A 144,179-nucleotide genomic window follows, 5' to 3' on the forward strand; every position below is an offset into this window, starting at 1 on the left:
CCCACACTGCAGGATAATGCCTACACACACACTGCAAAATAATGCCCCCCCCCACACTGCAGGATAGTGCCCTTCCACACTACAGGATAATACCCCTGCCACACTGCAGGATAATGCCCCCCCGTCACACTGCAGGATAACGCCCCGTCACACTGCAGGATAATGCCCCCGCCACACTGCAGGATAATGCCCCGCCACACTGCAGGATAATGCCCCTGCCACACTGCAGGATAATTCCCCCGTCACACTGCAGGATAATGCCCCCGTCACACTGCAGGATAATGCCCCCACCACACTGCAGCATAATGCCCCCGCCACACTGCAGGATAATGCCCCCGCCACACTGCAGGATAATGCCTCCCACACTGCAGCATAATGCCCCCCACACTGCAGGATAATGCCCACACACACACACACTGCAAGATAATGCCCCCGCCACACTGCAGGATAGTGCCCCTGCTACACTGCAGGATAATGCCCCCCACCACACTGCAGTATAATGCCCCACCACACTGCAGGATAATGCCCCCGCCACACTGCAGGATAATGCCCCCGTCACACTGCAGGAAACCGCCCCCACCACACTTCAGTATAATGCCCCCGCCACACTGCAGGATAATGCCCTCTGTCAGCAGGATAATGCCCCCACCACACTGCAGGATAATGCTCCCCACACTGCAGGATAATGCCCCCGCCATTCTGCGGGATATTGCCCCTTCCACACTGCAGGATAATGCCCCCGCCACACTGCAGGATAATGCCCCCGCCACACTGCAGGATAATGCCTCCCACACTGCAGGATAATGCCCCCCACACTGCAGGATAATGCCTACACACACACTGCAAGATAATGCCCACACCACACTGCAGGATAGTGCCCTTCCACACTACAGGATAATACCCCTGCCACACTGCAGGATAATGCCCCCCCGTCACACTGCAGGATAATGCCCCGTCACACTGCAGGATAATGCCCCCGCCACACTGCAGGATAATGCCCCGCCACACTGCAGGATAATGCCCCTGCCACACTGCAGGATAATTCCCCCGTCACACTGCAGGATAATGCCCCCGTCACACTGCAGGATAATGCCCCCACCACACTGCAGCATAATGCCCCCGCCACACTACAGGATAATGCCCCCGCCACACTGCAGGATAATGCCTCCCACACTGCAGCATAATGCCCCCCACACTGCAGGATAATGCCCACACACACACACACTGCAAGATAATGCCCCCGCCACACTGCAGGATAGTGCCCCTGCTACACTGCAGGATAATGCCCCCGCCACACTGCAGGATAATGCCCCACCCACACTGCAGGAGAATTCCTTCACCACACTGCAGGATAATACCCCGCCAAACTGCAGGATAATGCCCCACCACACTGCAGAATAATGCCCCCGCCACACTGCAGGATAATGCCCCCGCCACACTGCAGGGAAATTCCCCCGCCACGCTATAGGATAATGCCCCTGCCACACTGCAGGATAATGCCGCCGCCACACTGCAGGATAATGCCCCTGCCACACTGCAGGATAATGCCCCCCGCCACACTGCAGGATAATGCCCCCGCCACACTGCAGGATAATGCCCCCGCCACACTGCAGGAAACCGCCCCCACCACACTTCAGAATAATGCCCCCGCCACACTGCAGGATAATGCCCTCTGTCAGCAGGATAATGCCCCCACCACACTGCAGGATAATGCTCCCCACACTGCAGGATAATGCCCCCACCACACTGCAGGCTAATGCCCCCGTCACACTGCAGGATAATCCCAGTCACACTGCAGGATAATGCCCCCGCCACACTGCAGGATAATGCCCCGCCACACTGCAGGATAATGCCCCCGCCACACTGCAGGATAACGCCCCCGCCACACTGCAGGATAATGACCCGCCACACTGCAGGATAACGCCCCCGCCACACTTCATAATAATCCCCTTGCTGCACTGCAGGATAATTCGCTCTGTCAGCAGGATAATGCCCCCGCCACACTGCAGGATAATGCTCCTGCTACACTGCAGGATAACGCCCCCGCCACACTGCCCCCGCCACACTGCAGGATAATGCCCCCGCCATATTGCAGGATAATGCCCCCGCCACAATGCAGGATAACGCCTCCGCTACACTGCAGGATGATGCCCCCTCTACAATGTAGGATAATGCCCCCACCACACTGCAGGATAATGCCCCTGCCACACTGCAGGATAATGCCCCCGCCACACTTCAGGATAATGCCCTCTGTCAGCAGGATAATGCCCCCCCCACACTGCAGGATAATGCCCCTGCTACACTGCAGGATAATCCCCCCCCACACTGCAGGATAACGCCTCCGCTACACTGCAGGATGATGCCCCCTCTACAATGTAGGATAATGCCCCCGCCACACTGCAGGATAATGCCCCTGCCACACTTCAGAATAATGCCCCCACCACACTTCAGAATAATGTCCCCTGCTACACTGCAAGATAATGCCCCCGCCACACTGCAGGAGAATTCCCCCGCCACACTGCAGGATAATGCCCCCGCCACACTGCAGGATAATCCCCCCGCCACACTGCAGTATAATGCCCCACCACACTGCAGGATAATGCCCCACCACACTGCAGGATAATGCCCCCACCACACTGCATGATAATGCCCCACCACACTGCAGGATAATGCCCCAACCACACTGCAGGATAATGCCCCCCGTCACACTGCAGGATAATCCCCCGTCACACTGCAGGATAATGCCCCCGCCACACTGCAGGATAATGCCCCGCCACACTGCAGGATAATGCCCCGCCACACTGCAGGATAATGCCCCCGCCACACTGCAGGATAATGCCCCCGCCACATTGCAGGATAACGCCCCCGCCACACTGCAGGATAATGACCCGCCACACTGCAGGATAACGCCCCCGCCACACTTCAGAATAATCCCCTTGCTGCACTGCAGGATAATTCGCTCTGTCAGCAGGATAATGCCCCCGCCACACTGCAGGATGATAGCCCCCACCACACTGCAGGATAACGCCCCCGCCACACTGCAGGATAACGCCTCCGCTACACTGCAGGATGATGCCCCCTCTACAATGTAGGATAATGCCCCCGCCACACTTCAGGATAATGCCCCCGCCACACTTCAGGATAATGCCCCCACCACACTTCAGGATAATGCCCCCGCCACACTTTAGGATAATGCCCCCGCCACACTTCAGAATAATGCCTCCGCCACACTTCAGAATAATGCCCCCTCCCACACTGCAGGATAATACCCCGCCACACTGCAGGAGAATTCCCCCGCCACATCAGGATGATAGCCCCCACCACACTGCAGGATGATAGCCCCCGCCACACTGCAGGAGAATTCCCCTGCCACACTGCAGGATAATGCCCCCGCCATACTGCAGGATAATTCCCCCACCACACTGCAGGATAATGCCCCCGCCACACTGCAGGATAATGCCCCTTGCCACACTGCAGGATAATGCTCCCACGACAATGCAGGATAACGCCCATGCCACACTTCAGAATAATGCCCCCGACACACTGCAGGATAATGCCCTCTGTCAGCAGGATAATGCCCCCGCGACACTGCAGGATAATGCCCCCGCCACACTGCAGGATAATGCCCTCTGTCAGCAGGATAATGCCCCCGCCACACTGCAGGATAATGCCCCCCACACTGCAGGATAATGCCCCCGCCACACTGCAGGATAATGCCCCGCCACACTGCAAGATAATGCCCCCGCCACACTGCAGGATAATGCCCCCGCCACACTGCAGGATAATGCCCCCTCCACACTGCAGGATAATGCCCCCGCCACACTGCAGGATAATGCCCCGCCACACTGCAGGATAATGCCCCGCCACACTGCAGGATAACGCCCCCGCCACACTGCAGGATAATGCCCCCGTCACACTGCAGGATAATGCCCCGCCACACTGCAGGATAATGTCCCCGCCACACTGCAGGATAATGCCCCGCCACACTGCAGGATAACGCCCCCGCCACACTGCAGGATAATGCCCCCGCCACACTGCAGGATAACACCCCCCCACACTGCAGGATAATGCCCCTGCTACACTGCTGGAAAATGCCCCTGCTACACTGCAGGATAATGCCCCCCCCTACACTGCAGGATAATTCCCCACCACACTGCAGGATAATGCCCCCGCCACACTGCAGGATAATGCCCCCCACACTGCAGGATAATGCCCCCGCCACACTGCAGGATAATGCCCTCTGTCAGCAGGATAATGCCCCCACCACACTGCAGGATAATGCCTCCCACACTGCAGGATAATGCCCCCCACACTGCAGGATAATGCCTACACACACACTGCAAGATAATGCCCACACCACACTGCAGGATAGTGCCCTTCCACACTACAGGATAATACCCCTGCCACACTGCAGGATAATGCCCCCCCGTCACACTGCAGGATAATGCCCCGTCACACTGCAGGATAATGCCCCCGCCACACTGCAGGATAATGCCCCGCCACACTGCAGGATAATGCCCCTGCCACACTGCAGGATAATTCCCCCGTCACACTGCAGGATAATGCCCCCGTCACATTGCAGGATAATGCCCCCACCACACTGCAGCATAATGCCCCCGCCACACTGCAGGATAATGCCCCCGCCACACTGAAGGATAATGCCTCCCACACTGCAGCATAATGCCCCCCACACTGCAGGATAATGCCCACACACACACACTGCAAGATAATGCCCCCGCCACACTGCAGGATAGTGCCCCTGCTACACTGCAGGATAATGCCCCCGCCACACTGCAGGATAATGCCCCACCCACACTGCAGGAGAATTCCTTCACCACACTGCAGGATAATACCCCGCCAAACTGCAGGATAATGCCCCACCACACTGCAGAATAATGCCCCCGCCACACTGCAGGATAATGCCCCCGCCACACTGCAGGAAAATTCCCCCGCCACGCTATAGGATAATGCCCCTGCCACACTGCAGGATAATGCCGCCGCCACACTGCAGGATAGTGCCCCTGCCACACTGCAGGATAATGCCCCCCCGCCACACTGCAGGATAATGCCCCCGCCACACTGCAGGATAATGCCCCCGCCACACTGCAGGAAACCGCCCCCACCACACTTCAGAATAATGCCCCCGCCACACTGCAGGATAATGCCCTCTGTCAGCAGGATAATGCCCCCACCACACTGCAGGATAATGCTCCCCACACTGAAGGATAATGCCCCCGCCACACTGCGGGATATTGCCCCTTCCACACTGCAGGTTAATGCCCCCGCCACACTGCAGGATAATGCCCCCGCCACCCTGCAGGATAATGCCTCCCACACTGCAGGATAATGCCCCCCACACTGCAGGATAATGCCTACACACACACTGCAAGATAATGCCCCCCCCACACTGCAGGATAGTGCCCTTCCACACTACAGGATAATACCCCTGCCACACTGCAGGATAATGCCCCCCCGTCACACTGCAGGATAACGCCCCGTCACACTGCAGGATAATGCCCCCGCCACACTGCAGGATAATGCCCCGCCACACTGCAGGATAATGCCCCTGCCACACTGCAGGATAATTCCCCCGTCACACTGCAGGATAATGCCCCCGTCACACTGCAGGATAATGCCCCCACCACACTGCAGCATAATGCCCCCGCCACACTGCAGGATAATGCCCCCGCCACACTGCAGGATAATGCCTCCCACACTGCAGCATAATGCCCCCCACACTGCAGGATAATGCCCACACACACACACTGCAAGATAATGCCCCCGCCACACTGCAGGATAGTGCCCCTGCTACACTGCAGGATAATGCCCCCCCACCACACTGCAGTATAATGCCCCACCACACTGCAGGATAATGCCCCACCACACTGCAGGATAATGCCCCCACCACACTGCATTATAATGCCCCACCACACTGCAGGATAATGCCCCCACCACACTGCAGGCTAATGCCCCCCGTCACACTGCAGGATAATCCCCGTCACACTGCAGGATAATGCCCCCGCCACACTGCAGGATAATGCCCCGCCACACTGCAGGATAATGCCCCCCCCCACACTGCAGGATAACGCCCCCGCCACACTGCAGGATAATGACCCGCCACACTGCAGGATAACGCCCCCGCCACACTTCATAATAATCCCCTTGCTGCACTGCAGGATAATTCGCTCTGTCAGCAGGATAATGCCCCCGCCACACTGCAGGATAATGCTCCTGCTACACTGCAGGATAACGCCCCCGCCACACTGCCCCCGCCACACTGCAGGATAATGCCCCCGCCATATTGCAGGATAATGCCCCCGCCACAATGCAGGATAACGCCTCCGCTACACTGCAGGATGATGCCCCCTCTACAATGTAGGATAATGCCCCCACCACACTGCAGGATAATGCCCCTGCCACACTGCAGGATAATGCCCCCGCCACACTTCAGGATAATGCCCTCTGTCAGCAGGATAATGCCCCCCCCACACTGCAGGATAACGCCTCCGCTACACTGCAGGATGATGCCCCCTCTACAATGTAGGATAATGCCCCCGCCACACTGCAGGATAATGCCCCTGCCACACTTCAGAATAATGCCCCCACCACACTTCAGAATAATGTCCCCTGCTACAATGCCAGATAATGCCCCCGGACACACTGCAGGAGAATTCCCCCGCCACACTGCAGGATAATGCCCCCGCCACACTGCAGGATAATTCCCCCGCCACACTGCAGTATAATGCCCCACCACACTGCAGGATAATGCCCCACCACACTGCAGGATAATGCCCCCACCACACTGCATGATAATGCCCCACCACACTGCAGGATAATGCCCCGCCACACTGCAGGATAATGCCCCGCCACACTGCAGGATAATGCCCCCGCCACACTGCAGGATAATGCCCCCGCCACACTGCAGGATAACGCCCCCGCCACACTGCAGGATAATGACCCGCCACACTGCAGGATAACGCCCCCGCCACACTTCAGAATAATCCCCTTGCTGCACTGCAGGATAATTCGCTCTGTCAGCAGGATAATGCCCCCGCCACACTGCAGGATGATAGCCCCCACCACACTGCAGGATAACGCCCCCGCCACACTGCAGGATAACGCCTCCGCTACACTGCAGGATGATGCCCCCTCTACAATGTAGGATAATGCCCCCGCCACACTTCAGGATAATGCCCCCGCCACACTTCAGGATAATGCCCCCACCACACTTCAGAATAATGCCCCCTCCCACACTGCAGGATAATACCCCGCCACACTGCAGGAGAATTCCCCCGCCACACTGCAGGATGATAGCCCCCACCACACTGCAGGATGATAGCCCCCGCCACACTGCAGGAGAATTCCCCTGCCACACTGCAGGATAATTCCCCCGCCATACTGCAGGATAATTCCCCCGCCACACTGCAGGATAATGCCCCCGCCACACTGCAGGATAATGCCCCTTGCCACACTGCAGGATAATGCTCCCACGACAATGCAGGATAACGCCCATGCCACACTTCAGAATAATGCCCCCGACACACTGCAGGATAATGCCCTCTGTCAGCAGGATAATGCCCCCGCGACACTGCAGGATAATGCCCCCGCCACACTGCAGGATAATGCCCTCTGTCAGCAGGATAATGCCCCCGCCACACTGCAGGATAATGCCCCCCACACTGCAGGATAATGCCCCCGCCACACTGCAGGATAATGCCCCGCCACACTGCAAGATAATGCCCCCGCCACACTGCAGGATAATGCCCCCGCCACACTGCAGGATAATGCCCCCTCCACACTGCAGGATAATGCCCCCGCCACACTGCAGGATAATGCCCCGCCACACTGCAGGATAATGCCCCGCCACACTGCAGGATAACGCCCCCGCCACACTGCAGGATAATGCCCCCGTCACACTGCAGGATAATGCCCCGCCACACTGCAGGATAATGTCCCCGCCACACTGCAGGATAATGCCCCGCCACACTGCAGGATAACGCCCCCCGCCACACTGCAGGATAATGCCCCTGCCACACTGCAGGATAACACCCCCCCACACTGCAGGATAATGCCCCTGCTACACTGCTGGAAAATGCCCCTGCTACACTGCAGGATAATGCCCCCCCCCTACACTGCAGGATAATTCCCCACCACACTGCAGGATAATGCCCCCGCCACACTGCAGGATAATGCCCCCCACACTGCAGGATAATGCCCCCGCCACACTGCAGGATAATGCCCCGCCACACTGCAAGATAATGCCCGCGCCACACTGCAGGATAATGCACCCGTCACACTGCAGGATAATGCCTCCTCCACACTGCAGGATAATGCCCCCGCCACACTGCAGGATAATGCCCCGCCACACTGCAGGATAATGCCCCGCCACACTGCAGAATAACGCCCCTGCCACACTGCAGGATAATGCCCCCGCCACACTGCAGGATAACGCCCCCCCACACTGCAGGATAATGCCCCCGTCACACTGCAGGATAATGCCCCTGCTACACTGCTGGAAAATGCCCCTGCTACACTGCAGGATAATGCCCCCCCCACACTGCAGGATAATGCCCCACCACACTGCAGGATAATGCCCCCACCACACTGCAGGACAATGCCCCACCACACTGCAGGATAATGCCCCCCCCCATACACTGCAGGATAATGCCCCGCCACAGTGCAGGATAATGCCCCCGCGACACTGCAGGATAATGCTCCCGCCACACTGCAGGATAACGCCCCCGCCACACTGCAGGATAATGCCCCTGCCACACTGCAGGATAACGCCTCCGCTACACTGCAGGATGATGCCCCCTCTACAATGCAGGATAATGCCCCCACCACACTGCAGGATAATGCCCCCGTCACACTGCAGGATAATGCCCCCGCCACACTGCAGGATAATGCTCCCGTCACACTGCAGGATAATGCCCCTGCTACACTGCAGGATAATGCCCCCCCCCCAAAACTGCAGGATAATGCCCCACCACACTGCCGGATAATGCCCCACCACACTGCCGGATAATGCCCCCACCACACTGCAGGATAATGCCCCCACCACACTGCATGATAATGCCCAACCACACTGCAGGGTAATGCCCCCCACACTGCAGGATAATGCCCCCGTCACACTGCAGGATAATGCCCCGCCACACTGCAGGATAATGCCCCCGCCACACTGCAGGATAATGCCCCCGCCACACTGCAGGATAATGCCTCCTCCACACTGCAGGATAATGCCCCCGCTACACTGCAGAATAATCCCCTTGCTACACTGCAGGATAATGCGCTCTGTCAGCAGGATAATGCCCCCGCCACACTGCAGGATAATGCCCCTGCTACACTGCAGGATAATGCCCCCGCCACACTGCAGGATAATGCCCCCACCACACTGCAGGTTAATGCCCCCGCCACACTGCAGGATAACGCCTCCACTACACTGCAGGATGATACCCCCTCTACAATGTAGGATAATGCCCCCACCACACTGCAGGATAATGCCCCCACGACACTGCAGGATAACACCCCCGCCACACTGCAGGATAACGCCCCCGCCACACTGCAGGATAACGCCCCCGCCACACTGCAGGATAGCGCCCCCGCCACACTGCAGACATTGTCCAGGAATGATGAGGAACATGACAAAGATTTTAAGATGTCGTCTCCAAATTCCCCAGATCTCAATCCGATCATCTGTGGGATGTGCTGGAGAAACGTGCGATCCCTGGAGGCCGCACCTCACAACTTACAGGATCGGCTGTTTTTGTATTTCGATCTATGATGTTAACAACACAAATAAGTGACATAAGAAATCCCTTAATACAACCTCCCCACCCCCCCTCCCTGGACAAATAATGTGTCGTATGTCTTTCTTCTCAAAAAGGCGGCTCATATGTCCAACCATTCCACTGACAGGAGGAACTATAGAATAAGTATAAACTATTTGTACTTTGGGTTTTCATTCTGTGGCCATTGATTGATTAGGAATTTTTTAGCTGCAGTTCGGATCAGATCTATTAGATGTAAACGGTCTGAGGGGCGTTACATAAATCTGTGGGGAAAATGGCATTTTCTCTGGATTGTTTTGTGCCCATCTCCACAGAGTTTTTGGGTGGCTGGACATACCCATAAACAATGCCAAAGTCCGACATCTACTAGGTCAGTGCTTGCCATACAGTGGGTCGCGACTCACTGGGTGGTCCTGTAAAGAGCCAATCACTGATGTCCTGGTTCCAACTGTATCTGCGTCCTCAGGATGCAGATACAGTAGAATTCAATGCTGGCGCAAGGAGCTGACGGCTCCTTGGTCCATCATTCACCATGCAGTGAGCAGTGAGCGGCATAGGCAGGCACGATGCAGTGAGCGGCATAGACAGGCACGATGCAGTGAGCGGCATAGACAGGCACGATGCAGTGAGTGGCATAGACAGGCACGATGCAGTGAGCGGCACAGACAGGCACGATGCAGTGAGCGGCATAGACAGGCACGATGCAGTGAGCGGCACAGACAGGCACGATGCAGTGAGCGGCATAGACAGGCACGATGCAGTGAGCGGCATAGACAGGCACGATGCAGTGAGCGGCAGAGACAGGCACGATGCAGTGAGCGGCACAGGCAAGCACGATGTCGTGAGTGGCACAGACAGGCACGATGCCGTGAGTGACACAGACAGGCACGATGCAGTGAGCGACAGAGACAGGCACGATGCAGTGAGCGGCACAGACCAGCACGATGCCGTGAGCGGCACAGACAGGCACGATGCCGTTAGCGGCACAGACAGGCACGATGCCGTTAGCGGCACAGACAGGCACGATGCAGCGAGCGGCACAGACAGGCACGATGCATGGAGCGGCACAGACAGGCACGATGCAGCAAGCGGCACAGACAGGCACGATGCAGCGAGCGGCACAGACAGGCACGATGCAGTGAGCGGCACAGACAGGCACGATGCAGTGAGCGGCACAGACAGGCACGATGCATGGAGTGGCACAGACAGGCACGATGCATGGAGCGGCACAGACAGGCACGATGCAGCGAGCGGCACAGACAGGCACGATGCAGCGAGCGGCACAGACAGGCACGATGCATGGAGCGGCACAGACAGGCACGATGCATGGAGCGGCACAGACAGGCACGATGCATGGAGCGGCACAGACAGGCACGATGCAGCGAGCGGCACAGACAGGCACGATGCAGCGAGCGGCACAGACAGGCACGATGCAGTGAGCGGCACAGACAGGCACGATGCATGGAGCGGCACAGACAGGCACGATGCATGGAGCGGCACAGACAGGCACGATGCAGCGAGCGGCACAGACAGGCACGATGCAGTGAACGGCACAGACAGGCACGATGCAGTGAGCGGCACAGACAAGCACGATGCCGTGAGCAGCACAGACAGGCACGATGCCGTTAGCGGCACAGACAGGCACGATGCCGTTAGCGGCACAGACAGGCACGATGCCGTTAGCGGCACAGACAGGCACGATGCCGTTAGCGGCACAGACAGGCACGATGCAGTGAGCGGCACAGACAGGCACGATGCATGGAGCGGCACAGACAGGCACGATGCAGCCAGCGGCACAGACAGGCACGATGCAGTGAGCGGCACAGACAGGCACGATGCATGGAGCGGCACAGACAGGCACGATGCAGCGAGCGGCACAGACAGGCACGATGCCGTGAGCGGCACAGACAGGCACGATGCCGTGAGCGGCACAGACAGGCACGATGCCGTGAGCGGCACAGACAGGCACGATGCCGTGAGCGGCACAGACAGGCACGATGCCGTGAGCGGCACAGACAGGCACGATGCCGTGAGCGGCACAGACAGGCACGATGCCGTGAGCGGCACAGACAGGCACGATGCCGTGAGCGGCACAGACAGGCACGATGCCGTGAGCGGCACAGACAGGCACGATGCTGTGAGCGGCACAGACAGGCACGATGCAGTGAGCGGCACAGACAAGCACGATGCCGTGAGCGGCACAGACAGGCACGATGCCGTTAGCGGCACAGACAGGCACGATGCCGTTAGCGGCACAGACAGGCACGATGCCGTTAGCGGCACAGACAGGCACGATGCCGTTAGCGGCACAGACAGGCACGATGCCGTTAGCGGCACAGACAGGCACGATGCCGTGAGCGGCACAGACAGGCACGATGCCGTGAGCGGCACAGACAGGCACGATGCCGTGAGCGGCACAGACAGGCACGATGCCGTGAGCGGCACAGACAGGCACGATGCCGTGAGCGGCACAGACAGGCACGATGCTGTGAGCGGCACAGACAGGCACGATGCTGTGAGCGGCACAGACAGGCACGGTGCATGGAGCGGCACACACAGGCACGATGCAGCGAGCGGCACAGACAGGCACGATGCAGCGAGCGGCACAGACAGGCACGATGCATGGAGCGGCACAGACAGGCACGATGCATGGAGCGGCACAGACAGGCACGATGCATGGAGCGGCACAGACAGGCACGATGCAGCGAGCGGCACAGACAGGCACGATGCAGCGAGCGGCACAGACAGGCACGATGCAGCGAGCGGCACAGACAGGCACGATGCAGCGAGCGGCACAGACAGGCACGATGCAGTGAGCGGCACAGACAAGCACGATGCCGTTAGCGGCACAGACAGGCACGATGCCGTTAGCGGCACAGACAGGCACGATGCCGTTAGCGGCACAGACAGGCACGATGCCGTTAGCGGCACAGACAGGCACGATGCCGTTAGCGGCACAGACAGGCACGATGCCGTTAGCGGCACAGACAGGCACGATGCCGTTAGCGGCACAGACAGGCACGATGCCGTTAGCGGCACAGACAGGCACGATGCCGTTAGCGGCACAGACAGGCACGATGCCGTTAGCGGCACAGACAGGCACGATGCCGTTAGCGGCACAGACAGGCACGATGCAGTGAGCGGCACAGACAGGCACGATGCATGGAGCGGCACAGACGGGCACGATGCATGGAGCGGCACAGACGGGCACGATGCAGCGAGCGGCACAGACGGGCACGATGCAGCGAGCGGCACAGACAGGCACGATGCAGCGAGCGGCACAGACAGGCACGATGCAGCGAGCGGCACAGACAGGCACGATGCAGTGAGCGGCACAGACAGGCACGATGCATGGAGCGGCACAGACAGGCACGATGCATGGAGCGGCACAGACAGGCACGATGCAGCCAGCGGCACAGACAGGCACGATGCCGTTAGCGGCACAGACAGGCACGATGCATGGAGCGGCACAGACATGCACGATGCAGCCAGCGGCACAGACAGGCACGATGCCGTTAGCGGCACAGACAGGCACGATGCAGTGAGCGGCACAGACGGGCACGATGCATGGAGCGGCACAGACGGGCACGATGCATGGAGCGGCACAGACGGGCACGATGCAGCGAGCGGCACAGACGGGCACGATGCAGCGAGCGGCACAGACAGGCACGATGCAGCGAGCGGCACAGACAGGCACGATGCAGCGAGCGGCACAGACAGGCACGATGCAGTGAGCGGCACAGACAGGCACGATGCATGGAGCGGCACAGACAGGCACGATGCATGGAGCGGCACAGACAGGCACGATGCAGCCAGCGGCACAGACAGGCACGATGCAGTGAGCGGCACAGACAGGCACGATGCAGTGAGCGGCACAGACAGGCACGATGCAGTGAGCGGCACAGACAGGCACGATGCATGGAGCGGCACAGACAGGCACGATGCAGCGAGCGGCACAGACAGGCACGATGCCGTGAGCGGCACAGACAGGCACGATGCCGTGAGCGGCACAGAAGGCACGATGCTGTGAGCGGCACAGAAGGCACGATGCAGTGAGCGGCACAGACAGGCACGGTGCATGGAGCGGCACACACAGGCACGATGCAGCGAGCGGCACAGACAGGCACGATGCAGCGAGCGGCACAGACAGGCACGATGCAGCGAGCGGCACAGACAGGCACGATGCAGTGAGCGGCACAGACAGGCACGATGCATGGAGCGGCACAGACAGGCACGATGCATGGAGCGGCACAGACAGGCACGATGCAGCGAGCGGCACAGACAGGCACGATGCAGCGAGCGGCACAGACAGGCACGATGCAGTGAGCGGCACAGACAGGCACGATGCATGGAGCGGCACAGACAGGCATGATGCAGTGAACGGCACAGACAGGCACGATGCATGGAGCGGCACAGACAGGCACGATGCAGCGAGCGGCACAGACAGGCACGATGCAGTGAGCGGCACAGACAGGAGCGATGCAGCGAGCGGCACAGACAGGCACGATGCAGGGAACTGCACAGACAGGCACGATGCAGCGAGCGGCACAGACAGGAGCGATGCAGCGAGCGGCACGATGCAGTGAGCGGCACAGACAGGCACGATGCAGTGACATCATCACCCCCATCTGCACCGAGTCATTCATAGCTCAGACCAAAGGAGAAGAAGAACCCCCTCCACTCGTCGTGCGAACAGGGATAGGTAAGTTATTATTTTTCTATTAGGCACTGTAGGGACATTATACTGGGTATAGTGAAAGGGGTTATGATGGGCCAATATACCGAATGGGGGCATTATACTGTGTGGGGGCAGCTATGGAGGCATTATGCGGTGTGGGGGCATCTATGGGGGCATTATAATATATGGGGGCATTATAATATGTGGGGGGCCCACTCAGATGTGATTTACTCCCCTAGCTATGCCACTGATGGACGGGTCGGGTCACATCAGCGGCCATAGTCGGGCCTCAGCAACGCACAGCAACAAGATACCTTGAGCCCACCCCTCCCCCGCCCGCACAAGTATCGTTGTTTATGATGTTGCAAGGACTTATTTTTTTATTGGAGCCAAGTACCGGCATCTAACTACAAATAATGTGGACATCCGTCAGACAAAATGGGGCTAAGTACGATAGTGGGGGCCCCAAACAAAAGTCTCGGCCAAAACTGGGTCCCGGCCTCAGAAAGTTTGGGAGCCACGTGTCCTACATGACTGGTTGGCATTTATTGGATCAGCCTCATGTGTTTCCTTACTCCTAAATTTTATATTAAATCCTCTTTATATCCTGAAGAAAATTTTGCAACACATTTCCCTCAAGAATTCGGACTTCACCTTTCCATGTGTATTGGACTAAAACTCCAATCATCTACTGAGACGATGGATCACATCTCACCTCCGCTCCACATCACATGAACATTTAGTGTCTCCTGCCGATGATCCTAGAAGAAGTTGTGGAGCTGCGGCCTGGACGAGGAGGGATCGGACACATCTGGACGGGGATGGATTGGACACATCTGGACTGGGAGAGATCGGACACATCTGGACGAGGAGGGATCGGACACATCTGGACTGGGAGAGATCGGACACATCTGGACGGGGATGGATCGGACACATCTGGACGAGGAGGGATCAGACACATCTGGACGAGGAGGGATCGGACACATCTGGACGAGGAGGGATCGGACACATCTGGACGAGGAGGGATCGGACACATCTGGACGAGGAGGGATCGGACACATCTGGATGAGGAGGGATCGGACACATCTGGACGAGGAGGGATCGGACACATCTGGACGAGGAGGGATCGGACACATCTGGACGAGGAGGGATCGGACACATCTGGCCTGGGAGAGATCGGACACATCTGGACAGGGAAGGATCGGACACATCTGGACGAGGAGGGATCGGACACATCTGGACTGGGAGGGATCGGACACATCCGGACGGGGAGGGATCGGACACATCCGGACAAGGAGGGATCGGACACATCCGGACGAGGAGGGATCGGACACATCCGGACGAGGAGGGATCGGACACATCCGGACGAGGAGGGATCGGACACATCCGGACGAGGAGGGATCGAACACATCCGGACGAGGAGGGATCGGACACATCCGGACGAGGAGGGATCGGACACATCCGGACGAGGAGGGATCGGACACATCCGGACGAGGAGGGATCGGACACATCTGGACGAGGAGGGATCGGACACATCTGGACGAGGAGGGATCGGACACATCTGGACGAGGAGGGATCGGACACATCTGGACGAGGAGGGATCGGACACATCTGGACGAGGAGGGATCGGACACATCTGGACTGGGAGAGATCGGACACATCCGGACGAGGAGGGATCGGACACATCCGGACGAGGAGCGATCGGACACATCCGGACGAGGAGGGATCGGACACATCTGGACGAGGAGGGATCGGACACATCTGGACTGGGAATATTTCTGAAGTTGTTTTACATGGAGATCATCGCTCCTTCCATCGTAAGTAATGAGGGGAATCCTAAGACGGAACCTGCACTCGCTGTTATGTATTTCCCCAGATTCACCTTCTATTACCTGGGAATGTGTCGGAGACCTTGTGACGTCCGTCCTGTAATTATTGGGGGGGACTCCAGCGGGACCAGCACCTCCTCTATGTCCCCACGTGTCTGTAAATATAAACCGTCTGTTATAGAGAAGCGCTCGGTTTTTAGTTCTCGCAGAAGTCGTATTTCTTCCTGGATGTATCGGCGCTCGCTCCGCTTCGTTATTAACCCCTTAATGACCAAACATTCGTTTTTCATCTTCACATTCCAAGAGCCGTACGTTTTTTATTTTTCTGTCGCTGTCGCCACATGTGAGCTTGATATTTGCGGGACGAGCTGCGTTGTCATTGCTTCTGTTTTGGTGCACATGGGAATTCTTGATTAACTTTTATTCTATTTTTTGGGGGGGGGGGTGGAAAAAAAGCTATTTTGTCATTTTCTTTGTATGGTGTCCACCCTGCGGTTTAATTAATGAGTTACCTTAGTGGCTCAGGTTGCTACGATCGCAGCGATTCCATACATGTGTATTTTTTATCATTTTTTTACACTTTTAGTAAATAAAACCACTTTTTATAGAAACGAATGTTTTTATTTTACTTTTACATTCACTTTTTTTTTTCAGAAACTTTATTGAACAGTTTTCGTTTCTTTTCCCTTTTTTCGGATGGCTGATATAATACTTTGGAATACTTAGTACAGTGTAAAACTGACAGGCAATCTATCGGGCCGGCCTCTGACACCGCCTAATAGGCATACAGCAGGGCAGGCCGTGGTTATTGCAATTGAAACCTGTCGGTGGCCGGCAATGGCACTCATGGGCCACTGTTGGGTGACAAAGAGAGCCCCCTCCCTCTGTCAAAACATTTAACACAATAACCAGGTGGGTCTTCACCTTTCCAAATCTAACCCCCCACTACATGGCCTACCTAAAACCCCCTTCATACTCCTCCCACTTTAGTGTCCTCCAATCCCTATCATATGCCTCTACCCGCTCTTCTGCTTCTCCACGCCTTCCCCAGACAATTATTCCCCCACCACACTGCAGGATAATGCCCCTGCCACACTGCAGGATAATGCCCCCGCCACACTTCAGGATAATGCCCTCTGTCAGCAGGATAATGCCCCCCCCACACTGCAGGATAATGCCCCTGCTACACTGCAGGATAATCCCCCCCCACACTGCAGGATAACGCCTCCGCTACACTGCAGGATGATGCCCCCTCTACAATGTAGGATAATGCCCCCGCCACACTGCAGGATAATGCCCCTGCCACACTTCAGAATAATGCCCCCACCACACTTCAGAATAATGTCCCCTGCTACAATGCCAGATAATGCCCCCGGACACACTGCAGGAGAATTCCCCCGCCACACTGCAGGATAATGCCCCCGCCACACTGCAGGATAATTCCCCCGCCACACTGCAGTATAATGCCCCACCACACTGCAGGATAATGCCCCACCACACTGCAGGATAATGCCCCCACCACACTGCATGATAATGCCCCACCACACTGCAGGATAATGCCCCGCCACACTGCAGGATAATGCCCCGCCACACTGCAGGATAATGCCCCCGCCACACTGCAGGATAATGCCCCCGCCACACTGCAGGATAACGCCCCCGCCACACTGCAGGATAATGACCCACCACACTGCAGGATAACGCCCCCGCCACACTTCAGAATAATCCCCTTGCTGCACTGCAGGATAATTCGCTCTGTCAGCAGGATAATGCCCCCGCCACACTGCAGGATGATAGCCCCCACCACACTGCAGGATAACGCCCCCGCCACACTGCAGGATAACGCCTCCGCTACACTGCAGGATGATGCCCCCTCTACAATGTAGGATAATGCCCCCGCCACACTTCAGGATAATGCCCCCGCCACACTTCAGGATAATGCCCCCACCACACTTCAGGATAATGCCCCCGCCACACTTTAGGATAATGCCCCCGCCACACTTCAGAATAATGCCTCCGCCACACTTCAGAATAATGCCCCCTCCCACACTGCAGGATAATACCCCGCCACACTGCAGGAGAATTCCCCCGCCACACTGCAGGATGATAGCCCCCACCACACTGCAGGATGATAGCCCCCGCCACACTGCAGGAGAATTCCCCTGCCACACTGCAGGATAATTCCCCCGCCATACTGCAGGATAATTCCCCCGCCACACTGCAGGATAATGCCCCCGCCACACTGCAGGATAATGCCCCTTGCCACACTGCAGGATAATGCTCCCACGACAATGCAGGATAACGCCCATGCCACACTTCAGAATAATGCCCCCGACACACTGCAGGATAATGCCCTCTGTCAGCAGGATAATGCCCCCGCGACACTGCAGGATAATGCCCCCGCCACACTGCAGGATAATGCCCTCTGTCAGCAGGATAATGCCCCCGCCACACTGCAGGATAATGCCCCCCACACTGCAGGATAATGCCCCCGCCACACTGCAGGATAATGCCCCGCCACACTGCAAGATAATGCCCCCGCCACACTGCAGGATAATGCCCCCGCCACACTGCAGGATAATGCCCCCTCCACACTGCAGGATAATGCCCCCGCCACACTGCAGGATAATGCCCCGCCACACTGCAGGATAATGCCCCGCCACACTGCAGGATAACGCCCCCGCCACACTGCAGGATAATGCCTCCTCCACACTGCAGGATAATGCCCCCGCCACACTGCAGGATAATGCCCCCGTCATACTGCAGGATAATGCCCCCGTCACACTGCAGGATAATGCCCCTGCTACACTGCTGGAAAATGCCCCTGCTACACTGCAGGATAATGCCCCCCCCACACTGCAGGATAATGCCCCACCACACTGCCGGATAATGCCCCCACCACACTGCAGGATAATGCCCCCGCCACACTGCAGGATAATGCCCCCGTCACACTGCAGGATAATGCCCCTGCTACACTGCTGGAAAATGCCCCTGCTAAACTGCAGGATAATGCCCCCTCCCCACACTGCAGGATAATGCCCCCATCACACTGCAGGATAATGCCCCCGCCACACTGCAGGTTAATGCCCCCGTCACACTGCAGGATAATGCCCCGCCACACTGCAGGATAATGCCCCCGCCACACTGCAGGATAATGCCCCCGCCACACTGCAGGATAATGCCCCCGCCACACTGCAGGATAATGCCTCCTCCACACTGCAGGATAATGCCCCCGCCACACTGCAGGATAATGCCTCCTCCACACTGCAGGATAATGCCCCCGCCACACTGCAGAATAATCCCCTTGCTACACTGCAGGATAATACGCTCTGTCAGCAGGATAATGCCCCCGCCACACTGCAGGATAATGCCCCTGCTACACTGCAGGATAATGCCCCCGCCACACTGCAGGTTAATGCCCCCGCCACACTGCAGGATAACGCCTCCGCTACACTGCAGGATGATGCCCCCTCTACAATGTAGGATAATGCCCCCACCACACTGCAGGATAATGCCCTCTGTCAGCAGGATAATGCCCCCCCCCCCACACTGCAGGATAAAGCCCCTGCTACACTGCAGGATTTTGCCCCCGCAACACTGCAGGAGAATTCCCCCGCCACACTGCAGGATAATGCCCCCGCCACACTGCAGAATAATGCCCCCGCCACACTGCAGTATAATGCCCCCGCCACACTGCAGGATAATGCTCCCACGACACTGCAGGATAATGCCCCCGCCACACTGCAGGATAATGCCCCGCCACACTGCAGGATAATACCCCCGCCACACTGCAGGATAATGCCCCCGCCACCTGCAGGATAATGCCTCTGCCACACTGCAGGATAACGCCCCCGCCACACTGCAGGATAATGCCCCCGCCACACTGCAGGATAATGTCCCCGCTACACTGCAGGATAATGCCCCCGCCACACTGCAGGATAATGCCCCCGCCACACTGCAGGATAATGCCCCCGCCACACTGCAGGATAATGCCCCCGCCACACTGCAGGATAATGCCCCTGCCACGCTGCAGGATAACGCCCCCGCCGCACTGCAGTATAACGCCCCCGCCGCACTACAGGATAACGCCCCCGCCACACTGCAGGATAACGCCCCCACCACACTGCAGGATAACACCCCCGCCACACTGCAGGATAACGCCCCCGCCACACTGCAGGATAACGCCCCCGCCACACTGCAGGATAGCGCCCCCGCCACACTGCAGACATTGTCCAGGAATGATGAGGAACATGACAAAGATTTTAAGATGTCGTCTCCAAATTCCCCAGATCTCAATCCGATCATCTGTGGGATGTGCTGGAGAAACGTGCGATCCCTGGAGGCCGCACCTCACAACTTACAGGATCGGCTGTTTTTGTATTTCGATCTATGATGTTAACAACACAAATAAGTGACATAAGAAATCCCTTAATACAACCTCCCCACCCCCCCTCCCTGGACAAATAATGTGTCGTATGTCTTTCTTCTCAAAAAGGCGGCTCATATGTCCAACCATTCCACTGACAGGAGGAACTATAGAATAAGTATAAACTATTTGTACTTTGGGTTTTCATTCTGTGGCCATTGATTGATTAGGAATTTTTTAGCTGCAGTTCGGATCAGATCTATTAGATGTAAACGGTCTGAGGGGCGTTACATAAATCTGTGGGGAAAATGGCATTTTCTCTGGATTGTTTTGTGCCCATCTCCACAGAGTTTTTGGGTGGCTGGACATACCCATAAACAATGCCAAAGTCCGACATCTACTAGGTCAGTGCTTGCCATACAGTGGGTCGCGACTCACTGGGTGGTCCTGTAAAGAGCCAATCACTGATGTCCTGGTTCCAACTGTATCTGCGTCCTCAGGATGCAGATACAGTAGAATTCAATGCTGGCGCAAGGAGCTGACGGCTCCTTGGTCCATCATTCACCATGCAGTGAGCAGTGAGCGGCATAGGCAGGCACGATGCAGTGAGCGGCATAGACAGGCACGATGCAGTGAGCGGCATAGACAGGCACGATGCAGTGAGTGGCATAGACAGGCACGATGCAGTGAGCGGCACAGACAGGCACGATGCAGTGAGCGGCACAGACAGGCACGATGCAGTGAGCGGCACAGACAGGCACGATGCAGTGAGCGGCACAGACAGGCACGATGCAGTGAGCGGCATAGACAGGCACGATGCAGTGAGCGGCATAGACAGGCACGATGCAGTGAGCGGCAGAGACAGGCACGATGCAGTGAGCGGCACAGGCAAGCACGATGTCGTGAGTGGCACAGACAGGCACGATGCCGTGAGTGACACAGACAGGCACGATGCAGTGAGCGGCAGAGACAGGCACGATGCAGTGAGCGGCACAGACCAGCACGATGCCGTGAGCGGCACAGACAGGCACGATGCCGTTAGCGGCACAGACAGGCACGATGCCGTTAGCGGCACAGACAGGCACGATGCAGCGAGCGGCACAGACAGGCACGATGCATGGAGCGGCACAGACAGGCACGATGCAGCAAGTGGCACAGACAGGCACGATGCAGCGAGCGGCACAGACAGGCACGATGCAGTGAGCGGCACAGACAGGCACGATGCAGTGAGCGGCACAGACAGGCACGATGCATGGAGTGGCACAGACAGGCACGATGCATGGAGCGGCACAGACAGGCACGATGCAGCGAGCGGCACAGACAGGCACGATGCAGCGAGCGGCACAGACAGGCACGATGCATGGAGCGGCACAGACAGGCACGATGCATGGAGCGGCACAGACAGGCACGATGCATGGAGCGGCACAGACAGGCACGATGCAGCGAGCGGCACAGACAGGCACGATGCAGCGAGCGGCACAGACAGGCACGATGCAGTGAGCGGCACAGACAGGCACGATGCATGGAGCGGCACAGACAGGCACGATGCATGGAGCGGCACAGACAGGCACGATGCAGCGAGCGGCACAGACAGGCACGATGCAGTGAACGGCACAGACAGGCACGATGCAGTGAGCGGCACAGACAAGCACGATGCCGTGAGCAGCACAGACAGGCACGATGCCGTTAGCGGCACAGACAGGCACGATGCCGTTAGCGGCACAGACAGGCACGATGCCGTTAGCGGCACAGACAGGCACGATGCCGTTAGCGGCACAGACAGGCACGATGCCGTTAGCGGCACAGACAGGCACGATGCAGTGAGCGGCACAGACAGGCACGATGCATGGAGCGGCACAGACAGGCACGATGCAGCCAGCGGCACAGACAGGCACGATGCAGTGAGCGGCACAGACAGGCACGATGCATGGAGCGGCACAGACAGGCACGATGCAGCGAGCGGCACAGACAGGCACGATGCCGTGAGCGGCACAGACAGGCACGATGCCGTGAGCGGCACAGACAGGCACGATGCCGTGAGCGGCACAGACAGGCACGATGCCGTGAGCGGCACAGACAGGCACGATGCCGTGAGCGGCACAGACAGGCACGATGCCGTGAGCGGCACAGACAGGCACGATGCCGTGAGCGGCACAGACAGGCACGATGCCGTGAGCGGCACAGACAGGCACGATGCCGTGAGCGGCACAGACAGGCACGATGCCGTGAGCGGCACAGACAGGCACGATGCAGTGAGCGGCACAGACAAGCACGATGCCGTGAGCGGCACAGACAGGCACGATGCCGTTAGCGGCACAGACAGGCACGATGCCGTTAGCGGCACAGACAGGCACGATGCCGTTAGCGGCACAGACAGGCACGATGCCGTGAGCGGCACAGACAGGCACGATGCCGTGAGCGGCACAGACAGGCACGATGCCGTGAGCGGCACAGACAGGCACGATGCCGTGAGCGGCACAGACAGGCACGATGCCGTGAGCGGCACAGACAGGCACGATGCCGTGAGCGGCACAGACAGGCACGATGCCGTGAGCGGCACAGACAGGCACGGTGCATGGAGCGGCACACACAGGCACGATGCAGCGAGCGGCACAGACAGGCACGATGCAGCGAGCGGCACAGACAGGCACGATGCATGGAGCGGCACAGACAGGCACGATGCATGGAGCGGCACAGACAGGCACGATGCATGGAGCGGCACAGACAGGCACGATGCATGGAGCGGCACAGACAGGCACGATGCAGCGAGCGGCACAGACAGGCACGATGCAGCGAGCGGCACAGACAGGCACGATGCAGCGAGCGGCACAGACAGGCACGATGCAACGAGCGGCACAGACAGGCACGATGCAGCGAGCGGCACAGACAAGCACGATGCCGTTAGCGGCACAGACAGGCACGATGCCGTTAGCGGCACAGACAGGCACGATGCCGTTAGCGGCACAGACAGGCACGATGCCGTTAGCGGCACAGACAGGCACGATGCCGTTAGCGGCACAGACAGGCACGATGCCGTTAGCGGCACAGACAGGCACGATGCCGTTAGCGGCACAGACAGGCACGATGCCGTTAGCGGCACAGACAGGCACGATGCCGTTAGCGGCACAGACAGGCACGATGCCGTTAGCGGCACAGACAGGCACGATGCCGTTAGCGGCACAGACAGGCACGATGCAGTGAGCGGCACAGACAGGCACGATGCATGGAGCGGCACAGACGGGCACGATGCAGCGAGCGGCACAGACGGGCACGATGCAGCGAGCGGCACAGACGGGCACGATGCAGCGAGCGGCACAGACAGGCACGATGCAGCGAGCGGCACAGACAGGCACGATGCAGCGAGCGGCACAGACAGGCACGATGCAGCGAGCGGCACAGACAGGCACGATGCATGGAGCGGCACAGACAGGCACGATGCAGCCAGCGGCACAGACAGGCACGATGCAGCCAGCGGCACAGACAGGCACGATGCAGTGAGCGGCACAGACAGGCACGATGCAGTGAGCGGCACAGACAGGCACGATGCAGTGAGCGGCACAGACAGGCACGATGCATGGAGCGGCACAGACAGGCACGATGCAGCGAGCGGCACAGACAGGCACGATGCCGTGAGCGGCACAGACAGGCACGATGCTGTGAGCGGCACAGAAGGCACGATGCAGTGAGCGGCACAGACAGGCACGGTGCATGGAGCGGCACACACAGGCACGATGCAGCGAGCGGCACAGACAGGCACGATGCAGCGAGCGGCACAGACAGGCACGATGCAGCGAGCGGCACAGACAGGCACGATGCAGCGAGCGGCACAGACAGGCACGATGCATGGAGCGGCACAGACAGGCACGATGCAGCGAGCGGCACAGACAGGCACGATGCAGCGAGCGGCACAGACAGGCACGATGCAGTGAGCGGCACAGACAGGCACGATGCATGGAGCGGCACAGACAGGCATGATGCAGTGAACGGCACAGACAGGCACGATGCATGGAGCGGCACAGACAGGCACGATGCAGCGAGCGGCACAGACAGGCACGATGCAGTGAGCGGCACAGACAGGAGCGATGCAGCGAGCGGCACAGACAGGCACGATGCAGGGAGCTGCACAGACAGGCACGATGCAGCGAGCGGCACAGACAGGAGCGATGCAGCGAGCGGCACGATGCAGTGAGCGGCACAGACAGGCACGATGCAGTGACATCATCACCCCCATCTGCACCGAGTCATTCATAGCTCAGACCAAAGGAGAAGAAGAACCCCCTCCACTCGTCGTGCGAACAGGGATAGGTAAGTTATTATTTTTCTATTAGGCACTGTAGGGACATTATACTGGGTATAGTGAAAGGGGTTATGATGGGCCAATATACCGAATGGGGGCATTATACTGTGTGGGGGCAGCTATGGAGGCATTATGCGGTGTGGGGGCATCTATGGGGGCATTATAATATATGGGGGCATTATAATATGTGGGGGGCCCACTCAGATGTGATTTACTCCCCTAGCTATGCCACTGATGGACGGGTCGGGTCACATCAGCGGCCATAGTCGGGCCTCAGCAACGCACAGCAACAAGATACCTTGAGCCCACCCCTCCCCCGCCCGCACAAGTATCGTTGTTTATGATGTTGCAAGGACTTATTTTTTTATTGGAGCCAAGTACCGGCATCTAACTACAAATAATGTGGACATCCGTCAGACAAAATGGGGCTAAGTACGATAGTGGGGGCCCCAAACAAAAGTCTCGGCCAAAACTGGGTCCCGGCCTCAGAAAGTTTGGGAGCCACGTGTCCTACATGACTGGTTGGCATTTATTGGATCGGCCTCATGTGTTTCCTTACTCCTAAATTTTATATTAAATCCTCTTTATATCCTGAAGAAAATTTTGCAACACATTTCCCTCAAGAATTCGGACTTCACCTTTCCATGTGTATTGGACTAAAACTCCAATCATCTACTGAGACGATGGATCACATCTCACCTCCGCTCCACATCACATGAACATTTAGTGTCTCCTGCCGATGATCCTAGAAGAAGTTGTGGAGCTGCGGCCTGGACGAGGAGGGATCGGACACATCTGGACGGGGATGGATTGGACACATCTGGACTGGGAGAGATCGGACACATCTGGACGAGGAGGGATCGGACACATCTGGACTGGGAGAGATCGGACACATCTGGACGGGGATGGACCGGACACATCTGGACGAGGAGGGATCAGACACATCTGGACGAGGAGGGATCGGACACATCTGGACGAGGAGGGATCGGACACATCTGGACGAGGAGGGATCGGACACATCTGGACGAGGAGGGATCGGACACATCTGGACGAGGAGGGATCGGACACATCTGGACGAGGAGGGATCGGACACATCTGGACGAGGAGGGATCGGACACATCTGGACGAGGAGGGATCGGACACATCTGGACTGGGAGAGATCGGACACATCTGGACAGGGAAGGATCGGACACATCTGGACGAGGAGGGATCGGACACATCTGGACTGGGAGGGATCGGACACATCCGGACGGGGAGGGATCGGACACATCCGGACAAGGAGGGATCGGACACATCCGGACGAGGAGGGATCGGACACATCCGGACGAGGAGGGATCGGACACATCCGGACGAGGAGGGATCGGACACATCCGGACGAGGAGGGATCGAACACATCCGGACGAGGAGGGATCGGACACATCCGGACGAGGAGGGATCGGACACATCCGGACGAGGAGGGATCGGACACATCCGGACGAGGAGCGATCGGACACATCCGGACGAGGAGGGATCGGACACATCTGGACGAGGAGGGATCGGACACATCTGGACTGGGAATATTTCTGAAGTTGTTTTACATGGAGATCATCGCTCCTTCCATCGTAAGTAATGAGGGGAATCCTAAGACGGAACCAGCACTCGCTGTTATGTATTTCCCCAGATTCACCTTCTATTACCTGGGAATGTGTCGGAGACCTTGTGACGTCCGTCCTGTAATTATTGGGGGGGACTCCAGCGGGACCAGCACCTCCTCTATGTCCCCACGTGTCTGTAAATATAAACCGTCTGTTATAGAGAAGCGCTCGGTTTTTAGTTCTCGCAGAAGTCGTATTTCTTCATGGATGTATCGGCGCTCGCTCCGCTTCGTTATTAACCCCTTAATGACCAAACATTCGTTTTTCATCTTCACATTCCAAGAGCCGTACGTTTTTTATTTTTCTGTCGCTGTCGCCACATGTGAGCTTGATATTTGCGGGACGAGCTGCGTTGTCATTGCTTCTGTTTTGGTGCACATGGGAATTCTTGATTAACTTTTATTCTATTTTTTGGGGGGGGGGGTGGAAAAAAAGCTATTTTGTCATTTTCTTTGTATGGTGTCCACCCTGCGGTTTAATTAATGAGTTACCTTAGTGGCTCAGGTTGCTACGATCGCAGTGATTCCATACATGTGTATTTTTTATCATTTTTTTACACTTTTAGTAAATAAAACCACTTTTTATAGAAACGAATGTTTTTATTTTACTTTTACATTCACTTTTTTTTTTCAGAAACTTTATTGAACAGTTTTCGTTTCTTTTACCTTTTTTCGGATGGCTGATATAATACTTTGGAATACTTAGTACAGTGTAAAACTGACAGGCAATCTATCGGGCCGGCCTCTGACACCGCCTAATAGGCATACAGCAGGGCAGGCCGTGGTTATTGCAATTGAAACCTGTCGGTGGCCGGCAATGGCACTCATGGGCCACTGTTGGGTGACAAAGAGAGCCCCCTCCCTCTGTCAAAACATTTAACACAATAACCAGGTGGGTCTTCACCTTTCCAAATCTAACCCCCCACTACATGGCCTACCTAAAACCCCCTTCATACTCCTCCCACTTTAGTGTCCTCCAATCCCTATCATATGCCTCTACCCGCTCTTCTGCTTCTCCACGCCTTCCCCAGACAATTATTCCTCTTTCCACCCCCATGACTGTCCGGCACCGATGGCCACATTTATCCTCCATCTCCCCCAGACCCTACGAGCTGAGCTAGAGACGCCGGGCGCCATGATGACTCCTTGGATTGGGTTACCAATCCCTTGCCTCTAAGTTGCAGCCATTGGGTGAAGGTTCTGGTGAAGGCCCCGCCGGCCGTCTATTCGCACGCACATGGCAGATTCTTTCCTGTACAATATCTTATAGTTGCGCTGGTTAGGACCGGATATTCCCTGCGTGCGCGGGTCTCATGTGATAAAGTCTCTTGTAGAGCTGCTTTATGAGGGATGAAGCTTCCCGGCCCCTTCAGAAGACTTTGTGCCTGTAGGGCGGAGGTGGGGCGACGCTATAAGTTTCCTGAGTTATCCGACCTGTTATACCGCACTCCATACAGGGAACGGCCCGTACTGGACATTTACAGGCAGCTATTAAATATCCCTCCACATTCTAGTCACCTATTAACTTCTTCATGTCCTCTGCCACCTGTTCAGAGCACGCCGGCTCATGGACCTGGAGTAATGTGACAATGGACGGGGGACCCTCATATTCCCTCAGGAAGGGACCCTCATATTCCCTCAGGAAGGGACCCTCATATGCCCTCAGGAAGGGACCCTCATAATCCCTCAGGATGGGACCCTCATAATCCCTCAGGATGGGACCCCCATATTCCCTCAGGATGGGGACCCTCATAATCCCTCAGGATGGGACCCCCATATTCCCTGAGGATGGGACCCTCATATTCCCTCAGGATGGGGCCCTCATATTTCCTCAGGATGGGGCCCTCATAATCCCTCAGGATGGGACCCTCATAATCCCTCAGGATGGAGCCCTCATAATCCCTCAGGATGGGGCCCTCATAATCCCTCAGGATGGGGACCCTCATAATCCCTCAGGATGGGGCCCTCATAATCCCTCAGGATGGGACCCTCATAATCCCTCAGGATGGGGACCCTCATAATCCCTCAGGATGGGGCCCTCATAATCCCTCAGGATGGGACCCTCATATTCCCTCAGGATGGGACCCTCGTACTCCCTCATGCCAGGTGCCCACCTCATTCACGCCTGACTTCAATCATCATTTTGTGGTCACAAATCATAACAGCTCAACCCACACAAAGCGGAGCTGGAAGGCTGCGTTCCCCTACGAGTAATCCTATGGACTATTATTATTACTTCTGGTTGGAAGAATATTTACATTCACTGACATCTAGCAGAGATCTTAAAAAAAAATGGAAAAACAAAGTATATTAGAAAGTCACAGAACATTTCATTACACTGAGATATCGGAGGAGGCGCAATAAGAAGTCGCATGGTGGAACCGCCGTTCTCTGGAGCAGCACTGACACCTCGTGGTCAATCTGGAAACTGTGCGTCCTTCCGAAACACCCAGTCACACGAGCTCTGGTAGAGAAAGGCGCCCATTCAGCTCCTTCCAACCTCTAGTGTTCCCCAAAATATGTGGGCACCCCAGGACAGATGGGGGACGCAGGAGTAGTTGTTGCCTCCTTTCTCTTGATTCTCCTGTTCTTACAATGACTAGAGAACAATGTCCGCCATGAACATACAGGAGAGGGGTCCCAGAAGAAGTCCCCAGCAGGGGGGTCCGATTCTTCATCACCGCCTGTAGCCCCCTCAGAGCCTGTGGAGACGTGGAGCTCACAAGTCCTATAATGAAGGGACAATGTGAACAGGGCCTCAACCCTCAATGTAGAAACCACAGGGACCACCTCAAGGACCAAATACCTGTCACTAAACCTGCAGTAATCCACACTTCATCCTGCACAGGTCCCTGGCATGGCTGTTGTCCTCTGTTATCAGGCATTGCAAATATCTGTAATCATGTCTGAGAATATTATAATAAAATGTGACATGTTTCTTCATATAGTATAGACAGCAAAAGCGTGCGCCTCATCCTTCATACCTCATCCATCATACCTCATCCTTCACGCCTCATCCTTCATACCTCATACCTCATCCTTCATGTCTCATCCATCATACCTCATCCTTCACGCCTCATCCTTCATGTCTCATACCTCATCCTTCATGTCTCATACCTCATCCCTCATCCTTGATGCCTCATCCTTCATGTCTCATACCTCATTCATCATACCTCATCCTTCATGCCTCATCCATCATACCTCATCCATCATGTCTCAAACCTCATCCTTCATGTCTCATACCTCATCCATCATACCTCATCCTTGATGTCTCATACCTCATCCTTCATACTTCATCCTAGATGCCTCATCCTTCATGTCTCATGCCTCATCCTTTATACCTCATCCTTCATACTTCATGCCTCATCCTTCATGTCTCATCCTTTATACCTCATCCTTCATGCCTCATCCTTCATACCTCATCCTTGATGCCTCATCCTTCATACCTCATCCTTCATACCTCATCCTTCATGTCTCATGCCTCATCCTTCATACCTCATCCTTTATGTCTCATACCTCATCCTTCATACCTCATCCTTCATACTTCATCCTTGATGCCTCATCCTTCATGTCTCATGCCTCATCCTTTATACCTCATCCTTCATGCCTCATCCTTCATGTCCCATGTCGCATCCTTTATACCTCATCCTTCATGCCTCATCCTTCATACCTCATGCCTCATCCTTCATACCTCATCCTTTATGTCTCATACCTCATCCTTCATGTCTCATGCCTCATCCTTCATACCTCATCCTTTGTCTCAAACCTCATCCTTCATACCTCATCCTTCATACTTCCTCCTTGATGCCTCATCCTTCATGTCTCATACCTCATCCTTCATACCTCATCCTTCATACTTCATCCTTGATGCCTCATCCTTCATGTCTCATGCCGCATCCTTTATACCTCATCCTTCATACTTCATGCCTCATCCTTCATGTCTCATGCCTCATCCTTTATACCTCATCCTTCATGTCTCATCCTTCATGTCTCATGTCTCATCCTTCATGCCTCATCCTTCATACTTCATGCCTCATCCTTCATGTCTCATGCCTCATCCTTTATACCTCATCCTTCATGCCTCATCCTTCATGTCTCATGTCTCATCCTTCATGCCTCATCCTTCGTGTCTCATACTTCATCCTTCATACCGCATATCTCATGCCTCATCCTTTATACCTCATCCTTCATGCCTCATACCGCATCCTTCATGCCTCATCCTTCATACCTCATCCTTCACGCCTCATCCTTCATACCTCATACGTCATGTCTCATACCTCATCCTTCATGCCTCATTTTTCATGTCTCATACCTCATCCTTCATACCTCATCCTTCATGCCTCATCCTTCATGTCTCATACCTCATCCATCATACCTCATCCTTCATGCCTCATCCATCATACCTCATACATCATACCTCATCCATCATGTCTCATACCTCATCCTTCATGTCTCATACCTCATCCTTCATACCTCATCCTTCATACTTCATCCTTGATGCCTCATCCTTCATGTCTCATGCCTCATCCTTTATACCTCATCCTTCATAGTTCATGCCTCATCCTTCATGTCTCATCCTTTATACCTCATCCTTCATGCCTCATCCTTCATGCCTCATCCTTCATGTCTCATGCCTCATCCTTCAAACCTCATCCTTAATGTCTCATGCCTCATCCTTCATACCTCATCCTTCATACTTCATCCTTGATGCCTCATCCTTCATGTTTCATGCCTCATCCTTTATACCTCATCCTTCATGTCTCATGTCTCATCCTTTATACCTCATCCTTCATGTCTCATTCCTCATCCTTCATACCTCATCCTTCATACTTGATGCCTCATCCTTCATGTCTCATACCTCATCCTTCATACCTCATCCTTCATACTTCATGCCTCATCCTTCATGTCTCATGTCTCATCCTTTATACCTCATCCTTCATGTCTCATTCCTCATCCTTCATACCTCATCCTTCATACTTGATGCCTCATCCTTCATGTCTCATACCTCATCCTTCATACCTCATCCTTCATACTTCATCCTTGATGCCTCATCCTTCATGTCTCATGCCTCATCCTTTATACCTCATCCTTCATACTTCATGCCTCATCCTTCATGTCTCATGCCTCATCCTTCATGCCTCATCCTTCATGTCTCATGCCTCATCCTTCATGCCTCATCCTTCATGCCTCATGTCTCATCCTTCATGCCTCATCCTTCATGCCTCATCCTTCATGCCTCATCCTTCGTGTCTCATACTTCATCCTTCATACCGCATGTCTCATGCCTCATCCTTTATACCTCATCCTTCATGTCTCATACCGCATCCTTCATGCCTCATACTTCATACCTCATCCTTCATACCTCATCCTTCACGCCTCATCCTTCATACCTCATACGTCATGTCTCATACCTCATCCTTCATGCCTCATCCTTCATGCCTCATCCTTCATACCTCATCCTTCATGCCTCATCCATCATACCTCATCCTTCATGTCTCATACCTCATCCATCATACCTCATCCATCATGTCTCATACCTCATCCTTCATGTCTCATACCTCATCCATCATACCTCATCCTTCATGTCTCATACCTCATCCTTCATACCTCATCCTTCATACTTCATCCTTGATGCCTCATCCTTCATGTCTCATGCCTCATCCTTTATACCTCATCCTTCATACTTCATGCCTCATCCTTCATGTCTCATGTCTCATCCTTCATGCCTCATCCTTCATGCCTCATCCTTCATACCTCATCCTTGATGCCTCATCCTTCATGTCTCATGCCTCATCCTTCATACCTCATCCTTAATGTCTCATGCCTCATCCTTCATACCTCATCCTTTATGTCTCATACCTCATCCTTCATACCTCATCCTTCATACTTCATCCTTGATGCCTCATCCTTCATGTCTCATGCCTCATCCTTCATACCTCATCCTTCATACTTCATCCTTGATGCCTCATCCTTCATGTCTCATACCTCATTCTTCATACCTCATCCTTCATCCTTGATGCCTCATCCTTCATGTCTCATGCCTCATCCTTTATACCTCATCCTTCATACTTCATGCCTCATCCTTCATGTCTCATGCTTCATACTTGATGCCTCATCCTTCATGTCTCATACCTCATCCTTCATACTTCATACTTCATGCCTCATCCTTCATGTCTCATGCCTCATCCTTTATACCTCATCCTTCATGTCTCATGTCTCATCCTTCATGCCTCATCCTTCGTGTCTCATACTTCATCCTTCATACCGCATGTCTCATGCCTCATCCTTTATACCTCATCCTTCGTGCCTCATATCTCATCCTTCATGCCTCATCCTTTATACCTCATCCTTCATGCCTCATCCTTCATGCCTCATACCTCATCCTTCATACCTCATCCTTCATGCCTCATCCTTCATGCCTCATGTCTCATCCTTCATGTCTCATCCTTCATGTTTCATACCTCATCCTTCATACCTTCATGTCTCAACCTTCATACCTCATGCCTCATACCTCATCCTTCATGTCTCATCCTTCATGCCTCATACCTCATCCTTCAGGTCTCATCCTTCATGCCTCATCCTTCATGCCTCATCCCTCATCCTTCATGCCTCATCCTTCATGCCTCAGCCTTCATGCCTTACACGTTCCAGTGAGTTGTTCATAGTGGATTTTATTGTAATGGTGCAGCCTCACAATCCACAGGATAAAGGCAACAACTGACCCTACAGCACATTACACAGAGTACATTTATATAATCTCTAGCTATAGATGTGTACTATATATTGGGGTGGCGTTATATATATATATATATATATGAGATGACATGTTGGGTCACGCCACAATCCACCAGGAAAATTATAGGGCCTAATGCCCTGTGCCAACAATTATAATCTTGAAAACAGTCTCACAAAGGACTCCGCTACGTAGAGCTGACGATGAGCCACATCTCATAATAAGCCCGTTCCTACCACAGCTGTCACTAACCGTTATCTCCGCCCCCGAGGATCGCAATGGCTCTAGATCATCCTCACATCCAAAGTGAAACACACTGGACTAGACGGACATGCGATCCCTCCATGGAACAGGTCAGAGAGGTCACAAGCGCTGCCATTCAGAAGGAATGCTTATTGTTCCCACTGGGGGCAGATGAGTATTCCCTGACTCTGTTAATCCTAGAGAGGCGGCACATCTTCAATCACTGAATGCCATCACTATGAGTCAACTGCTCCTCAGGGGCGGTCTCAGCAGACGGAGGCGTGGTCATAGTATGAAGACAGATTCAGAGTGGGGCTCTGCAAGAATCGACTCAGTTTGTCAGCCAGCTTGTCTAACTGGTTGGTGTCTGCGTATTTAAGAAGATTTGCACGTCTGACAAAGTAATGACGTAGGAACCGCTGACGGGAGCATTTCAAAAGTCTGCGCACAAGACGTAGGAAGCAGGAGCCGAAATAAAGCCAAGCCTTTGAGGAAGGGTTCCGCTCACACTGCCAGAGGAGGATCATCTGTGAGGAAGAGGACAGTAAATAGTCATCGGGGTTAAATATGGACAAAAGATTCACCACCTCTTTAGGATAATAAAGAGAGAGGAGACGGGTGACATACAAAATGGGGCTGTGGCCTACAGAGGCTCCTCCACCTGCAGGGGGTCATAGAGAAGCACTGTGCCCCTGCTGATGACCCCAAACTCAGACATCTCACCTGCAGATGTTGGGAGGTGATAACAGGGCGAGATCCCGGGCACCACACATCTTCCTTCAGCTGCCGAATCACCCGCAGACACTTCATCCGGCATCCTCCATCCTCGTCTATCCCCTCCAGCAGGAGGCGCTCTGCACGTAGGAACGACAGCTGCCAGTGGTAATTTGTTCGAGCAATAAGGTCAAAACCAAAAGACTAAAGAAAGTAAAGAAATAATTGCTGAGCGACACAAAAACCCTGAAAAAAGGTGTGACACCAAACAACCAATGAGCTGAAGTGTGCAAAGGATAAGACATTATATATATATATATATATATATATATGTGACATCTTCAAATGCTACTCTACCCAAAATATAAACTCCACTCATACTGCATTATACCATCCTTATTCTATCCATAACTACTGACTACCAGCCTGTATACCATGTGTGAGAGGTTGTCACAGCCCCGCCCCCTGTTACTGACATCACTGATATATAATATAATTACATGTGATCAGACATGAGATCCACACATCTTATATACAGTCACAGCTATTCATCTATTACTACTGACAACCAGCCTGTATATCATGTGTGAGAGGTTGTCACAGCCCCGCCCCCTGTTACTGACATCACTGATATATAATATAATTACATTGTGATCAGACATGAGATCCACACATCTTATATACAGTCACAGCTATTCCTCTATCACTACTGACAACCAGCCTGTATATCATGTGTGAGAGGTTGTCACAGCCCCGCCCCCTGTTACTGACATCACTGATATATAATATAATTACACTGTGATCAGACATGAGATCCACACATCTTATATACAGTCACAGCTATTCATCTATCACTACTGACAACCAGCCTGTATATCATGTGTGAGAGGTTGTCACAGCTCCGCCCCCTGTTACTGACATCACTGATATATAATATAATTACATTGTGATCAGACATGAGATCCACACATCTTATATACAGTAACAGCTATTCATCTATTACTACTGACAACCAGCCTGTATATCATGTGTGAGAGGTTGTCAAAGCCCCGCCCCCTGTTACTGACATCACTGATATATAATATAATTACATTGTGATCAGACATGAGATCCACACATCTTATATACATTAACAGCTATTCATCTATTACTACTGACAACCAGCCTGTATATCATGTGTGAGAGGTTGTCACAGCCCCGCCCCCTGGTGCTGACATCACTGATATATAATATAATTACATTGTGATCAGACATGAGACCACACATCTTATATACAGTAACAGCTATTCATCTATTACTACTGACAACCAGCCTGTATACCATGTGTGAGAGGTTGTCACAGCCCCGCCCCCTGTTACTGACATCACTGATATATAATATAATTACATTGTGATCAGACATGAGATCCACACATCTTATATACAGTAACAGCTATTCATCTATTACTACTGACAACCTGCCTGTATATCATGTGTGAGAGGTTGTCACAGCTCCGCCCCCTGTCACTGACATCACTGATATATAATATAATTACATTGTGATCAGACATGAGATCCACACATCTTATATACAGTAACAGCTATTCATCTATTACTACTGACAACCAGCCTGTATATCATGTGTGAGAGGTTGTCACAGCCCCGCCCCCTGTTACTGACATCACTGATATATAATATAATTACATTGTGATCAGACATGAGATCCACACATCTTATATACAGTCACAGCTATTCATCTATTACTACTGACAACCAGCCTGTATATCATGTGTGAGAGGTTGTCACAGCCCCGCCCCCTGTTACTGACATCACTGATATATAATATAATTACATGTGATCAGACATGAGATCCACACATCTTATATACAGTAACAGCTATTCATCTATTACTACTGACAACCAGCCTGTATATCATGTGTGAGAGGTTGTCACAGCCCCGCCCCCTGTTACTGACATCACTGATATATAATATAATTACACTGTGATCAGACATGAGATCCACACATCTTATATACAGTAACAGCTATTCATCTATTACTACTGACAACCAGCCTGTATATCATGTGTGAGAGGTTGTCACAGCCCCGCCTCCTGTTACTGACATCCCTGATATATAATATAATGACATTGTGATCAGACATGAGATCCACACATCTTATATACAGTAACAGCTATTCATCTATTACTACTGACAACCAGCCTGTATCTCATGTGTGAGAGGTTGTCACAGCCCCGCCCCTTTTTACTGACATCACTGATATATAATATAATTACATTGTGATCAGACATGCGATCCACACATCTTATATACAGTAACAGCTATTCATCTATTACTACTGACAACCAGCCTGTATATCATGTGTGAGAGGTTGTCACAGCCCCGCCCCCTGTTACTGACATCACTGATATATAATATAATTACACTGTGATCAGACATGAGATCCACACATCTTATATACAGTCACAGCTATTCATCTATTACTACTGACAACCAGCCTGTATATCATGTGTGAGAGGTTGTCACAGCTCCGCCCCCTGTTACTGACATCACTGATATATAATATAATTACACTGTGATCAGACATGAGATCCACACATCTTATATACAGTAACAGCTATTCATCTATTACTACTGACAACCAGCCTGTATATCATGTGTGAGAGGTTGTCACAGCCCCGCCCCCTGTTACTGACATCACTGATATATAATATGATTAAATTGTACAGAATGAAGAATGTGACATTTTCAGTCCCTCATGAATTACAGACCTTCACACAACACGCACTGTCTTTGGAGGGCCATCGCTTAAAGAACCGTGGCCACCGAGCCTTCCGAGATGTTGAGAATGAACATCAACATAACGCGCGTGATTCCGAACGACACTGAGATCAGTGCGGATCATTCTACGGACAGTGAAGACTTCTGCGGTATCTGACAGCTTTTGGCCACCCAGCTTTCCTGGAGTCCTGAATATCACTGTTCATGAGGGCTGACTGATAACAGGGACGTATAGACTGGTAACATATTGAGGGTCAGTTTCTGTCCCCACTAAACGGGTCACAGCCATATGCAGTAAATGGTATGAAGATGGGACAGTGCTGAATTGTAGAGATGTAATGATGTGCAGCGTTTATCGCGGCTCCAGTGTCACAGCATACCCCATTACATGACCTCATACCCCATTACATGACCTCATACCCCATTACATGACCTCATACCCCATTACATGACCTCATATCCATTACATGACCTCATATCCATTACATGACCTTATACCCCATTACATGACCTCATATCCATTACATGACCTCATACCCCATTACATGACCTGATACCCCATTACATGACCTCATACCCATTACATGACCTCATACCCCATTACATGACCTCATACCCCATTGCATGACCTCATACCCCATTACATGACCTCATAACCCATTACATGACCTCATAACCCATTACATGACCTCATAACCCATTACATGACCTCATACCCCATTGCATGACCTCATACCCCATTAGATGACCTCATGACCCATTACATGACCTCATACCTCATATGACCTCATACCCCATTACATGACCTCATACCTCATTGCATGACCTCCTACCTCATTACATGACCTCATACCCCATTACATAACCTCATACCTCATTATATGACCTCATACCCCATTACATGACCTCATACCTCATTACATGACCTCATTACATGACCTCATACCCCATTACATGACCTCATGCCTCATTACATGACCTCATACCCCATTACATGACCTCATACCCCATTACATGACCTCATACCCCATTACATGACCTCATACCCCATTAGATGACCTCATAACCCATTACATGACCTCATAACCCATTACATGACCTTATACCTCATATGACCTCATACCCCATTACATGACCTCATACCCCATTACATGACCTCATACCCCATTACATGACCTCATACCTCATATGACCTCATACCCCATTACATGACCTCATACCTCATTGCATGACCTCCTACCTCATTACGTGACCTCCTACCTCATTACATGACCTCCTACCTCATTACATGACCTCATACCTCATTACATGACCTCATACCCCATTACATGACCTCATACCCCATTACATGACCTCATACCTCATATGACCTCATACCACATCACATGACCTCATACCTCATTACATGACCTCATACCCCATTAAATGACCTCATACCTCATTATATGACCTCATATCTCCTTACATGACCTGATACCTCATTACATTACCTCATATCTCATTACATGACCTCATACCTCATTACATGACCTCATACCCCATTACATGACCTCATTACATGACCTTATACCTCATTACATGACCTCATACCCCATTACATGACCTCATACCTCAGTATATGACCTCATACCCCTTTACATGACCTCATACCCCATTACATGACATCATACCTCATTATATCAACTCATACCTCATTACATGACCTCACACCTCATTATATGACCTCATACCTTATTACATGACCTCATACCTCATTATATGGCCTCATACCTCATTAAATGACATCATGCCTCATTATATGACCTCATACCTTATTACATGACCTCATACCTCATTATATGACCTCGTATCTCATTATATGACCTCATACCTCATTATGTGTCCTCATTATATGACCTCATACCTCATTATATGACCTTATAATTTGACCTCATACCTCATTACATGACCTCATTCCATGACCTCATACCTCATTATATGACCTCATACCTCATTACATGACCTCATTCCATGACCTCATACCTCATTATTTGTCCTCATACCTCAGTTTTAGGGTTGCACTTACACATGTGGATTGTTTGTGAAGGCTTCGCGCTGCATGAACTGATTGATTTCATATAATAATTTATTCCATTACTTACTGTGGTTCTTCTTTATTCTGCATCGCAGTGTGATAAACGACGTTCTCCATCCAGAATATTTCTGCTGCTGCGGCACTGGAGCCGCGATAAACGCTGCGCTTCAATATATCTCCACAGATCAGCGCTGTCCCATCTTCCTAACATCTCTACAGATCAGCGCTGTTCCATCTTCCTAACATCTCTACAGATCAGCGCTGTCCCATCTTCCTAACATCTCTACAGATCAGCACTGTCCCATCTTCCTAATATCTCTACAGATCAGCACTGTCCCATCTTCCTAATATCTCTACAGATCAGCGCTGTCCCATATTCCTAACATCTCTACAGATCAGCACTGTCCCATCTTCCTAATATCTCTACAGATCAGTGCTGTCCCATCTTCCTAACATCTCTACAGATCAGCGCTGTCCCATCTTCCCAACATCTCTACAGATCAGCGCTGCCCCATCTTCCTAATATCTCTATAGATCAGCACTGTCCCATCTTCCCAACATCTCTACAGATCAGCGCTGCCCCATCTTCCTAATATCTCTATAGATCAGCACTGTCCCATCTTCCTAACATCTCCACAGATCAGCGCTGTCCCATCTTCCCAACATCTCCACAGATCAGCGCTGTCCCATCTTCCCAACATCTCTACAGATCAGCGCTGTCCCATCTTCCTAACATCTCTACAGATCAGCACTGTCCCATCTTCCCAACATCTCTACAGATCAGCGCTGTCCCATCTTCCTAACATCTCTACAGATCAGCGCTGTCCCATCTTCCTAACATCTCTACAGATCAGCGCTGCCCCATCTTCCTAACATCTCTATAGATCAGCGCTGCCCCATCTTCCTAACATCTCTACAGATCAGCACGGTCCCATCTTCCTAACATCTCTACAGATCAGCGCTGTCCCATCTTCCTAACATCTCTACAGATCAGCACTGTCCCATCTTCCTAACATCTCTACAGATCAGCGCTGCCCCATCTTCCTAACATCTCTACAGATCAGCGCTGCCCCATCTTCCTAACATCTCTACAGATCAGCACGGTCCCATCTTCCTAATATCTCTACAGATCAGCGCTGTCCCATCTTCCTAACATCTCTACAGATCAGCACTGTCCCATCTTCCTAATATCTCCACAGATCAGCACTGTCCCATCTTCCTAATATCTCCACAGATCAGCACTGTCCCATCTTCCTAACATCTCCACAGATCAGCACTGTCCCATCTTCCTAATATCTCTACAGATCAGCGCTGTCCCATCTTCCTAATATCTCTACAGATCAGCACTGTCCCATCTTACTAACATCTCTACAGATCAGCACTGTCCATTTTCCTAACATCTCTACAGATCAGCGCTGTCCCATCTTCCTAACATCTCTACAGATCAGCGCTGTCCCATCTTCCTAACATCTCTACAGATCAGCGCTGTCCCATCTTCCTAATATCTCTACAGATCAGCGCTGTCCCATCTTCCTAATATCTCTACAGATCAGCGCTGTCCCATCTTCCTAATATCGCTACAGATCAGCGCTGTCCCAACTTCCTAATATCTCTACAGATCAGCACTGTCCCATCTTCCTAATATCGCTACAGATCAGCGCTGTCCCATCTTCCTAATATCTCTACAGATCAGCGCTGTCCCATCTAACTAATATCGCTACAGATCAGCACGGTCCCATCTTCCTAACATCTCTACAGATCAGCACGGTCCCATCTTCCTAACATCTCTACAGATCAGCGCTGTCCCATCTTCCTAATATCTCCACAGATCAGCGTTGTCCCATCTTCCTAATATCGCTACAGATCAGCTCTGTCCCATCTTACTAACATCTCTACAGATCAGCGCTGTCCCATCTTCCGAATATCGCTACATATCAGCGCTGTCCCATCTTCCTAATATCTCCACAGATCTGCACTGTTCCATCTTCCTAACATCTCTACAGATCAGCGCTGTCCCATCTTCCTAATATCTCCACAGATCTGCACTGTTCCATCTTCCGAATATCTCTACAGATCAGCGCTGTCCCATCTTCCTAATATCTCCACAGATCAGCGCTGTCCCATCTTCCTAATATCTCTACAGATCAGCGCTGTCCCATCTTCCTAATATCTCTACAGATCAGTGCTGTCCCATCTTCCTAATATCTCTACAGATCAGCGCTGTCCCATCTTCCTAATATCACTACAGATCAGCACGGTCCCATCTTCCTAACATCTCTACAGATCAGCACGGTCCCATCTTCCTAACATCTCTACAGATCAGCACTGTCCCATCTTACTAACATCTCTACAGATCAGCGCTGTCCCATCTTCCTAATATCGCTACAGATCAGCGCTGTCCCATCTTCCTAATATCTCTACAGATCAGCACTGTCCCATCTTCCTAATATCTCTACAGATCAGCACTGTCCTATCTTCCTAATATCTCTACAGATCAGCGCTGTCCCATCTTCCTAATATCTCTACAGATCAGCGCTGTCCCATCTTCCTAATATCGCTACAGATCAGCACGGTCCCATCTTCCTAACATCTCTACAGATCAGCACTGTCCCATCTTCCTAATATCTCTACAGATCAGCGCTGTCCCATCTTCCTAATATCGCTACAGATCAGCGCTGTCCCATCTTCCTAATATCTCCACAGATCAGCGCTGTCCCATCTTCCTAATATCGCTACAGATCAGCGCTGTCCCATCTTCCTAATATCGCTACAGATCAGCGCTGTCCCATCTTCCTAATATCGCTACAGATCAGCGCTGTCCCATCTTCCTAATATCTCTACAGATCAGCGCTGTCCCATCTTCCTAATATCGCTACAGATCAGCGCTGTCCCATCTTCCTAATATCGCTACAGATCAGCGCTGTCCCATCTTCCTAACATCTCTACAGATCAGCGCTGTCCCATCTTCCTAATATCGCTACAGATCAGCGCTGTCCCATCTTCCTAATATCTCTACAGATCAGCGCTGTCCCATCTTCCTAATATCGCTACAGATCAGCGCTGTCCCATCTTCCTAATATCTCTACAGATCTGCACTGTCCCATCTTCCTAATATCTCTACAGATCAGCACTGTCCCATCTTCCCAACATCTCTACAGATCAGCGCTGTCCCATCTTCCTAACATCTCTACAGATCAGCGCTGTCCCATCTTCCTAACATCTCTACAGATCAGCGCTGCCCCATCTTCCTAACATCTCTATAGATCAGCGCTGCCCCATCTTCCTAATATCGCTACAGATCAGCGCTGTCCCATCTTCCTAATATCGCTACAGATCAGCGCTGTCCCATCTTCCTAACATCTCTACAGATCAGCGCTGTCCCATCTTCCTAATATCGCTACAGATCAGCGCTGTCCCATCTTCCTAATATCTCTACAGATCAGCGCTGTCCCATCTTCCTAATATCGCTACAGATCAGCGCTGTCCCATCTTCCTAACATCTCTACAGATCAGCGCTGTCCCATCTTCCTAACATCTCTACAGATCAGCACTGTCCCATCTTCCCAACATCTCTACAGATCAGCGCTGTCCCATCTTCCTAACATCTCTACAGATCAGCGCTGTCCCATCTTCCTAACATCTCTACAGATCAGCGCTGCCCCATCTTCCTAACATCTCTATAGATCAGCGCTGCCCCATCTTCCTAACATCTCTACAGATCAGCACGGTCCCATCTTCCTAATATCTCTACAGATCAGCGCTGTCCCATCTTCCTAACATCTCTACAGATCAGCGCTGTCCCATCTTCCTAACATCTCTACAGATCAGCGCTGCCCCATCTTCCTAACATCTCTACAGATCAGCGCTGCCCCATCTTCCTAACATCTCTACAGATCAGCACGGTCCCATCTTCCTAATATCTCTACAGATCAGCGCTGTCTTATCTTCCTAACATCTCTACAGATCAGCACTGTCCCATCTTCCTAATATCTCCACAGATCAGCACTGTCCCATCTTCCTAATATCTCCACAGATCAGCACTGTCCCATCTTCCTAACATCTCCACAGATCAGCACTGTCCCATCTTCCTAATATCTCTACAGATCAGCGCTGTCCCATCTTCCTAATATCTCTACAGATCAGCACTGTCCCATCTTACTAACATCTCTACAGATCAGCACTGTCCATTTTCCTAACATCTCTACAGATCAGCGCTGTCCCATCTTCCTAACATCTCTACAGATCAGCGCTGTCCCATCTTCCTAACATCTCTACAGATCAGCGCTGTCCCATCTTCCTAATATCTCTACAGATCAGCGCTGTCCCATCTTCCTAATATCTCTACAGATCAGCGCTGTCCCATCTTCCTAATATCGCTACAGATCAGCGCTGTCCCAACTTCCTAATATCTCTACAGATCAGCACTGTCCCATCTTCCTAATATCTCTACAGATCAGCGCTGTCCCATCTTCCTAATATCTCTACAGATCAGCGCTGTCCCATCTAACTAATATCGCTACAGATCAGCACGGTCCCATCTTCCTAACATCTCTACAGATCAGCACGGTCCCATCTTCCTAACATCTCTACAGATCAGCGCTGTCCCATCTTCCTAATATCTCCACAGATCAGCGTTGTCCCATCTTCCTAATATCGCTACAGATCAGCTCTGTCCCATCTTACTAACATCTCTACAGATCAGCGCTGTCCCATCTTCCGAATATCGCAACATATCAGCGCTGTCCCATCTTCCTAATATCTCCACAGATCTGCACTGTTCCATCTTCCTAACATCTCTACAGATCAGCGCTGTCCCATCTTCCTAATATCTCTACAGATCAGCACTGTCCCATCTTCCTAATATCGCTACAGATCAGCGCTGTCCCATCTTCCTAATATCGCTACAGATCAGCGCTGTCCCATCTTCCTAATATCGCTACAGATCAGCACGGTCCCATCTTCCTAACATCTCTACAGATCAGCACGGTCCCATCTTCCTAACATCTCTACAGATCAGCGCTGTCCCATCTTCCTAATATCTCCACAGATCAGCGTTGTCCCATCTTCCTAATATCGCTACAGATCAGCTCTGTCCCATCTTACTAACATCTCTACAGATCAGCGCTGTCCCATCTTCCGAATATCGCTACATATCAGCGCTGTCCCATCTTCCTAATATCTCCACAGATCTGCACTGTTCCATCTTCCTAACATCTCTACAGATCAGCGCTGTCCCATCTTCCTAATATCGCTACAGATCAGCGCTGTCCCATCTTCCTAATATCTCCACAGATCAGCGCTGTCCCATCTTCCTAATATCTCTACAGATCAGCGCTGTCCCATCTTCCTAATATCTCTACAGATCAGCGCTGTCCCATCTTCCTAATATCTCTACAGATCAGCGCTGTCCCATCTTCCTAATATCACTACAGATCAGCACGGTCCCATCTTCCTAACATCTCTACAGATCAGCACGGTCCCATCTTCCTAATATCTCTACAGATCTGCACTGTTCCATCTTCCTAATATCTCTACAGATCAGCGCTGTCCCATCTTCCTAACATCTCTACAGATCAGCGCTGTCCCATCTTCCTAATATCTCTACAGATCTGCACTGTTCCATCTTCCTAATATCTCTACAGATCTGCACTGTCCCATCTTCCTAACATCTCTACAGATCAGCGCTGTCCCATCTTCCTAACATCTCTACAGATCAGCGCTGTCCCATCTTCCTAACATCTCTACAGATCAGCGCTGTCCCATCTTCCTAACATCTCTACAGATCAGCGCTGTCCCATCTTCCTAACATCTCTACAGATCAGCGCTGTGCCATCTTCCTAATATCTCTACAGATCAGTGCTGTCCCATCTTCCTAATATCACTACAGATCAGCGCTGTCCCATCTTCCTAATATCGCTACAGATCAGCGCTGTCCCATCTTCCTAATATCGCTACAGATCAGCGCTGTCCCATCTTCCTAATATCTCCACAGATCAGCGCTGTCCCATCTTCCCAATATCGCTACAGATCAGCGCTGTCCCATCTTCCTAATATCTCCACAGATCAGCGCTGTCCCATCTTCCTAATATCTCTACAGATCAGCGCTGTCCCATCTTCCTAACATCTCTACAGATCAGCGCTGTCCCATCTTCCTAATATCTCTACAGATCAGCGCTGTCCCATCTTCCTAATATCTCTACAGATCAGCGCTATCCCATCTTCCTAATATCGCTACAGATCAGCGCTGTCCCAACTTCCTAATATCTCTACAGATCAGCACTGTCCCATCTTCCTAATATCTCTACAGATCAGCGCTGTCCCATCTTCCTAATATCTCTACAGATCAGCGCTGTCCCATCTAACTAATATCGCTACAGATCAGCACGGTCCCATCTTCCTAACATCTCTACAGATCAGCACGGTCCCATCTTCCTAACATCTCTACAGATCAGCGCTGTCCCATCTTCCTAATATCTCCACAGATCAGCGTTGTCCCATCTTCCTAATATCGCTACAGATCAGCTCTGTCCCATCTTACTAACATCTCTACAGATCAGCGCTGTCCCATCTTCCGAATATCGCTACATATCAGCGCTGTCCCATCTTCCTAATATCTCCACAGATCTGCACTGTTCCATCTTCCTAACATCTCTACAGATCAGCGCTGTCCCATCTTCCTAATATCTCTACAGATCAGCACTGTCCCATCTTCCTAATATCGCTACAGATCAGCGCTGTCCCATCTTCCTAATATCGCTACAGATCAGCGCTGCCCCATCTTCCTAACATCTCTACAGATCAGCGCTGTCCCATCTTCCTAATATCGCTACAGATCAGCGCTGTCTCATCTTCCTACCATCTCTACAGATCAGCGCTGTCCCATCTTCCTAATATCTCTACAGATCAGCGCTGTCCCATCTTCCTAATATCGCTACAGATCAGCACGGTCCCATCTTCCTAACATCTCTACAGATCAGCACGGTCCCATCTTCCTAACATCTCTACAGATCAGCGCTGTCCCATCTTCCTAATTTCTCCACAGATCAGCGTTGTCCCATCTTCCTAATATCGCTACAGATCAGCTCTGTCCCATCTTACTAACATCTCTACAGATCAGCGCTGTCCCATCTTCCGAATATCGCTACATATCAGCGCTGTCCCATCTTCCTAATATCTCCACAGATCTGCACTGTTCCATCTTCCTAACATCTCTACAGATCAGCGCTGTCCCATCTTCCTAATATCGCTACAGATCAGCGCTGTCCCATCTTCCTAATATCTCCACAGATCAGCGCTGTCCCATCTTCCTAATATCTCTACAGATCAGCGCTGTCCCATCTTCCTAATATCTCTACAGATCAGCGCTGTCCCATCTTCCTAATATCTCTACAGATCAGCGCTGTCCCATCTTCCTAATATCACTACAGATCAGCACGGTCCCATCTTCCTAACATCTCTACAGATCAGCACGGTCCCATCTTCCTAACATCTCTACAGATCAGCACTGTCCCATCTTACTAACATCTCTACAGATCAGCGCTGTCCCATCTTCCTAATATCGCTACAGATCAGCGCTGTCCCATCTTCCTAATATCTCTACAGATCAGCACTGTCCCATCTTCCTAATATCTCTACAGATCAGCACTGTCCCATCTTCCTAATATCTCTACAGATCAGCGCTGTCCCATCTTCCTAATATCTCTACAGATCAGTGCTGTCCCATCTTCCTAATATCGCTACAGATCAGCACGGTCCCATCTTCCTAACATCTCTACAGATCAGCACTGTCCCATCTTCCTAATATCTCTACAGATCAGCGCTGTCCCATCTTCCTAATATCTCTACAGATCAGCGCTGTCCCATCTTCCTAATATCTCTACAGATCAGCACTGTCCCATCTTCCTAATATCGCTACAGATCAGCGCTGTCCCATCTTCCTAATATCGCTACAGATCAGCGCTGTCCCATCTTCCTAATATCGCTACAGATCAGCGCTGTCCCATCTTCCTAATATCTCTACAGATCAGCGCTGTCCCATCTTCCTAATATCGCTACAGATCAGCGCTGTCCCATCTTCCTAATATCGCTACAGATCAGCGCTGTCCCATCTTCCTAACATCTCTACAGATCAGCGCTGTCCCATCTTCCTAATATCGCTACAGATCAGCGCTGTCCCATCTTCCTAATATCTCTACAGATCAGCGCTGTCCCATCTTCCTAATATCGCTACAGATCAGCGCTGTCCCATCTTCCTAATATCTCTACAGATCTGCACTGTCCCATCTTCCTAATATCTCTACAGATCAGCACGGTCCCATCTTCCTAATATCGCTACAGATCAGCACTGTCCCATCTTCCTAATATCACTACAGATCAGCACTGTCCCATCTTCCTAATATCTCTACAGATCAGCGCTGTCCCATCTTCCTAATATCTCTACAGATCTGCACTGTTCCATCTTCCTAATATCTCTACAGATCAGCGCTGTCCCATCTTCCTAACATCTCTACAGATCAGCGCTGTCCCATCTTCCTAATATCTCTACAGATCTGCACTGTTCCATCTTCCTAATATCTCTACAGATCTGCACTGTCCCATCTTCCTAACATCTCTACAGATCAGCGCTGTCCCATCTTCCTAACATCTCTACAGATCAGCGCTGTCCCATCTTCCTAACATCTCTACAGATCAGCGCTGTCCCATCTTCCTAACATCTCTACAGATCAGCGCTGTCCCATCTTCCTAACATCTCTACAGATCAGCGCTGTGCCATCTTCCTAATATCTCTACAGATCAGTGCTGTCCCATCTTCCTAATATCACTACAGATCAGCGCTGTCCCATCTTCCTAATATCGCTACAGATCAGCGCTGTCCCATCTTCCTAATATCGCTACAGATCAGCGCTGTCCCATCTTCCTAATATCTCCACAGATCAGCGCTGTCCCATCTTCCCAATATCGCTACAGATCAGCGCTGTCCCATCTTCCTAATATCTCCACAGATCAGCGCTGTCCCATCTTCCTAATATCTCTACAGATCAGCGCTGTCCCATCTTCCTAACATCTCTACAGATCAGCGCTGTCCCATCTTCCTAATATCGCTACAGATCAGCGCTGTCCCATCTTCCTAATATCTCTATAGATCTGCACTGTTCCATCTTCCTAATATCTCTACAGATCAGCACGGTCCCATCTTCCTAATATCGCTACAGATCAGCACTGTCCCATCTTCCTAATATCTCTACAGATCAGCGCTGTCCCATCTTCCTAATATCTCTACAGATCTGCACTTTTCCATCTTCCTAATATCTCTACAGATCTGCACTTTTCCATCTTCCTAATATCTCTACAGATCAGCGCTGTCCCATCTTCCTAACATCTCCACAGATCAGCGCTGTCCCATCTTACTAGCATCTCTACAGATCAGCGCTGTCCCATCTTCCTAATATCGCTACAGATCAGCGCTGTCCCATCTTCCTAATATCTCTACAGATCAGCGCTGTTCCATCTTCCTAATATCTCTACAGATCAGCACTGTCCCATCTTCCTAATATCTCCACAGATCAGCGTTGTCCCATCTTCCTAATATCTCTACAGATCAGCGCTGTCCCATCTTCCTAATATCTCTACAGATCAGCGCTGTCCCATCTTCCTAATATCTCTACAGATCAGCGCTGTCCCATCTTCCTAATATCGCTACAGATCAGCGCTGTCCCATCTTCCTAATATCTCCACAGATCAGCGCTGTCCCATCTTCCTAATATCGCTACAGATCAGCGATGTCCCATTTTCCTAACATCTCTACAGATCAGCGCTGTCCCATCTTCCTAATATCTCTACAGATCTGCACTGTCCCATCTACCTAATATCTCTACAGATCAGCACTGTCCCATCTTCCTAATATCTCTACAGATCTGCACTGTTCCATCTTCCTAATATCTCTACAGATCAGCGCTGTCCCATCTTCCTAACATCTCTACAGATCAGCGCTGTCCCATTTCCTAATATCTCTGCAGATCAGCGCTGTCCCATCTTCCTAACATCTCTACAGATCAGCGCTGTACCATCTTCCTAACATCTCTATAGATCAGCGCTGTCCCATCTTCCTAACATCTCTACAGATCAGCGCTGTCCCATCTTCCTAATATCTCTACAGATCAGCGCTGTCCCATCTTCCTAACATCTCCACAGAGCAGCGCTGTCCCATCTTCCTAACATCTCCACAGATCAGCACTGTCCATTTTCCTACCATCTCTACAGATCAGCGCTGTCCCATCTTCCTACCATCTCTACAGATCAGCGCTGTCTCATCTTCCTACCATCTCTACAGATCAGCGCTGTGCCATCTTCCTACCATCTCTACAGATCAGCGCTGTCCCATCTTCCTACCATCTCTACAGATCAGCGCTGTCCCATCTTCCTACCATCTCTACAGATCAGCGCTGTCTCATCTTCCTACCATCTCTACAGATCAGCGCTGTCTCATCTTCCTACCATCTCTACAGATCAGCACTGTCCCATCTTCCTACCATCTCTACAGATCAGCGCTGTCCCATCTTCCTACCATCTCTACAGATCAGCGCTGTCCCATCTTCCTAATATCTCTACAGATCAGCGCTGTCCCATCTTCCTAATATCTCTACAGATCAGCGCTGTCCCATCTTCCTAATATCTCTACAGATCAGCGCTGTCCCATCTTCCTAACATCTCTACAGATCAGCGCTGTCTCATCTTCCTACCATCTCTACAGATCAGCGCTGTCCCATCTTCCTACTGTCTCTACAGATCAGCGCTGTCCCATCTTCCTAACATCTCTACAGATCAGCGCTGTCCCATCTTCCTAATATCTCTACAGATCAGCGCTGTCCCATCTTCCTAACATCTCTACAGATCAGCACTGTCCCATCTTCCTACCATTTACGGGATTCACTTGACCTACAGTTATCCTCTCCCCACCCTGAAGTGGCTGATAACAGAGAGTAAAAGATTATAGTTGCCTGTTCTACAGCCGGCCTCCCCACCTGAAGTGGCTGATAACAGTGGACATTAGAGAATATTTATGAGTAGAGGGGCTGTCAGCCTCTTACTGGTCAGTTTACGGGCAGGGATGGCTCGTTGTAGGAGTTCCTGGAGAGCGCTGAGTACACGTGCGGGCACCAGGTCCCCCTGGATAGTGACATCGGTGTCGTGCCAGTTTCCGCTGCTCTTCTGAAATTGCTCCACCTCCAACCACTGGTGAAGCTTCTCCGGCTCCATCACCGGACTCAGGAGTCGCACTCCGCTGGTGGTGTAGTAACGCCAACGCCTCGAACTCTTCTGACGAAACCCGCTCAGGCCCCGCAGGGGAACGGTCACCAGGAGCTGCGACGGGGCCAAAACCTGCAACATCCAGAGAAAAGTCACCACAGAGCCGAAGGAATCAACGTAAATCAACAAAATAGCGCAAACCCCTTGCTGTACATATTCCTGTTTCCTCCAGAGTTGCATTCTGTCGTAACGTGTCTTATACTCCATCATATCCAGCGCTTAATAACTACGGACGCCTCGGACATGCACACGTTGCGTACGTTGCTGTGGAAAATACGCAGCAAAACCGCAAGAAATTCACAGGAAAAAGCCGCACAGGTGCATGTATTGATGCGTTTTTTATGTGTTTTTTACGTTTTGCTGCAGTTTCAGGTTGCAAGTTTTGCTGCGTATTTCTGTAGAACAACAGGGATAGAATTCGCAAGTGGAATAGCATGATAAGTTGACATGCTGGGGTTTCGCAAATACGCACCGCGGGTTCATTTACGTCCCGAAACATACAGCAGTATGCACATGAGACCCTCATTGTTTATGCTGGTACTGTACTTCGCTGCGGTTTTTCTGCACATATTTTGCCTCGTGTGCATTCAGCCTTAAGTTTCAGACCGCAGGGGTCGTGGCCGGATGCTGAAGGCAGAGGACGTGTGGGAGACGAGCTCCACGCTGTGGTCAGTAAAAGCGGCTCAAACATTAGCCGGTAAATCACCCTGACGGACGCTCAAACATCCTCCGCCCTGGGGCGATACGCCATTGTGACCAGCAGCAAAAAGAAAGAGATGGGTCCGTGGAGGCTCGCTGCCTTCTTCCCACCATTGCCATCAAAGCAAGATGGCGCCGGCTCCGGAGCACGCAGGAGACCCACACCGTTATAAACGGCATTAGAGGTGAGCGCCTCTCCCCCTACAACCTCCATGTCTGCCTCGCAGACGGCTGCTAACAAGCGTGGATCCCCTCAGCATGACCCCTCAGAGAAATCCTCTCTTCACAGCCTCGCCCCTATGGGAAGCCGCATGTTACCGCTCCTACCCCCATCAGACGCTCCTACCCCATAAAGACGCTCCTACCCCATCAGATGCTCCTACCACCATCAGACGCTCCTACCCCATCAGACGCTCCTACCTCATCAGACGCTCCTACCTCATCAGACGCTCCTACCTCATCAGACGCTCCTACCTCATCAGACGCTCCTACCCCCATCAGACGCTCCCGTCCCCATCCGACGCTCCTGCCCCCATCCGACGCTCCTGCCCCCATCCGACGCTCCTGCCCCCATCAAACGCTCCTACCACCATCAGATGTTCCTACCCCCATCAGACGCTCCTGTCCACTGCAGAGATGAGAGTCCTCCTGCAGGAACTGGAAGAATCCCTCCATAATGATTTCCACCCAGCACTTTCTGTTATGAATGCAACCATTACTGAGGTGGGGAAATCTGCTGAGAGCGCTTGGACCGTCCCTGTTTGTGAATTGCAGCTTTCATGATTGCTTCTTTAAAGAGGTTCTGTCATCAGATTATAATCTCCTACATAATGTGATCGGCGCTGTAATGTAGATAACAGTGGTCCTAGTAATAAAGAGGCTGTCACCAGATTATAAGTGCCTTATCTCCTACATAATGTGATCAGCGCTGTAATGTAGATAACAGTGGTCCTAGTAATAAAGAGGCTGTCACCACATTGTAAGTGTCCTGCCTCCTACATAATGTGATCAGCGCTGTAATGTAGATAAGAGTGAAAGAGGCTGTCACCACATTATTATATCTCCTACATAATGTGCGCAGCACTGTAATGTAGAGAACAGTGGTCTTAGTAATGAAGAGACTGTCACCACATTATAAGTGTCCTGTCTCCTACATAATGTGATCGGCGCTGTAATGTAGAGAACAGTGGTCCTAGTAATAAAGAGACTGTCACCACATTATAAGTGACCTGTCTCCTACATAATGTGATCAGTGCTGTAATGTAGATAACAGTGGTCCTAGTAATAAAGAGGCTGTCACCAGATTATAAGTGCCCTGTCTCCTACATAATGTGATCAGTACTGTAATGTAGATAACAGTGGTCCTAGTAATAAAGTGTCTGTCACCAGATTACAAGTGTCCTATCTCCTACATAATGTCATAAGTGCTGTAATGTAGATAACAGTGGTCCTAGTAATAAAGAGGCTGTCACCAGATTATAAGTGTCCTATCTCCTACATAATGTGATTAGTGCTGTAATGTAGATAACAGTGGTCCTAGTAATAAAGAGGCTGTCACCAGATTATAAGTGCCCTGTCTCCTACATAATGTGATCAGCGCTGTAATGTAGATAACAGTGGTCCTAGTAATAAAGAGGCTGTCACCAGAATATAAGTGTCCTGTCTCCTACACAATCTGATCGGCGCTGTAATGTAGATAACAGTGGTTTTTACTTTGAAAAACAATCATTTTTGAGCAATTTATGATCAATTTTAAATTTATGCTAATTAGTTTCTTAATAGACAACTGGGCGTGTTTTACTTTTGACCAACTGGGCGTTGTGAAGACAAGTGTATCACGCTGACCAATCAGTGATCAATCAGCGTCATACACTTCTCTCCATTCATGTTTAGCTCGTTTCACTGCAAAGCGTGATCTCGCGAGATTACGCTGTGACAAGACTTCCTCCCGCAGGTCCTTCACTGGAGCAATGGAAGAGTCAACAGACATCGCCTCCAGACATGCCAGGACGTTTATCCGAATCTGCAGCGGCTGGAGGTGATGTCTTTACAGTCTTCCATGGCTCCGATGAAGAACCTGTGGGAGGAAGTCCCATCTGTAATAACAGGGTAGGGAGACAGACAGGAGAGCCCTAATCTACCCGTCACTCAGTCCCTGCCTACTTGCAACGACCCGTCCTAAGCGACGGGGTACAACTGGGCGATGGTCCCTACGCTCAGTAAGTGCAAGACAGACAAAACAGACAGGGGTACACAGAAGCTAGGGAAACGGGGCAGCTGCCCACGGAACACCGTGAGCAACAAGAGTGGTGAACGGGCCGAGTCAAACCAGGAGAGAGCGAGGTACAAAACGCTGAGCAGGAGAGTGGTCAGAAAGCCAAGGTCAATAACAAGCAGAGGATGAGTAGTACAAGCAGCAGCAGCAAGCCAGGAAACAAGCATAGAAGAATCACAGGCAAAGGAGGAACAGGAAAGGCAGGTATAAATAGACAGTGGGCGGGAACTAGCTCCGTCTGGCCAGGCTGTGATAGGCTCTCCCACTCCTAAGCCTGCCATCCTGAGTGGTGGAAGATGGAGTCAGTCTCACAGACATAGGAGCAGGTGCAGACTGATTGCCCACGGGCGTCGACACAGAACCTGTATCTGGCAAATCCTTTACAGTACCCCCCCCCCCTTTTATGAGGGGCCACCGGACCCTTTCTAGGTGGACCTGGTTTATTGGGGAAACTAAGGTGGAACCTCCTGAGCAATACCCCAGCGTGAACATCCCGGGTGGGTACCCAAGTCCTCTCCTCAGGCCCGTATCCTCTCCAATGGACCAGGTACTGGAGGGAGCCTTGGACCATCTTGATGTCCACAATCTTGGCCACCTCGAATTCTACCCACTCAGGGATGAGAACAGGGACCGGAGGTTTCCTCGAGGGAGCCAAGGACGGGAAGCAGCGTTTAAGGAGGGAGGCATGAAAGACATCGTGCACTCGAAAAGACGGGGGCAACTCCAGTCGGAAGGAGACAGGGTTAAGGACTTCAATGACCTTGTACGGCCCTATAAACCGGGGAGCAAATTTCTTAGACGGGACTTTAAGGCGCAAATTTTTAGAAGATAGCCACACCAGATCCCCCACCACAAACAAGGGGTTAGCAGAACGTCCTTCTATCTGCCTGAGTCTTTTGTACGCTCTGGGACGCCTCTAGGTTCTTCTGAACCTGGGCCCAGACTGTGCACAGTTCCTAATGAACGACATCTACCTCGGGATTGTTGGAACTACCAGGTGAAACGGAGAAGAACCGTGGATTAAACCCAAAATTACAGAAAAAGGGGGAGACCCCTGACGAGTTACTGACCCGGTTATTAAGGGAAAATTCGGCGAGGGGAATGAATGAGACCCAATCATGTTGACAGTCAGAGATAAAACACCTTAAATATTGTTCTAGAGACTGATTAGTCCTCTCAGTTTGGCATTAGTTTCAGGATGGAAAGCCGAGGAGAAGGACAGATCAATCTCCAACTTTTTACAGAAGGCTCTCCAAAACAATGAAACAAATTGTACCCCTCTGTCAGAAACAATATTGACAGGAACCCCATGGAGATGCAGGATGTGTTTGATAAACAAGGTAGCTAACGTCTTAGCATTGGGTAGTTTCTTGAGGGGCACAAAGTGGCACATCTTACTGAAGCGGTCTACTACAACCCACACCACCGACTTGCCTTGAGATGGAGGCAAATCGGTGATAAAATCCATGGAGATATGGGTCCAAGGTCTCTGGGGAATGGGCAAAGAACATAGTAAGCCCGCTGGTCGGGACCTGGGAGTCTTGGACCTAGCACAAACTTCACAAGCGGCGACGTAGGCTTTAACGTCTCTAAGCAACCCAGGCCACCAATAGTTTCTGGCAATGAGATGCTTGGTACCCAGGATGCCTGGATGGCCAGATAGTGCAGAGTCATGATTTTCCCTAAGTACCCTTAGCCGGAGTTGCAGGGGAACAAACAGCTTGTTCTCAGGAAGGTTCCCGGGAGCTGAACCTTGATCAGCCGCAATTTCGGAGACTAAATCAGAATCAATAGAGGAAATGATTATACCTGGAGGCAAAACACAAGCAGGATCCTCCTCCGAAGAAGGGCTGGCCATGAAGCTACGCGACAGTGCGTCAGCCTTAATATTTTTAGACCCAGCCCTATAGGTAACCAAAAAGTTGAATCTGGTAAAAAATAACGCCCATCGAGCTTGTCTCGGGTTTAGCCTCCGGGCAGATTCTAAGAAAACCAGATTCTTGTGGTCGGTAAGGACCGTTACCTGGTGCCTAGCCCCCTCCAGGAAGTGGCGCCACTCTTCACATGCCCATTTAATGGCTAAGAGTTCGCGGTTGCCAATATCATAGTTACTCTCAGTGGGCGAAAACTTCCTGGAGAAGTAGGCACAGGGACGGAGATGGGTGAGGGACCTGGTACCCTGGAACAAGACAGCACCCACTCCCACCTCGGAGGCGTCAACCTCCACGATGAATGGCTCCATTTGGTTGGGCTGAACCAGCACTGGGGCCGAGATAAAGCACTTCTCAAGGACCTCAAAAGCCTGGACAGCCTCAGGAGGCCAGTGGAGGAGATCAGCACCTTTGCGAGTGAGATCCGTAAGAGGCTTAGCTATGACCGAGAAGTTAGCAATAAATCTCCAGTAATAATTAGCGAATCCCAGGAAGCACTGTAACGCCTTCAGGGAGGCAGGTTGGACCCATTCCGCCACAGCCTGGACCTTGGCTGGGTCCATGCGGAATTCATGAGGAGTGAGGATTTGACCCAAAAATTGTATCTCCTGTACCCCAAACACACATTTTTCGGTTTTAGCAAACAGTTTGCTTTTCCGAACGACCTGGAGCAACTTCCTGACATGCTCAATGTGAGAGGACCAGTCCTTGGAAAACACAAGTATATCATCAAGGTACACTACAAGAAATACCCCCAGGTAATCTCTTAAAATCTCATTCATGAAATTCTGGAAGACCGCGGGAGCATTACACAACCCAAAGGGCATGACGAGGTATTCGAAATGACCTTCGGGCGTGTTAAACGCAGTCTTCCACTCATCCCCCTCTTTGATGCGGATAAGGTTATAAGCCCCCCGTAGATCAAACTTAGAGAACCATTGGGCCCCCTGAACCTGATTGAAGAGATCAGGAATCAAAGGAAGGGGGTACTGGTTCCTTACAGTGACCTTATTCAAGTTCCGGTAGTCGATGCACGGCCTAAGACCACCATCCTTCTTCCCTACGAAGAAGAAGCCAGCACCTACCGGAGAAGTAGAGGGGCGAATGTAACCCTTGCCCAGGCACTGCTGGATATACTCTCTCATGGCTTCACGTTCGGGACAAGAGAGATTGAATATCCTACCCTTAGGGAGCTTAGCTCCTGGTACCAAATCGATTGCGCAATTGTATTCTCTATGAGGAGGTAACACTTCGGAGACCTCTTTAGCGAAAACATCAGCGAAGTCCTGAACAAACTTAGGTAGCGTGTTCACCTCCTCAGGGGGAGAAATAGAATTAACAGAAAAACATGACATCATGCATTCATTACCCCATTTGGTAAGATCCCCAGTATTCCAGTCAAACGTGGGATTATGCAACTGCAACCAGGGAAGGCCTAAAACCAAATCGTACGATAATCCCTGCATCACCAGTACAGAGCACTGCTCCAAATGCATGGAGCCAACAAGGAGTTCAAAAACAGGGGTATGCTGTGTAAAATAACCATTAGCAAGAGGAGTGGAGTCGATACCCACTACCGGGACAGGTTTAGGCAAATCAATAAATGGCATAGCTAGAGACATAGCAAATTCCACAGACATGATATTAGCAGAAGACCCTGAATCCACGAAGGCACTGCCGGTAGCAGACCTACCACCAAAAGAGACCTGAAAGGGAAGCAAGATTTTATTAGGTTTCATCTTTACGGGAAATACCTGTGCGCCCAAGTGACCTCCCCGATGATCACTTAGGTGCGGAAGTTCTTCCGGCTGCTTATTCTTACGCCCAGGACAGTTGTTCACTTGATGCTTGTCATCCCCACAGTAGAAGCAGAGGCCATTCTTCCTGCGGAACTCTCTACGTTGTTGGGGGACACGGAGGCCCCGAGTTGCATAGGTTCATCCGAGTTTTCCGAGGAAGAATGAAGCAACGGAACCTCGGGAGCCATCATGGGGGAGTCAGAGGAGAAGGCACAAAAACATTCGAGTCGTCGTTCCCTGAGACGTTGGTCAAGTCGTACTGCTAAAGCCATAACCTGATCTAGGGAGTCAGCAGAGGGATAGCTAACTAGCAGGTCTCTCAGGGCGTTTGACAGACCCAATCTAAACTGGCACCTCAAGGCAGGATCATTCCACCGAGAAGCCACACACCACTTCCTAAAGTCAGAACAATACTCCTCTACAGGTCTCTTACCCGGACATAAGGTCACCAGCTGACTCTCGGCACAGGTAGTCTTGTCAGTCTCGTCATAAATGAGCCCGAGAGCAGAAAATAAAAGATCAACGGAGGAAAGTTCAGGGGCGTCAGGAGCGAAGGAGAAGGCCCATTCTTGGGGCCCGTCCTGGAGCCGGGACATAATTATACCCACCCGCTGGCTCTCAGAACCTGAGGAGGGGGGCTTTAAGCGTAAATAGAGCCTACAACTCTCCCGAAAGGAGAAAAAAGTCTTCCGGTTCCCCTGAGAACCGGTCAGGCAACTTGAGGTGGGGTTCAAGAGGTGAGGTGGGGGGCACTACCAGGGAAGCATCACACAGATTGTCCCTCTGAGCCAGGGCCTGGACCTGTAGGGAGAGGCCCTGCATCTGCTGAGCCAGGGTCTCAAGGGGGTCCATAGATGAGTCAGGGACCAGGGTAGACTAGGTATATGGGCCTGTGATTATGTAATGACAGGGTAGGGAGACAGACAGGTGAGCCCTAATCTACCCGCCACTCAGTCCCTGCCTACTTGCAACGACCCGTCCTAAGCGACTGGGTACAACTGGGCGACGGTCCCTACGCTCAGTAAGTGCAAGACAGACAAAACAGACAGGGGTACACAGAAGCTAGGGAAACGGGGCAGCTGCCCACGGACACACTGTGAGCAACAAGAGTGGTGAACGAGCCGAGTCAAACCAGGAGAGAGCGAGGTACAAAACGCTGAGCAGGAGAGTGGTCAGAAAGCCAAGGTCAATAACAAGCAGAGGATCAGTAGTACAAGCAGCAGCAGCAAGCCAGGAAACAAGCAGAGCAGAATCACAGGCAAACGAGGAACAGGAAAGGCAGGTATAAATACACAGTGGGCGGGAACTAGCTCCGTTTGGCCAGGCTGTGATAGGCTCTCCCACTCCTAAGCCTGCCATCCTGAGTGGTGGAAGATGGAGTCAGTCTCACAGACATAGGAGCAGGTGCAGACTGATTATCTATGGGCGTTAACCCCGAAGCTGTGCCTGGCAGATCCTTTACAGTGGGTTCCTAAAATCCAGACCTCATATTAAAAACCTTCAGCCGCAGACTATGAACAATATGGCGTTCCCACCATAAGTGGAGGAAGTGCCGGGAGAGGAGTTACCACCAGGGATTGGAAAATGATCGTTTTTCAAAATAAAAACCACTGCTGTTATCTACATTACAGCGCCGATTAGATTATGTAGGAGACGGGGCACTTATAATCTGGTGACAGCCTCTTTATTACTAGGACCACTGTTATCTACATTACAGCACTGATCACATTATATAGGAGATAGGGCACTTATAATCTGGTGACAGCCTCTTTATTACTAGGACCACTGTTATCTACATTACAGCGCCGATCACATTATGTAGGAGATTATAATCTGATGACAGAACCTCTTTAAAGAAGCAATCATGAAAGCTGCAATTCACAAACAGGGATGGTCTAAGCGCTCTCAGCAGATTTCCTTAAACGCGGACTTATCGTCTGCGACCCTCTCCAGAAGACAAGAATTTGTTATATTCACCAAGATCCTGAGGGATCACACTATTGCTTATAAATGAGGATTCCCTGTCAAATTTATAATTAAAAACAATGGATCCACACGTCATCGATGACCCAAAAGAAGCAGCTAAACTTCTAAGTGGTCCCTCTATCAACCACCAGATGGCGACAAATCTCCCCCAAGAAAACAACATCCCCCGACCCCAGTCCAAGAATGGATGAAATCTCCAAATGGTCGTCACTCCCAGATTTCTACGTGACTCTGTATCCTTCTCGCCTCTGCTGGACTCTCAGGGACTCTATTTACCACTTCAAGCACTTATTTGATGGCACTGATCAAGAACCTCGAAGCTGACCTGCCCTGGACCGGTACCTCAGGTTTCCTCCATATCTGGTCCATCCCCTCAGGACTGGCGGCTTCGGCTGAAACTACCTTAAAGGGTCTCCCCGAACCTGGACTGTGAATTTATACTGTATTTTCTTTTAGTCTTATGTTACTTGCTGATGTTTTTTCTGGTATTATGTCATGTCTCAGTCCGTGTGATGTTACGGTCTCTCCACATCGTATTTTATACTCGGGTCTATTCTACGGATCTTGGTCACTGTCGTTCACCTAAAGCAACGACAATAATTTGCTATAAATGGTGTTTAAAGTCTCCGTCTTGAACGTCAGGGGTCTCAACAGCCCCTCTAAGCGTTCTCTACTATGGAAAGAGATTCGGAGACAGAAGTGCGATATTTGTTGGTGTCCGAGATTCCCGTCTTTTCCAGGGAGTTTCATTTACATTTCAAAATCGCAACTTTCCTCATATTTTCTCTGCTCGCACCTCGACAAAAACAACGGACGTTCTCATCACTTTTAAGAACTCCTAAACCCCGACCCGGAGGGGAGATATTTCATTATTAATAACGCTCCGTTCTCTGTTTTTACGCTCTATGCCCCAATATACACCAATCCAGATTTATCAAAACCACTATTGGAATGGCCGCTAATCTGGCTCATGGTTCGTTACTAATAGGCGGTGATTTCAACATGGTCTCTGATCCAACCCTAGATAGAAACCCCTCACCCAACGTTACTACAGGGCCATGTATCCGTGATCTACTGCTTAGGTTGTTCACAAGGAGTGTTTTCAGGCGTATTTCGGGGCGTTTACGCCTCGAAAAACGCTTGAAAAACGAAAGCCAAACGCCTCCAAACATCTGCCCATTTTAATGGGAAATACAGCGTTCTGTTCCGAGGGGGCGTTTTTTACGCTTCGTTTTCAAAAAACAAAACGTAAAGACGCCTGTGAAAAAGAAGCGCAAGTCACTTCTTGGGACGTTTTTGGTGCCGTGTTTCATTGACTCTATAGAAAAACAGCTCCAAAAATGGCCGTAAAAAACGCTGCGAAAAACGCGAGTGGCTTAAAAAACGTCTGAAAATCAGGACCTGTTTTCCCTTGACGCTCCGTATTTTCAGAAGTTTTTGATTTTGTGTGTGCACATGCCTTTAGGGAACATCTATTTGGCGCGTCTCATGCGTCTGACAGAGACTCCACATATTTTTCTGCTCCACATAACGTATATTCTCATATTGACTTTTTCCTTACTGACAAATGGCTTCTCCGAAAGGTCACGAATGTCGTCATAGATATAATAACGTGCTCCGGTCGTGCCGCAATTTGTATATTAATTCCCGAATCTATTCATCTCACCCCTTCCTCACCATGGAGGCTTTTTTTAGAATCAATGATAATAATGAAACGTCTGACACCGCGGTTGGGTGCACACGAGGCCTTCGTAAGAGGTTTGTTCCTATAATGCGCCCGCCTTGAAAAAGGAGCGAGAAATAAAACAATATTGGAGCTCTCGTCCAAAATCAAACATAGACAGACGTAAACAAAACCCCCTACGCTCCTCTCTCTTAGAATTAAAACTATTGCGTCACCATTTATATCTCATTATGGAACATAGATATGAAGTAAACCGTAGGAAAGTGGAGACGTCGCTCTATTGGCAGGTAACGGGGGCTCAAAGATGCTGGAAAATAAGATCAATTCTAGAGCAGCCAAATCAAGGATCAGCTTCTCGTCTCTAAAGGTTCCACAAGACTAAACCCCCAAAAGATTTCTGAGTCTTCTTCTGAATATTACGGCTCATTGTATAATATATCAGGGAATGAAGAATCCCATCATCCCAATAAATCCTCAAGAAACTATTTCCTCAATTAAATTTCTCTTCCCTCCCCGTCAGAACATTAGATGAGATCATATCTGCAATGAGATCGCGGAAGCCAAATAAATCGCCGGCCCGGACGGCCTCACAAACGAAGATTATAAACCTTTCCAGGAAACATTAGCCCCATATTTACTCAAAACACTCCAACAATTTCTCATTCTGGTTCGTGTCCTAACGAAATGCTCCACGCGCTAATCATCACCTCACCCAAACCCGGCAAGTCACCAGACACTCCGGATAATTTCCGCCCGATATCTCGAGGATCTGAAACTATATGCAAAAATTCTGGCTGCCAGATTAGTTGATATTTTACCCAAAATGATCAAGAATGACCGGGTGGACTTCATTAAAAGTCCCCAAACCTCGGATGCAACGAGGCGATTCTTGGATATTATTGAGACGGTGGAGGCCTCTCGGACTTCTCTGCTTCTCTCCTTGGATGCGGAGAAGGCGTTTGACAAGGTCCATTGGGGGTATTTGAGGTCCACCGTCCAAAAATGTGGTTTCCAAGTCCTGTACGTATCAGCGATAATGTGACTCTATTCTAATCCCAATGGGTCGGTATATACTTTGAGTTTTCTATCGCCTCCCTTTAAAATATCCAATGGTGCTAGGCAGGGTTGCCCAATCTCCCCGCTCATTTTCGCAATCGTAATGGAACCATTTGCGGAACACATCAGACGGTCTGAAGGTGTTAAAGGAAGTAAGATCGGAAACTCTGAACATCGCACAGGTCGCTGACGACGTCCTGATGACTGATCCCGGCACATCCTTACCTGCAGGTATGGACATTATCAATACATTTAGTTCTACATCTTACTATAAAATCAACACCTCCAAATCCCGGATCCTTAATATGGGCCTAAAGAACTCTATAAAACAGGAACTTTCCGGGAAATATCGTTGTAATTGGCTTGAAAACTCCCTTTCATATTTAGAAATAAAACTCTCTTTTCCCATTTCTAAATTGTTTGATCAAAACGACTGAAACGATGCGGAAAGAAGCCGATAAAGTAGGAGCCCGGGGTGCGGCGCGGACCGGTAGTCATGATCCTCCATAAAATCCTCTACAGATTAGGAATGTTCCCATTTTCTTGCTATTTCCCACATAAACAAGTTGCAATCGATTGTACAAAAGTTCATATAGAGAAAAATGAAGCCCGGAGTGAAGGTCAATATCTCACATCGATCCCACCGGATGGGGGTCTAAACACCCAGACTATTTCCCATTATTATCGAGTGATGATACTGGATCAGATCCGCTCCTTGTGGTCAAAGGTCCAAACGTTGGGCAGATATTGAACTCAATTCACTCCATAAATATTCTCCACAGCGCCATTTAAACGCATTCACAAGGTTTGCCACAAATTTAATTCCCAAACTCCTCACACTGCAAGCGACGTCTCGGATATGGGAGGCAATCTCCTTAACCCCTTCCCGACCCATGACGTGCCGGCACATCATAGAGCGGGGAGAGGATGATGTTTGGAGCGGGCTCACGCACTGAGCCCCCTACATACACTGCAGGCGGCGTCTCTGATATGGGAGGTAATCTCCTTAAACCATGGACTGCCGTATTTTTCGGACTATAAGACGCACCCAGGTTTTAGACAACAGAAAATAGGGAAAAATTTCATATTTTATTTCTTTTACAAAGCAAAAAGTATTGGTTAAAAAAATAATTTGTTGAGTTTCACCACATTCTGAGAGCCAGAACTTATATTTTTCCATTGTTTGCGCGGTGTGAGGGCTTCGTTTTTGCGGGATGAGTTGTAGTTTTTATTGGCACCATTTTTTGGTACATACGATTTTTTTATCACTATTTATTTCATTCTTTGCAGCGCTATGGTGACCAAAAAACAACGATTCTGGTTTTGTTTTTTATGCCGTTCACTGTGCGAGTCAAATAATGCGGTATTGTAATAGTTTCAGACTTTTACGGACGCAGCGATACCAATTTTTTTATTATTTTTTTCTTTTTACATTGTGCTTGGGGAAAATGGGAAAAGGTTTTTTTTAACTTTTAAAAAATTTCCTGAAAATGTTGCTAATTATTTTTTTTTTATTACGTTTCATTAGTTCCCCTAGGGGACTTGAACCAGCGATCATTAGATCATTAGATCATTAGATCGCTGGTACAATACATGGATGAGTTACAGAAACAGCGTAACTCACTGAGCTATGCTGTTTCCGTAAATTCTATTCAGTTCTATGGGAGGTACAGAAACAGCGCAGCTCAGCGAGCACTCGGATGTTTCTGTAACTCGACCATGTAACCGTGAAGTGGCCAAAAGACAGCGGAGCCGGGTAAGATAGAACGGAGTTTAGGGGGCCCCATTCTAGAGATAGATGTGGGTCAGGGAGGTGGGACTATCTGACATTTATGATATATCCTGTGGATCCTGTGGAGATGTCATAAATGTCCTTCATGGGAAAACCACAATAAATGCCGCAGTCGCTATTGACCGCGGCATTTAACTAGTTAAACGGCCAGGAACAGTTCCTGTCCATTAGAGCAGCGTGTCAGCTGATGACACCTGCAGTGTATGGAGGGGGCTCAGTGCGTGAGCCCGCTCCATATATCATCCTCTCCCCGCTCCATATATCATCCTCTCCCCGCTCCATATATCATCCTCTCCCCGCTCCTTATATCATCCTCTCCCCGCTCCATATATCATCCTCTCCCCGCTCCATATATCATCCTCTCCCCGCTCCATATATCATCCTCTCCCCGCTCCATATATCATCCTCTCCCCGCTCCATATATCATCCTCTCCCCGCTCCATATATCATCCTCTCCCCGCTCCATATATCATCCTCTCCCCGCTCCATATATCATCCTCTCCCCGCTCTATATATCATCCTCTCCCCGCTCCATAGATCATCCTCTCCCCGCTCCATAGATCATCCTCTCCCCGCTCCATATATCATCCTCTCCCCGCTCCATATTTCATCCTCTCCCCGCTCCATATATCATCCTCTCCCCGCTCCATATATCATCCTCTCCCCGCTCCATATATCATCCTCTCCCCGCTCCATATATCATCCTCTCCCCGCTCTATGATGTGCCGGCACGTCATGTGTCGGGAAGGGGTTAATTAAGGAGCGGTCAGGGGGCCCGGTGGTGCCGGGTCCCTTGACTGCCGACTATAAGACGCAGGGACTTTTTAGCAAGATTTATTCTTGCTAAAAACTGCGTCTTATAGTCCGAAAAATACGTTATATCAAACAGATGTGTATTCTGAGCCTCCAGAGGGGGATAAACCAGGGCTGCCTCTGCATCGGAGGAGAAGTTCAGGAACCACCAGCATGGGGAGGTTTTGGCAGGACAATCATTTTGTTTCCTTTCAATATTTAACCCCTTAAAGACCAGGCCAATTTGAGGTTTTCATTTTCGTTTTTTCCTCCGCGCCTTCCAAAAGCCATAACTTTTCTATTTCTTCGTCTATATCGCCACATCAGGGCTTGTTTTTTGCGGGACAAGTTGTAGTTTTTCATGGCACCATTTATTGTACCGCATAATGTACTGGGAATCTTGAAAAAAATTATTTGTGGGATGAAATGGGCAAAAAACAGCGATTGCACCATGTTTTGGGGGGGTTTTGTTTTTACGGCGTCCATCAGGCGGTAAAAACGACATATTCACCTTATTCTACAGGATGATACGATTACGGCGATTCCAAATGTACATGTTTTGTGTTATGTTTTACCACTTTTAAAAAAACGATTTGCTAACAAAAAAAAATATTTTGTGTCGCCGTCTTCTGAGAGCCAGAACTTTTTTATTTTTCCATCAATTTAGCGATGTGAGGGCTTAAAGGAAGGGTGTCGCCAACTTTTTTTTTTTTGTTATATCAATTTGCGTTTAGTGTTTTATTTAAAAAATAATTATTTATTTGTGTGTTCAATTATTTATTTGTGTGTTCAATTATTTATTTGTGTGTTTTACTTTTTTTTTACTTTTTTCTTTTTCTTCCCTATGGGGGCTGCCATTTTTTTTTTCATTTCTGTAGGTGTCGATTAACGACACATACAGAAATGGAATACGGCACATACAGCCCCATAGTGAATGCAAACGGGAGCCGTTCCATCCACTATGGTGTACGCCGTCTGTGTGGGAACAGACCAAATGGAAGGTCTTCGGCCGAGCAACATCCAGCGCCATATTCTTGTGGACCGGAAGCCGCGGCCGGACACTAAGATGACTACTTCCGGTCGCGGCTTCCGGACTTGTGTTCTGAAGCAAGCACTAGGAGCGGATGGAGCGGACGGAGCGGACGGACCGGAAGGAGCGGCGGCGGCAGGAGCAGGTAAGTTAGGTCTGTGTATGTACGTGTTTTAGTGTGTGATTACTACTGTATGTAAGCCTACTACATTCGCTCAAAAAATGGAGGCACAAAGTGTAGGAGGTTTGAACATTCAATCCCCTCCTTTCTCCCGGCACTAGCCAGAATAAGGGAGGGGGGATTCTCAAATTTTGCAGCATAAAGCAATGAGGTTGCTTTACCACATGCCAATGTTGCAATTTTGGGAATTGCTCCCTCTAGTGACCAGCACAGGGAAATGTTATAAATTAACTAAAAAAAAAATAAAAAAAATTTCTAGCGACACATTCCCTTTCATTTTTGCGAGGTGAGCTGTAGTTTTCACCGATACCATTTTGGGATACATGCGACTTTTTGATCACTTTTTATTCCATTATTTTGTAGCACTAAGGTTACCAATAAACAGCAATTTGTGTGTTTTATATATATTTTTTTTTATGTCGTTCACCGAGCGGGTTAAACATCGCCATATTGTGATAGTTTGGACTTTTACGGACACGGCGATACCAGTTATGTTAACTTTTATTTTTTTTAACATTGCTTTAGAGAAAAAATGTGAAAAGGTTTTTTTTTGAACTTTTAATATTTTGCTTTTTTGTAACATTATAAAAATCTTTATTTAATTGTATTTTACTTTTTTTATTAGTCCCTCTAGGAGACTTGAAGCAGCGATCGTTGGATCGCGTGCATGATATACTGTAATACTAATGTATTGCAGTATATCGTGATTCTGACGTTCTCCTTTGAAGGGCTTCAAAGGAGTACAAAGATGGCGGACCTGGGGGCCATTGTTAGGCCCCCAGGCTGCCTTAACATCCATTGTTACCGGCCGATCGTGCCACGGGGAGGGTGTGATGGCTTGTTTGAGGGGGCGCCCCCTGATTCTAACACTTTAAATGCTGTAGTCGCAATTGACCACGGCATTTAAGGTGTTAAACGGGCGGAATCAAACTTTGATTCCGCCCGTTGCAGTGAGGTGTCGGCTGTGTAACATAGTGGTCACCCGCTGTGTATGGAGCGCGCTCAGCCCGTGAACCCGCTCCCTACTTCCCCTTAACGGCTGTAGCATACCAGTAGGTGACATGTCGTTAAGGGGTTAAACACTTCCTATAAAATCCAACATAAGGAATTTGACAAATTTCTACAAATTCGACACCTCTTGTAAGGTTTATCCCCACCGGTGGAATGAAATGTTTCTAATCTCTTTAACATCTGGTTGACAGCTCCGCAGCCGGGGAGTAAAGTCATTTCCAGGTGCGATCAGTCAATAAACAGAGACTAATGACCCACATTCCCATTTGAAAACTACTTGGTAGGTACATTTAAAAATGAAGATTACAGACGATCGATGGCTCTGGTCATTCAGTCCACTGTCTAAGTCATCCAAACGTGTCTCTCACCAGGAATACCCCTTTATCCCGAGATTCTCCAATCCCTGGTGGTAACTCCTCTCCCGGCACTTCCTCCACTTATGGTGGGAACGCCATATTGTTCATAGTCTGCGGCTGAAGGTTTTTAATATGAGGTCTGGATTTTAGGAACCCACTGGAAAGGATCTGCCAGGCACAGCTTCGGGGTTAACGCCCATAGATAATCAGTCTGCACCTGCTTCTATGTCTGTGAGACTGACTCCATCTTCCACCACTCAGGGTGGCAGGCTTAGGAGTGGGAGAGCCTATCACAGCCTGGCCAGACGGAGCTAGCTCCCGCCCTCTGTCTATTTATACCTGCATTTCCTGTTCCTCCTTTGCTTGTGATTCTTCTCGTTTGGTTTCCTGGCCCTGCTGCAGCTTCTTGTACTATTGTCCTTGCTTCATATTGACCCCGGCTTGCTGACTACTCTCCTGCTCTGCGTTTGGTACCTCGTACACTCCTGGTTTGACTCGGCTTGTTTACTACTCTTCTGCTCTGCGTTTGGCACCTCGTACTCTACTGGTTTGACTCGGCTTGTTCACTTCTCTTGTTGCTCACGGTGTTGCCGTGGGCAACTGCCCCTTTCTCCCCCTTGCTCTGTGTACTCTTGTCTGTTTGTCTGTCGTGCACTTATTGAGCGTAGGGACTGTCGCCCAGTTGTACCCCGTCGCTTAGGGCGGGTCGTTGCAAGTAGGCAGGGACTGAGTGGCGGGTAGATTAGGGCTCACTTGTCTGTCTCCCCACCCCCGTCATTACACCCACATCCTACCCGGCCCTGCTTCGGCACTTTTGGGGATTGGTCTTGATATGTTCCTTGTTGATCAAGTCACGATCGTTTCTCACTGTAAAGGATCTGCCAGGCACTGCTTCGGGGTTAATTCCCAGAATTAATCAGTCAACACCTGAGTGTACATCCCTGAGACAGACACCAGCTTCCTCCACTCAGGCTGGCAGGCTTAGGAGTGGGAGAGCCTATCGCAACCTGGCCAGACTCAGCTAGCTCCCGCCCTCGGTCTATTTAAGCCTGCTCTTCCTGTCCATCTGTGCTTGTGAATTCTTTCCTTGAGGTTTCCTGGCCCGGCTACAGCTCCTGCTACTTTTTGATCCTGCTCCATACAGACCCCGGCTTACCGACTACTCTTCTGCTTTTCGCTTTGTACCTCGCACTCTCCTGGCTTGACTCGGCTCGTTCACTACTCTGTTGCTCACAGTGTTTCCGCGAGCAACTGCCCATTTCCCTTGCTTGTATTCCCTTGTTTGTTTGTCGTGTTTGTCATGCACTTACTGAGCGCAGGGACCGCCGCCCAGTTGTACCCCGTCGCCTAGGGCGGGTCGTTGCAAGTAGGCAGGGACAGAGTGGCGGGTAGATTAGGGCTCACTTGTCCGTTTCCCTACCCCCCCCACCATTACAAATTCACAAGCCCTATACCTAGTCTACCCTGGTCCCTGACACCATTATGGAACCCCGTGAAACCCTGGCTCAGCAAATGCAGGGTCTCTCCCTACAGGTCCAGGCCCTGGCTCAGAGGGTCAACCAGCCTGATGCTACCTTGGTAGTTCCCCTCACCGCACCCCTTGAACCCCACCTCAAGTTGCCCGACCGGTTCTCAGGTGACCGGAGGGCTTTTCTCTCCTTTCGGGAGAGTTGTAGGCTTTACTTTCGCTTAAAGCCTCACTCCTCAGGTTCTGAGAGCCAGCGGGTGGGTATAATTATGTCCCGGCTCCAGGAAGGGCCCCAAGAGTGGGCCTTCTCCTTGGCTCCTGGCGCCCCTGAACTTTCCTCCGTTGATTGTTTCTTTTCTGCCCTCGGACTTATTTATGACGAGACTGACAGAACTGCCTTTGCCGAGAGTCAGCTGGTGACCTTACGTCAGGGTAAGAGACCTGTTGAGGAGTATTGCTCTGACTTTAGGAAGTGGTGCGTAGCTTCTCGGTGGAATGACCCTGCCTTAAGGTGCCAGTTTAGGTTGGGTCTGTCGAATGCCCTGAAAGACCTGCTAGTTAGTTATCCCTCTTCTGACTCCTTAGACCAGGTTATGGCTTTAGTGGTACGACTTGACCGACGTCTCAGGGAACGACAACGTGAACGTTTATGTGTTTTTTCCTCCGACTCCCCCATGATGCCTCCCGAAGTCCCGTTGCTTCGTTTCTCCCCTAAAGACTCAGAAATACCTATGCAACTCGGGGCCTCCGTGTCCCCTCAACAACGTAGAGAATTCCGCAGGAAGAATGGTCTCTGCTTCTACTGTGGGGATGTCAAGCATCAAGTAAACAACTGTCCCAAGCGTAAGAATGCTGTCAGAGAGCTCCCGCGTCTAAGTGATCATCGGGGAGGTCACTTGGGCGCACAGGTATTTCCCGTAAATATGAAACGTACTAAGATATTGCTTCCCTTTCAGGTCTCTTTTGGTGGTAGGTCTGCTACCGGCAGTGCCTTCGTGGATTCAGGGTCCTCTACTAATATCATGTCTGTGGAATTTGCTATGTCTCTCGCTATGCCTCTGATTGATTTGCCTAAACCTGTTCCGGTAGTGGGTATCGACTCCACTCCTCTTGCTAATGGTTATTTTACACAGCATACCCCTGTTTTTGAACTCCTTGTTGGCTCCATGCATTTGGAGCAATGCTCTGTACTATTGATGCAGGGATTATCGTACGATTTGGTTCTAGGTCTTCCCTGGTTGCAGTTGCATAATCCTACGTTTGACTGGAATACTGGGGAGCTAACCAAATGGGGTAATGAATGTTGTACGTCATGTTTTTCTGTTAATTCTATTTCTCCCCCTAAGGAGGTGAATACGCTACCCGAGTTTGTTCAGGACTTCGCTGATGTTTTCTCTAAAGAGGCCTCCGAAGTATTACCGCCTCATAGAGAATACGATTGCGCTATCGAATTGGTACCAGGAGCTAAGCTTCCTAAGGGTAGGATATTTAACCTTTCTTGTCCCGAACGTGAAGCCATGAGGGAGTATATCCAGGAATCCCTGGCCAAGGGTTACATTCGTCCCTCTTCTTCTCCGGTAGGTGCTGGCTTCTTCTTCGTAGGGAAGAAGGATGGGGGTCTTAGGCCATGCATTGACTACCGTGGCCTGAATAAGGTCACGGTAAGGAACCAGTATCCCCTTCCTTTGATTCCTGATCTCTTTAATCAGGTTCAGGGGGCCCAATGGTTCTCTAAATTGGATCTACGGGGGGCGTATAACCTTATTCGCATCAAAGAGGGGGATGAGTGGAAGACTGCGTTTAACACGCCCGAAGGCCATTTCGAATACCTCGTCATGCCCTTTGGGTTGTGCAATGCCCCTGCGGTCTTCCAGAACTTCATAAATGAGATTTTGAGAAATTACCTGGGGATATTTCTTGTAGTGTACCTTGATGACATATTGGTGTTTTCCAGGGACTGGTCCTCCCACATAGAGCATGTCAGGAAAGTGCTCCAGGTCCTTCGAGAAAACAAACTGTTTGCCAAAATCGAAAAATGTGTATTTGGGGTACAGGAGATACCATTTTTAGGTCAAATCCTCACTCCTCATGAATTCCGCATGGACCCTGCCAAGGTTCAGGCTGTGGCTGAATGGGTCCAACCTGCCTCCCTGAAAGCGCTACAGTGTTTTTTGGGGTTCGCTAACTATTACAGGAGATTTATTGCTAACTTCTCGGTCGTCGCTAAGCCTCTTACGGACCTCACTCGCAAGGGTGCTGATGTCCTCCATTGGCCCCCTGAGGCCGTCCAGGCTTTTGAGACCCTCAAGAAGTGCTTTATCTCGGCCCCCGTGCTGGTTCAGCCCAACCAAAGGGAGCCATTTATTGTGGAGGTTGACGCGTCCGAGGTGGGAGTGGGGGCCGTCTTGTCCCAGGGTACCAGCTCCCTCACCCATCTCCGCCCCTGTGCTTACTTTTCTAGGAAGTTTTCGCCCACGGAGTGTAACTATGATATTGGCAACCGCGAACTTTTAGCCATTAAATGGGCATTTGAAGAGTGGCGCCACTTCCTGGAGGGGGCTAGGCACCAGGTAACGGTCCTTACCGACCACAAGAATCTGGTTTTCCTAGAATCTGCCCGGAGGCTAAACCCGAGACAAGCTCGATGGGCGTTGTTTTTTACCAGATTCAATTTTTTGGTTACCTATAGGGCCGGGTCTAAAAATATTAAGGCGGATGCACTGTCGCGTAGCTTCATGGCCAGCCCTCCTTCGGAGGAAGATCCTGTTTGTATTTTGCCTCCAGGTATAGTCATTTCCTCTATCGAGTCCGATTTAGTCTCTGAAATTGCTGCTGATCAAGGTTCAGCTCCTGGGAACCTTCCTGAGAACAAGCTGTTTGTTCCCCTGCAATTCCGGCTAAGGGTACTTAGGGAAAATCACGACTCCGCACTATCTGGCCATCCAGGCATCCTGGGTACCAAACACCTCATTACCAGAAATTATTGGTGGCCTGGTTTGCCTAAAGACGTTAAGGCCTACGTCGCCGCCTGTGAGGTTTGTGCCAGGTCCAAGACTCCCAGGTCCCGACCAGCGGGCTTACTGCGTTCGTTGCCCATTCCCCAGAGACCTTGGACACATATCTCCATGGATTTTATCACCGATTTGCCTCCATCCCAAGGCAAGTCGGTGGTGTGGGTGGTGGTAGACCGCTTCAGTAAAATGTGCCACTTTGTGCCCCTCAAGAAACTACCCAACGCCAAGACGTTGGCTACCTTGTTTATCAAACACATCCTGCGTCTCCATGGGGTCCCCGTCAATATTGTTTCTGACAGGGGGGTACAATTTGTTTCATTGTTTTGGAGAGCCTTCTGTAATAAGTTGGGGATTGATCTGTCCTTCTCCTCTGCTTTCCATCCTGAAACCAATGGCCAAACGGAGAGGACTAATCAGTCTCTAGAACAATACTTAAGATGTTTTGTCTCTGACTGTCAATTTGATTGGGTTTCTTTCATTCCCCTCGCCGAATTTTCCCTTAATAACCGGGTCAGTAACTCGTCAGGGGTCTCTCCCTTTTTCTGTAATTTTGGGTTTAATCCACGGTTCTCCTCCGTTTCACCTGGTTGTTCCAACAATCCCGAGGTGGAGGTCGTTCATCGGGATCTGTGCACAGTCTGGGCCCAGGTTCAGAAGAACCTAGAGGCGTCCCAGAGCATACAGAAGGCTCAGGCCGATAGAAGACGTTCTGCTAACCCCCTGTTTGTGGTCGGGGATCTGGTGTGGTTGTCATCCAGGAACTTGCGTCTCAAGGTTCCGTCCAAAAAGTTTGCTCCCCGGTTTATTGGGCCGTATAAGGTCATTGAGGTCCTCAGTCCTGTCTCTTTCCGGCTGGAGTTACCCCCGTCTTTTCGTATACACAACGTGTTTCATGCCTCCCTCCTGAAACGCTGCTCCCCGTCCTTGGCCCCCTCGAGGAAACCTCCTGTTCCCGTCCTCACCCCTGAGGGGGTGGAATTTGAGGTGGCCAGGATCGTGGACAGCAAGATGGTCCAAGGCTCCCTCCAGTACCTGGTCCATTGGAGAGGATACGGGCCCGAGGAGAGGACTTGGGTACCCGCCCGGGATGTTCACGCTGGGGTATTGGTCAGGAGGTTCCACCTGCGTTTCCCCAGTAAGCCAGGTCCACTTAGAAAGGGTCCGGTGGCCCCTCATAAAAGGGGGGGTACTGTAAAGGATCTGCCAGGCACTGCTTCGGGGTTAATTCCCAGAATTAATCAGTCAACACCTGAGTGTACATCCCTGAGACAGACACCAGCTTCCTCCACTCAGGCTGGCAGGCTTAGGAGTGGGAGAGCCTATCGCAACCTGGCCAGACTCAGCTAGCTCCCGCCCTCGGTCTATTTAAGCCTGCTCTTCCTGTCCATCTGTGCTTGTGAATTCTTTCCTTGAGGTTTCCTGGCCCGGCTACAGCTCCTGCTACTTTTTGATCCTGCTCCATACAGACCCCGGCTTACCGACTACTCTTCTGCTTTTCGCTTTGTACCTCGCACTCTCCTGGCTTGACTCGGCTCGTTCACTACTCTGTTGCTCACGGTGTTTCCGCGAGCAACTGCCCATTTCCCTTGCTTGTATTCCCTTGTTTGTTTGTCGTGTTTGTCATGCACTTACTGAGCGCAGGGACCGCCGCCCAGTTGTACCCCGTCGCCTAGGGCGGGTCGTTGCAAGTAGGCAGGGACAGAGTGGCGGGTAGATTAGGGCTCACTTGTCCGTTTCCCTACCCCCCCCCACCATTACACTCACATTTTAATTTCCCCAAGATTGAAAATCGGCCAACACTGGAGAACGGATTTCCAACCGTGATTATTAAAAATATTAATGACAATTGTTGGTTTGAACTAAAGTCTGAAGATGCCGACTGTGTCCGATGTAAAGTCCTGAACAGGTGGAAGATGTGGCCTGATGGTCCATGTGGTTCTTCCCATGATCTCATATATAATGTAGTCCCTATGTTTTCCTCCTCTCATTGGTGTATTTTCTGTGTAAGATTCCCGATTAGCAAAATGTTTGATCTCCTTTGATAACTTTAGATCTCGGTGACATCACGGCCTGTCCATAATGACACTGACGGTCATATTATGTTATTTTACCATTTTATTTAACTGTAATATTTTGTTATTTGATATTTTTCTTTGTCAATTCCAATGCTTTACCAAATTAGTATTTTCACTGGATTATTGACTCACTTTTGTATTTTGTATAATTTCCAATAAAAACTTAATGAAACAAAAAAAGTCCATTCCTTCATTCACTTTCAGACCCCCTGATGTACAGTTAATAAGCTGCTCCTTTTCTCATCTGGACGTGTCCTTCCAGTAATACATGATGGATGTGAGGTCTGTGAGTCCAGGATGCTGCTGTCTTCACTAGCTCTCATGTATCATCACAGCATCATCCCTCTACTGCTTTCTCTCTACACTTACAGCTTGTCTGATTCCCCCTCCCACCTTATCTACACTCTGATACTGACAGCCTGTGTGATCTGCCCTCTCTGAACACTAGGATGCTTTCCCCCCTCTCCACACTCTGACCTGCCATACAACCTCATCCCCCTCCCCGGGCTATCTGTAACACTGAGAGACGGGAGGGGGGGTAGGAGAGAGAGCCAGTGATTGTCACGTCCTGTAGTTCACCAGTTACGAGACGCATTGGGATCACACGAGGCTCTGTTCTCATATTATTTGTTGCACTTGGGCCGGTCAGGTCTCCATCTATATTACTGGATAGCAGAGAGAACCAGGTTACACTACTCCAACCAAACCTGACGGAAAAGAACTGACGCAAGTGTGAACAGAACCAACCGACCTCCGGGAGAAATACAGATCGGGTGAGATCGATTTTTTTTTTTTTGCTGGATTATTATTGTTTCCCCTGAAATTTGTGGGCACCGCTTATCTACCTACTGCCAACCCCTCAATAAACATGCATGCTCAGGTCAGTGACAAACATCGGGGACAGTAGGCTCGCACCATGCACATTGATGACGCATTACATTGGGACCTAGAGGGATTTCATGTGTGACTGGTTTGGTCTGGACTTTCCTCCTGTACAGTCACCTCTGCTCTGCCTGTTCTGGGGGCAGCACTGACTACAGGATACATGGTAGTTACAGTATATACCACCAGCTCCACCCTTTGAATACTCATCTCTCGTTACCTGTATACAGGGGTGCAGTGAACGTCACCCCCTGAGCAGCACCATCCAATGAGCCAGTAAATCTGGCTGTTCCTGATCCCAGCGGCAGCCGTAGAAAGAGAAAGAGAATCCACAAGTCATGAGACAAATAAAGAGTCCACAGAGCAGATGTCAGCTCAGTGCCAGGCTGCAGCTATAAAGGCCTCCTAACAAAACATGAATTCTAATGCGTAACAAGAACCATGGCGGATTAAGAAACCACAGTGGAGGCCAATACAAAGGCTCAAACAAACTCTAGGGGTCACATCATCACTAAAGTTCATGTAATCGGCCATGGGGTCATATGACTAAACGATAGATATTTAGAAATAATACTATTAATGCCACTAGTAATACGTAGAAGAATAAGGATTATAATAAATCTGCCTTTTCAGAAGGAATTGATGGGGCCTTGGGGACCTCTTTAAGCTTTGTCCCTTCATGGACCACTGTCCCTCTAACACCAACTACTGAGAAGCTGACCCTACAAGATGATGTCCCTGGGGTCCTGTCCTCATAGCCTCAGTTCCTTATCGATCTCTCACCTTCAGGTTGTCACTGTGGATCCCGGAGTTGGCGATACTCTGAAACCTGGAGTCCCAGGAACTGATCTGCGTTGTCAGCTCCAGCATAATGCTCTGCACCTCCTCCACCATACGGGAGACACGGCGGTGGCGGGCATCCCCCTAGAAACTGGCAGACAGGGGTCAGGGTGAGGACCAACATGTAACACATTACTGGAAAGATATATGGTGGCAGCACGGAGTCTCGAATATCAGCTGGAAATCTCCTTCGTAAATATATTTTGAAGGCAGAAAATGTGGAGATAAACAGAAAATGCAGTTATTAATGTTTGCCACAATTCTTCATCAATACGTTTTACTAATGACGGCTTCTGAAATGATGGGGGTAAGGAAACAGACAAGTGAGCCCTAATCTACCCGCCACTCAGTCCCTGCCTACTTGCAACTACCCGTCCTAGGCGGAGGGGTACAACTGGGCGACGGTCCCTACGCTCAATAAGTGCACGACAGACAAACAGACAAGGGTACACGGCAACACCGTGAGCAACAAGAGAGGTGAACGAGCCGAGTCAAACCAGGAGTGTACGAGGTACCAAACGCAGAGCAGGAGAGTAGTCAGTAAGCCGGGGTCAATATGAAGCAGGGTCAAATGGTACAAGAAGCTGCAGCAGGGCCAGGAAACAAAACGAGAAGAATCACAAGCAAGGAGGAACAGGAAAGGCAGGTATAAATAGACAGAGGGCGGGAGCTAGCTCCGTCTGGCCAGGCTGTGATAGGCTCTCCCACTCCTCAGCCTGCCATCCTGAGTGGTGGAAGATGAAGTCAGTCTCACAGACATAGAAGCAGGTGCAGACTGATTACCTATGGGCGTGGATACAGAAGCTGTGCCTGGCAGATCCTTAACAGCTTCATTGTACCATTTTACACCTCCTAGTACCCCCTACTTCATACCATCTTATATCTACTTCATACCATCTTATATCTACTTCATACCACCTCATACCATCTTATATCTACTTCATACCATCTTATATCTACTTCATACCACCTTATACCATCTTATATCTACTTCATACCATCTTATATCTACTTCATACCACCTCATACCATCTTATATCTACTTCATACCATCTTATATCTACTTCATACCACCTCATACCATTTTATATCTACTTCATACCATCTTATATCTACTTCATACCATCTTATATCTACTTCATACCACCTCATACCATCTTATATCTACTTCATACCATCTTATATCTACTTCATACCACCTTATACCATCTTATATCTACTTCATACCACCTCATACCATCTTATATCTACTTCATACCATCTTATATCTACTTCATACCACCTCATACCATTTTATATCTACTTCATACCATCTTATATCTACTTCATACCATCTTATATCTACTTCATACCACCTCATACCATCTTATATCTACTTCATACCATCTTATATCTACTTCATACCACCTCATACCATCTTATATCTACTTCATACCATCTTATATCTACTTCATACCACCTCATACCATCTTATATCTACTTCATACCACCTCATATCTACTTCATAACATCCCGTAACATCATATATCTACTTCATACCACCTCATACCATCATATATCTACCTCATACCATCCTATATCTACCTCATACCATCTTATATCTACCTCATACCATCTTATATATACGTCATACAATCTTATACCACCTCATACTCTTATATATACTTCATACCACCTGATACCATCTACCTCTTACCACCTCATACCATCTTATATATACTTCATACCATCATATATCTTCTTCATACCACCTCATACCATCTTATATCTACCTCATACCATCATATATCTACCTCATACCATCATATATCTACCTCTTACTATCTTATATCTTCTTCATACCACCTCATACCATCTTATGTCTACCTCATACCATGATATATCTTCTTCATGCCACCTCATACCATCTTACATCTACTTTATACCACCTCATACCATCTTATATATACATCATACCATCTTATACCACCTCATACCATCTTATATATACTTCATACCACCTCATACCATCATATATCTACCTCTTACCACCTCATACCATCTTATATATACTTCATACCACCTCATACCATCTTATATCTACTTAATACCACCTCATATCTACTTCATACCATCCCGTAACATCATATATCTACTTCATACCACCTCATACCATTATATATCGAACTCATACCATCCTATATCTACCTCATACCATCTTATATATACTTCATACCATCTTATACCACCTCCTACTATCTTATATATACTTCATACCACCTCATACCATCTTATATATACTTCATACCACCTCATACCATCATATATCTACCTCATACCATCATATATCTTCTTCATACCACCTCATACCATCTTATATCTACCTCATACCATGATATATCTCCTTCATACCACCTCATACCATGATATATCTCCTTAATACCACCTCATACCATCATATATCTACTTAATACCGTCCCATACCATACATCTACTTCATACCACCTCATACCATCATATATCTACTTAATACCGTCCCATACCATACATCTACTTCATACCACCTCATACATCTACCTCATACCATCTTATATATACTTCATACCATCTTATACCACCTCATACCATCTTATATATACTTCATACCACCTCATACCATCATATATCTACCTTTTACCACCTCATACCATCTTATATATACTTCATACCACCTCATACCATCATATATCTACTTCATACCACTTCATTCTATCATATATCTACTTCATACCGTCCCGTACCATCATATATCTATTTCATACCACCTCATACCATCATATATCTACCTCATACCATCCTATATCTACCTCATACCATCTTATATATACTTCATACCATCTTATACCACCTCATACTATCTTATATATACTTCATACCACCTGATACCATCTTATATATACCTCTTACCACCTCATACCATCTTATATATTCTTCATACCACCTCATACCATCTTATTTCTACCTCATACCATCTTATATCTACAACATACCATCTTATGTCTACCTCATACCACCTTATATATACTTCATACCATCTTATACCACCTCATACCATCTTATATCTACTTCATACCACCTCATACCATCTTATATCTACTCATACCATCTTATATCTACTTCACACCACCTCATACCATCTTATATCTACCTCATACCATCTTATATCTACTTCATACCACCTCATACCATCTTATATCTACTCATACCACCTCATACCATCTTATATCTACTTCATACCACCTCATACCATCTTATATCTACTCATACCACCTCATACCATCTTATATCTACTTCATACCACCTTACACCATCATAGATCTACCTCTTACCATGATATATCTACTTCATACCACCTCATACCATCTTATATCTACGCATACCACCTCATACCATCTTATATCTACTTCATACCACCTCATACCATCTTATATCTACGTATACCACCTGATACCATCTTATATCTACTCATACCATCTTATATCTACTTATACCATCTCATACAATCATATATCTACCTCATAACATTTTAGATCTACTCATACCATCATATATCTACCTCTAACCATCTTATATCTACTCATAGGAGGTTCACTGAAGTGACAACTGAGTAAAATATACCTTTTATTAGTAACTCGTTTTAAAAACAGGGGTAACACACCAATGGATCCATAGACTGGCATGCATACAACCAGCGGGTTTAAACGAGCAGACCAATTATACGTGCTTTATTTAATATGCAATACCATTCCTCTTGAGGCGGCCGGTATTCACCCTGGGTTGCCTTATTGGGTGGGTGGTTTATTTTGCATAGTGCACTTTGTTTGATATGGCCATTTTGGCCAGGCAACAAATAAAGAGATCTTTTGTCAGAAATTCCAAATGGGAGGGACTCCGCAATTTTGTCCACCCAATATGTGTTTATAAACTAAAGAGTTGTTTCTTGAGGTAGTCCACTTGCGGTGGGTAACTGTCCCGCAAGACATGCTTTCAAATCAATTATCGTTTTTGCCCCTTACCTTCCTCAAACTTGGCAGTCCGGGCGATACGTCCTTGGCTTCTACTGCGCCTGCGCGTTCGGTATGATGCGGTCGATGATGACCCCTGGCTGTCAGCTGACGGCGGGGGGTCACATGGGCAGGTGTCACGAATCGAGAGGGTGCTGTGATTGGTCAGTTCATGTAGCGCCGCCAAATACGAGGGGTGGAGTTTGGTGCTTATAGTAACCCAGCGCCTGCAATGAAGTATGCCGTTGACATCGATACAAGCATCTTCCCGTGACGCACAGCAGAATATCTGCTGTTGAATATTATTATCGCTGGTGACGAGGCCAGAGTGACCAAGATACGGACCCCTGAGGATGAGTATCTGAAACGCGTAGGGTCTTTCATTGTACATGGAATGTTTGCATAGGGGACAGTAGCATTGTGTTACACCCAGCGCTAGGAGATCCGGTGATTGTTCACGGACACTGGTGCTTTTTGGGGATTGTACTATTGCTGTGCCCAGGACAAATGCTGGTTCCAGTAAAATATTGTTACAAACACTGAGATATATTTATCACAATGACTCAGTGTTTCTTGTTTAATACATTTTTTAATTTTCACGGTGGGGCTTACTTCACAGTGGTGTGTTACCCCTGTTTTTAAAACGAGTTACTAATAAAAGGTATATTTTACTCAGTTGTCACTTCAGTGAACCTTCTAATTTTTCTCATATTGTGGGAGCACAATTATATTTATATCAATTTATACAGTGAATTTATATCTACTCATACCATCATATACACGTATCTACCTCATAACATCTTATATCTACTTCATACCATCTTATATCTACTCACATTATCATATATCTACATCATACTATCATATATCTACTTCATATCACCTTATATGTACCTCCTACCATCTTATATCTACTCATACCATCATATATCTACCTCAAACCATCTTATATCTACTCATACCATCATATACACGTATCTACCTCATAACATCTTATATCTACTTCATACCATCTTATATCTACTCACATTATCATATATCTACGTCATACTATCATATATCTACTTCATATCACCTTATATGTACCTCCTACCATCTTATATCTACTCATACCATCATATATCTTCCTCATACCATCTTATATCTACTCATTTTTCTTCATGGTTCTCTTGGTAACATCTTGACCCACCACGTACTACCTCACATCCTCTAAACCACCTTGTACTTTGTCGTGCACCCTCATTCTACCTCGTACCACCACTACCAGCTCATGCATGACACCTCCTCATATTTGCGTGACGCTGTAGGCAGTTGTATGTTATTGTATTTGTAACTTCTGGATGACATCAATTGTGTTTAGGGAAGTTTTGCTCTGGTCGGTTGTTTGAGGTGATATCATTTACATTTCCATCTCTCACACAACATGTTCTTCGCCGTCTTATATGCAATAATTATTTTCTGTCAATCAGCAGTTGTCATAATACAGACTTTACCGAAGGTCACGCCTTGTATCTTCACCTTCACAAACTGGTATTCATTCTCTCGATGTAGCCCCATTTGTACCCCTGAGGACGCTACGTTCGTAGTGAAACATGTCGGGGGGGGGGGGGTTTCATGTTTTAATTTCATCGCTCCATTGGCAGTTAGCTACAGTCTCAACCTTGTTGATGTAAATGGAGCGTTCTGCGGGCCCTGATTCTAACATTCATACCTTATCGTACTGACCGAGTGCATCTCTGGCAACGCGCCACACAAACTCCTCACTGTCTGTGAACATTGGCTAATTTTTAAAGTGTGTGGTTTTTTGTTTATTTAGGAATACTTAATAAAAGTTATATTTTAGCAAATACTCCATTTAGTTAGACGGAAATTAGGGCTCCTTTTTGCTTAATTGCTAACTAGTTATATGTTGTGGTATTGTAATGCCTGCCGGCTACTAGGGTGCTTTATCGCTTTAGCATTCTCCCGATGTGACCCCTTGCTTGTTATTGAAGTCAGTTTCGGGTGCAGATCGTGTTCATCTCTGGATGCAGCCCTTGTTCATAGTACAAAGCTGTGAATTGGTTAGGATAGTCTGGTGGGGCTCATTATATATATATATATATATATATATACATACACACACACACACACACACAACCATTATAACTTTCTGCCTAATATCGTGGCGTCGACCTCGTGCCCCCGTACAGCTCTGACCAGTTGTCATGGACTCCACTAGACGTCTGAAGGTTCCTGTGGTTTCTGGTACAGGACGTCTGAAGGTTCCTGTTGTCACGTTGGGTTCGTGGACCCACTGGGCCGTACTGTCTTGGCGGTATGGCAGCTGGCCAACAGGACGCAGGTAAAAGTCTATAGTTCGTATAGGGTACCTGTGGCAGCTCGGACAGTAGCAAGGCAGGCTTGGCAGGGACTAGGCAGCAGGTGGACATCAGGCGTGGAGAAGCAGGACAGGCATGGTATACAGCACAGCATGACTCTAGATCAGGATACAAGTATAGGATACAGGAACAGGAACACTGGGAGCAAGAAACACTAGGGGGCCATATGCAAGACAGACTCGGAATGCACAACAAAGCTCAGGCGTGGGAGGATGGGCCGGAACCTTCTTATAGCCCAGGGTACTCTGGACCAATTAGCTCAATCACAAACATGCTTGCACTCTGGCTTCTCAATTCTGGACTGAGCTCGTGACCGCACCCTGGTGGTCACTGTGGAGCAAGACGGCCGTATGTGCAAACATCTCTTGAGCGAAGGGCGTCGACTGAATGGAAGGAGTCTGTGGTCAGCGACCACGGACGTTACACCTGTGGTCTCTGGTACAAGACGTGTGAAGGTTCCTGTGGTCTCTGGTACAAGACGTGTGAAGGTTCTTGTGGTCTCTGATACAAGACGTGTGAAGGTTCTTGTGGTCTCTGGTACAAGACGTGTGCAGGTTCCTGTGGTCTCTGGTACAAGACGTGTGCAGGTTCCTGTGGTCTCTGGTACAGGACGTGTGCAGGTTCCTGTGGTCTCTGGTACAAGACGTCTGGATGTTCCTGTGGTCTCTGATACAAGACGTGTGAAGGTTCCTGTGGTCTCCGGTACAAGACGTGTGAAGGTTCCTGTGGTCTCTGGTACAAGACGTGTGCAGGTTCCTGTGGTCTCTGGTACAAGACGTGTGCAGGTTCCTGTGGTCTCTGGTACAAGACGTGTGCAGGTTCCTGTGGTCTCTGGTACAAGACGTGTGAAGGTTCCTGTGGTCTCTGGTACAAGACGTGTGAAGGTTCCTGCGGTCTCTGGTACAAGACGTGTGAAGGTTCCTGTGGTCTCTGGTAGAAGACGTCTGCAGGTTCCTGCGGTCTCTGGTACAAGACGTGTGAAGGTTCCTGCGGTCTCTGGTGCAAGACGTGTGAAGGTTCCTGCGGTCTCTGGTACAAGACGTGTGCAGGTTCCTGTGGTCTCTGGTACAAGACGTGTGCAGGTTCCTGTGGTCTCTGGTACAAGACGTGTGAAGGTTCCTGTGGTCTCTGGTACAAGACGTGTGAAGGTTCCTGCGGTCTCTGGTACAAGATGTGTGAAGGTTCCTGTGGTCTCTGGTACAAGACGTGTGAAGGTTCCTGTGGTCTCTGGTAGAAGACGTCTGCAGGTTCCTGCGGTCTCTGGTACAAGACGTGTGAAGGTTCCTGCGGTCTCTGGTACAAGACGTGTGAAGGTTCCTGCGGTCTCTGGTACAAGACGTGTGAAGGTTTCTGTGGTCTCCGGTACAAGACGTGTGAAGGTTCCTGTGGTCTCTGGTACAAGACGTGTGAAGGTTTCTGTGGTCTCCGGTACAAGACGTGTGAAGGTTCCTGTGGTCTCCGGTACAAGACGTGTGAAGGTTCCTGCGGTCTCTGGTACAAGACGTGTGAAGGTTTCTGTGGTCTCTGGTACAAGACATGTGAAGGTTCCTGTGGTCTCCGGTACAAGACGTGTGAAGGTTCCTGTGGTCTCTGGTACAAGACGTGTGAAGGCTCCTGTGGTCCCTGGTACAAGACGTGTGAAGGTTCCTGTGGTCCCTGGTACAAGACGTTGGCAGCAGATCCTGTAAGGTGTGAGGTGCGGCCTCCATGGATCAGACTTGTTTCTCCAGCACATCCCACAGATGATCAATCGATTCACATCTGGGGAATTTGGAGGGTAGACCCCTGTGTGGGTCGAAACTTAGTGTGTGAGTATGTAGGTCAAAATATAAAGAAAGTTTTTCTGTTGGATGCTGGCGACCCTCTTTTTGCATTGTAGATTTTGGATAAAGTCCGGAGAGAATACTGTACTATAGCGCCTTTGCATCCTGAGAGATATGCTGCTGCTGCCTGAAATTCTTTCACCTTGAAGTCTTTGTCATGTTCCTCATTATTCCTGGACAATGTCTGCAGTGTGGTGGGGGCATTATCCTGCTGACAGGGGGCACTGTCATTAGAGAATACCGCTGCCATTAAAGGGGGTCTGCAGCAATGTTTAGGTAGGTGGTATGATGCTCTGCGTGTTCTGACATCTTTCTATTATAGCCAGCAGGACCTTTATCAGTAATTTGTGGTACAGTAGATCTTTTGTGGGATTCAACCAGATGGTCTAGCCTTCCCTCCCCCGCACATCAATGTGCCTTGTGCATCCATGACCCTGTCGCCGGTCACTAGTTGTCCTTCTTTGGAGCACTTCTCGTCGGTACTAGCCACAGAACACCCCACAAGACCGGGAACACCCCCACAAGACCGGGGACACCCCACAAGACTGAGAACAGCCCACAAGACTGGGACCGAGAACATCCCACAAGACCAGGAACACCCCACAAGACCGGGAACACCCAACAAGACCGGGAACACCCGACAAGACCGGGGACACCCCACAAGACCGGGGACACCCCACAAGACCGGGGACACCCCACAAGACTGGGAACACCAAAGACCAGGAACACCCGACAAGACCGGGAACACCCCCACAAGACCGAGGACACCCCACAAGACCGGGGACACCCCACAAGACCGAGAACAGCCCACAAGACTGGGAACACCCAAGACCAGGAACACCCCACAAGATCGGGAATACCCCATAGGAGCGAGAACACCCCACAAGACTGGGAACGCCCCACAAGACCGGCCATTCTGGAGATGCTCTGACCCAGTCGTCTACACATCATAATTTGGTCCTTGTCACAGTCGCTCAGATCTTCACACTTCTCCATACTTCCTGTTTCCAAAATCAACTTCAAAAACTGACTGATTACTTTTTGCCTAATATATCCCCCCATATATATTCCCCCCTTGTGAGGCACCATTGTAACCAGATCATCAGTGTTATTCCCTTCACCGGTCACTGGTTTTATTTTATGGCTCAGGGGTGTATTTCCTCCAATCCTCACAATTCCCCATAAGATCCTGTATATCAGTAAATCACGCACTTCCGAAGGTTTAGACCGGGATTCAGCTCTCTAGGACCTACCATTCTTGATATATTCACAAAAGCAAATAGGACACCACTCGCTTCCACATCAAGGACCTTCCTCCATATCACATCAGATGACCAGTATCAGTCAATAGAGGCTCGCAGGTCCGTCATTCTTAGGCTCACCCACATACACACAGTTTTACACCAGGTTTCCATAACAACCAAGCTGTTTTTCTTTACTCCACATGTTACTTGCTGTAAACAAACTTCACCTATAATACGCCGCACCTATACTACGCCGCTCCTACACTAAGCCGCTCCTACACTGCGGCCGCTCCTGTACTGCGCCGCACCTGTAGTGCGCCGCACCTGTACTACGCCGTACTCCTGTACTACTACACTGTTCCTTAAAGGGGTTGTCCCAAGTTGACTCAAATTTTTTTTTTTATACATTCTAAGCAGGAAATGAATTTTAAAACATTTGGTGTTAAAAAAAATTTAAAATTCATTTCCTAAGTGCCTTTTTTTTACACTTGATAACTCAGCAAGTGCTGGTTATCTTTTCTAAAAAGGGGCGTGAGCGACTCGATGTCAATCAAGCCGCTCCGCTCTGCAGTGTGCGCGCTCCCGATGTTGCTAGATACTGTAGTTCTAGCAACATCGGGAGAATGTTCGTCTCAAGCGGGCATGGTAAGCCCGATTGAGACGAACTTACCGTGAATGTACTGTACACTACACTACACTACACTACATTCACCCCGTTTCGGCAAGCCACTTTTCCCTCCCCCACCCTGTCACTACATTTTTGTACCCGCCGCATCGGTGCTGCATCAGCACCCGGCGAACAACTAAAAATATATAAAATAATAATCACCTAAGACGTTCTAACGGCGCTCTGAACGGTCCCGTCACTTGCCATCTTCCTTCTTCTTGGCGCCGCTCGCATTCATAGTAACAATGCGTTGTGGCGCAGATGACGTAATCATATCAGGCCCACGTGATTACTTCATCTGCGCCCACCGCTCTGTTATTGTGAATGGGAGAAGAAAAGTGACGGGACCGTTCAGCTCTTCGTGGGAACGTCTTAGGTGAGTTTATTTTTGTATGTATGTTGTTATGTATGTTGGTATGTATGTATGTATGTATATGTTTTCTTGTATGTATGTTGTCATGTTTGTATGTGTATATGTGCATGTATGTGTATATGTGCATGTATGTTTGCATGTATGTATGTTTGCATATATGTATGTTTGCTTGTATGTATGTTTGCTTGTATGTATGTTTGCTTGTATGTATGTTTGCATATTTGTATGTGTATATGTGCATGTATTTTTGCTTGTATGTATGTTTGCTTGTATGTATGTATGTATGCTTGCTTGTATGTATGTTTGCATGTATGTATGTTTGCTTGTATGTTTGCTTGTATGTATGTTTGCTTGTATGTATGTTTGCTTGTATGTATGTTTGCTTGTATGTATGTTTGCTTGTATGTATGTAATGCATGTATGTTTGCATGTATGTATGTTTGCATATATGTATGTTTGCTTGTATGTATGTTTGCTTGTATGTTTGCTTGTATGTATGTTTGCTTGTATGTATGTTTGCATGTATGTATGTTTGCATATACGTATGTTTTCTTGTATGTATGTTTGCTTGTATGTATGTATGTATGTTTGCATGTTTGTATGTGTATATGTGCATGTATGTGTATATTTGCATGTATGTTTGCTTGTATGTATGTTTGCTTGTATGTATGTATGTATGCATGTTTGCATGTATGTATGTTTGCTTGTATGTTTGCTTGTATGTATGTTTGTTTGCTTGTATGTATGTATGTTTGCTTGTATGTATGTTTGCTTGTATGTATGTATGTATGCATGTTTGCATGTATGTTTGCTTGTATGTATGTTTGCATGTATGTATGTATGTATGTTTTCATGTATGTATGTTTGCATGTATGTATGTTTTCTTGTATGTATGTTTTCTTGTATGTATGTTTTCTTGTATGTATGTTGTCATGTTTGTATGTTTTCATGTATGTATGTTTGCATGTATGTATGTATGTTGTCATGTTTGTATGTGTGTATGTTTTCATGTATGTGTTTTCATGTAGGTATGTTTGCATGTATGTATGTATGTTTGTATGTATGTTTTCATGTATGTATGTTGTCATGTTTGTATGTGTATACGTGCATGTATGTTTGCATGTATGTATGTATGTTTGTATATATGTCTGTATGGCCATGTATGATACTGTCTGCTGGCGCCCTGTATCTAAGCCAACTTTGCCGCAGGCTTCTATACATGGTATAACAGTCAGTATCACACATGAAAGTGAAACTAAGCCTACGATATGTTTTATTTCATTTTTTTTCTTATATTTTTGATTTTTTACAGGTTTGGTGTTTGGACTACGTCGGTTTCGAGGACTACTTAGATTACGCTTTTTTTTTCTACAATAAAATGGTTAATGAGGGTTGTGTTGGGGGTGCTTTATTTCAATAAAATATTTTATCTATATCTTTGTCTTTTCTTTTCAAGTTTTATTACTATCACTTTAGTAATGGCCGCTGTCTGAGTGACAACATCCATTACTAAGGGGAGGCTTAGTGTTAGCCGGTACAGAGGCTAGCACTAACCACCCATTATTACCCTGGTACCCACCACCACCAGGGGTGCCGGGAAGAGCTGGGTACGATCCAGTACCCGACCATCTGTTGTGATGGTCGGGCTCTGGGGCGGCCGCAGGCTGGTATTATGAGGCTGGGAAGGGCCAAAAACAGTGGACCTTCCCACCCTTGTAATGCTAGGCTGCTGCTGCTGTGTTGTATCTGGCTGGTTATAAAAATGGGGGGGACCCCACGTCAGTTTTTTTTATTATTTATTTATTATTTTTATTAAAAAGACATGGGGTTCCACCCAATTTATCATAAACAGCCACATACAACACAGTGTTATTAGCCTGGGAATGGACAAAACCAGTGGCCCCTCCCACCCGTGTAATGCCAGACTGCTGCGGCCTTGTATATGGCTGGTTATTAAAAATGTGGGGGACCCAACGTCTATTGTTAAATTTTACAAAAAAACGACGTGGGGTCCCCCCCATTTTTATAACCAGCCCGATACAACACAGCAGCAGCAACCTAGCATTACAAGGGTGGGAAGGTCCACTGTTTTTGGCCCTTCCCAGCCTCCTAATACCAGCCTACGGCCGCCCCAGTACCCGACCATCACAACAGATGGTCGGGTACTGGATCGTACCAAGCTCTTCCCGGCACCCCTGGTGGTGGTGGGTACCGGGGTAATAATGGGTGGTTAGTGCTAGCCTCTGCACCGGCTAACACTAAGTACCGCCTTAATAATGGACGCTGTCAATCAGCCAACTGCCATTATCTAGGCACTAATAAAGTTTGAAAAAAAAACACAAAGACAATTTTTTTTATTGAAATAAGAAATCCCCAACAAAACCCTCGTTAACCATTTTATTAAAATTTTCAAAAAACGTAGATCTACGCAGTAGTCCAACGAATCGAAAGACGTAGTCCAATCGGTACATCAAAATCTGCAACAATATTAAAAAAAAGTTAGCAATGTGAACAATACCGATACTTATACTCACCTACACACACACAAACAACCACACACAAACATATACACAAACACATATAAACACACACCCATATATTACACAAACACACACATAAACACATACACACACACATATACACACACACATATACACACACACATATACACAAACACACCCATATATACACAAACATATATACACACACACACATATATACACAAACACACACACACACACATATACACAAACACACACGAATACAAAAACACACACAAACCTATACACATATGCACAAACACACCCATATATACACAAACACACACACACATATACACACACACATATGCATACATATACACATATGCACAAACACACCCATGTATACACAAACACACATATACACACACACATATACATATACAAAAACACAAACATATACACACAAACATATGCACAAACACACCCACATACACAAACACACAAACATATACACAAACACACATATACACACAAACATATACACAAACACATGTACACAAACAAACCCACATATACACAAACATATACATATATACACAAACACACCCATATATACACACACACATATACACAAACACACCCATATATACACAAACACACACACATAAACACACCAAAAAAGCACACACACATATACACACAAACATATACACATATACACACAAACATATACACATATACACACAAACATATGTACACAAACACACCCATATATACACAAACACATACACAAACCCACACATATACAAAAACACACACACACACAAACATATACACAAACACCCATATATACACACAAACAAATATACACAAACACAAAAATATACACAAACATATACACACAAATACACCCATATATACACTCACACATAAACACACACACATATACACAAACACACCCATATATACACAGACACACACACACACACACACACACACTTACCTTTAGCGGAGCGCAGACTTCTCGCGACGGGTGCCTTCCATTTCATCTCCTTGCATCTCCTGCGCATGCGCCGAGATGCGCCGAGATGCGCGTTCATGAGTAAATGACATCCTCTGCTCCGGACGCAGAGGATGTCATTACGCATGCGCGGCCACCGCTAAAGGTAAATAGCGGTGGCCGGGAACCTAGGCAACGAGCAGGATACAAAGAGGGACCGACCGCAACTTCAATCAACGATATCAAGAAAACGACATCGCTGGACGACGGACAGGTAATTAGAATTCTTCTTATTTTTACATGGGGGAGCTTTATAGCTCCATTTATCAACTTGGGACAACCCCTTTAACTGGATTTGAACATTCTCATAAATTGAAGCCCTTTCATACCAGTCAAGCCTCCAAAAAGGAACCTGCACTTAGACGAAAGACTCGTGTGGCAAAAAGCATGGCTGCTGCCCGAGCTGCTGAAATCTCTCATCAGAACCAAGTACATGGATTTCAGCATTCTCATAAATTGAACCCCTTTCAGACCAGTCCTGCCTCCAAATAGGAACCTGCACTTGGCCTTTATTGGATTTGTCGGCTTCAGATCAGTAGGAAATTAAGTTTTTAACCACAAACAAACAACAAACAAATAGACGAGTGTGAAGCCGGAGAACTCCGCTGTTCTATATTATCAAAGTCAATGTCTATCCGTCCTCTATAGGCATCCAAACGCCTGAACAATCTGACCCCAAATCTGGCACATAGGTACATCGGGTGTTCAGGAAGGTTTACGTAAAGGTCCTGGCCTTGCTGTTGTTCTCTGTTATCAGCCATTATCACATGATCACAACCCAATAGTATAAAAGCGAATACAGGCATTTGCTTTTATAGTAAATTTGTTTTTTTTATCTGTCAGTAGCAGGTTGTGCACTTTACAAGATAATCCTAGATGTGAGGGTACAGGGGAGCGGTTACCCATAGCAACCAGATTACTGATGGTCAGGAGGAAAGCTGCCTTACTAGCTGCAGAGACTCCTCTTGCCCAACTGCGAGCTCATCAAATGCGTCATACTGCTGCTCGAGCTGCTGAAACTCCTCAGCAAACTCGGGCTTTCTCAGCAACAGATCAGACAGGTGGCTCTCAGAAGTGCAGAGACTCCTGCACGAACACAGGCCAGTCAGCAAGCTGATAGAGTGCATCATGTTCAGCGTGCTAATGAGCGGCTTTCATGCTTGATGCGGTTTTCAATTGTGATCCAACCATAATCTATGGCCGACTGGTAATAAAACCGCCAATGTTGTTAATCAACAAGCTCTGTCACAGTCTTATAATGGTTAGTGAGGGGATAAGTGATGGGCAATAATGAGACGACTGCATATATCTCAGTGATGATTGGGCGGAAAGAATGATGGATGGAGGCGTGATGGTCAGGAGCAGCAGATAGATCAGTGATGGGTGGAGCGGGTGATGGTCAGGAGCAGCAGATAGATCAGTGATGGTGGAGAGGGTGATGGTCAGGAGCAGCAGATAGATCAGTGATGGGTGGAGAGGGTGATGGTAAGGAGCAGCAGATAGATCAGTGATTAGTGGAGAGAGTGATGATCAGGAGCAGCAGATAGATCAGTGATGGGTGGAGAGGGTGATGGTCAGGATCAGCAGATACATCAGTGATGGGTGGAGAGCGTGATGGTCAGGATCAGCAGATACATCAGTGATGGGTGGAGAGGGTGATGTCAGGAGCAGCAGATAGATCAGTGATGGGTGGAGGCGGTGATGGTCAGGAGCAGCAGATAGATCAGTGATGGGTGGAGAGGGTGATGGTTAGGATCAGCAGATACATCAGTGATGGGTGGAGAGGGTGATGGTCAGGAGCAGCAGATAGATAAGTGATGGGTGGAGAGGGTGATGGTCAGGAGCAGCAGATAGATCAGTGATGGGTGGAGGCGGTGATGGTCAGGAGCAGCAGATAGATCAGTGATTAGTGGAGAGGGTGATGGTCAGGGTGCAGCAGATAGATCAGTGATCAGTGGAGAGGGTGATGGTCATGAGCAGCAGATAGATCAGTGATTAGTGGAGAGGATGATGGTCAGGAGCAGCAGATAGATTAGTGATGGGTGGAGAGGGTGATGGTCAGGAGCAGCAGATAGATTAGTGATGGGTGGAGAGGGTAAGGGTTAGGAGGCAGCAGAAAGATCAGTGACTATTAGAGAGGGTGATGGTCAGGAGCAGCAGATAGATCAGTGATGGGTGGAGAGGGTGGTGGTCAGGGTGCAGCAGATAGATCAGTGAACAGTGGAGAGGGTGATGGTCAGGGGCAGCAGATAGATCAGTGATGGGTGGAGCGGGTGATGGTCAGGGGGCAGCAGATAGATCAGTGATAGGTGAGGAGGGTGTTAATCAGGGGGCAGCAGATAGATCAGTGATGGGTGGAGATGATTATGGTCAGGGGGCAGCAGATAGATCAGTGATAGGTGAGGAGGGTGTAATCAGGGGGCAGCAGATAGATCAGTGATAGGTGAGGAGGGTGTAATCAGGGGGCAGCAGATAGATCAGTGATGGGTGGAGATGATTATGGTCAGGGGGCAGCAGATAGATCAGTGATAGGTGAGGAGGGTGTAATTAGGGGGCAGCAGATAGATCAGTGATGGGTGGAGATGATGATGGTCAGGGGGCAGCAGATAGATCAGTGATGGGTGGAGAGGGTGATGGTCAGGTGGTACCCAGTAAATTGATGAGAGGAGAGGGTGATTGCCAGGGGGCAGTAGATAGATTGGTCTGGATGGATAGGGTGAAAATATCAGGGGCAGCAGATAGATCAGTGATGGGTTTAGAGGGTGATGGTTGGGGGCAGCAGATAGATCATTGATGGGTTTAGAGGGTGATGGTTGGGGGCAGCAGATAGATCAGTGATGGGTTTAGAGGGTGATGGTCAGGTGGTACCCAGTAGATTGATGAGAGGAGAGGGTGATTGTCAGGGGGCAGTAGATAGATTGGTCTGGATGGATAGGGTGAAAATATCAGGGGCAGCAGATAGATTAGTGATGGGTTTAGAGGGTGATGGTCAGGGGGCAGCAGATAGATCAGTGATGGGTTTAGAGGGTGATTGTTGGGGGGCAGCAGATAGATCAGTGATGGGTGGAGAGGGTGATGGTTGGGGGGCAGCAGATAGATCAGTGATGGGTGGAGAGGGTGATGGTTGGGGGCAGCAGATAGATCAGTGATGGGTTTAGAGGGTGATGGTTGGGGGGCAGCAGATAGATCAGTGATGGGTGGAGAGGGTGATGGTTGGGGGGCAGCAGATAGATCAGTGATGGGTGGAGAGGGTGATGGTTGGGGGCAGCAGATAGATCAGTGATGGGTTTAGAGGGTGATGGTTGGGGGGCAGCAGATAGATCAGTGATGGGTGGAGAGGGTGATGGTTGGGGGGCAGCAGATAGATCAGTGATGGGTGGAGAGGGTGATGGTTGGGGGCAGCAGATAGATCAGTGATGGGTGGAGAGGGTGATGGTTGGGGGGCAGCAGATAGATCAGTGATGGGTGGAGAGGGTGATGGTTGGGGGCAGCAGATAGATCAGTGATGGGTTTAGAGGGTGATGGTTGGGGGGCAGCAGATAGATCAGTGATGGGTTTAGAGGGTGATGGTTGGGGGGCAGCAGATAGATTAATGATGGGTGGAGAGGGTGATTGTCAATTGGCACCCAGTAGACAGGGATAGACTGATGCCAGTACCCATGAAGAAATCATATATTACCGAATTGCATTCTACGTGTAACTCCATCATGGACGTGTTTTGGACTCGTGTTCATTGTAATTATTGTTCCCCTCATTCGTTTTGAGGTACTTCTTTTAATGGAATAAAATAAAGTTTTCCACCCGTGGATGGAGCTGATCGATCTGTGGTTTTCATGGTCAGGAAAACCACTGCCACCCAAGAGACACTAATAGCTCTATAATAAACGGGGGTCACAGATCGATGGACGGTTGTGAATAGTTAATGGTGGGACCACACATGGAGGGGACATAAGATCAACCACATCCTCACACACAGGGGCCACTGTGTGACTACTGAAGGTGATGCCACCAGGTCCAGGCTACACACACACACACACACACACACACACACACACACACACTGTACCGTATCATCTTCAGCCTCGGCTCTGTGTGCACTGCAGTGTACTCCACCTGCGCTGTAGCTTCACTATGAGTCCTTTGTACATGACTCCCTGGGTGAGAATATAACCGCTCTTGGCTGAGGCGTCCTGGGATAAGTGGAGAGAATCAATATCAGGTTCCGGCCCCCTCCCTCATGTTCCAGGCTGTTGACACTACACGGCCCTTGTCATCTGTGTCTACACTGCAAACACCCAACAAACCAATTGTTTAACTGCCCCCCCCCCCCACTGCTCAGGAGACGGGAAACACTACAGAGAAGAAGTAAGACACAAATCCCAGTAAATATAAGACATGGAGTCATCGGCTCAGGCGGCTTATAGTCATGTCCAAGTCTGGCAAAGTGAATAACGTCTTATGTATTATGGTCATCACAGCAACATACATGAACAAGCAGTAAAGGCAACGCCGTGACCATGACCACTCACCTGACCACGTCTGACGTGCAGCCCCTCCCCCATCAGCTCCTTTATATCCAGCCGCAGCCAGATGTTTTCGGACTTACATTCATTTCACATTTGTGAGCTTCTTCTGACTCGTGAGGATCAGTGAGGACACCCCGCAGGTTCTGCAGACACTTCATGGTTACTGGGAGGTCAGCGAGGACAATTCATGGCCGCCCTAAGACCACATCGCAGTTTTGTCACGTTTTTTACGCAAATCGAGGCAAAAACTGTGACAAAATTGAAGGCGCCTGGAATCAATTGTATCCGTGTCCAAAGGCTAGGGAACCGTCAGTTCCTTTCCCAGCCATTCAGCCTTTTTTTTATGCAGGCAGCACAATGACGTCATCGCACTGCTTGCACCGTTCCACTGGATGCGGCCTGGTCAGAGGAGACAAGGCCTGCATCGTCGGAGAAGAGGACGACGCTAAAACAGGGACAAGTAAGTGTAGCACTATCTACATGGTGTGGCGAATTTACAGGGAGCAATGTGTGGTAATATCTGTGACACCCATGCCCGCGGACCGTCGGGATTACTCACCCCCCGACGTCCGCAGCCATGGATCAGTGAGCACTGGCCCTCATCTCCTCCTCAGGAGACGCCAGCGCTCACTTCCGCTTCACTCTGCTGTGTCCCATAGGGAAAGATCGTGCCCGGCCTTAAAGGGCCAGCGCGCGCACCTGAAAAGTATGTTAAATTAGCCCATAATCACCCTGGACTATAAGAAGGGCCCTGCCCCTTCCTTCATTGCCTGAGTGTTGTTGTGTTTACCTGTGTTAGTCTTTGCAAATCGTCCCTTAGTGTTTTCCAGTTCCCAGTGTTCCCGTACCTGCTACCTGTATCACCTTGTTCCTGTGCCATTGAGGGTTGGAGTTGTGTTGTGCCATATACTATGCCTTCTGTTTTACACCGCGCCTGGTGTCTGCCTGCTGCCAAGGTCCCGTTCGAGCCTAACCATCGCTACTGTCTGTATTACCACAGGTACCCTTATTTGAACTATAGACTGACTTTGGTATCCTGTTGGCCAGCTGCTATCCTGCTACGGCGGTACGGCCCAGTGGGTCCACATACCCACAGATCGTGACAGTATTCTCAGGACATGGACCCCGCTGGTCAATCCAAGACCATAGCGACGTCACAAGCCATGCAGTCAGATATGCTAGACCTCCAGTCACGACAAGACCAACTCCCCCAGGCGGTGAACATCATTGCACATCAGCTGGATACGCAAGCTGCAGCCTTCCCGGCACCTGCGCCTGTTAGCTCTGCTGTTCCTCCTACTACACATGCTGGCAGTGCTAACTCCCAATTTTCTCTGCCACTACCTCATCCCTATGATGGAGATGCGAGGACCTGCAGGGGATTTCTGAACCAATGTTCACTTCACATTCTATGCAGAGGCCTTATCTTCTGATGACACAAAGATCGCCTTTATAATCTCCTCACTGGCAAATACCTGGCCTGGGTGAACCCCATTTGGGAACGTCAGGGACCAGAGACCCGTGAGTTACAGCGGTTCGTACAGACTTTCCGTACTATATTTGAGGAACCCGGGAGAGTTTCATTGGTTGCTGCATCCCTGCTGACCCTTCGCCAGGAGGACACGTCCGTGGGCGAGTACGCCATTCAGTTCCGCACCCTGGCTGCCAAACTAACCTGGAACAATGAGGCCTTGGTGGCTACGTTCTGGAAGGGACCGTCCCCTGAAATTCAGGATGAACTTGCCGGCCGAGATCTGCCATCTACTCTGGATGACCTCATTCTTCTGGCCGCCCAGATTGACATGGGGATCCGAGAACGGTTCCAAGAGGTTCATCGGGAGGGAGGACTCCCTAGGCCAGCTCCTATATTTCAGCAACCCCTGCTGCCCTCATCAGCTGTTCCACCAGAGGAGTCTACGAAGATGGACCATCTCAAGTTGTCTGTCCAGGAGAAACAACTTCAGGACTCTTTTTGTATTGCGGCCTCGGAGGCCATCTTGTGCGTCTGTGCCCCCAAAAGCGCCAAAGCCTAGGGTTGGTTGGGGAGACAACTCTGGGTGGAGAAGGACTTTCTTCCAAATTGTCCATCCCCGTGACCATAGTGTCCGGTGAAAAGATGCACCAGTATCTGCCTATCTGGACTATGGATCTGCAGCTAACTTCATTCAGAAAGACCTGGTGGATCTTCTCCAGTTGCCCACAACCCCCCTGGAGAGGCCTTTGATCGTTGCCTCGGTGAATGGACTGCCTCTGCCCGACCAAATTGTAGCTGTGACCAAACTGCTGAGGCTCCAAGTGGGGGCCCTTCATTCAGAGCTAGCCTCATTTCATGTCCTGCCCAAGGCCATCAATCCTGTGCTGCTGGGTCTGCCTTGGCTTCGACTACATGCCCCAGTTCTGGACTGAAATTCCGGAGAGGTTATCCAGTAGTGTCCCAAGTGCCTCGGCCACTGCCTGGGGCAGATCCATTCGGCCCAGCCTCCCCTGTCTCAGTCATTGGCAGTATTGCCCTCTCACTATTCACAATTTGCGGATGTCTTCAGCAAGTGGGAGGCGGAGACGCTGCCCCCACACCGGGCATATGACTTACCTATTGAACTAGTTCCGGATGCGTCCCTTCCCCGTGGAAGGGGATACCCTCTCTCCTTGCCAGAAACTCAGTCTATGTCGGCCTATATTATGTAGAATTTGGAGAGGGGTTTCATACGAAAATCCTCCTCCGCAGCCGGGTTCTTCGTCAAAAAGAAGGACGGATCTCTGCGACCCTGCATCGACTACCGGGGCCTCAACCAGATCACGGTCAAAAATATATATCCGATGCCACTAATTTCAGAACTTTTTGACCGCATACGAGGAGCCAAGATTTTTTCTAAGCTAGACCTGCGTGTGGTTTACAACCTAATCCGGATTTGCCGGGGTGACGAATGGAAGACTGCATTTAACATCCGAGACGGGCACTATGAATATCTGGCTACGCCCTTCGGTCTGTGTAACGCTCCCGCTGTCTTCCTAGAGTTCGTTAATTACATCTCCGTGACCCCCTCTATGTCTGTGTTGTGGTCTGTCTCAATGACATCTTAATTTTTTCGCCAGACCCAACGACTCAGGGACATGTCCAGAGGGATGTTTCTAACTTGCAGGATGGATCAATAATATTTTGTGGAGACTCCATAGTGTCCTCTGTCTCGAACGACTTGGACAAGGCATCGGCCCTCACATTCTTGTCGGCTGGGCGGTAGTGGAGCTCAAACTGGAACCGGGCAAAGAACAGTGACCACCTGGCTTGACGGGGTTCAGCAGTTGGGCTGTCTGGAGATAGGTGAGGTTCTTGTGGTCAGTAAATATCAGGAAGGTATGAGCTGCGCCCTCTAGTAGATGTTTCCACTCCTCCAGGGCCAATTTAATGGCCAGTAACTCCCGATCCCCAATAAAGAAGTTGCGCTCTGATGAAGAAAAAAGTTTTGAGTAATAGCCACATACCACTGTCTTGCCTTTGGGACCTCTCTGGAACAGAAGTGCGCTAGCACCAACCGAGGCGTCCACCTCCAACGAAAACTGTCGAGATACATCAGGACGATGGAGGGTAGAGGCTCACGTGAAGGCACTCTTCAAGCTATTAAATGCAGATTCAATCTGGAGTCCACACCTTTGCGTTCATGCCTTTTTTGGTGAGGGTAGAGATGGGAGCGGTCAGTGAGAAGCTTGGGAAGAACTGCTGGTAGAAATTAGCGAATCCCAAGAAATGCTGTATGGACCTTAAGCCGTGAGGACGTGGCCATTCCAGGACGGCTTTACTTTCTCCGGATCCATCTTAAGACCCTGATCCCAGATGGTGTAGCCCAGGAAGGGTAGAGAATTCCTCTCAAACATGCACTTCTCCAGCTTGGTATACAGGCGATTCTCCCTCAATCGCAGGAGAACTTGATGGGGAAGACTTTTGTGCGCCTGGCAGAGGGAGAATCCTCAGCTGGGGATACAGCTCCAAACTGGCAGTTCACGCGGGTGCCCGTAAGACCCGAGACCTGATTTCCCGTCATTTCTGGTGGCCCACGCTGTCCAAAGACATTATGGACTTTGTTTCATCCTGCTCAGTGTGCGCCGCTAACAAGGTTGCTCACTCCAAACCTGCTGGCCTGCTCCAGCTGCTGCCTGTGCCCAATGCTCCTTGGCAGCATATAGCAATGGACTTTGTCACGGACCTGCCTTCCTCTGTGGGATGCAGTGTGGTCTGGGTGATGGTGGACCGAGTCTCGAAGATGGCTAATTTTGTTCCGCTGACCGGCCTACCTTCTGCTTCTCGACTGGCCAACCACTTCATCCAACACATCTTCCGCCTGCACGGCTTACCTCGGCATATTTTGTCTGATCGAGGGGTTCAGTTCACCTCAAAGTTCTGGAGAGCCCTCTGTAAACTCCTCGATGTAAAGTTGAACTTTTCCTCAGCCTACCATCCCCAGTACAATGGTCAAGTCGAGAGGATCAATCAGATCATGGAGAACTACCTACAACACTTCATCTCCAGGCAGCATGATGACTGGGTGCAGCTTTTTCCTTGGACCCAGTTCTTGTATAATAACTATACAAGCGAGTCCACAAGAACCACACCATTCTTCATCGTCTATGGCCAACAACCACGAATTCCTCTCCCGGTGTCCATTACTTCCGAGATAGCAGATCTGGCAGCAAACCCGTTCCTCTATTCTCCTGGCGGTGGACCACATGAAACGAAAGGCAGACACAAGGAGAAGAGAGCCTCCCCAGTTTATTCCAGATACCAAGGTCTGGCTGTCCTCAAGAAATATCCGGCTGAGGGTGCCATCGTACAAATTTGCTCCCAAGTTCCTCTGACCCTTCGAGATCTTGCAACAGATCAACTCTGTCTCCTACAAGCTTCGGCTGCCCCCTACCCTCAAGATCACCACTCCTTTCATGTCTTCCTCCTGAAGCATGTGGTCCTGAACCGCTACACCAAGATTCCTAGTCCTGCAGTTGCCCTCAGTGGTTCATTGGATACATTCGAGGTTAAGCAGGTCCTGGACACCAAGAAAGTAGGAGGAACTTTTTATTTGGTGGATTGGAGGGGTTTGGTCCAGAAGAGAGGTCCTGGGAGCCAGAGGAGAACCTCAATTTTCCTACCGTCCTGAAAAAGTTTCTCTTCCGCTCTGGCCAAAAGAGGAGGGGGCGTAAGAGGGGGTATAAATTGACACCCATGGCCGCGGACCGTCGAGATTACTCACCCCTCGACGTCCACAGCCATGGATCAGTAAGAGTCTCGTCCTCAGGATACACAAGTGCTCACTTCCACTTCATTCTGCTGTGCCCCGAAGAGTGAGCGCTCACACCTGGCCTTAAAGGGCCAGCGTGCGCACCTGAAAAGTATGTTAAATTAGCCCATGATCACCTTGGACTATAAGAAGGGCCCTGCCCCTTCCTTCATTGCCTGAGTGTTGCTGTGTTTACCCATGTTAGTCTTTGCAAATGGTCTCTTAGTGTTTTACAGTTCCCAGTGTTCCCGTACAGTGTGCTGTACACTAAGCTTTCCATGTTACACCACGCCTGGTGTCTCCCTGCTGCCAAGGTCCCATCCGAACCTAACCATCGCTACTGTCTGTATTACCACAGGTACCCTTATTTGAACTATAGACATTGACTTGGTATCCTGTTGGCCAGCTGCTATCCCGCTAAGGCGATACGGCCCAGTGGGTCCACATACCCACAGATGGTGAAAATATCTACGGGGAGCAGTGTGTGGTAATATATACAGGGGGCAGTGTGTGTGTGTGGTAATATCTACAGGGAGCAGCGTGTGTGGTAATATCTACAGGGAGCAGCGTGTGTGGTAATATATACAGGGAGCAGCGTGTGTGGTAATATATACAGGGAGCAGCGTGTGTGGTAATATATACAGGGAGCAGCGTGTGTGGTAATATATACAGGGAGCAGCGTGTGTGGTAATATATACAGGGGGCAGCGTGTGTGGTAATATATACAGGGGGCAGCGTGTGTGGTAATATATACAGGGGGCAGCGTGTGTGGTAATATATACAGGGGGCAGCGTGTGTGGTAATATATACAGGGGGCAGCGTGTGTGGTAATATATACAGGGAGCAGCGTGTGTGGTAATATATACAGGGAGCAGCGTGTGTGGTAATATATACAGGGAGCAGCGTGTGTGGTAATATATACAGGGAGCAGCGTGTGTGGTAATATATACAGGGAGCAGCGTGTGTGGTAATATATACAGGGAGCAGCGTGTGTGGTAATATATACAGGGAGCAGCGTGTGTGGTAATATATACAGGGAGCAGTGTGTGTGGTAATATATACAGGGAGCAGTGTGTGTGGTAATATATACAGGGAGCAGTGTGTGTGGTAATATATACAGGGGGCAGTGTGTGTGGTAATATATACAGGGAGCAGTGCGTGTGGTAATATATACAGGGGGCAGCGTGTGTGGTAATATATACAGGGAGCAGCGTGTGTGGTAATATATACAGGGGGCAGTGTGTGTGGTAATATATACAGGGGGCAGCGTGTGTGGTAATATATACAGGGAGCAGTGTGTGTGGTAATATATACAGGGGGCAGTGTGTGTGGTAATATATACAGGGGGCAGCGTGTGGTAATATATACAGGGGGCAGCGTGTGGTAATATATACAGGGGGCAGCGTGTGGTAATATATACAGGGGGCAGTGTGTGTGGTAATATATACGGGGAGCAGTGTGTGTGGTAATATATACAGGGAGCAGTGTGTGTGTGGTAATATATACAGGGGGCAGTGTGTGTGGTAATATATACAGGGGGCAGTGTGTGGTAATTAGAGATGAGCGAACTTATGAAAAGTTCGGTTCGGCAAGTTCGCCGAATTTCGTGCAAAAGTTCGATTCGGACCGAACTAGTTCTGACCGAACCTGTAATACAAGAAAGCCCTAAAAATCGTGTATAACACTGTTTTAAAGCCCTAGAAGCCCTGTATAACACTCTTAGGTCACCCATGAGTGTATCCAAGTACTTTTGAGCTGTCTTTAATGCAAAGTTGGTGTCAAAGTTACGCCAACATGTATGGCTCTAGGAAAACGGATGGGACACGGAGATAACTAACAGAAACCACTGCACTTGTGCATGTTGTATGCTTAATGCATTGTTAAAAAAGGTACAAAAATTTACCATTTTAGGCGGCTGATGCCTGCCAGGGTTCATACATATAAGGTGGTAAAAGAAGAAGCAATGGCTTTTTGACAAGCCCTCCAAAAATTGACCCTTTTTATTGGCAGATGCCTGCCGGGGTTCATCCATACATGGATGTAAAAGCAACAAGCAATGGCTTTTCACAAGCCCTCCAAAAATTGACCCTTTTTATTGGCAGATGCCTGCCGAGGTTCTTCCATACATGGATGTAAAAGCAACAAGCAATGGCTTTTCACAAGCCCTCCAAAAATTGACCCTTTTTATTGGCAGATGCCTGCCGGGGTTCTTCCATACATTGATGTAAAAGCAACAAGCAATGGCTTTTGACAAGCCCTCCAAAAATTGACCCTTTTTATTGGCAGATGCCTGCCGGGGTTCTTCCATACATGGATGTAAAAGCATTAAAGCAACAAGCAATGGCTTTTTCACAAGCCCTCCAAAAATTGACCCTTTTTATTGGCAGATGCCTGCCGGGGTTCTTCCATACATGGATGTAATAGCATTAAAGCAACAAGCAATGGCTTTTCACAAGCCCTCCAAAAATTGACCCTTTTTATTGGCAGATGCCTGCCGGGGTTCTTCCATACATGGATGTAAAAGCATTAAAGCAACAAGCAATGGCTTTTCACAAGCCCTCCAAAAATTGACCCTTTTTATTGGCAGATGCCTGCCGGGGTTCTTCCATACATGGATGTAAAAGCATTAAAGCAACAAGCAATGGCTTTTCACAAGCCCTCCAAAAATTGACCCTTTTTATTGGCAGATGCCTGCCGGGGTTCTTCCATACATTGATGTAAAAGCATTAAAGCAACAAGCAATGGCTTTTCACAAGCCCTCCAAAAATTGACCCTTTTTATTGGCAGATGCCTGCCGGGGTTCTTCCATACATGGATGTAAAAGCATTAAAGCAACAAGCAATGGCTTTTCACAAGCCCTCCAAAATTGACCCTTTTTATTGGCAGATGCCTGCCGGGGTTCTTCCATACATGGATGTAAAAGCAACAAGCAATGGCTTTTCACAAGCCCTCCAAAAATTGACCCTTTTTATTGGCAAGGGTGAGTAGTAGCAGCACATTAAAAGACACTGGACGACAGTCACAGGACAAAGCCCTGTGGTGGGGCAGGCCTGCTTGTAGCAGACGGGCGGCAGTGGAGGTTTATTGGTGGTAGTAGTCGAGGTAGCCAACACAGACAGCAAGGGTGCAAGCAGTAGTAGCAGTAGTAGCAGCACATTAAAAAAAGAGACTGGACAGTCAGAGGAGGACAAAGCCCTGTGGTGGGGCAGGCCTCAGGCCTGCTTGTAGCAGACGGGCGGCAGTGGAGGTGTATTGGTGGTAGTAGTCGAGGTAGCCAACACAGACAGCAAGGGTGCAAGCAGTAGTAGCAGTAGTAGCAGCACATTAAAAAAAGAGACTGGACAGTCAGAGGAGGGCAAAGCCCTGTGGTGGGGCAGGCCTCAGGCCTGCTTGTAGCAGACGGCAGTGGAGGTGTATTGGTGGTAGTAGAGGTAGACTAGCCAACACAGACAGCAAGGGTGGTAGGACTGGTAGTAGCAGCAGCACATTAAAAAAAGAGACTGGACGACAGTCACAGGACATAGCCCTGTGGTGGGGTAGGCCTGCTTGTAGCAGACGGGCGGCAGTGTAGGTGTATTGGTGGTATTAGAGGTAGCCAACACAGACAGCAAGGGTGCAAGCAGTAGTAGCAGTAGTAGCAGCACATTAAAAAAAAGAGAGACTGGACAGTCACAGGAGGACAAAGCCCTGTGGTGGGGCAGGCCTCAGGCCTGCTTGTAGCAGACGGGCGGCAGTGGAGGTGTATTGGTGGTAGACTGGTAGTAGCCGAGGTAGCCAACACAGACAGCAAGGGTGCAAGCAGTAGTAGCAGTAGTAGCAGCACATTAAAAAAAGAGACTGGACAGTCAGAGGAGGGCAAAGCCCTGTGGTGGGGCAGGCCTCAGGCCTGCTTGTAGCAGACGGGCGGCAGTGGAGGTGTATTGGTGGTAGTAGTCGAGGTAGCCAACACAGACAGCAAGGGTGCAAGCAGTAGTAGCAGTAGTAGCAGCACATTAAAAAAAGAGACTGGACAGTCAGAGGAGGGCAAAGCCCTGTGGTGGGGCAGGCCTCAGGCCTGCTTGTAGCAGACGGGCGGCAGTGGAGGTGTATTGGTGGTAGTAGTCGAGGTAGCCAACACAGACAGCAAGGGTGCAAGCAGTAGTAGCAGTAGTAGCAGCACATTAAAAAAAGAGACTGGACAGTCAGAGGAGGGCAAAGCCCTGTGGTGGGGCAGGCCTCAGGCCTGCTTGTAGCAGACGGGCGGCAGTGGAGGTGTATTGGTGGTAGTAGTCGAGGTAGCCAACACAGACAGCAAGGGTGCAAGCAGTAGTAGCAGTAGTAGCAGCACATTAAAAAAAGAGACTGGACAGTCAGAGGAGGACAAAGCCCTGTGGTGGGGCAGGCCTCAGGCCTGCTTGTAGCAGACGGGCGGCAGTGGAGGTGTATTGGTGGTAGTAGTCGAGGTAGCCAACACAGACAGCAAGGGTGCAAGCAGTAGTAGCAGTAGTAGCAGCACATTAAAAAAAGAGACTGGACAGTCAGAGGAGGGCAAAGCCCTGTGGTGGGGCAGGCCTCAGGCCTGCTTGTAGCAGACGGCAGTGGAGGTGTATTGGTGGTAGTAGAGGTAGACTAGCCAACACAGACAGCAAGGGTGGTAGGACTGGTAGTAGCAGCAGCACATTAAAAAAAGAGACTGGACGACAGTCACAGGACATAGCCCTGTGGTGGGGTAGGCCTGCTTGTAGCAGACGGGCGGCAGTGTAGGTGTATTGGTGGTATTAGAGGTAGCCAACACAGACAGCAAGGGTGCAAGCAGTAGTAGCAGTAGTAGCAGCACATTAAAAAAAAGAGAGACTGGACAGTCACAGGAGGACAAAGCCCTGTGGTGGGGCAGGCCTCAGGCCTGCTTGTAGCAGACGGGCGGCAGTGGAGGTGTATTGGTGGTAGACTGGTAGTAGCCGAGGTAGCCAACACAGACAGCAAGGGTGCAAGCAGTAGTAGCAGTAGTAGCAGCACATTAAAAAAAGAGACTGGACAGTCAGAGGAGGGCAAAGCCCTGTGGTGGGGCAGGCCTCAGGCCTGCTTGTAGCAGACGGGCGGCAGTGGAGGTGTATTGGTGGTAGTAGTCGAGGTAGCCAACACAGACAGCAAGGGTGCAAGCAGTAGTAGCAGTAGTAGCAGCACATTAAAAAAAGAGACTGGACAGTCAGAGGAGGGCAAAGCCCTGTGGTGGGGCAGGCCTCAGGCCTGCTTGTAGCAGACGGGCGGCAGTGGAGGTGTATTGGTGGTAGTAGTCGAGGTAGCCAACACAGACAGCAAGGGTGCAAGCAGTAGTAGCAGTAGTAGCAGCACATTAAAAAAAGAGACTGGACAGTCAGAGGAGGGCAAAGCCCTGTGGTGGGGCAGGCCTCAGGCCTGCTTGTAGCAGACGGGCGGCAGTGGAGGTGTATTGGTGGTAGACTGGTAGTAGCCGAGGTAGCCAACACAGACAGCAAGGGTGCAAGCAGTAGTAGCAGTAGTAGCAGCACATTAAAAAAAGAGACTGGACAGTCAGAGGAGGGCAAAGCCCTGTGGTGGGGCAGGCCTCAGGCCTGCTTGTAGCAGACGGCAGTGGAGGTGTATTGGTGGTAGTAGAGGTAGACTAGCCAACACAGACAGCAAGGGTGGTAGGACTGGTAGTAGCAGCAGCACATTAAAAAAAGAGACTGGACGACAGTCACAGGACATAGCCCTGTGGTGGGGTAGGCCTGCTTGTAGCAGACGGGCGGCAGTGTAGGTGTATTGGTGGTATTAGAGGTAGCCAACACAGACAGCAAGGGTGCAAGCAGTAGTAGCAGTAGTAGCAGCACATTAAAAAAAAGAGAGACTGGACAGTCACAGGAGGACAAAGCCCTGTGGTGGGGCAGGCCTCAGGCCTGCTTGTAGCAGACGGGCGGCAGTGGAGGTGTATTGGTGGTAGTAGTCGAGGTAGCCAACACAGACAGCAAGGGTGCAAGCAGTAGTAGCAGTAGTAGCAGCACATTAAAAAAAGAGACTGGACAGTCACAGGAGGACAAAGCCCTGTAGTGGGGCAGGCCTCAGGCCTGCTTGTAGCAGATGGCAGTGTAGGTGTATTGGTGGTAGTAGAGGTACTAGCCAACACAGACAGCAAGGGTGCAAGCAGTAGTAGCAGTAGTAGCAGCACATTAAAAAAAGAGACTGGAGAGTCACAGGACAAAGCCCTCTGGTGGGGCAGGCCTGCTTGTAGCAGACGGCACTGGGGTGGATTGGTGGTAGAAGTAGTAGCAGCTGCAGCACCAACAGCGGCACATTAAAAAAAGAGTGGACAGGACAGAATCCCATAGTAGCAGGCGGCAGTAGCAGGCGGCAGCAGCAGCAGCAATGTAAGATCTAATCAGTGGCATCAGGCACAGGGGTTTTAAAATCCTCACCGATCCACGCTTGATTCATTTTCAGAAACGTGAGATTTTCCAAGCTGTTGGCGGACAATCTTGTTCGCTTAGGGGTGACGAAGCCCCCTGCTGCGCTGAATACCCTCTCTGACGCTACACTGGAGGGTGGACAAGACAGTACACCCATGGCAAACTGGGCCAGTTCTTGCCAATGATCCAATCTGCTGACCCAGAAGTCCATGGGGTCTGGGATCAGCATTTCTGACGGAGAAAGGGCACAGTCCAAGTACGAGTGAACCTGGTTGTTTAGGTGCTGCACCTGGAGATGGTGAACATCCCTTTGGTGACTAGTGCTACGATGTGTGTCAGGTCGGGGTATTGGATGTAAAAATGTTGTCATCATATTTTCCAAACTGAATTGGCTGCTGCTGCTGCTGCTGCTGCCGCTGCTGCCACGGCTGCCGCCTATTGCAGAGGTAGCTCTGCCAGAGGCGGTGGAACGATGAGACAGTGGGGAGCGGAGAGTGGCCCCCCGGTCAGACATGCTTGCAGCGGGTGTCTGCCGTTTGAAAGCCATGACAAGCTGGCTGCATAGCTTCTCTCTATAATAAGCCAATTTTGCCTCCCTCTCGGAAGGCGCAAAAAACTCCCCCATTCTGGCTTTATACCGAGGGTCTAAAAGTGTGGCTATCCAGTAGTCATCTCTTTGCTTCATGCTAACAATACGACAGTCAGCGCGCAAGTAACGAAGCATACAGCTCGCCATCCTGGCCAGCGTTTCAGAGGGCCCGGTTGGTTCCATCTCCGCCCCATACTGCCATGGTTGTCCATCATCAAGGTCGTCGTCAGACTCGTCATCACCACCATCACTGTCATGTTGTGCGGCTGCCTCGTCCCCTATCCCTTCCTGTGATTCCATCTCCAAATCCAGCTCCTCTTCAGGTCCTGTTTCCTCATCCTCCTCCTCCTCCTCAACATCCATAGCCAGATGTGATCCTTCCTCCATCCTTTGCTGAATCATCGCTGTGAGCGTTTGCTCCATAATGAATATCAGCGGCATAACATCGTTCATTCCGCTAGCGTCACGGCTCACAAATCGTGTGGCCTCTTCAAAGGGCCTCAAAACGCGACATGCGTCTCTAACCAGCTGCCAGTGCCTGAGCTCGAAATTACACTGGCTCCAAACGCTGCCCGTCTGCTGCATCAGGAAATCATTCACGGCTTTCCGCTGTTCGTACAGACGGTCCAACATGTGCAGGGTGGAATTCCATCGTGTTGGAACGTCGCAAATCAGGCTGTGTTCTGGGAGATTGTTTTGACGCTGCAAGTCCAGGAGGGCGTGCTTAAATGCATACGAACGTCTAAAGCGAACGCAAACCCTCCTGGACATGGCCAGCACACCCTTCAAACCAACATATGACTTTAAGAAGCGTGTTATGACCAGATTGATCACATGTGCCATGCAAGGAGCGTGTGTCAGGTGACCTAGACGCAGTGCAGCCACAACGTTCTTGCCGTTATCAGAGACAACATTGCCCAGTGTGAGTTTCAGAGGAGACAGCCAGCGTGCGATTTCCTCCTTGATGCACAGCAGCAGCTCCTGCCCTGTGTGGCTTTTCTCGCCCAGGCTCAGCAGGTGTAAGACAGCGTTGTGGCGCTTCACCTTGCACCTATGAAAAGAGGAGGGAGGAGGAGTGGAAGATACGCTGTGTCCTGTCGGGGACGGGAAGACCTCCAAGGAGGAAGGCAAGGAGGAGGAGGAGGAGTAGGAGGAGAAGGATGGTAGGCGCCTGGTGTCCGGAGTTGAACTAGAAACATACAAGCGTGGAGGTGGTAATGCCTGGCATTGCTGCGGTGGTGCATCGGACTGCAAAATATTGACCCAGTGGGCCGTGAAAGACATGTACTGTCCCTGCCCATAGTTGCTGCTCCACGTGTCGACGGTGGCATGTACCCTGCTGCACACGGATAATTGCAAGGACTTGGACACCTTTTCCTCCACATGCTTGTGCAAGGCAGGGACAGCTGTTTTGGAGAAGTAATGTCGGCTAGGTATTCGCCACCTAGGCTGAGCGCACGCCATCAATTGCTTGAAGCCGGCGGAGTCGACCAGGTGGTATGGCAGCGACTGCACCACCAACAACTTTGCCAGGTGTGAATTAAGCCGCACGACAAGTGGATGACTGGGTATATATTGTTGCTTATTGGACAACGATTCCGTAATGGATAACTGACGGGACATAGGAGGAGCACTAGATGACAGTGATGATGATGATGACAACGACATGGTGGATAAGGCCTGGCTACTACTTAGATGACAGGGACTCGGAGCAGCAGCAGCAGCGGAAGAGGGGTCTTCATTAGATGTACATGATGGTGGGGCATGTTGATTGTCCCACATGGCCTTGTGATGCCGTTCCATGTGTTTACGTAGAGCAGTAGTTCCTACATTGCTGCCCTGCCCACGCCTTACTTTCTGCTTGCAGATACGGCACTGTGCCATGTTTTCCTCCTCTGGGAAGGTACAGAAAAATTGCCACACGGCAGAGTACCGTAAAGAGGTAGTACCACGTCCACCACCACCACCACCACCACAACCACCCGAGCTTGCCCCTTGTCTGGCAGGCTTTTTTCGGGAACCTACACCAGCATCTGTGTCGCCGTCACCGGCTCCTGAGCTGACCCTACCGCTGCAACGTTTTGCAGATTGACTTCTGCCCCTACCTCGGCTTGGCTGTTTATCACATCCAGTGCCGCCACTACTACCCTCCTCCTCTGACGCCGTCATCACCTCGTCACCTGGTTCCCACGTCCTGTCTAAAACAACATCATCATCATAGCCTTCCTCATCATCCCCGCCACTTCTGTCACTGTGTTGTGAATGTGATGTGACATCATGGCGGGCTCCATGCCCCCCCTCATTACTGCGTCTGCCACCACGGCTACCACCACCAACACCCCCACTACCGCAGCTATGCGTCTCGGTCACCGCTTCCACCTCCACCACCGCCGCAACACACTCCGTTGGCTGACTCGCGGAAAACAAATCATCATCATCACTATGTTGTTCAGTATCTTCCTTCGCACCCGAGGAGATGTCTCTTAGGACTCTCAGGAAAGATGGCTTCCCGCTAGGAAGGGGGAGCGAAGACATAGATGATGGAATGGAAACGCTAGAAATACCTATATTACTACTGTCACCGTGCCAAGGAACTGTAGAGGATCTGGAATCCAACGAAACCTGGCTTGAAGCCAGATCGTCAGAGTCTTCCTGCTGAGATGACCGCGAGCCAGCCAACCAGTCCACAATGGCCGTATTGTCTAAAGTAACCCGCCCACCGGAGGAGATGGACAAGTCTGGCTTGCTGATACTACTACTAGCAGGCACATGGCAGCTGCTACTAGTGGAACTGGGCACATGTCTTGTGCCACAAATGCTGCTACTGGGTCTGGCACCAACAGATCCAACATTTGGACTGGAAGAGGAGACGGCATGGGTGTTTCTTCCTCTACCCCGTCCTTTCACAACCTTTTTTTTCCCAGACATTTCAGAGCCCCTTTTAAAAGCGTATTCACACACGGACACTGGCTTGGCAAATGGCAATGAATGAGAATTTCAATCAGCCTCGCTGCAGTGCACTCAGGGAATGCTGGGCCTTGTAGTACTACTAGGCTGCCTGTATGGCAAGTTGGATTGTTATTCCAGGGATGAGCCCCTTTTAAAAGCGTATTCACACACGGACACTGGCTTGGCAAATGGCAATGAATGAGAATTTCAATCAGCCTCGCTGCAGTGCACTCAGGGAATGCTGGGCGTTGTAGTACTTCTAGGCTGCCTGTATGGCAAGTTGGATTGTTATCCTGTTAATAACGGCCAGGGATGAGCCCCTTTTAAAAGCGTATTCACACACGGACACTGGCTTGGCAAATGGCAATGAATGAGAATTTCAATCAGCCTCGCTGCAGTGCACTCAGGGAATGCTGGGCCTTGTAGTACTACTACTACCACTACTACAAAGGCTGCCTGTATTGCAAGTTGGATGCAATGGGGATGAGCCCCTTCTAAAAGCGTATTCACACACGGACACTGGCTTGGCAAATGGCAATGAATGAGAATTTCAATCAGCCTCGCTGCAGTGCACTCAGGGAATGCTGGGCCTTGTAGTACTACTACTACCACTACTACAAAGGCTGCCTGTATTGCAAGTTGGATGCAATGGGGATGAGCCCCTTCTAAAAGCGTATTCACACACGGACACTGGCTTGGCAAATGGCAATGAATGAGAATTTCAATCAGCCTCGCTGCAGTGCACTCAGGGAATGCTGGGCCTTGTAGTACTACTAGGCTGCCTGTATGGCAAGTTGGATTGTTATTCCAGGGATGAGCCCCTTTTAAAAGCGTATTCACACACGGACACTGGCTTGGCAAATGGCAATGAATGAGAATTTCAATCAGCCTCGCTGCAGTGCACTCAGGGAATGCTGGGCCTTGTAGTACTACTAGGCTGCCTGTATGGCAAGTTGGATTGTTATTCCAGGGATGAGCCCCTTTTAAAAGCGTATTCACACACGGACACTGGCTTGGCAAATGGCAATGAATGAGAATTTCAATCAGCCTCGCTGCAGTGCACTCAGGGAATGCTGGGCGTTGTAGTACTTCTAGGCTGCCTGTATGGCAAGTTGGATTGTTATCCTGTTAATAACGGCCAGGGATGAGCCCCTTTTAAAAGCGTATTCACACACGGACACTGGCTTGGCAAATGGCAATGAATGAGAATTTCAATCAGCCTCGCTGCAGTGCACTCAGGGAATGCTGGGCCTTGTAGTACTACTACTACCACTACTACAAAGGCTGCCTGTATTGCAAGTTGGATGCAATGGGGATGAGCCCCTTCTAAAAGCGTATTCACACACGGACACTGGCTTGGCAAATGGCAATGAATGAGAATTTCAATCAGCCTCGCTGCAGTGCACTCAGGGAATGCTGGGCCTTGTAGTACTACTAGGCTGCCTGTATGGCAAGTTGGATTGTTATTCCAGGGATGAGCCCCTTTTAAAAGCGTATTCACACACGGACACTGGCTTGGCAAATGGCAATGAATGAGAATTTCAATCAGCCTCGCTGCAGTGCACTCAGGGAATGCTGGGCCTTGTAGTACTACTACTACCACTACTACAAAGGCTGCCTGTATTGCAAGTTGGATGCAATGGGGATGAGCCCCTTCTAAAAGCGTATTCACACACGGACACTGGCTTGGCAAATGGCAATGAATGAGAATTTCAATCAGCCTCGCTGCAGTGCACTCAGGGAATGCTGGGCCTTGTAGTACTACTAGGCTGCCTGTATGGCAAGTTGGATTGTTATTCCAGGGATGAGCCCCTTTTAAAAGCGTATTCACACACGGACACTGGCTTGGCAAATGGCAATGAATGAGAATTTCAATCAGCCTCGCTGCAGTGCACTCAGGGAATGCTGGGCCTTGTAGTACTACTACTACCACTACTACAAAGGCTGCCTGTATTGCAAGTTGGATGCAATGGGGATGAGCCCCTTCTAAAAGCGTATTCACACACGGACACTGGCTTGGCAAATGGCAATGAATGAGAATTTCAATCAGCCTCGCTGCAGTGCACTCAGGGAATGCTGGGCCTTGTAGTACTACTACCACTACTACAAAGGCTGCCTGTATTGCAAGTTGGATGCAATGGGGATGAGCCCCTTCTAAAAGCGTATTCACACACGGACACTGGCTTGGCAAATGGCAATGAATGAGAATTTCAATCAGCCTCGCTGCAGTGCACTCAGGGAATGCTGGGCCTTGTAGTACTACTAGGCTGCCTGTATGGCAAGTTGGATTGTTATTCCAGGGATGAGCCCCTTTTAAAAGCGTATTCACACACGGACACTGGCTTGGCAAATGGCAATGAATGAGAATTTCAATCAGCCTCGCTGCAGTGCACTCAGGGAATGCTGGGCCTTGTAGTACTACTAGGCTGCCTGTATGGCAAGTTGGATTGTTATTCCAGGGATGAGCCCCTTTTAAAAGCGTATTCACACACGGACACTGGCTTGGCAAATGGCAATGAATGAGAATTTCAATCAGCCTCGCTGCAGTGCACTCAGGGAATGCTGGGCCTTGTAGTACTACTACTACCACTACTACAAAGGCTGCCTGTATTGCAAGTTGGATGCAATGGGGATGAGCCCCTTCTAAAAGCGTATTCACACACGGACACTGGCTTGGCAAATGGCAATGAATGAGAATTTCAATCAGCCTCGCTGCAGTGCACTCAGGGAATGCTGGGCGTTGTAGTACTTCTAGGCTGCCTGTATGGCAAGTTGGATTGTTATCCTGTTAATAACGGCCAGGGATGAGCCCCTTTTAAAAGCGTATTCACACACGGACACTGGCTTGGCAAATGGCAATGAATGAGAATTTCAATCAGCCTCGCTGCAGTGCACTCAGGGAATGCTGGGCCTTGTAGTACTACTACCACTACTACAAAGGCTGCCTGTATTGCAAGTTGGATGCAATGGGGATGAGCCCCTTCTAAAAGCGTATTCACACACGGACACTGGCTTGGCAAATGGCAATGAATGAGAATTTCAATCAGCCTCGCTGCAGTGCACTCAGGGAATGCTGGGCCTTGTAGTACTACTAGGCTGCCTGTATGGCAAGTTGGATTGTTATTCCAGGGATGAGCCCCTTTTAAAAGCGTATTCACACACGGACACTGGCTTGGCAAATGGCAATGAATGAGAATTTCAATCAGCCTCGCTGCAGTGCACTCAGGGAATGCTGGGCCTTGTAGTACTACTACTACCACTACTACAAAGGCTGCCTGTATTGCAAGTTGGATGCAATGGGGATGAGCCCCTTCTAAAAGCGTATTCACACACGGACACTGGCTTGGCAAATGGCAATGAATGAGAATTTCAATCAGCCTCGCTGCAGTGCACTCAGGGAATGCTGGGCGTTGTAGTACTTCTAGGCTGCCTGTATGGCAAGTTGGATTGTTATCCTGTTAATAACGGCCAGGGATGAGCCCCTTTTAAAAGCGTATTCACACACGGACACTGGCTTGGCAAATGGCAATGAATGAGAATTTCAATCAGCCTCGCTGCAGTGCACTCAGGGAATGCTGGGCCTTGTAGTACTACTACTACCACTACTACAAAGGCTGCCTGTATTGCAAGTTGGATGCAATGGGGATGAGCCCCTTCTAAAAGCGTATTCACACACGGACACTGGCTTGGCAAATGGCAATGAATGAGAATTTCAATCAGCCTCGCTGCAGTGCACTCAGGGAATGCTGGGCCTTGTAGTACTACTAGGCTGCCTGTATGGCAAGTTGGATTGTTATTCCAGGGATGAGCCCCTTTTAAAAGCGTATTCACACACGGACACTGGCTTGGCAAATGGCAATGAATGAGAATTTCAATCAGCCTCGCTGCAGTGCACTCAGGGAATGCTGGGCGTTGTAGTACTTCTAGGCTGCCTGTATGGCAAGTTGGATTGTTATTCCAGGGATGAGCCCCTTTTAAAAGCGTATTCACACACGGACACTGGCTTGGCAAATGGCAATGAATGAGAATTTCAATCAGCCTCGCTGCAGTGCACTCAGGGAATGCTGGGCGTTGTAGTACTTCTAGGCTGCCTGTATGGCAAGTTGGATTGTTATCCTGTTAATAACGGCCAGGGATGAGCCCCTTTTAAAAGCGTATTCACACACGGACACTGGCTTGGCAAATGGCAATGAATGAGAATTTCAATCAGCCTCGCTGCAGTGCACTCAGGGAATGCTGGGCCTTGTAGTACTACTACTACCACTACTACAAAGGCTGCCTGTATTGCAAGTTGGATGCAATGGGGATGAGCCCCTTCTAAAAGCGTATTCACACACGGACACTGGCTTGGCAAATGGCAATGAATGAGAATTTCAATCAGCCTCGCTGCAGTGCACTCAGGGAATGCTGGGCGTTGTAGTACTTCTAGGCTGCCTGTATGGCAAGTTGGATTGTTATTCCAGGGATGAGCCCCTTTTAAAAGCGTATTCACACACGGACACTGGCTTGGCAAATGGCAATGAATGAGAATTTCAATCAGCCTCGCTGCAGTGCACTCAGGGAATGCTGGGCCTTATAGTACTACTAGGCTGCCTGTATTGCAAGTTGGATGCAACGGGGATGAGCCCCTTATAAAAGCGTATTCACACACTGGCTGAGTAGTGAGTAGTGGATGAGCCCCTTCGATTTCTGAATTCCTGCCTTTTAGATTCCTAAAGCTTTCCCTTACTGCACAGAGATGCTATTCCTACAGCTCCTGTCTGTAAAATGGCCGCTGAGCTCCGTGCATAGACTTTTATTGCAGGCTTGAGCCCGCCCCTATGCTGCCTCCCGATAGGCTGGGAGAGCCGTTTGCAAGGCATTATGGGGTAGCCTGATGTCAGGTGATCTTCTGTAATCCTCCATTTTAGATGTAACATGTGGCAGGCGCCAAAATGTAGCCGGGTTCGGTCAAAACGGGTTCGGCCGAACCCGGTAAAGTTCGGATTCGCTGCGAACCGAACTTTTCCTGAAGTTCGGACCGAAACCGGGTTCGGTTGTCCCGGTTCGCTCATCTCTAGTGGTAATATATACAGGGGGCAGCGTGTGTGGTAATATATACAGGGGGCAGCGTGTGTGGTAATATTGTAATGACGGGGGGTAGGGAAACGGACAAGTGAGCCCTACTCTACCCGCCAATCTGTCCCTGCCTACTTGCAACGACCCGCCCTAGGCGACGGGGTACAACTGGGCGGCGGTCCCTGCGCTCAGTAAGTGCACAACAAGCACGACAAACACGACAAACATACAAGGGAATACAAGCAAGGGAAAGGGGCAGTTGTCCACGGCAACACCGTGAGCAACCAGAGTGGTGAACGAGCCGAGTCAAGCCAGGAGTGTGCGAGGTACCAAACGAAGAGCAGAAGAGTAGTCAGTAAGCCAGGGTCAGTATGGAGCAGGATCAAAATAGAAGGAGCTGTAGCTGGGCCAGGAAACCACACGAAAAGAATCACAAGCACCGAGGGACAGGAAGGGCAGGTATAAATAGACAGAGGGCGGGAGCTAGCTGAGTCTGGCCAGGTTGCGATAGGCTCTCCCACTCCTAAGCCTGCCAGCCTGAGTGGTGGAAGCTGGAGTCAGTCTCAGGGATGTAGATTCAGGTGCTGACTGATTAATTATGGGAGTTAACCCTGAAGCTGTGCCTGGCAGATCCTTTACAAATATATACAGGTGGCAGCGTGTGTGGTAATATATACAGGGAGCAGCGTGTGTGGTAATATATACAGGGAGCAGTGTGTGTGGTAATATATACAGGGGACAGTGTGTGTGGTAATATATACAGGGAGCAGTGTGTGTGGTAATATATACAGGGGGCAGTGTGTGTGATAATATATACAGGGAGCAGTGTGTGTGGTAATATATACAGGGAGCAGTGTGTGTGGTAATATATACAGGGAGCAGTGTGTGTGGTAATATCTACAGGGAGCAGTGTGTGTGGTAATATATACAGGGAGCAGTGTGTGGTAATATCTACAGGGAGCAGAGTGTGTGGTAATATATACAGGGAGCAGTGTGTGTGGTAATATATACAGGGAGCAGCGTGTGTGGTAATATATACAGGGAGCAGCGTGTGTGGTAATATATACAGGGAGCAGCGTGTGTGGTAATATATACAGGGAGCAGCGTGTGTGGTAATATATACAGGGAGCAGTGTGTGTGGTAATATATACAGGGGGCAGTGTGTGTGGTAATATATACAGGGAGCAGTGTGTGTGGTAATATATACAGGGGGCAGTGTGTGTGGTAATATATACAGGGAGCAGCGTGTGTGGTAATATATACAGGGGGCAGTGTGTGTGGTAATATATACAGGGAGCAGTGTGTGTGGTAATATATACAGGGGGCAGTGTGTGTGGTAATATATACAGGGAGCAGTGTGTGTGGTAATATATACAGGGGGCAGTGTGTGTGGTAATATATACAGGGGGCAGTGTGTGTGGTAATATATACAGGGAGCAGTGTGTGTGGTAATATATACAGGGGGCAGCGTGTGGTAATATATACAGGGAGCAGCGTGTGTGGTAATATATACAGGGAGCAGTGTGTGTGGTAATATATACAGGGGGCAGCGTGTGTGGTAATATATACAGGGAGCAGTGTGTGTGGTAATATATACAGGGAGCAGTGTGTGTGGTAATATCTACAGGGAGCAGCGTGTGTGGTAATATATACAGGGGGCAGTGTGTGTGGTAATATCTACAGGGAGCAGCGTGTGTGGTAATATATACAGGGAGCAGCGTGTGTGGTAATATATACAGGGAGCAGCGTGTGGTAATATATACAGGGGGCAGCGTGTGTGGTAATATATACACGGAGCAGCGTGTGGTAATATATACAGGGAGCAGTGTGTGTGGTAATATATACAGGGGGCAGTGTGTGTGGTAATATATACAGGGAGCAGTGTGTGTGGTAATATATACAGGGAGCAGTGTGTGTGGTAATATATACAGGGAGCAGTGTGTGTGGTAATATATACAGGGAGCAGTGTGTGTGGTAATATCTACAGGGAGCAGTGTGTGTGGTAATATCTACAGGGAGCAGTGTGTGTGGTAATATATACAGGGAGCAGTGTGTGTGGTAATATCTACAGGGAGCAGCGTGTGTGGTAATATATACAGGGAGCAGCGTGTGTGGTAATATATACAGGGAGCAGCGTGTGTGGTAATATCTACAGAGGGCTGTGTGTGGCCCTATCTACAGGAGCTGTGTGTGGCCCTATCTACAGGAGCTGTGTGTGGCCCTATCTACAGGAGCTGTGTGTGGCCCTATCTACAGGAGCTGTGTGTGGCCCTATCTACAGGAGCTGTGTGTGGCCCTATCTACAGGAGCTGTGTGTGGCCCTATCTACAGGGGAACTGTGTATGTGGTGCTTTACTTTACAGTTTTTTACACAATTATATTCAGGGGCACAGTGTTTGGTACTATTTTATTCAGGGGCGCAGTGTATGGAGCTATTATATTTAGTGGCATAGAGTGTGACACAATAATAATTTTATCGTCGTTTATAGGTGTGGAAATGTTGGAAAAGTGAGGATCCGAAGACATCTGATCGTGGCCGGGAAGAGTTGTCATGAATTCTGGACCGAATGGAGAAGAAAAAAGGAAAAAAAACTACTAGAATCCGAGAAGACGTCACCTGTGAGTCACTGGATTTATAGAGAATCGGTCTCCTCTCCTGACATCTTATTATAGGAAATGCTTGTATTTCACAATTAGGAAATCCTTGAATTTCACAGAAAGTCTTTGTGCAGTCCAGGACTGATAGACAAATGTGTGTTACCATTCCCCGTGTCAGGAGGATGTGTCCCTGCACAGTGTGATCCTGTCAGTATGTAGGGACACAGCCCTTTGACAAGGGGAATTGTAACATCCATTTGTTAATGCTTGCACAAAAAAGTAGTGTTAACAACAGTAGTTACGGCGCGGCAGGGTGGTGGTGGAGAAGGGGGGCCCAAGATTGGGTAACAGCCCAGGGCCCATGGTCTACCTAATATGCCACTGGTCAGTGAGGACACTTCATGGTTACTGGAAGGTCAGTGGGAAGAGTGACTGGAAAGTGACTTCTTGGCCTCCTGCTCCCTTAAACCCTTGGCCGGCTTTCACTACATGGACATTATTCTAATCATCTGGACTCGCACAGAACAAGAACTAATACAATTCCATGAGAGGTTTAATGAACTTCATCCCACAATAACCCTAACGTTGAACTATTCATGTATGGAAATAAACTTTCTGGACAGCACCATAAAACTTCAAAACAGCTGAATACAAACATCCTTGTATCATAAACCTATTGATCGTCAGACATACCTCAGAGGGACCACTTCCACCCCAAACACATCAAAAGTCCAAGGTCTACAGCCCGGCCATCAGATATAATAGTGTCTGCACCAGCCCAACAGACAGGGACAGACCACCTTGCAAGGACATTTATAGGTCAGGACCACCATCCGACTTCAATTGATGACCAAATTATCAGAGCCAACAGAATAAGAAGTCAACGTCTCCAATACAAAGACAATAAGTATGGTGTACCTCCGGAAGTGACGTACAATCCACAGCTAGAGGTACCAAGGAAAGCGACATCATGTCCTACACCAAGATGACGTCTGAAAATAATATTCTGAGAACCTCCCCATGTAGTTACAGGCACATTCATGATCTTCTGATAATCCACAAAAAGGAACCGATCCCCGACATGTAAGAAACTGCAAAACATGATGTCATATAATGACCGCGGACAAGATACGGATCCGCGACACAAAGCAGGAGATTCCCAGGACGTTCACATGTTCTACATCCAATGTTGTGGACCTGATTCTGTGCACTAAACGTCCTGCAGGTGTCAATATGTTGGAGAAACGCGACAGAAACTGGAAGCACGGATGAGGTCTCATCGCCCCACAACTAAAGACAAGGACACATTTACCTGTAAATAAACATATAGGAACGAGGACACAACGAAGAACATATGAAAGTTGTTATTTAGAAAGGCAAATCCCAAAGAGACAGAAGGGTCGGGGAATAGAAATGTCTTTACACGAAACACAGGACTGAACTCGTGGCAAGGATTTATGTCACGTTACATGAGTTCTCCTCTCTAGAGATAGTGGGGGCATCAGGTCTCTGCTCTGGAGATAGTGGGAGCATCAGGTCTCTGCTCTGGAGATAGTGGGGGCATCAGGTCTCTGCTCTGGAGATAGTGGGGGCATCAGGTCTCTGCTCTGGAGATAGTGGGGGCATCAGGTCTCTGCTCTGGAGATAGTGGGGGCATCAGGTCTCTGCTCTGGAGATAGTGGGGGCATCAGGTCTCTGCTCTGGAGATAGTGGGGGCACCAGCAGTCTGCTCTGGAGATATTGGGGGCATCAGCACTCTGCTCTGGAGATAGTGGGGGCATCAGGTCTCTGCTCTGGAGATAGTGGGGGTATCAGCAGTCTGCTCTGGAGATAGTGGGGGCACCAGCGCTCTGCTCTGGAGATAGTGGGGGCACCAGCAGTCTGCTCTGGAGATAGTGGGGGCATCAGCAGTCTGCTCTGGAGATAGTGGGGGCATCAGCAGTCTGCTCTGGAGATAGTGGGGGCATCAGCAGTCTGCTCTGGAGATAGTGGGGGCATCAGCAGTCTGCTCTGGAGATAGTGGGGGCACCAGCGCTCTGCTCTGGAGATAGTGGGGGTATCAGCGCTCTGCTCTGGAGATAGTGGGGGCACCAGCAGTCTGCTCTGGAGATAGTGGGGGCATCAGCAGTCTGCTCTGGAGATAGTGGGGGCATCAGCAGTCTGCTCTGGAGATAGTGGGGGCATCAGCAGTCTGCTCTGGAGATAGTGGGGGCATCAGCAGTCTGCTCTGGAGACAGTGGGGGCATAAGCAGTCTGCTCTGGAGACAGTGAGGGCATCAGCAGTCTGCTCTGGAGACAGTGGGGGCATCAGCAGTCAGCTCTGGAGACAGTGGGGGCATCAGCAGTCTGCTCTGGAGACAGTGGGGGCACCAGCGCTCTGCTCTGGAGATAGTGGGGGTATCAGCGCTCTGCTCTGGAGATAGTGGGGGCACCAGCAGTCTGCTCTGGAGATAGTGGGGGCATCAGCAGTCTGCTCTGGAGATAGTGGGGGCATCAGCAGTCTGCTCTGGAGATAGTGGGGGCATCAGCAGTCTGCTCTGGAGATAGTGGGGGCATCAGCGCTCTGCTCTGGAGATAGTGGGGGCATCAGCAGTCTGCTCTGGAGATAGTGGGGGCATCAGCACTCTGCTCTGGAGATAGTGGGGGCATCAGCAGTCTGCTCTGGAGATAGTGGGGGCATCAGCAGTCTGCTCTGGAGATAGTGGGGGCATCAGCAGTCTGCTCTGGAGATAGTGGGGGCACCAGCAGTCTGCTCTGGAGATAGTGGGGGCATCAGCGCTCTGCTCTGGAGATAGTGGGGGCACCAGCAGTCTGCTCTGGAGATAGTGGGGGCACCAGCAGTCTGCTCTGGAGATAGTGGGGGCACCAGCAGTCTGCTCTGGAGATAGTGGGGGCACCAGCAGTCTGCTCTGGAGATAGTGGGGGCATCAGCAGTCTGCTCTGGAGATAGTGGGGGCATCAGCGCTCTGCTCTGGAGATAGTGGGGGCACCAGCAGTCTGCTCTGGAGATAGTGGGGGCATCAGCGCTCTGCTCTGGAGATAGTGGGGGCACCAGCAGTCTGCTCTGGAGATAGTGGGGGCATCAGCGCTCTGCTCTGGAGATAGTGGGGGCACCAGCGCTCTGCTCCGGAGATAGTGGGGGCACCAGCAGTCTGCTCTGGAGATAGTGGGGGCATCAGCGCTCTGCTCTGGAGATAGTGGGGGCACCAGCGCTCTGCTCTGGAGATAGTGGGGGCACCAGCAGTCTGCTCTGGAGATAGTGGGGGCACCAGCAGTCTGCTCTGGAGATAGTGGGGGCACCAGCAGTCTGCTCTGGAGATAGTGGGGGCACCAGCAGTCTGCTCTGGAGATAGTGGGGGCACCAGCAGTCTGCTCTGGAGATAGTGGGGGCACCAGCAGTCTGCTCTGGAGATAGTGGGGGCATCAGCAGTCTGCTCTGGAGATAGTGGGGGCATCAGCGCTCTGCTCTGGAGATAGTGGGGGCACCAGCAGTCTGCTCTGGAGATAGTGGGGGCATCAGCAGTCTGCTCTAGAGATAGTGGGGGCACCAGCAGTCTGCTCTGGAGATAGTGGGGGCACCAGCGCTCTGCTCTGGAGATAGTGGGGGCACCAGCAGTCTGCTCTGGAGATAGTGGGGGCACCAGCAGTCTGCTCTGGAGATAGTGGGGGCACCAGCAGTCTGCTCTGGAGATAGTGGGGGCACCAGCAGTCTGCTCTGGAGATAGTGGGGGCACCAGCAGTCTGCTCTGGAGATAGTGGGGGCACCAGCAGTCTGCTCTGGAGATAGTGGGGGCACCAGCAGTCTGCTCTGGAGATAGTGGGGGCATCAGCAGTCTGCTCTGGAGATAGTGGGGGCATCAGCAGTCTGCTCTGGAGATAGTGGGGGCATCAGCGCTCTGCTCTGGAGATAGTGGGGGCACCAGCAGTCTGCTCTGGAGATAGTGGGGGCATCAGCAGTCTGCTCTGGAGATAGTGGGGGCATCAGCAGTCTGCTCTGGAGATAGTGGGGGCATCAGCGCTCTGCTCTGGAGATAGTGGGGGCACCAGCAGTCTGCTCTGGAGATAGTGGGGGCATCAGCAGTCTGCTCTAGAGATAGTGGGGGCACCAGCAGTCTGCTCTGGAGATAGTGGGGGCACCAGCGCTCTGCTCTGGAGATAGTGGGGGCACCAGCAGTCTGCTCTGGAGATAGTGGGGGTATCAGCGCTCTGCTCTGGAGATAGTGGGGGCACCAGCAGTCTGCTCTGGAGATAGTTGGGGTATCAGCGATCTGCTCTGGAGATAGTGGGGGCACCAGCAGTCTGCTCTGGAGATAGTGGGGGCATCAGCAGTCTGCTCTGGAGATAGTGGGGGCATCAGCGCTCTGCTCTGGAGATAGTGGGGGCATCAGCGCTCTGCTCTGGAGATAGTGGGGGCACCAGCAGTCTGCTCTGGAGATAGTGGGGGTATCAGCGCTCTGCTCTGGAGATAGAGAGGACTTCCCCTTCTGAAAAAAAAAAATCCTCGGACTCAGAAGATGATGAGGGGAATTGCCGTTAAGATATTTTATGATGTTTACAGGATCATTTCCACTTCCCAGCAGCCTTGACCGTCTCCATTTTTTTTCGTTAGTTTGGGTTTAGGCCAACTGAAATTTTTTCTGACGACTGATTCTAAGTTTTCTTCTGTTCTGCAGAAGAGCAATTACTGCTGCTGTCGCAGGCGTTGTTATTGGGCTCCGGCTGATTGTTACACAACATGCCGGGCGACCCAGCGCGGCTATCTGCAGAGGACGCTGCTCTTTTCAATCCAGAGGGGAGGGGGTGCACATACTCGCCTCCCGCGCCGTCACTTACGGTAATAGCAGAACGCCATCACCACGTTGTGCAGAGCCGATTTTAGTTTGTCATTACGGTGGAAAATTATTCTTCGCGCGCACTTCCTGTAAAGCGAAACCAGCCTGACTTTTCTACTTGGAATCTGCCCCCCCCCCCGTGCTAGACCCTGGCTGATACAGGGACCCCCCCTGTGGGACACTCCTGTTCCCGGATGTAATGAACGCCCGGCTTTCAGTAGTTACTGGACACACCGGTATAACGTCCCAGGCTTGAGGGGAAATACCGGGGAACCAGACACACCAGTTCTCGAGAAAGATCTGAAACGAGGTTCTCGCCATTATAGGGACAAAAACACAATTCGCTGCATTCCAAGGGGGGTATTTATGGGTGTACAACACTAGAGGGCGTACTGGATTGTTACGTTCATTCAGGGTGTAATTATTGGTTCTTCTGTCCTCTGTAGGGTAAGACGTGATCTGTGCGGCCGGAGGACGACGAGGAACAAGAGGATTATTCTGTATTATAAATGTTGTTCATTTCATTTCCATTTATTTTTAGAACGCTGGGGGGCGAACATACTGGTGGCACATACTTCCTGTATTATATGTATAGGGGAGGACATATTGGAGGCGCACACTTCCTGTATTATATGTATAGGGGAGGACATATTGAAGGCGCACACTTCCTGTATTATATGTATAGGGGAGGACATATTGGAGGCGCACACTTCCGGTACTGTCTGTATAGGGGAGGAAATATTGGAGGCGCACACTTCCTGTATTATATGTATAGGGGAGGAAATATTGGAGGCGCACACTTCCTGTATTGTCTGTATAGGGGAGGAAATATTGGAGGCGCACACTTCCTGTATTATATGTATAGGGGAGGAAATATTGGAGACACACTTCCTGTATTATATGTATCGGGGAGGAAATATTGGAGGTGCACACTTCCTGTATTGTCTGTATAGGGGAGGAAATATTGGAGGTGCACACTTCCTGTATTGTCTGTATAGGGGAGGAAATATTGGAGGCGCACACTTCCTGTATTATATGTATAGGGGAGGACATATTGGAGACACACTTCCTGTATTATATGTATGGGGGAGGACATATTGGAGGCGCACACTTCCTGTATTGTCGGTATATAGGAGGACATATTGGAGGCGCACACTTCCTGTATTGTCGGTATATAGGACATATTGGAGGCGCACACTTCCTGTATTGTCGGTATATAGGACATATTGGAGGCGCACACTTCCTGTATTGTCGGTATATAGGAGGACATATTGGAGGCGCACACTTCCTGTATTGTCGGTATATAGGAGGACATATTGGAGGTGCACACACTGCAACTAATAGTACAATAAAACTATCATTAACTCCCCCACCCTCTCCTGATGAGATGATGGCTGACCCACTCTCTAATAACTAGATGACTCTGCTGACCCCCCTCTAATAATAATGAGACGACTCTGCTGACCCTCCTCTAATAATAATGAGATGACTCTGTTGACCCCCTCTAGTGATAATGAGATGACTCTCCTGACCCCCTCTAGTGATAATGAGATGACTCTGCTGACCCCTCTAATAATATTAATGAGATGACTCTGCTGACCCTCTTCTAATAATGAGATGACTCTGCTGACCCCCCTCTAATAATAATGAGATGACTCTGCTGACCCTCCTCTAATGAGATGACTCTGCTGACCCCCCTCTAATAATAATATGACTCTGCTGACCCTCCTCTAATGAGATGACTCTGCTGACCCTCCTCTAATAATAATGAGATGACTCTGTTGACCCCCTCTAGTGATAATGAGATGACTCTGCTGACCCCTCTAATAATATTAATGAGATGACTCTGCTGACCCTCCTCTAATAAGGAGACGACTCTGCTGACCCCCTCTAATAATAATAATGAGATGACTCTGCTGACCCTCCTCTAATAATGAGATGACTCTGCTGACCCCCCTCTAATAATAATGAGATGACTCTGCTGACCCCCCTCTAGTGATAGGGAGATGACTCTGCTGACCCCCCTCTAGTGATATGGAGACGACTCTGCTGACCCTCCTCTAATAATAAGTAGACGACTCTGCTGACAAGTAAGCTACAGCAATCAGGTTGTGAAGTAAGAGTTTGGAGATCTGTAGAGTCACTCGCTGGACTCTGCGTCCTATCACATCTTTCCAGCTGGACGGACGGATTACGTATTGTGTTTGATTTTCCAGTCATCTCTTTGGTTCCTCCTGTTCCACGGTCTCTGCTATTCTATACGTCTGATATTGCGCTATTATTATTACGCTCCCTACTGGTCATTATGCGGATTACGTGACCTCATAGGCACGTTATACTGAGGATTTTCTGGATTGAAATAAATAATTCACAAAACCTGAGAGAACGGAAATATTTCAGGAGTTTTTATATTGAATATAAAACACAAAAAAATCCAAAAATGTTTATAATAAAAACCTTATAGAAATAATCTGTCGATTTCTGATGCTTTCCCTTTAAGTACCGCGGTCACATGACAGCAAGCAGGTTACAGGCGCGTCGCTGATCATCGACTTTTTGCTTTTGTATCAACAAACAGTCCGACGTTAAACGTCTATAAACTGTGATTAAAGGGGACGGGGGAGGGGAGAAATACCAGGAGACGAAGGACGAGGAGGGGTGGTAATCCCCAACACTCGGAAACACCAAACACTCCACATTCAGGACCCCCGACCTCCCCCACCACACCCAGCGCAGGACCCACGACCTCCCCCAAGACACCCAGCGCAGGACCCCAACCTCTACCACCACACCCAGCGCAGGACCCCCGACCTCCCCCAAGACACCCAGCGCAGGACCCCCGACCTCCCCCAAGACACCCAGCGCAGGACCCCTGACCTCTACCACCACACCCAGCGCAGGACCCCCGACCTCCCCCACCACACCCAGCGCAGGACCCCAACCTCTACCACCACACCCAGCGCAGGACCCCCGACCTCCCCCAAGACACCCAGCGCAGGACCCCCGACCTCCCCCAAGACACCCAGCGCAGGACCCCAACCTCTACCACCACACCCAGCGCAGGACCCCCGACCTCCCCCAAGACACCCAGCGCAGGACCACGACACCCGACCTCCCCCACGACACACCCAGCGTAGGACCCCCGACCTCCCCGACACACCTAGCGTAGGACCCCCGATGTCCCCCACCACACCCAACCCAGGACACCGACCGCCACAGGCTCCTATCCTCCTCCATAACACAGCGTGATGGACCTCACCCTCCCTTCCCCCCCAACATGAGCTTTCACCCCCCCTCCTGGACCTACATAATCCATATAACAGCAGCACTAACTGGGTCACTACCTGCCCCCGGCTCCTGCTGATATGGATTACATGGTGACCCTGACCACGCATCGTATGTGACTCCACCAGAACGTTATAGGTTTATAAACTACGGAGCATTTAAATAAATAGAATAATAACTTATATAGTCACGATGTACAAAGGAGCAGCAGAGCCGAGCGCCGATCACCACCGTACCTGGAGGACGGCCGAGATCTGCTGTACACAGGGACAGGAGAAACAACGGCCCCTCTACTGGGTCCTGCTGCTCGCTAGCATTATATTTCGGCAGTGCTGTAAAGTGCTGGTGCGCGGCCATAGAGGGGACTCCGGCGTCTTTTCTACATTCTGGCAGATCCTGGATCTAATTGCAGCACACAGGACCTGAAGCCTCCACCAGCAGCGGCCCCAGCTATACTCCGATGTTCTGCCGGCAGGTCTGATAGATGAGGGGTCCGGCGTCGTGTGGTCAAAGTTCCTCCTCCTCTTCTTCACTGGAATTCTCAGCTACAGTCTCCGGCTCACCCTGAAGAGAGAAGAGACGTCAGGGGACCCCAAGAACCCCCAAATCTCCGCTCTACCTGGTGTGCTCTGAACGGCCCAATATGGCGTACACTCCCTCTAATCGCCTGCACTCATTAAGACCAGAAAGCCACGCCCCCTTTTACCCACCGTTCCACGTCCTTACACATGGCACCTGCGATGAATCTCCGTCACTATCCGTCCATGGATCCTGCCCCCGTCCTCCAGTCTGAAGCCAAACCCAACCTGTGACTCTACAAACCACAGATCCCCGGTGACTACCTGCGCCACCCTCCCCCCTCCCCCAGTGGAGCTCCTCCCATAGAGAGGACAGTAGAGTGTGATGGGATGTGATGTCAGCACATAGAAGCCTCATGTAACAACCCTGGTCGCTGACCACGAACTCCTTCCATCCAGTCGACACCCTTCTCTCAAGAGATGTCTGCACATACGGCCGTCCTGCTCCACAGTGACCACCAGGGTGCGCTCACGAGCTCAGTCCAGACTTGAGAAGCTAGAGCGCAAGCATGTTTGTGATTGAGCTAATTGCTCCAGAGTACCCTGGGCTATAAGAAGGTCCCAGCCCCATCCTCCCACGCCTGAGCGTTGTTGTCATATCCTAAGTTTGTCATGCAAATGGTCCCCTAGTGTTTCATGCTCCCAGTGTTCCCTGTTCCTGATCTAGTGCCGTGCTGAGCTGTAGCCGCGTTGTATACCACGCCTGTCCTGCTTCTCCAAGCCTGACGTCTACCTGCTCACAAGTTCCTGCCAAGCCTGCCTTGCTACTGTCCAAGCTGCCACAGGTACCCTATATGAACTATAGACTCTGACCTGCGCCCTTTTGGCCAGCTGCCATACCGCCAAGACGGTATGGCCCAGTGGGTCCACGAACCCTACGTGACACCTCAGACTGTCATGGCCTCCACCGCCGGTGCATTGTGACGCAGCGGAGCCGCCATATTACAGAGTGACGGACTATTAGTCAGACCTGCCCTGGAGGACACAGTAACCTAGGAGCGCTCGTACGACCCTCTGACCTGTCCGGTGTCCTCGCTCAGCAGACACGACTCCTCCTCCTCTGCGGCCAGCCGGCGGTACGTGGACACCTGCAGATCACACAGCGTCTCCGGGAGCGGACAGTTCAACGTCTCGGGTAACAGGAGGCTGAGGAGTCCGGCGGTCACCCCCGAGCAGCCAAACACCACGTAAGGGAGAGACCACTGGACCGAGCGCTGCGGAGAGAGAGACAGCACGTCAGAGAGGATCAGAGACCTCATACAATCCAGCCAGAAAAGGGGCTGATACCAGAGAACACCAGCCTGTACGTCACGTGAATGGCGTCCTCTCCCTTAATAATATACTCAGGGACGTCTTATAATTTACAGTGTGGGGGAGGGGGTAACCCCTCATATAAATCAGATCTAGCACTCGGGGAAGAAATCGGTGTGACGCGGCGCGGTCCGGCACTCACAACAGAAGAAGAAAACCAGCACATACCAGACCCGGGATGAAGGGAGCGAGGATTCCCCCAAACCGGGAGAACATAGAACAGACGCCCATCCCGAGACTCCTGCAAAGAGAAGAGGAGATTATAGACAAGATTATAAACACCCCCATAATGCATCAGGACACGGCACCATACCGGACACAGGTGGGATACAGCTCCGACGTGTAGATATAGACGATGATGAGTGGGGACCCCCGCACGGACCGCCCCCTACAGACCGCCAGGACTTACCATGCCCACATCATGAGCAGCGTACGGCGGCGCAGCACCGCGCTCCGGCAGATACTGAGGATGTTAGACCGCGGGGCGGAGTCCTTCTGCCGCGGGGTCAGTGAGAACGGCTTTGGTTTGGAGCGGTTCCAGCGTCCCAGGAAGAGCAGCGTGTCCTGAGCTTCATGGATGCGGCCCTGAGCGTAGAGCCAGCGCGGAGACTCCGGGATCCACCTACACACAGCGGCACGGTTAACGGTGCAACGCACAGGCCAACCCCAAACTGACCGGACGAGTACTCACAGGGACAGCAGAAAGATGGTCAGGCCTTTTACATTCACCACCAGAGCCAGGACCCTCCACCAGCGCACAAAGTATCCGAGGAGGGCGAACTGCGCAATACCCAGCGCAAAACACAGACTGGAGAGAGAGCCTGGAGAACGAGAGAGCGGGGTCAGAGAGCACAGGGGGCGCTACAGGAGCGCAACACAGAGGAGGAGGGGGTCAGACACAGCACAGGGGGCGCTACAGGAGCGCAACACAGAGGAGGAGGGGTCAGACAGCACAGGGGACGCTACACCGAGGAGAAGGGGGTCAGACAGCACAGGGGACGCTACACCGAGGAGAAGGGGGTCAGACAGCACAGGGGACGCTACACCGAGGAGAAGGGGGTCAGACAGCACAGGGGGCGTTACAGCAGCGCAACACAGAGGAGGGGTCAGACAGCACAGGGGGCGCTACACCGAGGAGAAGGGGGTCAGACAGCACAGGGGACGCTACACCGAGGAGAAGGGGGTCAGACAGCACAGGGGACGCTACACCGAGGAGAAGGGGGTCAGACAGCACAGGGGGCGTTACAGCAGCGCAACACAGAGAAAGAGGGGTCAGACAGCACAGGGGGCGCTACACCGAGGAGAAGGGGGTCAGACAGCACAGGGGACGCTACACCGAGGAGAAGGGGGTCAGACAGCACAGGGGACGCTACACCGAGGAGAAGGGGGTCAGACAGCACAGGGGGCGCTACAGGAGCGCAACACAGACTGGAGAGAGAGCCTGGAGAACAAGAGACCGGGGTGAGACTCAGCACAGGGGGCGCTACACCAAGGAGAAGGGGGTCAGACAGCACAGGGGGCGTTACACCGAGGAGAAGGGGGTCAGACAGCACAGGGGACGCTACACCGAGGAGAAGGGGGTCAGACAGCACAGGGGGCGTTACAGCAGCGCAACACAGAGAAGGAGGGGTCAGACAGCACAGGGGGCGCTACACCGAGGAGAAGGGGGTCAGACAGCACAGGGGACGCTACACCGAGGAGAAGGCGGTCAGACAGCACAGGGGGCGCTACAGGAGCGCAACACAGACTGGAGAGAGAGCCTGGAGAACGAGAGACCGGGGTCAGAGAGCACAGGGGGCGCTACAGGAGCGCAACACAGAGGAGGAGGGGTCAGACAGCACAGGGGGCGCTACACCGAGGAGAAGGGGGTCAGACAGCACAGGGGGCGTTACAGCGAGGAGAAGGGGGTCAGACAGCACAGGGGACGCTACACCGAGGAGAAGGGGGTCAGACAGCACAGGGGACGCTACACCGAGGAGAAGGGGGTCAGACAGCACAGGGGGTGCTACAGGAGCGCAACACAGACTGGAGAGAGAGCCTGGAGAACGAGAGACCGGGGTGAGACTCAGCACAGGGGGCGCTACACCAAGGAGAAGGGGGTCAGACAGCACAGGGGGCGTTACAGGAGCGCAACACAGAGGAGGACGGGGGTCAGACACAGAACAGGGGGGCGCTACAGGAGCGCAACACAGAGGAGGACGAGGGTCCGATACACAATACAGTAAAAACATACAAAAGGAGGGACGTAAAAGATACAGGGAGCTCAGGTACAGGATACAGACACATAGGGGGGAGACATCAGATATGGGGGAGCTCAGGTACAGGATACAGACACATAGGGGGGAGACATCAGATATGGGGGGGCTCAGGTACAGGATACAGACACAGGGGGGAGACGTCAGATATGGGGGGGCTCAGGTACAGGATACAGACACAGGGGGAGACGTCAGATATGGGGGGGCTCAGGTACAGGATACAGACACATAGGGGAGGGGAGACATCAGATATGGGGGGGCTCAGGTACAGGATACAGACACAGGGGGAGACGTCAGATATGGGGGGGCTCAGGTACAGGATACAGACACATAGGGGGGAGACATCAGATATGGGGGGGCTCAGGTACAGGATACAGACACATAGGGGGGAGACATCAGATATGGGGGGGGCTCAGGTACAGGATACAGACACATAGGGGGGAGACATCAGATATGGGGGGGCTCAGGTACAGGATACAGACACATAGGGGGGAGACGTCAGATATGGGGGGCTCAGGTACAGGATACAGACACAGGGGGAGACGTCAGATATGGGGGGGCTCAGGTACAGGATACAGACACATAGGGGGGAGACGTCAGATATGGGGGGCTCAGGTACAGGATACAGACACAGGGGGAGACGTCAGATATGGGGGGCTCAGGTACAGGATACAGACACAGGGGGGAGACGTCAGATATGGGGGGCTCAGGTACAGGATACAGACACATAGGGGGGAGACATCAGATATGGGGGGGCTCAGGTACAGGATACAGACACATAGGGGGGAGACATCAGATACAGGGGGGGCTCAGGTACAGGATACAGACACAGGGGGGAGCCGTCAGATACAGGGGGGGCTCAGGTACAGGATACAGACACAGGGGGGAGACGTCAGATACGGGGGGGCGCTCAGGTACAGGATACAGACACAGGGGGAGACGTCAGATATGGGGGGGCTCAGGTACAGGATACAGACACAGGGGGGAGACGTCAGATATGGGGGGGGCTCAGGTACAGGATACAGACACAGGGGGAGACGTCAGATACAGGGGGGGCTCAGGTACAGGATACAAACACAGGGGGGAGACGTCAGATACAGGGGGGGCTCAGGTACAGGATACAGACACAGGGGGAGACGTCAGATATGGGGGGGCTCAGGTACAGGATACAGACAGGGGGAGACGTCAGATATGGGGGGCTCAGGTACAGGATACAGACACAGGGGGGAGACGTCAGATATGGGGGGGCTCAGGTACAGGATACAGACACAGGGGGGAGACGTCAGATATGGGGGAGCTCAGGTACAGGATACAGACACAGGGGGAGACGTCAGATACAGGGGGGCTCAGGTACAGGATACAGACACAGGGGGGACACGTCAGATATGGGGGAGCTCAGGTACAGGATACAGACACAGGGGGGAGACGTCAGATATGGGGGGGCTCAGGTACAGGATACAGACACAGGGGGAGACGTCAGATATGGGGGGCTCAGGTACAGGATACACATGGGGGAGACGTCAGATATGGGGGAGCTCAGGTACAGGATACAGACACAGGGGGAGACGTCAGATATGGGGGGCTCAGGTACAGGATACACAGGGGGGAGACGTCAGATATGGGGGGGCTCAGGTACAGGATACAGACACAGGGGGGAGACGTCAGATATGGGGGGGCTCAGGTACAGGATACAGACACAGGGGGGAGACGTCAGATATGGGGGGCTCAGGTACAGGATACAGACACAGGGGGGAGACGTCAGATATGGGGGGGCTCAGGTACAGGATATAGACACAGGGGGGAGACGTCAGATATGGGGGGGCTCAGGTACAGGATATAGACACAGGGGGGAGACGTCAGATATGGGGGGGCTCAGGTACAGGATACAGACACAGGGGGGAGACATCAGATATGGGGGGCTCAGGTACAGGATACAGACACAGGGGGGAGACGTCAGATATGGGGGGGCTCAGGTACAGGATACAGACACAGGGGGGAGACGTCAGATATGGGGGGCTCAGGTACAGGATTGAGGGTGGTCCGGGGCAGACATTATGATTGCGGTTCTGATGAGGCACAGGTCAGGACATAAGATCACGTGACTTCACCTGCTATTGCCCAGTAGGTGGCACCGATGCATTCATTAAGCAGCACGAAGGCGACCAGCGACATCCCTCCGTTCATCACTCCCACAACGAAGCGGGTGGAGAGGAAGACAACGAACGAGGGCGACAAAGCATTCACCAGAGAGAAGACGACGTCCAGCGCCAGACCTGCAAGAGACGTCACATCAACCACCAGGAAAGGGTGCCAGCTCTGGGTGTGACTGGAGTATAAGACAAAATGTAGCATCAGAGTTGTGACTGCAGCTCTGGGTGTGACTGGAGTATAAGACAAAATGTAGCATCAGAGTTGTGACTGCAGCTCTGGGTGTGACTGGAGTATAAGACAAAATGTAGCATCAGAGTTGTGACTGCAGCTCTGGGTGTGACTGGAGTATAAGTCATGATGTGATGGAGGAGCAGTACTAGTAGAGGAGTCATAGATTTGCGGACTTGCGGTGCAGTAACCATTACTCACCCGTCACATACACCCGCTTCCTACCAAACCGGTCCGATAATTGGCCGAATAAGACGACTCCGACCAAGACCCCTCCAAAGAAGACGGAGCTGGCGGCGCTGACCTTGTACGCCTGAGCGTCCACCAGCGACCACTGAGGAGGAGACGTGGACACAGCTCTCAATAATGTCACGAATACAAAGACACGGGGGAGGGGAGAAATGCAGGACCCCCAGGACTGATTGTATATGAATAATGCTACAGGCCCACAGCTAATACTAATGACTCAGAGGTTGTCACAGCCCCGCCCCTTTACATATCTTACCTCAGAGCTGATGGATGTGAAGTTCCCCTCAAAGTGCAGGTGTCCCGGGACCCGGCTGACGTTCTGTCCCATGGAGGGGTTGATGTCATCATACACCCAGTGATACGGAGGGGTGACCCCCAGGATGGTGATCAGGACCACCTCTGTGGCCACATAGAGCTGGGACAAGACAGAGGAGTGAGGGGGGGGGGCACACAGTTATCACCTGTATAATGACCGGGAGGAGTCTCACCTGTAAGAGGACGGCGAGCAGAAAGCACAGGAAGATCTGATACCGGCCCATCTCCCCCACCAGCTTCAGAGCCCCCGCCACCTCCATGTGTCCGCGGATACCGCGCCGCGCCCGGGAGGACTGCAACAGAGACGTCATTTCACATGACCACCACGACGGGGAGCGTACAGGATTTACCGCAACTCCGGAGTGACAGCTGCAGTCCACAGGAAGACCGCCAGATACCCCTGACCTTGTGAACTGCAGCGATCACTCAGGAGATCAAATCAATCAAAAATACTGCAAAAAGTCTCAGGGTAACCCCCACCTTATAGGGGACCCACTGACATGTATGAATAAATGTATGTATGTATGTATGTATGTATATACACACACACACTATATGGAGAAAAGTATGTGCCCCCCCCCCCCTCATAATCATTGTATTCAGGTGTATAACATATATATTATTACAGGAGAGTATAGAGGATATTATATATTATTACAGGAGGGTATAGAGGATATTATATATTATTACAGGAGGGTATAGAGGATATTATATATTATTACAGGAGAGTATAGAGGATATTATATATTATTACAGGAGGGTATAGAGGATATTATATATTATTACAGGAGGGTATAGAGGATATTATATATTATTACAGGAGGGTATAGAGGATATTATATATTATTACAGGAGAGTATAGGGGATATTATATATTATTACAGGAGAGTATAGAGGATATTATATATTATTAAAGGAGGGTATAGGGGATATGATATATTATTACAGGAGGGAAGAGAGGATATGATATATTATTACAGGAGGGTATAGAGGATATTATATATTATTACAGGAGGGTATAGAGGATATTATATATTATTACAGGAGAGTATAGAGGATATGATATATTATTACATGAGAGTATAGAGGATATTATACATTATTACAGGAGGGTATAGGGGATATGATACATTATTACAGGAGAGTATAGAGGATATTATATATTATTACAGGAGGGTATAGAAGATATTATATATTATTACAGGAGAGTATAGAGGATATTATATATTATTACAGGAGGGTATAGAGGATATTATATATTATTACAGGAGGGTATAGAGGATATTATATATAATTACAGGAGGGTATAGAGGATATTATATATTATTACAGGAGGGTATAGAGGATATGATATATTATTACAGGAGAGTATAGAGGATATGACATATTATTACATGAGAGTATAGAGGATATGATATATTATTACAGGAGGGTATAGAGGATATGATATATTATTACAGGAGGGTATAGAGATATTATTACAGGAGAGTATAGAGGATATTATATATTATTACATGAGAGTATAGAGGATATGATACATTATTACAGGAGGGTATAGGGGATATTATACATTATTACAGGAGAGTATAGAGGATATTATATATTATTACAGGAGGGTATAGAAGATATTATATATTATTACAGGAGAGTATAGAGGATATTATATATTATTACAGGAGGGTATAGAGGATATTATATATTATTACAGGAGGGTATAGAGGATATTATATATTATTACAGGAGGGTATAGAGGATATTATATATAATTACAGGAGGGTATAGAGGATATGATATATTATTACAGGAGAGTATAGAGGATATGATATATTATTACAGGAGAGTATAGAGGATATGATATATTATTACAGGAGGGTATAGAGGATATGATATATTATTACAGGAGAGTATAGAGGATATGATATATTATTACATGAGAGTATAGAGGATATGATATATTATTACAGGAGGGTATAGAGGATATGATATATTATTACAGGAGGGTATAGGGGATATTATACATTATTACAGGAGAGTATAGAGGATATTATATATTATTACAGGAGGGTATAGAGGATATTATAAGTTATTACAGGAGGATATAGAGGATATTATATATTATTACAGGAGGGTATAGAGGATATTATATATTATTACAGGAGGGTATAGAGGATATTATATATTATTACAGGAGAGTATAGAGGATATTATATATTATTACAGGAGAGTATAGAGGATATTATATATTATTACAGGAGAGTATAGAGGATATTATATATTATTACAGGAGGGTATAGAGGATATTATATATTATTACAGGAGGGTATAGAGGATATTATTACAGGAGGGTATAGAGGATATTATATATTATTACAGGAGAGTATAGAGGATATTATATATTATTACAGGAGGTATAGAGGATATTATATATTATTACAGGAGGGTATAGAGGATATTATATATTATTACAGGAGGTATAGAGGATATTATATATTATTACAGGAGGGTATAGAGGATATTATATATTATTACAGGAGGGTATAGAGGATATTATAAGTTATTACAGGAGAGTATAGAGGATATTATATATTATTACAGGAGAGTATAGAGGATATTATATGTTATTACAGGAGGGTATAGAGGATATTATATATTATTACAGGAGGGTATAGAGGATATTATAAGTTATTACAGGAGGATATAGAGGATATTATATATTATTACAGGAGGGTATAGAGGATATTATATATTATTACAGGAGAGTATAGAGGATATTATATATTATTACAGGAGAGTATAGAGGATATTATATATTATTACAGGAGGGTATAGAGGATATTATATATTATTACAGGAGGGTATAGAGGGTATTATAAGTTATTACAGGAGAGTATAGAGGATATTATATATTATTACAGGAGAGTATAGAGGATATTATATATTATTACAGGAGAGTATAGAGGATATTATATATTATTACAGGAGGGTATAGAGGATATTATAAGTTATTACAGGAGGATATAGAGGATATTATATATTATTACAGGAGGGTATAGAGGATATTATATATTATTACAGGAGGGTATAGAGGATATTATATATTATTACAGGAGAGTATAGAGGATATTATATATTATTACAGGAGAGTATAGAGGATATTATATATTATTACAGGAGAGTATAGAGGATATTATATATTATTACAGGAGGGTATAGAGGATATTATATATTATACAGGAGGGTATAGAGGATATTATTACAGGAGGGTATAGAGGATATTATATATTATTACAGGAGAGTATAGAGGATATTATATATTATTACAGGAGGTATAGAGGATATTATATATTATTACAGGAGGGTATAGAGGATATTATATATTATTACAGGAGGTATAGAGGATATTATATATTATTACAGGAGGGTATAGAGGATATTATATATTATTACAGGAGGGTATAGAGGATATTATAAGTTATTACAGGAGAGTATAGAGGATATTATATATTATTACAGGAGAGTATAGAGGATATTATATGTTATTACAGGAGGGTATAGAGGATATTATATATTATTACAGGAGGGTATAGAGGATATTATAAGTTATTACAGGAGGATATAGAGGATATTATATATTATTACAGGAGGGTATAGAGGATATTATATATTATTACAGGAGAGTATAGAGGATATTATATATTATTACAGGAGAGTATAGAGGATATTATATATTATTACAGGAGGGTATAGAGGATATTATATATTATTACAGGAGGGTATAGAGGATATTATAAGTTATTACAGGAGAGTATAGAGGATATTATATTATTACAGGAGAGTATAGAGGATATTATATATTATTACAGGAGAGTATAGAGGATATTATATATTATTACAGGAGGGTATAGAGGATATTATATATTATTACAGGAGGGTATAGAGGATATTATATATTATTACAGGAGGGTATAGAGGATATTATATATTATTACAGGAGAGTATAGAGGATATTATATATTATTACAGGAGGTATAGAGGATATTATATATTATTACAGGAGGGTATAGAGGATATTATATATTATTACAGGAGGGTATAGAGGAGATTATATATTATTACAGGAGGGTATAGGGGATATGATATATTATTACAGGAGGGAAGAGAGGATATTATATATTATTACAGGAGAGTATAGGGGATATTATATATATTACAGGAGGGTATAGAGGATATTATATATTATTACAGGAGGGTATAGAGGATATTATATATTATTACAGGAGGGTATAGAGGATATTATATATTATTACAGGAGGGTATAGAGGATATTATATATTATTACAGGAGGGTATAGAGGATATTATATATTATTACAGGAGGGTATAGGGGATATTATATATTATTACAGGAGAGTATAGAGGATATTATATATTATTACAGGAGGGTATAGAGGATATGATATATTATTACAGGAGGGTATAGAGGATATTATAAGTTATTACAGGAGGGTATAGAGGATATTCTATATTATTACAGGAGGGTATAGAGGATATTATATATTATTAAAGGAGAGTATAGAGGATATTATATATTATTAAAGGAGAGTATAGAGGATATTATATATTATTAAAGGAGAGTATAGAGGATATTATATATTATTACAGGAGAGTATAGAGGATATTATATATTATTACAGGAGGGTATAGAGGAAATTATATATTATTACAGGAGAGTATAGAGGATATTATTACAGGAGAGTATAGAGGATATTATATATTATTACAGGAGAGTATAGAGGACATTATATATCATTACAGGAGGGTATAGAGGATAATATATATCATTACAGGAGGGTATAGAGGATATTATATATTATTACAGGAGAGTATAGAGGATATGATATATTATTACAGGAGGGTATAGAGGATATTATATATTATTACAGGAGGGTATAGGGGATATTATATATTATTACTGGAGGGTATAGAGGATATTATATATTATTACAGGAGGTATAGAGGATATTATATATTATTACAGGAGGGTATAGAGGATATTATATATTATTACAGGAGGGTATAGAGGATATTATATATTATTACAGGAGGGTATAGAGGATATTATATATTATTACAGGAGGGTATAGAGGATATTATATATTATTACAGGAGGGTATAGAGGATATTATATATTATTACAGGAGAGTATAGAGGATATATATATTATTACAGGAGGGTATAGAGGATATTATATATTATTACAGGAGGGTATAGAGGATATTATATATTATTACAGGAGGGTATAGAGGATATTATATATTATTACAGGAGGGTATAGAGGATATATATATTATTACAGGAGAGTATAGAGGATATTATATATTATTACAGGAGGGTATAGAGGATATTATATATTATTACAGGAGGGTATAGAGGATATTATATATTACTTACAGGAGGGTATAGAGGTATTATATATTATTACAGGAGAGTATAGGGGATATTATATATTATTACAGGAGAGTATAGGGGATATTATATATTATTACAGGAGAGTATAGAGGATATTATATATTATTAAAGGAGGGTATAGGGGATATGATATATTATTACAGGAGGGAAGAGAGGATATGATATATTATTACAGGAGAGTATAGAGGATATAATATATTATTACAGGAGAGTATAGAGGATATGATATATTATTACATGAGAGTATAGAGGATATGATACATTATTACAGGAGGGTATAGGGGATATGATACATTATTACAGGAGAGTATAGAGGATATTATATATTATTACAGGAGGGTATAGAAGATATTATATATTATTACAGGAGAGTATAGAGGATATTATATATTATTACAGGAGGGTATAGAGGATATTATATATTATTACAGGACGGTATAGAGGATATTATATATTATTACAGGAGGGTATAGAGGATATTATATATTATTACAGGAGGGTATAGAGGATATTATATATTATTACAGGAGGGTATAGGGGATATTATATATTATTACAGGAGAGTATAGAGGATATTATATATTATTAAAGGAGGGTATAGGGGATATGATATATTATTACAGGAGGGAAGAGAGGATATGATATATTATTACAGGAGAGTATAGAGGATATTATATATTATTACAGGAGAGTATAGAGGATATTATATATTATTACAGGAGGGTATAGAGGATATTATATATTATTACAGAAGGGTATAGAGGATATTATATATTATTACAGGAGGGTATAGAGGATATTATAGATTATTACAGGAGGGTATAGAGGAGATTATATATTATTACAGGAGGGTATAGAGGATATTATATATTATTACAGGAGAGTATAGGGATATTATATATTATTACAGGAGGTATAGAGGATATTATATATTATTACAGGAGGGTATAGAGGATATTATATATTATTACAGGAGGGTATAGAGGATATTATATATTATTACAGGAGAGTATAGAGGATATTATATATTATTACAGGAGGTATAGAGGATATTATATATTATTACAGGATAGTATAGAGAATATTATATATTATTACAGGAGAGTATAGAGGATATTATATGTTACTACAGGAGGGTATAGAGGATATTATATATTATTACAGGAGGGTATAGAGGATATTATAAGTTATTACAGGAGGATATAGAGGATATTATATATTATTACAGGAGGGTATAGAGGATATTATATATTATTACAGGAGAGTATAGAGGATATTATATATTATTACAGGAGAGTATAGAGGATATTATATATTATTACAGGAGGGTATAGAGATATTATATATTATTACAGGAGAGTATAGGGGATATTATATATTATTACAGGAGGGTATAGAGGATATTATAAGTTATTACAGGAGAGTATAGAGGATATTATATATTATTACAGGAGAGTATAGAGGATATTATATATTATTACAGGAGGGTATAGAGGATATTATATATTATTACAGGAGGGTATAGAGGATATTATATTTTATTACAGGAGGGTATAGAGGATATTATAAGTTATTACAGGAGAGTATAGAGGATATTATATATTATTACAGGAGAGTATAGAGGATATTATATATTATTACAGGAGAGTATAGAGGATATTATATATTATTACAGGAGGGTATAGAGGATATTATATATTATTACAGGAGGGTATAGAGGATATTATATATTATTACAGGAGGGTATAGAGGATATTATATATTATTACAGGAGAGTATAGAGGATATTATTTATTATTACAGGAGGTATAGAGGATATTATATATTATTACAGGAGGGTATAGAGGATATTATATATTATTACAGGAGGGTATAGAGGAGATTATATATTATTACAGGAGGGTATAGGGATATTATATATTATTACAGGAGAGTATAGGGGATATTATATATTATTACAGGAGGGTATAGAGGATATTATATATTATTACAGGAGGTATAGAGGATATTATATTTATTACAGGAGGGTATAGAGGATATTATATATTATTACAGGAGGGTATAGAGGATACTATATATTATTACAGGAGGGTATAGAGGATATTATATATTATTACAGGAGGGTATAGAGGATATTATATATTATTACAGGAGGGTATAGGGGATATTATATATTATTACAGGAGAGTATAGAGGATATTATATATTATTACAGGAGGGTATAGAGGATATGATATATTATTACAGGAGGGTATAGAGGATATCATAAGTTATTACAGGAGGGTATAGAGGATATTCTATATTATTACAGGAGGGTATAGAGGATATTATATATTATTAAAGGAGAGTATAGAGGATATTATATATTATTGAAGGAGATTATAGAGGATATTATATATTATTAAAGGAGAGTATAGAGGATATTATATATTATTACAGGAGAGTATAGAGGATATTATATATTATTACAGGAGGGTATAGAGGAAATTATATATTATTACAGGAGAGTATAGAGGATATTATTACAGGAGAGTATAGAGGATATTATATATTATTACAGGAGAGTATAGAGGATATTATATATTATTACAGGAGGGTATAGAGGATATTATATATTATTACAGGAGGGTATAGAGGATATTATTACAGGAGGGTATAGAGGATATTATATATTATTACAGGAGAGTATAGAGGATATTATATATTATTACAGGAGGTATAGAGGATATTATATATTGTTACAGGAGGGTATAGAGGATATTATATATTATTACAGGAGGGTATAGAGGAGATTATATATTATTACAGGAGGGTATAGAGGATATTATATATTATTACAGGAGAGTATAGGGGATATTATATATTATTACAGGAGGTATAGAGGATATTATATATTATTACAGGAGGGTATAGAGGATATTATATATTATTACAGGAGGGTATAGAGGATATTATATATTATTACAGGAGAGTATAGAGGATATTATATATTATTACAGGAGGTATAGAGGATATTATATATTATTACAGGAGGGTATAGAGGATATTATATATTATTACAGGAGGGTATAGAGGATATTATAAGTTATTACAGGAGAGTATAGAGGATATTATATATTATTACAGGAGAGTATAGAGGATATTATATATTATTACAGGAGGGTATAGAGGATATTATATATTATTACAGGAGGGTATAGAGGATATTATTACAGGAGGGTATAGAGGATATTATATATTATTACAGGAGAGTATAGAGGATATTATATATTATTACAGGAGGTATAGAGGATATTATATATTATTACAGGAGGGTATAGAGGATATTATATATTATTACAGGAGGGTATAGAGGAGATTATATATTATTACAGGAGGGTATAGAGGATATTATATATTATTACAGGAGAGTATAGGGGATATTATATATTATTACAGGAGGTATAGAGGATATTATATATTATTACAGGAGGGTATAGAGGATATTATATATTATTACAGGAGGGTATAGAGGATATTATATATTATTACAGGAGAGTATAGAGGATATTATATATTATTACAGGAGGTATAGAGGATATTATATATTATTACAGGAGGGTATAGAGGATATTATATATTATTACAGGAGGGTATAGAGGATATTATAAGTTATTACAGGAGAGTATAGAGGATATTATATATTATTACAGGAGAGTATAGAGGATATTATATATTATTACAGGAGGGTATAGAGGATATTATATATTATTACAGGAGGGTATAGAGGATATTATATATTATTACAGGAGAGTATAGAGGATATTATATATTATTACAGGAGAGTATAGAGGATATTATATGTTATTACAGGAGGGTATAGAGGATATTATATATTATTACAGGAGGGTATAGAGGATATTATAAGTTATTACAGGAGGGTATAGAGGATATTATATATTATTACAGGAGAGTATAGAGGATATTATATATTATTACAGGAGAGTATAGAGGATATTATATGTTATTACAGGAGGGTATAGAGGATATTATATATTATTACAGGAGGGTATAGAGGATATTATAAGTTATTACAGGAGGATATAGAGGATATTATATATTATTACAGGAGAGTATAGAGGATATTATATATTATTACAGGAGAGTATAGAAGATATTATATATTATTACAGGAGAGTATATAGGATATTATATATTATTACAGGAGGGTATAGAGGATATTATATATTATTACAGGAGGGTATAGAGGATATTATAAGTTATTACAGGAGAGTATAGAGGATATTTATATTATTACAGGAGAGTATAGAGGATATTATATATTATTACAGGAGAGTATAGAGGATATTATATATTATTACAGGAGGGTATAGAGGATATTATATATTATTACAGGAGGGTATAGAGGATATTATATATTATTACAGGAGAGTATAGAGGATATTATATATTATTACAGGAGGTATAGAGGATATTATATATTATTACAGGAGGGTATAGAGGATATTATATATTATTACAGGAGGGTATAGAGGAGATTATATATTATTACAGGAGAGTATAGAGGATATTATATATTATTACAGGAGAGTATAGGGGATATTATATATTATTACAGGAGGGTATAGAGGATATTATATATTATTACAGGAGGGTATAGAGGATATTATATATTATTACAGGAGGGTATAGAGGATATTATATATTATTACAGGAGGGTATAGAGGATATTATATATTATTACAGGAGGGTATAGAGGATATTATATATTATTACAGGAGGGTATAGGGGATATTATATATTATTACAGGAGAGTATAGAGGATATTATATATTATTACAGGAGGGTATAGAGGATATGATATATTATTACAGGAGGGTATAGAGGATATTATAAGTTATTACAGGAGGGTATAGAGGATATTCTATATTATTACAGGAGGGTATAGAGGATATTATATATTATTAAAGGAGAGTATAGAGGATATTATATATTATTAAAGGAGAGTATAGAGGATATTATATATTATTACAGGAGAGTATAGAGGATATTATATATTATTACAGGAGGGTATAGAGGAAATTATATATTATTACAGGAGAGTATAGAAGATATTATTACAGGAGAGTATAGAGGATATTATATATTATTACAGGAGAGTATAGAGGACATTATATATCATTACAGGAGGGTATAGAGGATAATATATATCATTACAGGAGGGTATAGAGGATATTATATATTATTACAGGAGAGTATAGAGGATATGATATATTATTACAGGAGGGTATAGAGGATATTATATATTATTACAGGAGGGTATAGGGGATATTATATATTATTACTGGAGGGTATAGAGGATATTATATATTATTACAGGAGGTATAGAGGATATTATATATCATTACAGGAGGGTATAGAGGATATTATATATTATTACAGGAGGGTATAGAGGATATTATATATTATTACAGGAGGGTATAGAGGATATTATATATTATTACAGGAGGGTATAGAGGATATTATATATTACTACAGGAGGGTATAGAGGATATTATATATTATTACAGGAGAGTATAGGGGATATTATATTATTACAGGAGAGTATAGGGGATATTATATATTATTACAGGAGAGTATAGAGGATATTATATATTATTAAAGGAGGGTATAGGGGATATGATATATTATTACAGGAGGGAAGAGAGGATATGATATATTATTACAGGAGAGTATAGAGGATATGATATATTATTACAGGAGAGTATAGAGGATATGATATATTATTACATGAGAGTATAGAGGATATGATACATTATTACAGGAGGGTATAGGGGATATGATACATTATTACAGGAGAGTATAGAGGATATTATATATTATTACAGGAGGGTATAGAGGATATTATATATTATTACAGGAGAGTATAGAGGATATGATATATTATTACAGGAGGGTATAGAGGATATTATATATTATTACAGGAGGGTATAGGGGATATAATATATTATTACTGGAGGGTATAGAGGATATTATATATTATTACAGGAGGTATAGAGGATATTATATATTATTACAGGAGGGTATAGAGGATATTATATATTATTACAGGAGAGTATAGAGGATATTATATATTATTACAGGAGGGTATAGAGGATATTATATATTATTACAGGAGGGTATAGAGGATATTATATATTATTACAGGAGGGTATAGGGGATATAATATATTATTACTGGAGGGTATAGAGGATATTATATATTATTACAGGAGGTATAGAGGATATTATATATTATTACAGGAGGGTATAGAGGATATTATATATTATTACAGGAGAGTATAGAGGATATTATATATTATTACAGGAGGGTATAGAGGATATTATATATTATTACAGGAGGGTATAGAGGATATTATATATTATTACAGGAGGGTATAGAGGATATTATATATTATTACAGGAGGGTATAGAGGATATGATATATTATTACAGGAGGGTATAGAGGATATGATATATTATTACAGGAGGGTATAGGGGATATTATACATTATTACAGGAGAGTATAGAGTATATTATATATTATTACAGGAGGGTATAGAGGATATTATAAGTTATTACAGGAGGATATAGAGGATATTATATATTATTACAGGAGGGTATAGAGGATATTATATATTATTACAGGAGGGTATAGAGGATATTATAAGTTATTACAGGAGGGTATAGAGGATATTATATATTATTACAGGAGGGTATAGA

The 144,179-nt window shown here is 48.4% G+C and overlaps 2 protein-coding genes across 2 annotated transcripts in view; both read right to left on the reverse strand.

The window, feature by feature from the left end:
- Positions 1 to 33,463: 33,463 nt before the first annotated feature.
- On the reverse strand, positions 33,464 to 94,045 carry LOC142741938 (protein mab-21-like 3). The gene is made up of 6 exons (XM_075851259.1): positions 93,968 to 94,045; positions 75,252 to 75,392; positions 50,218 to 50,509; positions 37,047 to 37,129; positions 34,288 to 34,482; positions 33,464 to 34,091 (listed from the first exon to the last, which is right to left on the reverse strand). The coding sequence occupies exons 1-6, from the start codon at positions 94,043 to 94,045 to the stop codon at positions 33,831 to 33,833; spliced, it is 1,050 nt and encodes a 349-aa protein (XP_075707374.1). The 3' UTR covers positions 33,464 to 33,830.
- A 30,828-nt stretch (positions 94,046 to 124,873) lies between these two features.
- LOC142741939 (solute carrier family 22 member 15-like) overlaps positions 124,874 to 144,179 on the reverse strand; it is a 29,615-nt gene continuing 10,309 nt past the window's right edge. Inside the window, exons 2-11 of the mRNA XM_075851260.1 lie at positions 132,124 to 132,243; positions 131,892 to 132,050; positions 131,588 to 131,720; positions 131,116 to 131,280; positions 127,444 to 127,573; positions 127,161 to 127,374; positions 127,066 to 127,118; positions 126,921 to 126,993; positions 126,461 to 126,655; positions 124,874 to 125,427 (exon numbers count right to left, since the gene is read on the reverse strand). Coding sequence (XP_075707375.1) covers positions 125,371 to 125,427; positions 126,461 to 126,655; positions 126,921 to 126,993; positions 127,066 to 127,118; positions 127,161 to 127,374; positions 127,444 to 127,573; positions 131,116 to 131,280; positions 131,588 to 131,720; positions 131,892 to 132,050; positions 132,124 to 132,210 — 1,266 coding nt within the window. The 5' untranslated portion in view covers positions 132,211 to 132,243 and the 3' untranslated portion in view covers positions 124,874 to 125,370. The remainder of the gene's footprint in view (positions 125,428 to 126,460; positions 126,656 to 126,920; positions 126,994 to 127,065; positions 127,119 to 127,160; positions 127,375 to 127,443; positions 127,574 to 131,115; positions 131,281 to 131,587; positions 131,721 to 131,891; positions 132,051 to 132,123; positions 132,244 to 144,179) is intronic.

This window comes from Rhinoderma darwinii, chromosome 2 (genome assembly GCF_050947455.1).
Source record: "Rhinoderma darwinii isolate aRhiDar2 chromosome 2, aRhiDar2.hap1, whole genome shotgun sequence".
In the NCBI taxonomy this organism is placed as follows: Eukaryota; Metazoa; Chordata; class Amphibia; order Anura; family Rhinodermatidae; genus Rhinoderma; species Rhinoderma darwinii.

Coding starts and splice junctions, on each gene's coding strand:
- LOC142741938 (XM_075851259.1), bottom strand. CDS start 94,045: ATGAAGTGTCTGCAGAACCTGCGGGGTGTCCTCACTGATCCTCACGAG. Junction 37,130..50,217: donor CCCTGCCCGTAAACTGACCA/GTAAGAGGCTGA, acceptor CGTTATGTTGAT/GTTCATTCTCAACATCTCGG. Junction 34,092..34,287: donor TCACCTCCCAACATCTGCAG/GTGAGATGTCTG, acceptor TCTTCCTCACAG/ATGATCCTCCTCTGGCAGTG.